The following is a 142865-nucleotide window of genomic DNA, read 5'->3' on the forward strand; positions in this document are numbered from 1 at the left end:
AGCAATTTATGACAACCAACTACTTCTTTCTCTTTCGTGGTTCAATATCAGCCATAATCTTTCGGGCTTGTAACCTTGTTCTCGACCTGGACTACTCCTTTTCATGGTCGTTTCTCTACTGGTGCTTGGGTTCCTGGTGAACTGATGAATTGCTTGTCTGTCCTGCTTGCACATGTGCTGGACTGCTGAACTGCCCCCTAAGCCTGCCCATGTATGACATCCTCATCTGCTCACTAGGCAACTAACATAACAGATACAAGCATGTAAGTATCCTCCAATCAATTTTACTGTATATATAGAGCAATTGATTATACTTACATGAATATAAGTCATTCCAGTTTCTCCATGTAGAACACCGAAACCTTTGTTAGCTTGGGTCATTTCTTTATGAATAAGAGAATCCATATTGGATACCATCTGTGGATTTGGCTGAGGTGGTCGATTCCTTCGAATCTGCATAGATAATGACATTGTATATATAGGCATGTTTGCATGAAAATGGAGATTATCAAGAAAAAATGAAAACCACAAACCTGAAGTTTTTGTCTGCCTTTTGTAACCTTCCCTTGCTCAGTGCTAGTCTTGCCTCCATATCCAGAAGACTGACCATGTTCTGTGGTAGCTAGGTTGCCCCTGGTCTAGTCTGTCTATTGAACCATGGTATGATCTATGGTAACTTGATTGCTCATGTTCTGGTCCACTTGACTAGCATTATCAGCATGGTCTCTTTCTCTAGCCTGTTCATGCATCAGTTACAAAATTGACTCAAGTTTAGTTGAAAACATAAGTAAATTTAAAAAAAAAAAACTTACTGCAAGAGCTGCTTCAGTCAATTGTTTGTTCTTCTTTTTGCATGACTTCTTGGTGTGACCATATTGGTGACAAATGCTGCAACTCATCTCCATTCCTTTCCTAGAAAGTCTTTGAGCAGCGGGGTATCGTTCACTTGCATCCTTGTTTCTATTTTTCTTTAGCCTCCCTGGTTGTTTCTTCACTTTGGGAGGGAACACGGGATCTCCTTTTGGTTTGCCCCATAAATTCTGACCATTCAAAGGCCTCAGTGTGTGTGCATAGGCTTGAAGGTACATTTCCTTCTTGAGCATCTCGTTAACATATTGTTCGGGGCTTTCCCTTAATGTGTGGATACAACTAATAGCATGGGGGCATGGGATTCCTGTGAGGTTCCATTTCCTACATGTGCAAGTCTTGGTATTTAAGTCCACTACAAATCTGTTTCCAAATTGGCCAACCTCGAAATTTGAGTCTCCACCGTGAGTGGGATCACAGAACCTAGAGCTGAGCTTATTTTCTTCAAGCACATTTCTTACTCTGGAGCATATTTCATCAGTTGATGCTAGACACTTATCCCTCTTATCTACTATCCTTGACATCATTGCAATTCTAATATCTTCCAACATATCTATGATAAGCTTAGACCTAGCAAGCAGGATGAAGTTATTAAAACACTCACAAATGTTGTTGTCAATGACATCACACTTGGGCCAATCATTAATAAAAGCACGACAGAACTTCATCACTCCAATCCCCTCAAATTGATCAGCTACCTCCGAGTCTAGAGCTCTCATCTCAGCCATTGTGTTCTCATACCCTGTGATAGTGGTGCTTTTAACTGCTCTCCAGAAGGTTGACTTCATTGCAAGACCTCCATGCCTTTTCTTCCAATTAGCATACAAGTGTCTAGCACAATTTTGTGCTCTACATTAGGTAACAGAGATCTTACTGCATTATCTAGGCCCTGCAGTATCATAATACATTCACAGTTAGTAACAAAGAAACCTCATAATAAGAAAAAGATTCATAATAATCTGAGAAAAGAAGAGATTACCTTTTACTAATCAGAGATGAAAGTCCACCCAAGTCCATCAATGATACCCAAGTCTTTCTTTAAATGTTGTATAAACCATCGCCAAGACCCCTCATTTTCTCCTTCAACGACTGTCCATGCAATTTGGAACATTTGATTGTTCCCATCTCTACCTACAGCACTTAAAAGCTGCCCCCCATTTTAGATTTCAAAAAACACCCGTCTACACCAATAACTGGTCTACACCCCTCAAGGAACCTCCTCTTCAAGGAATCAAAGCATACATACATTCTCTTGAATCTCACAAGCTGATCAGCTGCCCCTCTCTCAAGCACAAGATCAAATGTGCTGTTCTTGTATACTCTATTCAACTCATCCACATACACGGGCAGCAAGTGATAGTGCTCCTCTATACTCCCTCGAATCAGTTCCCTCGCATGTGCCCTAGCCTTATAACAAGTGCTATTTGAAATCATAATCCCAAACTTAGTGTTGATCTCCTTCATCAAATCTATAACACTGTAATCCATATTCAGTCGAAACTTTTCTAAGAAATGTTCCCCTATCCAATCATATGTGCATTGATTGTTCCTTGGATCTCTACTACATGAGTGCACATCAGTCAATGTTTTGACTTGAAAAGCCTCCTTCTTTTGTGTCCAAGCAGCGTATATCCTCCATGGACAGTTTGCCTTGCATACAACCTCCACCTTCTTTTTTCCAGACCTCAAGAAACGTAGAGAAAAGCCATGGTAAATGGCATAATCCTTCAGAGCACGTACGAACTCCTTAGGACCTGTAAAACACAATCCTACTTGAAACTTTATACTTGCCATATCACACTTGGGGTTAAAGACATTCAACCTTTTTGAACTTCTACTGCATTCACCCTCATCAGCATTATTATGAGGGGTGACTTCATTATCATCAGATGTAGCATGCTCATCACTCTCCTCACCCTGATGTGATATGGCCCTCTCTTCATCTACTTGCATCTCACTCTGTCTATTCCCCCGGGTAATCCTCAATATATGACCTTCAAGAAACTCCTCATTGTCATTGTCACTATTATATTCATCATCAGCACTTGAGTACGCATCACTTTCCTCTTCCTCAGGTGGATAATACTCAGTATCATCCTCATCCTCATCCTTATCCTCATTATCCACGACAATACCCCCCTCTCCAGGCACACCAACATCCATAGCCACACCACTATCCACAACCACAGCACTATCAGCAACAACACCATCAATAGCATCAGTAGCATCATCATCATAATCTTTCTTATCAGCTTCTACATACACCGCTATCATCTCATACTTTATCCCAAGCTCAGTCATCTCTCACACCTCTATATCTGTATTCATTTCTCTCAAACCAGACTCCAAACATTTATCAGGGAGTAAATACCACATCCTCCTCGGCTCTTTGTAACCAAACTCATCCAACATTCCTTTCAAATGAAACCATGACATGTTATCCTTCTCTTTAGCTATTACGGTTGTTACACCTCCTAAATACCTCACATGAGGTTTAAAATGCATTAACCCTCCATGGTGAAGAATTAAGCCAAACTGGGTTCCCCTGCTCATGCATCAAGCAATGGTTTCAATTAGTGACATGATGCAGTTAAAGTTCATTAAATTGTTTATTTCATTAAGCAAAGCACATAAATAGCAAGTTTCTAACTTACATTGTCAATTTCAATACAGGAATGAAGGGCCCAAAGTCAGGACAAGCACCTGCATGGAAGTAGCAATTTTTAAGCACTTTATCATCTTCCTAAGCAATAAAGAAACAGACAGTAAGTAGCTCCCAACATAATAAAGCAAAAGGCAAAACTCGGGTCTACCTAACATTGAAGAATCCGACAAACATAATCACCAACCTTCAGTTTGATGCACTTTGGGACCACCAGCTCTGTGTTGCTACAGATGAGGAGCACCGAGTCAGCTTCCTCTCTGGAAAGCCACGAACTCCCAGTGGACCTCCAACTCAGCAACTTATACTTAAATCGGAAAACCCTCACCTCAAAATGACTCCCAAATTCGTCCTCCACAGCACACCAAGCAAACACAATCCAGAACCGATCAATGCAACCACACCCTAATTGCAAAAGCCCTCTCCAATTTTCGGTGGAAAAGAAACAGAGAAGGATTTGAGAGTGATTTACAGAAGGGGCAAAGTGAAAGGCAGAAGAAAGAAGGTAAATGCGGGAATGGGCGGGAAGGTAGGTGATGGAGCGGGAAGAGACAAACGTGGCAAATGGGGGGCCCACATACTGGCACATGTAAGCAACGTTACGAATTTAACGTGCCACGTGTGCCATTCCGTCACTTTTGGACGGAAAATTAGCGTCGGACTAGATGCTATACCAAAACGTCAACGTTAGGCTATCTCAAGTAAAAAATCAAGTTTAGGCTATAACTAAGAATTATGTCAAACGTTAGGCTATATCAAGTTATTATCCCCAAAATTTATAATATAATCCTCCGTAGCTTCCTCTTTAATCCTTCTTAACCCGTTAACTAAACAAGCATTTTAAAATTTGGAGGTGAATTCGTGTTTCGCAGGCCATTCTGAAAGTTCTTGGGGAGTTTTCCTCGGAAAAGCAAGAAGTTGACTCGATTGACTTGCTCGCTGGATTACTGATCAAAGTCTTCGATGTTACTGTATAGGCATGTGTTTGATAATAAAAAGGGTAAATTGCACTATATACTCCAATCTTCACATATTTTTTTAGTTTTATCCCAACGTCGATTTTTTTTAGGTATTCTAATAGTAATGGTTTGGTGTCAAATCTATCACGCCGTGAACATTCCATTCATTTTTGACGGAATTGATGACGAAATTCCCAATATATGGAAAAATTACACCATATATTCCAACCTTTTAGTATTTTCTCAGTTCTATCCCAACCTTTTTATTTTTCTCAATTTTATCCCAAATTTTCATAATTTCTCAAATTTATCCCAACCTATTGGGATAACATTGAGAATAAACAAAAAAAGGTTGGGCTAGAATTGAGAAAATATCAAAATGTTGAGATAAAATTGAGAAAGCATAAAAAGGTTTGGATAAAACTTAATAAGGTTGGGATATATGGTATACTTTTTCTCTTATATTGGGAATTTTGTCATCAATTCCGTCACAAATGGACGGAATGTTTATGGCGGGATAGATTTAATACAAAACCATTAATATTAGGATACCTCAGAAAAAAATCGGCATTGCGATAAAACTAAGAAAACACGTAAATATTGGGATATATGGTATTATTTCCCCTAATAAAAATAAGTGGTTAAAGCTTTTAATGCAGTGTCTGCACTTTAATGCAGAATTTAAAGGACTGGACATCGTTTTGGGGAGGACAAGGGGGGATCCATATCATTCGGTACTCATGCTATGCGAATGGTATAAGCTTAAATTCATTTGAATCGAACTTTCTACCATCTTATACTCGAACCAGTTGTCATCCCTTATCCTACTGTTTAATGCAACTACCATACAATCTTCTACCCCTCACTCTATGCCATATTCACAAAAGCAGTATTATAAAGAACACTAGACACTTCGGCTATTAGACACAATAAGACTACTCTCACATAAGCTATATGAGGCATGGAATTTTTCAAGGGAATTTTATAAAGCTATTTCCCGTCTATTCTTCCCCAATCTTGAGCTGATCTTAAAAAATGGAGAATAACATACCAAGTTCTACCAAAAAGTACCGAACGTAGTCCTTGTTTTAACAATCCTGTCACAACACAAAAAATAAGAAAATATTCCTTGATTTTCAGGCAGAATCAAAATGATGTTGAACAAAATTCGAAGGTATCCTGTGATATCTCTAATCGCTCTAGCATGAAATATCAAGTCCAACTCAGTGCTCATGAATTAAATGCATGCATGAAATCACTTGTGTGGACCTGAATTTACGTCTCTCGGGGCCCATATGCGTGCACAAGATCGCACGGCTTGGGATTATCCATCTTCCCAAGGAACACGAATGACGTGTGCATGAGAATGAGTCGTCACTACCTATTTACGACTCGAAAGTTGATGGCCGGTGAGTTGCTCGAGTCTAGGAATAAGGGATATACCAAGTTGCTAAGGCATATGGTCTACAAAACCGAGAGTTTCAAATTCGGGAGGTTATGTTACATGAGAGCCTAAATCCCACACGCTCTATTAGTACTTTACTTTGTCTAAAGTTTGTCATTTTTAATATGTTTACCACGTTGATTAGGTTTCGCTCGTCTTACTTGATTTGACACTGCAAATTCGTTGAGAAGCGATCGATTCGGGCTAAGAACTTGAGAGAGGAGTAAATTCTCATGTCAAGGGTTCGGCCCGCCATACTTGCGTCGCGGTTTTCCATGCCATGATGACCGGTTCCTCACACGGGCTGAAACCGAGAAATGTAAAGCTTACTCATCCCCAGGGGACGTAGACCGGCTCGACCGATTCAACACTCGAACCGTTCACTCGCCGACCGGAATCATTACATGAATAGATTTACCAATAAATTCCTCATAGTGTACTCTCAATATAGTACAAATACATCAATCGGATCCCAATCGGTTGCGTTCAGCTAATAGTTCGCTCGTACTTACCGTGAGTTTGGAAAATCGAAACTGAAATTAATGTGAAGCGGGCTTATGAGAGCCGAGGGCTGGGTCCGACTGAATCGACGGGCCCATCAGGTACCTTGTTTTTATATATATATACTCCTTTCATATTCTTTATCGTCCAATCTATAGACAATACAATTTATAAAAAGGTGGAACTCTTGTTTTTTTTCTCCATTTCATTTCCAAAATACCCTTCAATATTACACAAAATTACATAAATCCCCTTACTATTGTCATTCTCATCAATTAACAGATTGGTGGTCTGTCGGTGGCACATGCAGACGGTGAGATTCTTGCTTGAGTTACCAAGGGCAGAAGTGATCATCACCCTGAACGGGATGGATTTCATCGCATGTACTAAACCATTCACCCAAAGACTTCAAGAGCCTGGAGATTCGTGACATGTTGGCTACTTCCGAAGCTATAAGCGGAGCCGAGACTGTACCCCCGCCACGTCCGACCCCCAGTGTGGAGAAGATGGATGGGGAAACGCAAAGAATCTCTTTACTGCACACAAAGAATTCACATACGATTTGAAAGGAAATTAGGTTCTCCTCTTCAACAAAAACCGGAAGCAGGTAGGTAGATTTGTTCTTATCTGCGCGTAATCTTACGGGTGCTAATTGCTGCAGGATGAACTCACGGACATGCACTATTCTTTTGTAGATTTTTTTTTTTATCCACAGAATAAGTCCCTAACCGACCCGTTGGTCTCATTAATCTGTGATGCTGTGGTATGATGATCATATGTTCTATGATCCGATGTTATCCCAACTGCATTAAGATGGTAAACGATCTCTTTCAATTAGAGCAAGGAATCAAAGAAAAGGGAAAAGGAAACATACAAAAGGATCTTCCGTGGATAAATATTGGCTTGTTAATATTAGTAGATTGCAAATTCATTTGGATTGGTTTGATCTGTAGTATGATCACATTTTTTTGTGGACGGAATTGAAAGATTTCGGTGGAACGGAGTCAAGACCGAGACTGTGGGCAGCCAACTGTAATTGTGTGCAGCAGTCAACTGCAAACAGATGCACATATAGAACGACAGTCAACTGCATCGACTGTATACTCGCCTGCACTAGTGGTTATTTCTTCTTCCTGTTCGAAAATCTCCATTAATGAAAGGGTATCTTATGAAGAGAAACATCTCTCCGATTCTTGCCCATTGAACACAATAAAAAGGAGTTCTGTGCCCTAATTCGTATTATAGTATTATCAACAATCTCCAGAAAACATGATCGTGCCTCAAAACTTTTCCATCCTTCGTGTTCGTTCGTGTTCGTTCGTGTTCGCTGCGTTTGTGTTTGTTCCGTTCGTGTTCGTCAAGCAACCACCAAACCCGTCCATCTCAGAGAATCATCCCCAACAATACTGATTTAGGAAACTTATGTAAAGACCACATTGATCACAGCAAATATTTGATCATCTCGTAACAAAATCATCATATATAGAGAAGCCTTGTTTATATGATCAGATTCCATTCCAAACTTTTCCATCGTTATTCTTGCTTGTGCTTACGGATTATCATCTAATTATGGTTATAATGTTGATGATTCCATTGATGATGGGAATCATTATATGGTATGTCAATCAGGAATCCGTCCCATGAATTTAATATTATGGATTTTTTCTTTATATTTCTTCCACATGAATCCGCGGAGCGATGGTGATCAATGAACTGGAGATCGTGACCGGGGCACGTGCACCTAAGAGTCGAGGAAGTCGCTATGAAGGCAGCAATGGATATGCGATACAGGGGACTAATCTCCCAATCTCTCTCGTGATTCTCTTGTGTTTGTGTGTGTTTTGCTACATCTGCATATAAATGCTCAGTGTCTCTCTTTTTTTCTTTTCCTTTCTTGCTGAATATATAAATGCTCAGTATCATATAGATTTGCGAATTGTTTGTGATTAAAAGTGCAGCCCAGTCCTTACACGAGTACAACCCGGCATTTACTTTCCTTGTCCGGTTAAAACTATCCCCCGGCCCAGTTACGGATTCATCCGCGCCAACACCCAAAAACAGGCTATGTACAATCTTATTCCAAGCCTAGTTTTCCCTTGCGCGGCCCATGAAATATCAAAATCATCTGTATCAACATTGTACATAGAGATGCACCCGCGCTACACTGAGTAATACATAGCCATTTGATTGTGTAAAATTTCAGCCTTAAATGATACGAGTAAAATAAGAAAACGCAAGTTATATAGAGGACAATTGTCATTTAGCAGTGGAGTTTTATGCGATCAAGTGATTGTGTATTACTCACATAATATTTTTTCCTTCTTCTCAATCCGGTCCTCAATTTTATGTTCGGGCTTCCCAGTTCCCACTGCCCGCTTGTCCTTCCCCACAAATAAATTATCATAAAATAATATGTTCTGACTAACTTATTTAATATTTTACAAACTGGCGGGCTCACAGGTTGATTAAATGTGAGTAAATAGGTAATTTAGTCCTTGATTTTAAGGTGTTACGTCAATTTGGTTCCTAATTTATTTGACGTGTCAAATTGTTCCTTGAGTTTGTTAATTTGCATGGATTTAGTTCTTGTTACATCATTTTAATCCCTCGGTGAAGAAATTTATATCATATTGATCCTTCTTACATGAATGAGGTCTGTAACAGAAATAGTAACTTCGGATGAGACTTATCATAAATGAGGGCGTCGACAACTTTTATAGTATGTATGGGTAATAATTATGTTCTTAAATATATTATTTTATTCTATATGTGTATATTGATCCTATGTGCTATATTTGCTTTCATCCTCTTTAGTTCTGTTCTTAAGTAAATTATTTTAAAATGGATGAGTAAGGAAAGATTTAGACCGCAAAAATTTTACTTTTTAATAGATTGATCCAACTTAAATTGATTTCGAATAATAGAGTCTACATTGAAAAAAGTAAAAAAAAAATTAAATTTTAAATTTCCTGTCTCGGTGTGAAGTGCAAGCATTGCACCTGTTTAAGTTGATTACATATATCAAACCCGGTCTCTACGAAGATTTTAAAATTCTACTACAAACTTTTGTCTTTATTCGTTTTTAGAGTTTTAATCGGCCCCTTAATTTAATTATACTCTTTGTTCTTTCTTCCTTTTATTGCATTCATATTAACTACTTGGCTCATACTTATTTTTTATTAGCATAACTCATAGTTGATTAACCAACCGTTGAAGTTGACTTGACGTTGTGAGCATGCCTACTTTGAATATGCATTAATTGATTAATTAGCTTTTGTTTTCATCGAGCACATTAATCCTCAAAAAAATTTTGGATATATGATCCCTAAAGTTTGGATCTGCAATGAGCCTCAAAAGCTTTTGGATGTGATCCCCAAAATCCTCAAAAAATTTCCTTATTAAACCATGAGCCTTTTACATATTTTTTTGGGTAAATTACACTGGTGATCCAAAATATTTTAAAATATTTCATTATGGTCCAAAAAATGTTTTTCGCCACATGATGGTACAAAATATTTCAAAGTTGTTTCATGATGGTACAAATTGTCAATTGGTCTTAACGCCGTTAACGTTTTGCTGACGTGGTGCGTCCTATGTGTCACTTTTGTTACGTGGAACCAATCATAGTTCGCAACGTCATTTAAGAGAAATAAAATTTAAAAAAATCCAAAAAATAAAAAAAATACAAAAAAAAGAGTAAAAATTTCGAAAAAAATAAAAATATATTTTAAAATTTTGAAAATTTTAAAAAAATTTAAATTTTTTTAAAAAAATACAAAATACAAAAAAGAGTAAAAATATAGAAAAAAAATATAAAATTATTTTAAAATTTTGAAAAGTTTAAAATTATTTTTAACAAATTTAAATTTTTAAAATTTTTTAAAATTTTTTTAAATAATTTAAAAAAATTTAATATTTAATATTAAAATCATTTTATTTTAAAATAATAAAAATTATTTTAAATTTTAAATTAAAAGTTTAAAATTATTTTTAAAAGTTTTTAAAATTTAAAATTATTTTTAAAGTTTTAAAATTTTTCGGCCACGTCAACAAGGAGGTGACACGTAGTAGCCACGTCAGTGTCGGCTTGACGGCGTCAAACTTGAGTTGACGATTTGTACCATCATGAAACAACTTTGAAACATTTTGGATCATCATGTAGCGAAAAAATCTTTTTGGACCATAATAAAACATTTGTAAAACATTTTGAATCACCAGTACAATTTACCCTTTTTTTATATGACTAAAGCAAATCTCATTTTTCTTTAATGGACTTCTAATGTTGGAGTGCATAAAAAAATCATTTTTGCACATTATTTAATTAAGCCACATTGTCCAGCTCTTAAATTTTCGTAATTTTCAATTTCATTTTTCTTTTGCATTTCTTTTTCCATGCTAGAAGTTTTAGGTTGACTAATTGAGTCTTTATAAGATATTTAAGTTGACTACATATATCAAACTCAGGAAATTCTTGGGTCCCGTTGCTGAATATTCAGTCGCGGGTCCTTGTACGAAATGTTTTCGTACTCAAGAATAAAGTTTGTATAAGGAGAATAATATTTTGTATAAAATAATTAGTCAATTGCATGTCCAAATTAGTCGACTCATGTTTTGTATAATACATTATTTTCCTTGTACAAAATGTTATCACAGAGTACGAGAAAATTTCATATGAGAGCCGGCGACTGAATATTCACTCTCGAAATCCAAGAATTGTCCAACAAACCTGATCTCTACGAACCCTTAAAAATTCTGCCACAAACTTTGTATTTATTCGTTTCTAGAATTTTAATCGGCCCTGAAATTTAATTATACTCTTTATTCTTTTTTTGGGTAACAAGTCTTTGTTCTTTCTTCCTTTTATTACATTCATATTAACTAATTGGCGCATCCTTATTTTTTTGGCTACACTTCCGATTGATAAATAGACCCGACATCATTTATCATTTTAATTTTTTATTAGAATAACCCGTAGTTGATTAATCAAGCGTTGTTGTCATGACGTTCTGTGCGTATGCCTACTTCGAATATGTGCATTCATTGATTAATTAACTTTTGCCTTCATCGAGCACATTAATCCTCAAAAAAAAATTTAGATATGATCCCGAAAATTTGGATCTGCCATGAGCCTTTTTTTTTATAGATATGATCCCTTATATTCTCAAAAAAATTTCTTATTCTAAATCTTTGACTCTCTCCTGTAATAACTGAAAAAAAATATTCGATTAATTAACAAATAATAGATTATTTTACATATTTTTTATAAGATTAAACAAGATCTCATTTTGATTTATTGAACTTTTGAATACTAAGGTACATGTCTTAAATTTTTGTTTCATTTTTATGCTCTATTTAAGTGACGTGTCAGCTCTTAACTTTTCTTATTTTTCCATTTCATTTTTCTTTTTATTTTTCTTTTTCTTTTTTCATGCTACAAGGTTTAGGTTGATTGGCAAGTCTGGATAAGATATTTAAGTTTTCTCTATTAACATTTTAAATTTCTGCCACAAACTTCATTTGTTTCATCGGCCCTCAATTTAATTAGACTCTTTGATCTTTTTTTGGGTTACAACTATTTGTTCTTTCTTTTATTACATTTATATTAACTACTTGGCGCATTGGCAACACTTCCAAGAGATAAATACACAGAACATTATTTATCGTTTTAATTTTTTATTAGAATAACTCGGAGTTGATTATTTAAGCGTCGAAGTTGACTTGATGTCGTGTGCATATGCCTACTTTTTATGTGTACACCTCGACATTTAGAAATCCAATAGGCTCTGACTAATTCAGTTGAGCTGGAGCGGCCCACTAAGGGGTAAAACTCTCACAGCATCGGTATTCTCTATTTATAAGATTCGAACCTGATACCTTATTTAAGAATAACACCACCAAACTGCTTGGTTATGCGTCTGCCTAGTTTGGATATGCATTCATTAATAAATTAGCCTTCGCTTTCATCGAGCATTAATTCTCAAAAAAGATTTGGATATGATTCCCAAAATTTGGATCTGCCACCACTTTAATTTTCATTTTTTTTCCCCACATATGACCAGTGACGAGCCATAGGCACTACATGTTGTTGTGCGGGAACCCGCTAATGAGCAGGAACAGGACCATGAGTGACCCAATGAACGAGATCATGCTCCACCTCAAGAACGTAGTAAGCAAGCACCGCATTGCCGGCAACACACACTATGCCGTCATTGCTGCCTGGACCGTTCAAGGCCTCTATGGTGTCATTCTGCCACACACCGCCCGGGGCAGCAAAGGTGATGGTTGCGATGATAATGGCCACCATCATCAGGGACCCCCTTGTGTCATTCATCCAGTCCCCCCTGTAGTCCATGATTTGCTTCACAAAGTGCCACACCCGTGCCTTCCATAGTCATGGATGCATTTATATACCCAGCTTAGGTATAAATGACCTGTTAGACCGGCCCAGAGAAACAGTTAGCTAGGTAGGATGGGCCTGGAAGAAGACTTCCCTGACCCGAGCGTGCTCTCCGACAATCAATGTTCAAAGTGGAAGAGGGAGGCATGGGCAGATTACATGATTTCATGTCTCAAATGGATATTCACCAACAAATATCAGTTTGCCCCGTTAGTACTGTCCACATTGGATCATTGTAAAGGGTTCTCACTTTGTGCTGGATAGACTATAACACTGTGGTAAATCTGAATCACAGAGTGATCCAGTTAATATTGGCCGGCGGTCGACATATTTCTTAAACATTCCCTTTCCAATCAAAGACCAGTTGAAATATATGCATATTGAAATATTCATTTGAAAGAGGCCGACCATTGTAGGGGAAATGCATGCACGCAACCCCTATGTTATGTACATGAAAGCGGCACAATTTGTCGCCTGTTAATGTGCTAATTTTAAAACATGAGAACTAGATGATCCGCGCATTGCGCAGGAAATGTTTTTAATTTTCTCAATTAATATGATTTTGTTATAATATTATATTGATAATAATCATATTATATTGTCACAATTTAGTTTGTATTGGGAAACTTTTTTTTATAATACCAAAGTGACATCAAATAAGTTTAATATAGACTAATTGCCCCTTTACGACCCTGTATGGTTTAGGTCAGAATCTCATTATCAAAAATATTATTCTAGAAAAGTAAAAATAATTGAAAAGTATATATATATATTTGAATTGAAAAAAAAAACAGAATTTAAGAAATTAGCTTAGGAAAGTAAGACGTATTCATAATATTTTATAACTTGCAATTGGATATGTATATATATATATAATTATTATAGATTATAAAAAGTAAAATCATAAGAAATAATATCTATTTCTTTTTAATATTCAATGCATAGTGCATAGTCAGAATTGTATATCTTTTTAACTTCATTTGTATCAAGTCTCGATTTCTTAGATATGATGTCTAGCTCAAAATAAAATTTTTCGAAACTATACAATATCCAATAAGATAAAATAATTATCAATTCAAAATATCAAATTTATGTAGAATGTCATTATTGTGAGAAAATTATTTGTGAGTTAAATATTAAAATAAATAATTTTTATTTTAAATAAATAAAAATCCAAAAATTTGGAAAATAGTTATTTTAGGCAAAATAATAAAAAATAATTAATATCTAATTGTTCATACTATGTTTTCTCACTGTAATATAGTAATTGAATATCGTAACAAAAACCTAATGAAAATATAAGCTGTTGGCCAAAACTTGTAAGATATATATATATATATATATATATATAATTGAATCATCTCTTGTATAAATTGTTCTTATGTAGGTAAGACGTCATCTCATTATAGGGTACCATCTATAGGGTCGATTGAATTTGTTACCACTTGAATATGGGCGCAACTTGGGGAGTTTCAAATATAATGGGAAAATTTTGCATGTAAAAAATCATGAAAGAAAAGATAAACAATTTTCATTTGAGAAACTACCTTTTATTCTTGTCAAATATAGTGGAGAAATCTGCATGTGACAATTCATTAAAAAAAGAAGAAAAACGAATTTCATTCGAGAACTTATTGTTTATTAAATCTACAGAGTCCATCAAATCCCTTATCACTTGAATCTGGATTGGGACTTTGGGAGCTTCAGTCATAGAGAATAAAATATGAATGTGACAAGTCATTAAAAAAAAGAGAGGAGAGAAAAAAGAGAGAGGAGAAATGACGTTCATTCGAGAAACTACCATTTGTTACTTGTCGAAGAACTCGAATAGTGTAAAATGTACATTTATAGTTAACTAAAGAAAAATGTCTGAATTTAATAAAAGGAAATATAATACTTAAAATATCGCAATAATTTATATAGACTATAATTTATACTGTAAATTATTGTAATACTCTTATTATACTATATTTCATTGTAAATAATCTATATATCGGCTGATGTATATACAATATATATATATATATTCTATTGCATATTTTCTTTCCTCGTACATATTTTGTTGAGCTATATACATATGATTTATATACTCTATTATTACATAATCTATATATTCTCTATTATTATGTATACGAGAATATTTCCTTCTTTTAAAAGAATATAATAATTTCCTTAATATAAATAAATGACGTGGCTACTATAAATCAATAGTATATTTGAAATAAGACCATATCAATGAATTAGGTCGATTGATATCTTAGGATTTTTAAATATCTAATTTAGATTTTCATTATGATATCACAATATTACATGTTTCCTAGTTTGGTTTCTTCTTGAGCTTATAAATTCGCTAGTCATTCTATGTATTCGGTGAGTCGAATTATTGAGAACAAGAAGTCCCGTGATTTAGGCCTATGACCACCACGTTTCAATGTCTCCTCTCTCTTTTCCTCTCCTTGTATTTTATTTTTCTTCAGCCCCACCACTCGAAAACAGGGTTGGAGAGAGGGGAGACCAAATCGAGGTTGGGGGCCTCTTGGCAACCCCTCTTGGCCACCCCTCTCTCCCAGTGAGGTCATAGGTCGACCGGACACTGCCGATTGACTGAACAAGGGCTAAGTTTTCTTTTTTAGAAAAATTATTATTTTATTGTTTTTATTTATTTTTATATGCCACGTACAAAAAAAAACATATCAATAAACCCTTAGGTCAGTTAGAGAATGAACTTTAAGACTTGGTTTGGGAGTGTTGTTACTGATGAAAAAGTACTAAAAAATAATTGCTTATTTTATAATTTGTTAAGATGTTTGAAATGCTATTTTTCAAATCAGCTGAAATAATTGCTCAAAAGTTAAAATCACTGATATGTACATCAATAGAAGAATAAAATTTATTTCATTAACAAATAAAATTTTTATTGATGTAATAAATGAGACAGATTAGACCATAGTTCTATTAGAACAATCCAAAAAAATAATGTGGGCCTCCTTTGTTTAAATGATATGCGTATATAATATCTATCTATCTATCTATCTATATCTATATATATATATATATAGATGAGATGGAAAGGTGAGGACAACATGAAATTATGCAGAAAAGGAATGGAGTATTTTGGAACTTACAAGAAATAAGCTTGTTTGGTTTGCAAATGTGATTTTAAAATCACAACTTTAACCTAATTCTACCAACAACAAAACAAAATAGCTCATACAAAGTCAAAGAGCGAATTTCATTTATACAACTTTTTTTCCATAACAAAATAAAATAACTCTTGTAAAGTCAAAGGGTGGGCTTCGATTTATGCCACTTTTTTTTCAAAATCAAAATCTGATTTTAAAATCCTATTTTGAAACCAAACGCAGTAAGCTGCGGGTGTAGGAGCAGATATGAGGAGAAGCAGGTGCTCGACTGCTTCTCCAAAATTGCATTTCCGCCGCAAAAATGAGTCAATCGCCGGTGGAGGAAAGACACACCAAACGTTGATTATTTAACTCTAACTTTAACTATACTCACTACATAATAAAAGTTAACAACACAATTATTACTTTTTATTTTTCTTCAATTCTTTTAACCATTCACTTCAATTTTTAATAAGAAATTCTCTCAACTATTCATTACTTTTTTCACAATTCAACAATACTATCATTACTTTTTTTCAATTATTCATTACTTTTTCACACTTTTTCTCATAATTCAACATCACAATCATTATAAACCAATTAAAATCAAAACTCAACTCAACTCAACTCCAAAATCAAACATACTATTAAAAATTGAGGTTGAAAACGCAAGTTTGGGAGCCTCACCGTACTCCCAAACTCACTCTAAGTGTCACATTTAGCAAACGTTTAGGATATAAGTTAAAACAATTTGCATCCTTTTAGGACTTTTGTGATAATTTAGCGATATATTTACTACAATCTTATATAGTACGGTGATGCACAAATTGCATATTTCTTGCCTATATGCGTTTAAATTCTTGCCAAGCTAGCTAGGTTATATGTTAAACTCACAACTGAGCCACTGAGTACGACTCAGTAACAAAGTCAGAGAACGAGAGAGAAAGTAACACACAGAGAAAATGAGGGAATGAAATACTTCATTAACTGCGCACATAAAATGAGAACTGCATACATCTGTCTTTTAAGACCCAACAAACAAAGCAAAAACTACGCGACTAAAACACAACCAAAGGAAACTCTGCTAAGCTACTTTGTTGCTAACGATGAAACAATGAACTGCCTAAAGGATAGACAAACAGTTAGACTTCGACCAATCAGCTCCTGAGACATCTCCAACATTATATATATTCCTACGGTAGAAACTCCACTCTTAACATAATGAGTTCTGGCAGGCTAGCACCGGCTACTGGTATCGGCTGGATGAGTTTTCCAGTGTGCGCAAGAATCTACTACGAGTTTTGATGTGCTGGGACCAAGTCTGAGTAACCTCCTCCAGGCAGCTTTGTACTTGAAGCGTCTCAACCAGTAACACATGCGGATGAAAAGGAAGAGCCCGACGATACCTGTCATCACTGCCCACACGCAGTATACATCATACTTGAGCCCGTCATATTGGGGTATCAAGTGATCTGGAACCACCAGCCACATGGCTTTGAAGAAGGTGTAGCCAAGGGAGGTGACTGTTGCACACATGGCTAGTGACAAGAGCCATAGGCAGAATTTGTTGCTCAGCGGGAACCCGCTAATGAGCAGGAACAGGACCATGAGTGACCCAATGAACGAGATCATGTTCCACCTCATGAAGATATAGTACTTGTCAGGGTAGTAGTAAGCAAGCACCGCATTCCCGGCAACACACACTATGTTTTCCTTGCCACAGGGACCTCTCGAGGCCTCTATGGTGTCGTTCTGCCACACACCGCCCGGGGGTGCAATAGCTGCTTGGAAGGTGATGGTTGCGATGATGCTGGCCACCATCATTAGGGACCCCCTTGTGTCATTCATCCAGTCCCCTCGGTAGTCCATGATCTGCTTCACAAAGTGCCACACCCGTGTCTTCCATGCCTTTGGGACTTGGGCTTGTGCCTCCGCAGGTACTTCTACTGCTCCATCTACATCACTCTTCACGGCACCACGGGTTAGACGTGGTCGAAGCACATCAGTCTCAACCGCAGCTCCAGCTTTTGCTCTGGCTGCAGCTAGGATTTCTCCAATCTCCAGGTTTCTGAAGTCTCTTGGAGAGTGGTTTAGTATATCCAGTACTGTGAAATCCATCCCGTTCGTGATGTTAATTACTTCTGTCCTCACTCTTGGTAACTCAAGCAAGAATCTAACTGTCTGCATGCATGCCACCGAACCAGGAAATTAATTCTATGGTGCAATAATCGTATTAATCACTTGTTAGGAATTAATTATTAATTATTATCACCCAATGGTTCCAAAAATTGACTGCACCATAGGCTATCCCATCGACACAGTCAATTACTATAATTGACATTGTATATATAGTACTAGCTAGGCAGGACGCTTCTAAATATTACAATTTGTATTCACAAAAAAAAAATTCACCTAAACAAATATTACAATTTCTTGTACCGAATCCTTGTTATAGTTCCATCAACTTGTAAGTGAAACTCTCATCATATACTTAATTTATTATAACATAAATTAATTAATTAATTAAAATAGAAAAATATGTATAATATTTTTATAATTTAAATTCGGACAGTCTCTTAATTCGAGATTTTGTTTAGAAAATGTTCATTTCGACGGGTATATATTTCTCAAAGCTACTAAATCATTGCTCTTACTTGAGGTAATATAAGAAAAATGAAAGTTAAATAAAATTTGCTTCCATGACTTCATAGTTTTGAGTCAGTGACTTAGTGCTATGCCCAAGTCTACTTCCTCAAGGCCTAACTTTTTAGAATTGCACAATAAAAAAATACATCATTTTACATGACAAATTACAGTAAGTTATTTTGACTATTTATTTTTATTTTTTATACATAGACGCCGACATTTTTTTTTTGGTTGTTGGGTTGGGGGGGGGGGGGGGGGGGGGGGGGGGGGGGGGGGGGGGGGGGGGGGGGGGGGGGGGTGAGGGGGGGGGGGAGGGGGGGGGTGTGAGGTGAAATATGTATGTTATTACATTCACTGGTATGTTTGATAACTCAGTATATTAGGTAGTTTCAATGCTTCCCTAGTCTAAAGTAATCTATCAGTTATCACTCGAAAAATATCATAACCAGCAGATAGAAATAGGTTCTTGAAAAATGTTTGCCACCAAATGCATATTCAAAAGATCTTTTATAGCCAATAAATAGATATTTGAAAGATTTTTGTCAATAAATAAGTACGCGAAAGATGCATCACTGATCAAATAGGTATTAACAAGACATCTCGGCCAACAAATAAGTATTTGAAAGATTTTTGCCAACAAATAGGTACTCCAAAGATGAATCGGTGATCAAATTGGTCCTTAGTATTGCATATTATCTATCAATCGTCTACTATCGTCAATGGACCATTACAGGCGGATGACTTTTTTTTTTTCTCTGCTGGATTACAGATGGATGACTTGCCGTTAACTTGGCCAATGTACTGATTTAATTTCTGGATATCAAAGTTCACAAAAAAAAAAAAAAAGATGTCGTTTTTTAAGAAATACTTTTAAAAAATGACAAAAATCTTTTTAAGTGCCTATAGGTTGAATGTCATATCTAGCAAACTGACCCCGTTTCTCCACCAAAAAAATTATCTAATAAATTGATAATTCACACACACACATATATATAATTCATATGTATACATATATATTAAATATTGGATTCTTGAATAATGAGATGAAACCTACTATAATTTTCAAGTAGTACGACTAATTTATTCATCTTTTTCAAAATATAGCTGACCCAAAGGGCGAGATTGCTCCACAAAGACGGAGATAATTATATACATAGATAATTAAAATGGATCACATATGTAACAAAATCAATAGACTAAGAATATTTTGTAGTCTCAGGGAAAAAAAATAAAAAAACAAGAGATCTATGTACGATACCTCCCTCTGCTTTAGCATCACAGCTAGATGCAAAGCAGTGTTGCCACGAGAATCCGTCATCTTCAGGACCTCTCCATCGATTCCACTGATCGAACCCAGAATAACTTTCAACACATCCAAATGGTTGTACTTCACGCACAGGTGCAGAACGCTATCGCCATCGTCGACCTTCTTCTTCACAGATTCCTGCGCGTGCGTTGAGTTCAGGAGTTCCCGTACCACGGAGACCCACCCTCTCATGGCGGCCAGGTGGAGTGGGACTCTTCCCTCTTGGTCCTGGAGTAGACAGGCCTTTCCCTCTGATGCTTCCAGCAGCTCCTTGACGACCGGGTTGTGGCCATTCGCTGCTGCCAAGTGGAGTGGCGTGCACTTTTCTGAGTCCTGCTCGGAGGCAAGCTCGGGTCTGAGTGCAAGGAGCCGCTGCGAGAATTCGAGGTGGCCCATGAGAGCCGCCAAATGCAAGGGAGTTTCGGCAAACGGTGTGAGTGAAACTCGGTGGAGAATTACTCTCCCATGCCGTTTGAGCAATGCATCTAGCGTAGGAACCGACCCCCTGATGGCTGCTTCATAGAGACCTGCAGCTTGTATGGAACGGTATTCGGGTAAAACGGGGCCGATCCTACCGTCTATTATGTCTGACATGTCCGGTATTGCTGCTCGGAACAGTTGACAGATAGCTCTTTCTCTGGTGCTGTGGCAGAACTACTATTCACCGGTTAAACGGCACTTATTTATAGCTGCTTCGTATGAAGCACTCGATATGATAGATGGTTGAATTAAACCATATATAATTTCAGGAATTTGACATTAGTGGCTGGTGTGGAATTCAACACGCGCATACTGTGTCAATGTGTGGTTATTGCCCCGCAGTTTCAAAGTAACATCCGTTCTCAACAATAGATTCCAAGATAGATTTCTTACTCCGCTTTCTCGAGTTTCACAGGAATACGGGCCGAGCATCCTCTTCCATGCTCAAGCAAGGGAGGATTTGACATGCGGCTGAGCATTTTGGCTGCACTTGAACTCAGCCTAATGTTGTGGAAACCCACACGGACGCAATATGCCTAGTGAAAATTTCCCCTGGCATATTTAGAGTTCGTATTTGATCAGTTGGGCACGCTTTTGCTCCCATTGAATAAATTTCACGCAATGTGCCTTCAAAAGTAATTCAACCCACGCGTGAGGGGCATTATTGTAGCGTTAAATAACTAAATCACGCCATATAACCTTTCATATTATACGGCAATGGTCATCTCAAAATCTTACAATAATAATAAATTACAAAACATAATATATATATATATATATATATTTTATCGGGATGATCCAAATGGTGAATGGTTCGCTATAGAAACGTAGTTTACACAGCAACAACCACGAGTTTTATTGCAAATGCAATTGAACAGTATTGGCACAGATGTGCCCCGAATGGGCTGTATCGATAGTTTTGAGAGGTATCGGCATAGACAAACATTTGCCTTGCGGTAACTTGAGATTTTATTTGATCCCTAGCTAATTACTATCAGTAATATGAGATTTATTGGCATGGACTTGAATAATTTTGAAGGTTCATCATGTGAAATTAATTAAATAGATTACATACGCCTACTTTACCTTTCAAGTCTGTGCTCTGACAGTATATATATGATACTTTAATACCATAACGATATTATGTAATCTAAAAAGTTAGTCAAAGTAGCTAGAAAGAATTAATTAGTCTAGTCTTCGTCAATGAGCTCACGTTTTTCATAATCATAATCACAATTAGTTAGTAATATTATTCAAAGTAGGCACGCCACAATATAAATTCCAAGTGTTAGCCCCTGCTACTGTGTGAACATGTGGAATCATCAGATGCTGCCTTTTGGCTCCCCTTTGGATGATGATTCTTTCCGCCCCGCTGTTTTTTATTAATGATTATTTGAGAGAGTTTGAGAAATAATTAAGAAATCCCCCGCCGACCATTAGTAGATAATTTAATAAGGTACTCTCACTGTCCCGCAGAAATGGGAGATACTTTATACAAGAACAGAAAAAATTAAAGGTCCCACCTTCTTAACGAATTGAAATTATTTCTTTTTTTTAATACAAAATATATCTGAATAAGGGTCCTATCCAATCCGCTTTCAAGGCGGATCGATCCATTAAGAGGTGAAACTTTTCCAATCGTAATTAAAAGATTGAATCGAGATGGCTAAGTTGGAAAAATTCATCTTTTATTAACACGCCGAACGGTTTGCCACCGGAAAAGTTTAAAGATAATAGATTTATCCAGAAGCAAAGTGAGGGAGGACTTGATCGATCGGTTGGAGCTCTATCAAGGTCTTGCTTATGGTCTCTATGAAAAATTGACGGAACTTATCATTGCCGGAACTCCAGATTCCATCTGATCTTTAGAGAATCTGCAAATGTTGCCAGTCAATGATTGCCACTGGTTAAAAGCACTTCCGAACTCAATTGGGCAGCTAAGTTCATTAGTTCTGTTGAACTTATCACACACGAGTGGCAATTCTGCCCGATTCTATTGGTAATCTGTACAACATGGAGGTCCTCAACATCAATTCGACTCGTATGTCTCGTTTTCTAACAGCCCTTGGGAAGTTAGGGAAGCTCAAAGTGGTAAATGCTTCAGAGTGTGATGATATAAAAGGAGATATCCCTGCTGAGCTCGAGCGAATGTGTTCTTTAAAGGCCTTGACATTGGATGGTACAAATATTAATAGCATTCCAGACACCATTAGTCAGCTTCTTCATCTTCAGACTCTTCGTTTAAGTGGATGCTCAAAGCTACAGAGTCTCCCTAAACTTCCCGTTCATTTGGTCAGTGTGCAGGTGACTTCTCCTTCAGCAGACGCAATCCCGAATCTCCCTGATCTGATAATTTCAAAGAATTGGTACTGAGTATAAGCACCATACAGCACGAGATTGGTTCCCTTCCGCAGCTCAATGTACTTTCCCTTCGAAGTTGCAAAGAACTACAAAGCCTTCCTAAGAATTTGCACAAGCTGCACACGTTTCCAATAGCTCACTTTAGATATTGCCCAAGCTTTCGTACCTGCAAAACTTGTTGGATTTATCTCTCGAAAATTGCTACAAGCTCACAGACAATCCCGGCCTCGGGGATTTGGTTGACTTGAAGAGTATGTCACCTCATTGCATCCTCTTTAATAGGCTTTTATATATTATAATTGAGGGTATTTCTAACATGTCACAATGTTATGGTGACACATTATGGTTTGTTTGTTTACAAAAATAAAATAAAATCAAATCAAATCAAACTTAGCTCCGTTACCAAATGCTATGTTAGTATTTTAGTTCAAAAGTTTATTTTTTTTCAAATATTTGGTATTTTATTGGAAATATTTAGTATTTTCAATTTGGTACTAAATATTTGAATTAAAATACTAAATCATTAATTAAGAAAAACTAGACAATTGAACTAAAATAACTAAAATGTGTCACCATAACACTGTTTCGTGTTGATTTTCAAAACTCACGGGCCTCACATGTTGATTAAATCTGCCCACTCCTTTTTCTTTTCCATAAAGGTGCAATCGTTCTTAAGGTAATAATTATGTTCTCATATACATAATATATAATATATCTATATCATTCTCTATGTGGATATTGATCCCACCGTGCTATGATGGCTTTCTGCCCGGCAATTTGAAAATCTTTTTTGATAAAGCTTCTCGCGATTGGCTCTTGGAGCATCCGCAATAGGCAAAGACCAAAGTCTCGTTTTGGGGAACCCATACAGTCTCACAGAGCATCACGTCGGATAAATTGACATCGGTCGAAAAGACTCAACAATACTCAATAATGAGTCCCTTTTAAATTGACATCGGTCGGAAAGACTCCACAATACTCCACAGTGCTTTATTTAAGGCAACCTTTAATGGCACTATTCGCGGGCAATTGGCTTAGTACCTGGGCATCACCAAAAATTCAATTGGAGCCCTCCGATATCCCGGACAATGTCCTACTAACACTGTCCACGAGTATATATCACCAAAATCAATTAGGGTGCACTGCTCCGTCCCGACGATTTTCTTTTCTAGCAAGCAGCAAGGTGTCATTCCTTTGCTTCCCCGAGCCCGGTCGAAATGAGGTTATGGCCACACAAAATATTCATGTGTTTGGCTGAACGCCTATTGGTCTAATCATTATCCCTCATGAAACATTTGGTTCGCTATAATGAGAATTATGTACGTAATTCTCAATACTTTATCTTTTTTTCATCCGTAACGAGAATAGTAAATACGCATCAGACTTATCATAAATACGGGCGTGAACAACTTCTACAGTATGTATAGATATTAATTATGTTCTTAGATATATTATTGTGTTCTATGTGTGTATATTGATCCTATGCGCAATATTCGCCTTAATTTTTTTTTTGAACCTGGAGTGCGTCAATAAACAATACGTTCTCGAATGAATGTCATTTTTACTTTTCTTTATGATGAATTGTCACGTGCAGATTTTCACCATTATATTTGACAAGAAGAAATGATAGGTTTTCGAATGAAAATCGTTTCTCCTTTATTATTTTTGATGAATTTTTACATGCGTATTTCCTTCGTCGTATTCGAAGCTCCCGAAGTTGCTCTCCATATTCAAGAGGTGAGGAATTCAGTCGACTCTATAAATGCTACTCTACAATGAGATGACGTCTTAGGAGTTTTGGTTAACAACTTAAATTTTCGTTAGGTCTTTTTTTTTTATATCGAGTACTATATCACAGAGGGAAAATATAGTACGAACAATTAGATATTAATTATTTTTTTCTTATTTTGCCTAAAATAACTATTTAAATTGAATTTTTTTTCATTTTTATTTATTTAAAATCCAAAATTTTTAAATATTTAACTGTTTCACTAATAATTTTCTCAATAATGAGATACCGCATAATAATATTGAAATATTGATGTTTGATGTTTTAAATTGATGATTATTTTATCTTATCTTATTGTGTATTGTATAATTTCGAAAAATTTTATTATGCGCTAGTCATCATATTCAAGAAATCAAGATTTAATATGTATGAAGTTAAAAAGATATACGATTTCGAATATACACTATGCATTAAATATTGAATACAAAAAGATATTATTTCTTATGATTTTATTTTAATCTATAATAATCATATATATATATATATATATATCCAATTGCAAGTTATAAAATATTATGAATAGGTCTTTCTTTCCTAAGCTAATTTATTAAATTTTGTTTCTTCTTGTTTCTTCTTTTTTCAATTCAAACCCACCCTCCTCTCTCTCTCCCCAATTTCTTTGAAAAATACAAATGAACTAATTTGAAAAAAAAAATCAGGGGCAATACGGTAAAGATCCCCTCCAGCCGAGCACATTCAGTTGAAAAAAAGTAAAAAATTCTGACTTTCTTCAGTGCAGTTTTGTACTTAACTCAATCAATGAAGTTTGCATTTACCAAATAAGCTGAATCTAATTAAGTGCTGAGAAATTAATCAATACTTAATTTGGGTTATCAAACTACCTCTAAGTTTCCATTGACGGGAAAACATTTGAAATCACTGTAAAAGAAAAGGAAAAGGAGCAGTTTGTTAAGACATGATTAATTGACTATAAACAGTTTGCTGTTGAGTGATGATCTTATCTTCTCGATTTGATATTTTATGCTCCCGCTTCAACATTCTATAATTAATTCACAATAAATGGAAATCTAATCATTTTCTGAATGAATCCTAATATTCGAAAGTCCAATTAGACTCTAATTAATTAAGTGGGATTGATTTAGTAAAGGGTAAAGCTCTTCTAGTATGAATTTTTTACATTCACAAGAACTCGAACTTAATACCTTATTCAAGCAGAAAAAGTGTCAAGTCACTTGAATCGACCATGTTTGGTTAAATATAATCATTTTTATATTAGCAATGCCCTCGTTATACCAATAGGAGCAATTGAAGCATTATCCCAGAAAGCAGTAGACCATACTCAGCAAAAAATAAATAAACAAAGCACTAAACCGCACTTTTTCCACAATATGCAGGACTAGTAGACACAAGACAGAGCAAAAGCAGCTTTAACGATAACCATTAGAAAAACTAATAGATTTTGTAATTGATGTAAATGAGAGTAAAGCTCCTGTTCATCCCCAATAATCCTGCCTATGCAAGTTAAGAAAAAGTGGTAAGGAGTAATTGGAAGAGTTTGATGGGCGAGGAAAAGGAAAGGTTATGGAAAGCGCCTGCACTCATGCAAAAGCTATATAACTATATTAAAAGATGATGTAATGTAATGACACACGTCATGTACTGATTGATTTAGAAATTCTAAGTTTAATATGTAGTGAAATTACCTGTACCCTTTATTAGTTAATCTAAATTTTTCTTTCTTTATATTTGACACTGAACCTCTTTTGTAAAAAAAATAAAAATAAAATAAAAACAAAAGCTATACATCTCTGATTCCTTTTCACATTTGTACGTCGTTAAACTTTGTCTTCGTTCACTTGACTTAGACTTTGATTGTAGAATTTCCAATTTACGAACAAAAATGAAAAATCGTTTTGATGTAACATAGGAAAGAGGAAATTGTTGGAAGGATCTTGGATAAAAGAAGAGTGAGCATAATTAGCTTCCTTTGGTTTTTGAGTAATTTATCTTACTCGACTCAACTCAATAATATTCTTCACAAATTCAATAATACAATCATTATTTTTGTACCATTTTCTCTAATTTAATAATAAATTTTCTCACATACTTTTTTTAATCAATTTTATAATTAGTTTTTTTAACGATAAATCTTCTATTTACTTTCACATATATACATACATAATAATTTTTTAATAATAAAAATTTCATCTATTTTTACATCTATATATATATACATATATGTATGGCTCATACATCGATATATTTATCAATACTTTCAATCATTGCATAAAATCAAGTTAAGTTGAATCACTATCCAACTCGAAAACCAAACTCAAGCTAAATTTCTTTCACAAATAAGTGGTTGGATCCGTATTCAATTTAAAGTTCAAAATTCATAGGTTGTGATACTCAAGGTTTGCTTGCATGGACAATGGCAAGTTGACAGGTTATCATGCCCAAGTACCACATCAGTTATATAAGAGGAGATCTAGGATCTCTATGTTTGAACCATGAGTGTGATACTTATAAGGGCTAGCTTAATTTTGAGTGACGGATTTCCATATGTAATAATATGAGCCCATCAATAAAAGTGCAGGCAGATAATGTGATCATAGAATTTTACATATAAATCTCAGATCTTCTATTTGAACAACCAATGTAGGGTTCAGGGCATGATATAAGTTATGGTACACAATCTCTTTAAAAATATAAGAATTTGTTCAGACTTTTTCAATATGGGATTATAGAATCCTTGACAGAGAAAAAATATTAAGAGCGGAAGGCGTGTCATGGCTTCCGAATGTGGTGTCCTGCAGCCATTGGCAAATGTGGTTTCGTGAGGTTATTCATGCAGGGGGGAAAGATCAAGAACTTAATTAGACACTTGCATTATTAGGACCTTTTCTTCTTTCTTTCTTTCTTTTTCTTTTTTTTGGACTGTACGAGCAGTTGGGAAGAATATACATATGCCTTTTGTTGTTGCAATTGCTTCCTCCCTTCACTGTTAATGTTAATATACATCTCTCTCTTTTTTGCTAGAGTTTTTCTCAATCGGTAGAGATATATCTCTTTTTTTTTATAAAACAACCATGTATCTCAATCTTAATCTTTCTAAACATACATACATATATATATATATATATGGGGAAAGAGAGAAAAGGAAAAAGATAACGCAAATAGCAATATGGGTTGGTGTAAGCGGTTTGGTACTTGTCTTATGAATGTAGAATATCCACGATGGAATAGCTTAACCCTTAGTGGGCCAATCCGACTTAACTGGATTAGTACAGATACAATTGAACTTCCAAATATCGAGATTTATACTTGGAAAAAAAAAGATACCGCAAATCTAGTGAAAGGCCCACCAGTACAGAAATGCTTTGCCAGGGGCAATTATTAATTTTTGCATACAATGGAGGATCGATACGACAGACCAATCTGTTAGTGATATACCCTAGAGTCTAATTTATGTATTTGAATAATTCATTTAAGGCAATAAAGTTTATTCTATTATTCGTGTATTGTCTATGTTTATTAGAATAAAGTCCTTAAAATATTTTGAATGTTTCATTCTTAAGAGTTAAGAATATGAGTGACGAAATAATTCGGTAAGAATATCTTTAAACTGTTCACGATCGTAGGAGACTTAACTGGATATTATTTCTCTAGATAGATTGTCACATCTATCTGTTTCCATGATTAGTATACAGATACTAATGAAGATGGAGTAGTGAGTCTCATGCTATCTGATAACTGTTATCATGACAGATATGTGGATACTTATATGATAAGTAGTCGAACGTGACGTATATTTAATATTTATATGGTAATTTACTAATATCAATGAATGTTATCTGGATCGTATTAGTGCATATAGTCCTTAGACCTGAGATGGAACGCTATCTCAAGTATAGATGATTAGGATTTGCTACTGCTAACATATTTGTGCTTAGCATGAGTATTCGGCAGATAGTGGTCCTAGTTAGTTACACTTGGAGTTAGGTGTCCGATCAAGATGGGATTTACTAACCTGAGTAAACAGGGAAAAGGTCTTATAGATATGAGTTTTGTTCTGGATCGAGAAATTCTCGACCGGGGTAGATAGACTCGAATAGAAAATAGTTTATGTTCAAGTACTACAGATCTAAGAATGAAATTAGAGAGTCCATATAATCGGCTATAGAGTTTGGCATTTACCATAGCTCTGGCTAGATCGGGATCTTGTAGTAAAAGGATTCAATGCATGGCATATACGATCACAGGTTCATTAGAATGTTTCAATTATACATTCGTCATCATTTGGATTGTCATGATATACTGCTAGGTGTCACTCGTGAACTTTGGAAACCAAGGGCATTTTGAGAATTATGCTTTTGGTTACAGAAAAAGTTTCTGATAGTGTCAAATGAGTTGATACTATAATCCCATTACCATTTGATGATGAACCTAGTTAGTCACACACATTGAGCGTGTTTAAACCGAGAAAAGAATTAATTCTAATTAAGAAAGTTAATTAGGAATTAATTATCGAACGAGGCTTGCGATGTGGTTGTAAGGGTGCTAGCACATCCTGAAGCCGAGTTCAATATTAAGGATAAATCTAATTAAGGAAATACGATAGTTTCCTTATTTGGAGAGTTTCTATAAATAGATTGTCTAGTGATGGAAAGTCGTGTCAATGACTTGTTTGATCTTTCTTTCTTACAACGAGGGCAAGTCATTGGATGACTTATGTGTGAGGACTCACTTGTGATTTATTAATTAATGTGAATTAATTAATAATTACATTTTAGTCCCTAGGGTAAAGATATATATAGATATGTTTTTACAAATAACCCTAGAACGCAATCGATCATCAACCGATATTAGAAAGAAAGAGAGAAGGTTTCGACTGAGGCAATAACAAAAACTCAGCCGCATGAATCCCAAGGCTAATAGAGTTCTTTTTGGTTCCAGTTCGGCGTTTTGGTGTTATCCTTGACGTCCTTGAAGAGATCCTTTCATTCCGTGACGATTCCGTTCGAGATTGGTGACCTAGATCGGAGTGTACAGATCGAGAGGAGTCTAATCTCGGTGGAGACGTGCTCGTGTGGACGAACTAGAGACTGGACACTTGGACGGTTAGTTTGATTGACTCGAATCAACAAGGTTAGTATAAAAGTCTAAACTTTTCTTGTAGATTCGATATGTGATGTTGTCTATTCGTTTAGAAGGCGATTCTTATGTCAAGATATGATCTTGAAGTTTTCGATTAGACGAGCACGTAATAAAATTTTGATTTTTAATGTAATTAACTTTTCCACTGCGTACGTACTCGGTTTACTAACACAATCCTCAAATATCAGGGAGTTTCATCCCATCTTTCTAGGAGGGAGAAATTAAGAAAGAATTTCCAATGCAGTTTGTGAACTTCCCTCATAGACACTAATATAAACTCGCGGCACGCACGCACACATATAAATATATATATATGTATATACTAATTTTAACACTAATAGTATTGCATATATGAAGTTTTTATCTTAAAAAAATACGAGATTTTAAAATATTATATATAATAATAATATTCTAAAAAATTTTAAAATGTTTTATTATATCGATAAATCTCATAGAGGAAACATTCACTTTATTTTAGAAATTCGTAATTTATTAGAAGTAATATATGTTATCAACGTTATCTTATCATAAGTTTGAAAATATCTTTTAAAATTTGCTAAAACATAGCTTTCTTAAGAAATATTTTTAAAATATAAAATAATTTCATAAGACAAAGGAAATTGGATCTATTCATAAAATATCTTTAAAAAAAACAAAAGCATTTTTACTGAAAGATAAATATCACCATTAAAAAAACCAAAGAATTTGAGAAAATTTCATTTAGAAACCAAGCATTCTTGTTTTAATAGTAATAAAATTACATTTATTAAATTTTTATCTTAAACAAAAAACTCAAGATTTTCAAATATTATATAAATAATAAAATATTCTAAAAGTTTTAAAATATTTTTTTATATTGGTATATCTCATAAAAAAATATTCATTTTTATTTTCAAAAATTCGCAATTTATTAAATATAATATATGGAATCAACAATATATTATCATAAACTTAGAAATCTTTTAAAATTTTAAAAAATAGTTTTGTTAATAATTATTTTTAAAATATTAAAAATTTCAGAAGACAAAGGAAAATGGTTCTTTTCATAAAATATCTTTTAAATTTTAAAACAAAATAATTTCTGCTAAAATATTAATATTAACATCAAAAAATTAAAAATCCATGAAAATTAATTACAAAATTGAGCGTTCTTACGTTATCTGTCCTGATCCACCAATTTGGCTTTCAATTTTTCCCTTATCTAAAATGGATTATATATATCATATATATGCTAATTTCAAATGATAAAATAAATATATATGTATACACATCATAACTTACAATCTATAAGATATATTATATTAGATATATATGATTGTTGTTAACTAAATTTTACCAATAAGCAAGTAAAAAATATAGATTTTCATATATATATATATATATATAACTATATGCTCATTTTAATATTAATGTCGATTTGGTTATGTATTAATTTTATCTAAAAAATTCAGGATTCTAAAATATTACAAGTTTCAAAAATATTCTATTATGTCAATTTCTAATAAAAAAATATTTATTTTTAAAAATTCATAAATTAACCTATATTAGAGATAGTGGCCCGACTATATATATATATATATATATATATAAAAGAAATATATATTATTGCATTTTGGTTATAAATAAACATATATTAATATATTCTTATTTTAAAGCAATGTTTATATGATTAAATATTACATTTTTATCTTAAACAAAAAATTCAGGATTATTACGTATATTATATTAATGATAAAATCTTCTAAAAAGATTCAAAAATATTTCGTTATATCGGTATTTTATAAAAAAATATTCATTTTATCTTTAAATTAATAAATTTTTATATAGATGATAAATATTCATTTTATTTTAAAAATAAATAAATCTGAGATTTTCTAAGTTAAGTATTTTGTAATAACAATATCTTATGTAATAATTAGATCTCAATCTCCCCTAAATATCGGGGTGATGCCCTGCTGGTAAGGTCCCCCACATCCGGCAAGTACCCATGGTGATTTTTTTTAAAAATAATTTTTATGTTTAGGAATATAATATATGTACATAATATTAATTCGGTCCAATTTACATTCCACATGAGCTTTTTTGTTAATTTCGACAGAAAACTGATGGTGGACTTCAATTGGAACAAAAATAAAACGTACGTAGGCTTTCTTGGTAACTTTCAAAGGATGTGCTAGAGTTGAGAATAACATCAAAGGCAGGGTATAGCATACAGTGTAATTTTCTCTGTGTAGTTCCACTATAGATACTCCAAATTATAACCAATTTTCGCTGGCTAGCACCGGCTACCGGTATTGGCTCGACGCCTTTTCCAGTGAGGGAAGCTCGGCTGAGCTGGGGGGAGTGACCTCTCTCCCTGGTTTGGTTGAATCCCGAGAATGAGACCGAGAGAGAGAAAGAGAGAGATTGCGTGAGGATCCTCCCAAAAGAAAAATGCTGGAGATGGAGATGGTGATGTCTTTAGGTCGCTGCAGAGGAGGTGTGGGCAGAGCGAAGACTTCCTGCATGCCAGAAGGAAGAAGAAGCAAAAGAGAAGTTGGATGGTGATGGAACTGTGGCAGCCGCAGAGAAACAGAAGTAGAAGGTGAAATTCAGAGTGTCAGGGATGGGCTTGCAGGAGCTTCCGTGGTCCCAGTCTCGGTTCAGAGAAGAAGTAGAAAAGAAAAGGATAAGAAAAGGAAATGAAGGAAACAGAACTAAGAACAAAAATCAAAAATCAAGAGAATCATGCGTGGGGATCGGCAAAGTTGACCACTTGGCCGACCCCACTGGCATTTTTTTTTTTTAACTTTGAACCAGCCGTTTGACACTTTTTTTTTTTTTAATTATCAGATTTTTTTAAAATTTTGAAATTGACGCGCGTAAAGACTAAAATCTTCGTCTTTTCAATTCGACGTATGAAAAAATGGTCCGAAACTACCATTGTACTTAGAAAAATTTAGGGATCAATGTTGTGTACAAAAATATTTTTCGGCCTCGAATTTTTGTCCCAAATTTTGAAAATTGATATTGATACACGTGAAATTCAAAGACATACTGTATAGTTTTTTTTTTTTGAAAGTTGGTAAAACTGACGTCAAATTAGGAAAATGCCCCATTTTCAAAAATCGTGAATGCTCGAGCAATCAGTTGAAAATACTTCCCTTTGATGGAAGACAAAAATGATAATTTTGCCCTCCTCTGGAGTCGGTTGACCAAAACGGGGTGCTAACAGCGATCATAATCGGTTAACCTTGCAATGTCATTTATTAGATCAACTTAAAACAAATTCACACACCACCACACTCGAGGATGAGACTCTGTGTCTTTCGAGTGGTTATTAAACAGAGACCAAATGCAACGTTCCCTCAGGGGTGACCCATGACAAATTTTTTAATTATATGTGCCCAAACAGGGCTTGCGTTCCTAGTACAGGAACTTGCGTGCCAAGTAACCTGGAATCATAACTTGATAATCATGCAAACTTGACAAATAAGTCACCATTTGTCTGATTTATTCTGCTTTATTCGGGTCGAGCCCGAACCCACAGGACACGACCATCCATCACGAGGTCCAACGCCCCACACACCGAGCGTGCGCGACCCAAGCGCGACCTGGGGTCTAAACTTGAGTCACCCGTCTCAATCTGAGTAGGATCCAAGTGGAGGATGACTCGGATCTAGGTACGTGAAATGGGGTTAGACAATCACCTTGGAGCTCAATCGTTCCCATGGCCATTTCTAGTTCCAATTGGTCCTCTTGGGACTCGTCAGTTCAGTCGGACCCGACCCCTAACTCTCATGAGCCCGCGTCGCATTAATTTCAATTTCGATTTTCTAAACTCGCGGTGAGTATGAGCGAACTATTGGCTGAACAAAAACCTATTGGGATCCGATTGATATATTTGTATTATATTGAGAGTACATTGTTAGGAATTTATTAGTATATTTATTCATGTAATGATTCCCGTCAGCGAGCGAACGGTTCAAGTGTTGAACCGGTCGAGCCGACCTACATCCCTAGGGATGAGTAAGCTTTACGTTTCTCGATTTCGGCCCGCACAGGGAATCTGTCACCATGGCCGGGCAAACCGCGATGCGAGTACGGCAGGCCGAATCCTCGACACGAGAATCTACCCCTCTCTTAGGTTCTTAGCCCAAATCGATCGCTTCTCAATGAATTTACGGTGCCAAATCGAGTAAGACGAGCGAAACCTAATCAACACAGTAAACATATTAAAAATGACAAACCCCACACAAATTAAAGTACCGATAGAGCGTATGGGATTTAGGCTCGCATGTAATAAAACTCCTGAATTCGGAACCTTCAGTTCCGCAGATCATATGCCTTAGCAACTAGATGTATCCCTTACCCTAGACTCGTGTAACTCACCAATCCTCGACCTTCGAGTTGTAAATAGGTAGCATTGACTCCTTCTCACGCACGCTTTATTTGCGTCCCCCAGAAAAGTGGATACTTCTGAGCTGTACGATCTTGTGCACGTGTGCGGGGCCCGACGAGACTTAAATCCAGGTCCGCACGAGTGATTTCATGCATGCATTTAATTCATGAACACTGAGTTGGACTTGATATTTCATGCTAGAGCGATTAGAGATATCACAGGATACCTTCGAATCTTGTTCAACATCATTTTGATTCTGCCTGAAAATCAAGGAATATTTTCTTATTTTTGGTGTTGTGACAGGATTGTTAAAACAAGGACTCCGATCGGTACTTCTGGTAGAACTTGGTATGTTATTCTCGATTTTTTAAGATCAGCTCAAGATTTGGGAAGAATAGAAGGAAAATAGCTTTATAAAATTCGCTTGAAAAATTCCATGCCTCATATAGCATATGTGAGAGTAGTCTCATTGTGTCTAAAAGCCGAAGTGTCTAGTGTTCTTTATAATACTACTTCTGTGAATATGGCATAGAGTGTGGAGTAGAAGATTGTATCGTAGTTGCATTAAATAGTAGGATAAGGGACGACGACTGGATCGAGTATAAGATGGTAGAAAGTTCGATTCGAATGAATTTAAGCTTATACCATTCCAGTCCTCCAAATTCGAATTTAAGCTTAACCACTTATTTTTATTATCAGACACATGCCTATGCAGTAACATCGAAGACTTTGATCAGTAATCCAGCGAGCAAGTCAATCGAGTCAAATTCTTGCTTTTCCGGAGAAAACTCCCCAAGAACTTTCAGAATGATCTGCGAAACACGAATTCGCCTCCAAATCCTAAAACGCTTGTTTAGATAATGGGTTAAGAAGGGTTATAGAGGAAGCTATGGAGGATTATATTATAAATTTTGTATGTTAACCCCTCATAATTCTGAATAACTTGAGATCTCAACCAGTTATAAAAGTTTGTACATGTCCATACGCTCCAATCAAGCAAAGTGGAGTAAATATTACGCAAAAAAGCTTAGGTCTGGCATGGGAACATGATCCACTTATATCATACGGCATGAAGTTGAAGTGTCTCAGTAGTTAAGTAGAGCTCCTTCATGGTACCTCCGGGCAGAGAAAAAAGTGTACAAATAAAAAAAAAGAGAGAGAGACTTTCTGTGACATCTTTTAGTTAAAGATATTTCTTTCGAATCATTTCGACCGTTAATGTGGCACTTTTAGACGACAGTTTCCTCACTTTTTTCAATTTTCTCAATTGGCGAAAACCATTTTCCAATAATTCAACGCTATTTGATGTTTTCTCAATGCCAGTTTCCTTCATCCAAATTATCCCTTTCTAGGTGAAAAGAAATTGAATTATTAGACAGGTTGAAGCTGATCCGTTTCTTCAGCGGAAGACCTGTGATTGACTGTTACATTCCACATACATATTTATGATGGATACCTCAGTTTGACTGCCCACCCACCTGCCAGTAATTGGATTCCTCAGTTAAAATCAAAATTTAACTTTGATTTTGATAGTAAAAAATGACAAATGATTGTGTAATGTGTTGAGTTAAAGTTAAAATTAAAATTTTTTACTTGAGAAATGTGTATTCTTGTTGTGTAGTGTGTTGAGTTAAAGTTAAAGTTAACATTTTTGTAATTTTAACTGCGAAACTAAACGGAGCATTAGATTTCTGAAATAAGGAAAAAAAATTCAGAAAATGGCATAATCGGAAAGAATGTATCTAGCTAGTAAATTCTGGGACTTTAATTGGTATAATGTCCTCGAAGATGTTTTTGCTATTTTGAAGCAATATCTATATATTAGGCAGCATTGCTGTTTGTTTATGTGGTCTAAGATTCTTAGAACTTTTGGTATAAAAAAGTTTAGGTGGTTCATAATTAGAACTGTGGACCTTGCCATTAGACAACAATAATGAGTTGAATTGGAAGGAAGAATAGATTAGTCTCGTTACGTTGACAAGTCAATTAGCACAGTGGTGCACCTCTCGCCTAATGACCAAGACATTTTAGGTTCGATATCCAATGAGATTACTTGTGTCCCTTTATTAAATATTTAAGATTTTTATTTTAATGTACTAGGCCATCAACCTTCTTTGTAACCGGAAAAAAAAAAAGAACAGGCGACTGTCTATTTCCTGAAACTTCAAGGGAAAACATATATCCTTTAGCGTGCACGCCGAGTAATTTACCATCTTTGTCGGTCAAGTTGTAGAGAGAGAAAGCCCTCAGGTACCAAATGTGGATTGATCCTGAGATGGCAAGTCTTTTTGTTATTATTCTCACACTCTGAGCAATTTATCATCTTCGTCGGTCCTAGCACACGAAAGGACGACATAATCACTAACATCGATCCACATAACTAGCGTAAAAAATAATTTCGAAGATTGATTAAACAACATCTATAACTTATGTGAAATTTATCATCGATCATTTATAATTTTCTCGAAAATAAATTCCTGCTTTTGAGATAAGTTCCAACTTTTTAATTCAGAAAATGTAACATTCATAATTCGATAAATAATAAGATAAAAAAGTTACACTTACATAACAGAATTTCTAGCCTGTTCCATCTCAACAAAACCTCCAAGACATCTCAAGTTTCATCACGGACTAGCTTAGCGTCATTTGAGGCCCGATCAAGTAAACTCACAGCCAAACAAGACGTGCACCTTGTCTGAAGAATGATCAATGGTTTGCTTATTTTGTCAAATCTATCATATACTTTTTTTTATCAAATTTATCTCATGGTTTACTTTTTGCATCACATCTATTCCGGCGTAATCTTTTCCGTCGACATCTAACGGCCGTGCTGACATGGCGCCTACGTGGCAAGTGTGACCCACTATCTCTCCACGTGCCACGTCAGCACGGCCGTTAGATGTTGACGGAAAAGATAACGCCGGAATAGATTTGATATAAAAAGTAAACAATGTGATAGATTTGACAAAAAAACATATGATAAATTTGATAAAACTGATAAATCATTGGCCATTTTAGGTAAAAACCCCTTAAAATTAATCAAACATCTCACATACATACACATAAACATAAGATTTCGCTTCTCAGCAATCATGACAAGCTAATAATTCCACATTCAGAACACACTCATTCATAATTCAGAACTCCACGGCCAAGCAGAACGCAAGCATGGGGGATCGTGCCACCGGTGTGAAAAGAAATTATAAATCAAAATTTGAAAAAGTACGAAAGCTACGAAAAACAAAGACTAAACTAACAGAACAAAAAATTCATAAAAGAGAATATTATTGAGTTTATGTATTGTTCGAACTATAATCAACTACAGATAATAATACACAGAGTAAATCTCAACTTTACTAAGTTTAATTATGCTTTTTCATTATTGACAATAAAACTGAAGTCTCATCGTATACTGTACTACTCGAAGGTGATGGAACAATTCTAGCTTGCAAGTAAGATTACAACCACAAACTCAATGGCATATATCACAGAATTTTGCCGTTTTTCGACATCTACTTTGCAGAGATTCTCTGCAGAGGCACTGCCTAATTAGAAAAGAGAGTAGCAATGAAACACTGAAAAGAACAAACAAAAAGGAAAAGTTAAAGTTGAAGCTCATGGGGTCACGACAATGATTCCAAAACGAACCTGATTATTCCGTTTATACTTTTTAGCACACTTATTCAACAGCAAACCCTATATATTCCGAGGAACTGAGCTTCCATTCACTGTAATGACAAGCAAACTTCTTCAAAAATTTTTATGGCAGCAAGACATACCAAGAAAGCCGGAGCATACCCATACCCAACAATCCCAAAAAGAAAAACGCGATTCTTTTTCCCTTCAAAGCAGATGCCAACTTCACATTAGAAAAGTAGAAGCAAGTTCTATATGGATTGGAGTTTTTTTTTCCCTTATCATCTCAAAAAATTCTGTCCGTGACGGGCGCGATTCTGTGGCGTAATCCCGGGAAATCCGCGTCAGTAGCAACCGCTTCCATGAAGCGTTATACAAGCCGCGACTGCAATTTAATTCCTTTGGACTTCCTCCATCAGGGTACTGTTTTGTTTGTTTGGATGGGTTAACCCACAGCAAATAGTACATAAACTAACCAAGAGGACATCCTCCCGGATGACGTAGGCTTTTTTTAAAAAAAAATAATAGATAATGGATAATATATATGGTTGACATCGGATAAAAAATAGTGTTTTTCTTCCAGTTATTCTCTTATTCTGTTTGACTTGGGATTTTAGTTTCTTCCTCAACCGACTGAACCTTCCTGGTATCCCACTATACAATTGAATACTCGGATTTAGGCGACAGTACTTGGATCGATTGATGTCTACACAGAAATAAGTGGCAATAAATTTTTTTTGTACCATTTATCCAATTCGACTTCAGATAATAAATAATGTTTTGGATTTTATTGTGTAGAATATTCATTGCTTGCTTATATATGTGTGTGTGCAAGCGCACGCTGCATGCGTGTGTATGTCTACCTTCTTATATAAAGAACCAAAAGAAAAAAGAAAGAAAACAAAATACTATTGCATTGGATTAAATTAATGGAAGAATTAAATAGTCGTGGGTAGGTGTATATATCTATTTTGTGGAGCTGGGTGAACATTAATATTGTTCAAGAAGCCTTCTGATTTTTAATGATCATGAGCCCACATTGTAAAGGAAATAAATCGTGAAGATCTGTCATCAGCAAATATTACACATATCCTCCTCAAGATATTATTACTCCAACTAAGTGAGATTTGGAGAAGGATCAAGAATGGCTAATTTGCTTGCCGAAGATGAGTTGTTGACTTCGTGATCTTCATGATTTATTCCCTTTACCCGCATACGGTCTATATATATATTTATATATATATATATGAATTCAATCATAAAATAGAGACTTTGGTCTATTTCTTATATCACTTCTATAAAATATACACATTACAATGTCGAAGACTTTTAGTTGACTAACTGACCAAGTTCCTTAATTGTGATCTAATTTATGCAGAACAGTTTTGTGATTCCATTGTACTACTTGCCGAGTCTGCAAAACTTGAGACTACTGCTATAATGTTCCTCATTGTTTCATTGTATCGTCCATGTATGTTCTTCAACTTTTCATGTACGAAATTGGTCTCTTTTTGTTATAGGACTTTACTACAGTAAAATGGGACTTGTTCGTATAAGATCAGTCGATATTTTAGGAATTCAAGCTATATGGACCTCCATTTTGGTTTTGTAGTTCGATCGCACATATAGCATAGAAAAGATTTAACCAAATTGGAATGAATTGATTATACTTATACTCATTATTTAACTGATATTTCATCATAACACCGTTATGTCCACGTCAACCATTACCGTTAAAATAGAGGAGAAAATTGAAGGCGTGCTAAAAACGCAACTAAAACGAAATGCCACGTTTTGTGTGCAATTTATATAAGGTCGTGCTAAAATTAGGAATTCGAGCAAAAGCTACTAGCCCTTATAACTTCTTGTTATTATGGGGACGGCATGAAGTATTTGATAATAGGTAAAATATATGAAGAAACCCTGACTTTGCAACGTAAATTTACAGTAGCAATATATTCATTTTGGTCGCTTGAAAAAAGTAACAGAAAATCAGTAGGAGGATTGAAACATATTTGCTCCTTATCCTTAATTCTTGGGTTGATCAAATCTTGCTGCGAGACCATAGGAAGTCTCACGAATGCATCGGCATAGATGTGAATGACCTGCTTAGATCGACTCGAAAAAGATTAGGATGGACCTAGAAGACACTACTTTGACCCGTGTGTTCTCCGACTTTAACGTACACGTCAATTGTGTATACATTTGGCATAGGCAAGTGCATATTAATTATATGACTTCATGTCTCCAATGATTATTCACAAACAAAGATCAGTTTGCCTCATCTAGTACTGTTACCATGTTACGTTGAATTATTGGCAAAGGGTTCTCCCTTGAGCTGGAGATCATAAAATTGTGGTAAATACATTCGAATATTTATGTCAGAGACCATACCGACTGTCACAAGAAGCTGCTCAGGATAACGAAGTGATCTGATTACTGTTGGCCGGCCCTCGACATATTTGTTATTAAACATTCCCTTTTTAATTAAAGGCTATTGGAATATATACATATTGAAATATTCATTGGAGAGGCCGGTCATTGTAGCGGAAGGGCATATGCATACCACCTCCATGATATGTACATGAAAGCGGCACACAATTTGTCGCCGTAATGTGCTAACAAACCATTAGGATTTTCTCCAGTTTCGAGATTTTTTCACCTTCAAAAATAATAATTAACAATGGAAATTATATGTGGATAACTTTGGAATATGGTACATATATACGTGTATATATATGTTTGTGGGAAGTTTCAAAATCAATCCTTGCAATATCACCGAAAAAAAAAATTCAATCCTTGCAATTAAGACTTCCCATGTCCTTTTTAATTCTTGTACTAGATGCATATAATATTATATATATATATATATATATATTTACAGTACGGTGACGAATTACATGTATATTATTTGCCTATATATGCGTTTAAATTCTTGTCTGGCTAGCTATAGGTTATATATATTTCCATTGTAGATACTTATCTGTAGATACTCCACTCAAAGAGCAGAGCCAGGATTTTCATCTAATGGTTCTGGCTTGCTAGCACGGCCATTGGGACCGAGCCTGAGTAACCTCCTCCAGGCAACTTTGTGCACGAAGCGTTTCAGCCAGGAACACATGCGGAGTAAAAGGAAGAGCCCGACAATACATGCAGTCACTTTCCACACCCAGTATAACTTATCCTTGGACCAGTTATATTTCTCTATCACGTGATCGGGGACCACTAGCCACATGGCTTTGAAGAAGGTGAGGCCAAGGCTGGTGACTGTTCCACTCATGACTAGACACAAGAGCCATAGGCAGAATTTGTTGCTCAGCGGGAACCCGCTTATGACCAGGAACAAGACCACAAGGGACCCCTGAAGAATGAGACCATGTTGTACATCATGAAGTCGGAGTACTCATGAGGGTAGTAGTAAGCACTCACTGCATTCCCGGCAACACACACGTTGCTGTTGGTGCAGGGAGATTCCTCTGCCACGGACGTATTGGTGTCGTTCTGCCATACACCACCTGGGGGTGCAATCGCTGCCTGGAAGGTGCAGGTTGCGATGATGCTGGACACCATCATCAGGGACCCCTTCGTGTCATTCATCCAGTCCCCTCTGTATTCCATGATCTGCGTAACAAAGTGCCCCAGCCTAGTCTTCCATGCCTTTGGGACTGGGACTTGTGCCTCCACAGGTACTTCTACTGCACCATCTACATCCCTCTTTGCAGCACCACGGGTTAGACTTGGTCGAAGCACAACAGTCTCAGCTGCAGCTCCAGCTCTGGCTCTGGCTGCAGCTAGGATTTCTCGAATCTCCAGGCTCTTGAAGTCTTTGGGAGAGTGGTTTAGTACATCCAGTACCGAAAAATCCATCCCGTTCGTGATGTTAATTACTTCTGTCCTCACTCTGGGTAACTCAAGCATGAATCTCACCATCTACGTATGCCATCAACCCATCGGCCAATTAATTATAGACATAGTGCGTAAGATGATACACACACACACACACACACAGATACATACTTCATTTAACAGATTGACAGAATCATTATAAAGTACATATGTATAGCTGGAAAGATCTATCTATATATATATATATATATATATGTAAATATCCATATGTGAGCGCGCGCTACGGTACCTCTATCTGCTTCAGCATCACAGCTGAGTGCAAGACAGTGTTGCCATGGGAATCGGTCATCTTCAGGACCTCCCCATCATCACCGGTCGAACCCAGCACGAGTTTGAGGACCTCCAAATGGTTGTACTTCACACACAGGTGGAGAATGCTATCTCCATCATTGACCTTCTTCTTCACAGACTCCTGCGCAAGCTTCGACTTCAAGAGCTCCCGGACCACCGGGATTTGCCCTCTCATGGCTGCCAAGTGGAGCGGGACCCTTCCCTCTTGGTCTTGGATGAGGCAGGCCTTTCCATTTGCTTTCAGCAGCTCCTTTACGATCTGGTCGTGGCCATTTGCTGCTGCCAAGTGGAGAGGGGTGCATTTCTCCGAGTCCTGCTCTGTAGCAAGCTCGGATCTGAGCTCGAGGAGCCGTTTCGAGAAGTTGAGGTGGCCCATAAGAGCCGCCAAGTGCAGGGGAGATTCTGCAAATGATGTCAGTGAAACTCGATGGAGTATTACCTTCCCATATTGTTTGAGCAAATCGTCTAGGGCGGCAACTGAACCCACAGTTGCTGCGTCATAGAGAGCTGCAGCTAGTGTGGAACGGTTTCCTGGCAGTACGGAGCTGGGGCTACTACTGCCGCCTGCTATCTCTACCTTCTCCATCATTTGAATGGCTTTGATATATAGCTGTTTCTCTGATTTTGTGGCAGGGAATTTAAGAATGCCGCCACGAAGCAAAGCACGGAGCTGATCGACCACCCTTGTTAACTCGCTGGTTGGATCGATCAGGATGCCGTGCAAGTCAGGACACAACTATCAGACCGCAGACTAAGCTTTACTTTACTCACGCTAAACTTGTGGGAAGTGTAAGGGTCACCTGAAGGGTATTTATCCATACACTTAGATATATGAATTTTGCACATCTCTAATATCAACAAATAGAAATTCTAAAAGTTGAGTCCTCCATTCACGTCATGCTCTCTCCCTCTTTCAACCTTCTGCGGTGCAGAATGATTATTCCCTCAACCTCATCGCATCATTGGAAAGGCCCTCCTCCTTAATCCGAACCAATCGAGTTGTTGTGAAACGTTGCTAACATCAGCCCCACTGTGAATAAACACAAAGCGATCCGGTTGTTTAATTAAGCTATATATATTTATATATATATATATTTATATTTATATATCAGTTAATCATTTAAGCTATATATATAGTTCAATTAAGCTGTACACACACGCACGCGCGCACACACATATATATATACATATACAAGACGCATTGCACGGCAATTTATGGCTTTTTCTTGTCCTTTTATAATTTCTAGAAAATACAATAATTTTTCATAATTTTCTCCTATGGGTATAGATTTTGGATTTTATGCCGTCCACCGTCGGCTTTTCAAATTACACCACGTGTCCCATTAACTCTTAACTCTAATGGTGTTAGTCCTTTAATTTGTCTTATTTTTTTAATTTTAATGTTATAACAATATTGCCTTATTTATAAAGACTAACTTCCTAGTTCAACCACAATTCTATAGGGCAATATTGTTATACAACAATCTAAGAATATACAAAAGTCCTTGTATATCTTCTCTCATGTACAACATTCATCTTCTTTTTTTCTCCATGGATTTCACGTTCGCAAAAAAAATAAAAAATTTTAAGGATAAACGTCGAGTAATGTCCACTCTCTATTTTAATTAAAAAAAATTACATTGAATATATAGCGTTACAGTACAAAAGAAAAAATTTTGAGTCTCATTGTGTCTTTGATTTAGCATCGTTAATCTATACAATTAAAATTTCAAGGATTGTCTCCCATAAAATATTCTAAGAATTTAGAAATGTCCTTATTTCTTATTATCTTATAATATTCATCTTCTTTTTTCTTATGTACTGTAAGGCTATAAATTCCATCTAAGAAAATATTAATTAAAATAAAGAATAGTCATCACTCTTTTTTTGATGAATAGACACCATTCGTCGTTCATAGACACGATGGTTCAAAATTATATAGAACATGATATCCATGGAGAAAAAGAGAAGATGAATATTATAAGAAAATAAGGTATACAAGGATTTTCTAAATTCTTAGAATATCGTATAGGACAAGATCCTTGAATTTTTTTTTTCGGTAAGGAGATCCTTGAAATTTAATTGTATAGATTAACAATATTAATCAAAGACACGATTAGACTAGATATATTTTCTTCTATACTATATGGCTATAAATTCAATGTAAAAGAAACTTGAATTAAAATAAAGAATTGACACCCCTCGACGTTCATATACATAATCTTTTAAATTTATTTTTAATGAACATAAAATCCATGGAGAAAAAAAAAAGAAACTAAAGTTGTATGGAAGAGAAGATACACAAGGATTTTTGTATATTTTTATAGTGTGTTTGGTGCTTGAGAATCTATCCACATTCTTAAGAATGTGAATTATTCTCTCTGAAGCCCATCAAATTCTCACGTTTGGTTATTAGGTCATGGTAATCCAGATTCTCACCCTTGCATTCACACAGGGATGTAGCCAAAAATAATGCTCAAGGGGGCAAGTTAGAAAATTTTAGGACTTACGAGAAATTTTTAGGGGCAAAAGTCAAATAATAAAATAATTTGGGGGCATTTGTGTTTCCTAGGGGGCAAAAGTTAATATTTTAACAATTTTTTATATAGAATGATTGGGAATTGCAAAACTCAGGATGCAATTACCCCTCCTGGAGCTTTACTACCTCGGCTCCTGCATTCACACGAGAGTGGTAATGTATATTCCTACCAAGGGGGCCGGAAAGTGGATTCCCACTTTAATGAGACTATATATTATCAGTAATTATTTTACCGATAAACTACCAAACGCACTCTTAGATTATTGTGTAACAATATTATCTTAGAGAATTGTGGTTGTGATGCGGTAGAAGAGGTGACAAATCGGTATCTCGAGAAAAATAGGTTATGATGACTCTATTTCGAAGAAAACGACATCCGAAGCAAAATTCACAGCCTTTGGCTGTGAAAAGACGAGATTTTGGCCAAATTCCATCGTTTATGACCTCAAACGGGCATTTTATCGTTATTTGGGTGTCTTTGCAATTTTAAAAAAGTTTATTTCTTTTCATGCAATTTAGGTTTTCTTAAACCCTATTTAAGTTTTGTAAGCCCTAGGGCTGAAACAATTAATTTCAAATTTATCAATAAAGTTGTGGAGTTACCATGCTTCTTGGCTCAATTCTCGGATTTGTTCGAGTTAAATGCCAATTTCCTAGGTATTCGAAAAATCAATAGGGATTGAAGGTCGTAGTTCCGGTATTCTGCGGAATCAACGGATCTGTGACAGGTTACTCGCGTGTACACTGCGTCAATCGGTATCAGAGCCTACAGTTTGATCTGAAACAACCATGCCACCCAGGAGACGGGATCGTGTGGATGATGTTCTTGACCTGCGACATTTGGAACAGATGATGGAGCAAATCATGAATCAGATGATGGATCGTATGATGAAGCAGTTAACACAGAGGATGGCTGCACTTATAAGGAACCAGAATCAGGAAAACCCTAATCTGAACCCTAACCCTAATCCTAATCAAGAGAAAGCTGGCGAGGAGTCTGAGGGAGGGAATTATTTTGCGAATACATTTATTGAAGAGGGTTCGTCTGATGACTCATTTTTTTTAGCGGGAGGCGATGGAGAGTCCAAGTTCGACGATGATGATTATGATGAAGAAGACAAGGAGACTGATGCGGTCTAGGAGGCCATCGACAAGAGGATGGACTTGCGAAGAAAAGATATGAAGGAGGTGAGGCTGAAGCTGGAAATTGAGAAGTACCGTACCTCGAATCAACAGTTGAGGACGAGGATGTCAGATATCTCTACAGAACCAATCACTGCGGTAGAGTATTTTGAGTTAGAATTTTTTCCAATAATCCGTTCTGGAGCATGGGCTGACATCGATTTTCGGTCAAGTATGGAAGATGTGTATGTTATTGTGGATAATTTTATTTCTGAACTCCTAAGGCGAATTCGAGGGCGAATTCTCTCCATCCATGGGAGAATGATGCGGCAAAAGAGGTGGCAAATCGGTATTTCGAGAAAAATAGGTTATGACAACTCTGTCTCGAGGAAAACGGCCTCCGGAGCAAAACTCACAGCCTTTGGCTGTAAAAAGACAAGATTTTGGCCAAATTTTATTGTCTAAAGCCTCAAACGGGCATTTTATCGTTATTTTGGTGTTTTTGCAATTTTAGAAAAGTTTATTTCTTTTCATGCAATTTAGGTTTTCTTAAACCCTATTTAAGCTTTGTAAGCCCTAGGGCTGAAACAGTTAATTTCGAATTTATCAATAAAGTTGTGAAGCTACCGTGCTTCTTTGCCCATTTCTAAGATTTGTTCGAGTTGGATGCCAATTTCCTAGGAATTCGAAGAATCAATAGGGATTGAAGGTCGTAGTTTCGGTATTCTGCGGAATTAACGGATCTGTGACAGGTTACTCGCGTGTACGCTGCGTCAAATTCTATATAATATTTAAATGTATTCTTTTTATATACACTCATTCAAATTTATGAAACTATTCCGATATATTTGTTATGATCGTTATTTAAAATCATTCTTTTTATTGATTTTTTTATTGACATTGAATTTGAATTTGAGACCTTTGTATTTATTATAATATTTATTATAATTTATCATGCCAATTCAATTAAGTTTATTCTATATATTTTTATATAAGACATTTAATGAGGGATAAATCTTTTAGCAAATATTCGATCTAAAATTTTAAGTTAATAGATGGTGAAACTCATTCCTCTCATGTGTTAATGTTTTTTCTTATTTTTAAATGCGAGATTTAGCTTATAACTCAATTTCATATATATATATATATACACATATTCATATTATCATATATTATATTTTTATTTTTATTTCACGAATTGTGTCTAAAATGTGTTAAATGGATTAACTCAAAATTACGTAAAAGAGAACATAATGTACTTTAAGAAAATGAAAACACTTGCATTTTATAAATTTATGAAAAATAAATTAACAACAAAATTAATTTTCATCCTTCGGTCTTATCGTATGGATAAAGGAAGAAAAAATATTATTTATAATTTTAAAAAGCACGTGTATACTCAGTATACTTCCTTTAGAAAGATACAATATAAAGAAAGAAAGTCTATATCTATTAATGAAAATTTGTAAAGAAAACAAAGTAAGTCTATACATATAACTCTTTAGGAATGTAAAATGATTGGTGTCTAATCCTTTAGTAGTGATCGTAAAAAAGGCAGAAAAGCTTGCACATCATACGGGCGAAAACATAAGGTTATATTTACTTGTGAATACTAAATATTTGCTTCCACAAGTGATGTTATTTCTATATATAGTAATCGTGAAGAAAAAGTAAAAAAAATTCCGCCTAATAGAGCAATATACATAAAAAGGGATTAATTTTTTTTTTTGAAAAACTGGTCTAAGCATGACGGGTCAATCGGGTTACATAGTTACTTCATCGGAGGGGCTTAAAAACACTAGACAAAAGAAAAAGGGCAAATTACAAAAAAAAAATCCAAATTTTGTAAAAAGTCTCAATTTTGTCCTAAATTTTGTTTTGTAACAAAATAAACCATAAGTTTTCTAAAATGTCTCAAAAATGACATTCGTTATAACTTATGTCAATTTTTGTTGCTGATGGTGGGTCCCTTTAACAGTCCACGTAGGTCACACGTAGACAAAAATTGACGGAAGTTATAACGGAGGTCATTTTTGAGACATTTCAAAAAACTTATGATTTTTTCTGTTACAAAACAAAATTTAGGATAAAATTGAGACATTTTACAAAATTTGAGTTTTTTTTTGTAATTTACCCAAAGAAAAATGTTTAAAAAAAAGGACACTCGAAAGATAAAAAGTTTCTCACTCTCTATGAAATTGATTTTTTCTAAATAAAAAAGTTGGAAAAAAAATACTTTTCGAAAATAAGTGGTCTGATGATAATGACCGGACCAACTGGTCTAACGAGTCGATCGGATTATCTGGTAACTTATTCAAAATGGATTTGAAGACACTAAAAGAATTAGAGAAAATTAAAAAACAAAATGGAAATTAAAAACATGTATTTTTTAAAAAATGAAAATAATTAGTCCGACTATAACGACCATATTATTTAGCTTAACATATCGATCAGATTACCAACAATAATGGGCCGACCGAATTACATGTACTTCAGGGGAAAATGTGAAAATAAAAGAAAAAGAAAGTTCAAAAATCTAAAAATTCAAAAAAATAAAACTCGCGAGTGAAGAGAAAAGCTCCACTCGCCCCTAGGTCTCACAACGAGTAAGCTTTACCTTTTATTCTTCTTTTCTACGGAATAGCTTTACCTTTTATTCTCTATAACTTTTCCGAGGAGGCGGCCTACACTACAATTTGTATAACCTATGCTTACGAGAAAAGCTTCCGGTGTGCGAAAATCAAGTACTAGATATTATGCGATAACGTGATAACGATAAAACATTGTCTTCAAGGAACAATCTCAAGAATCAGTCAAATGTCATTGCGCGACCCTCCTGTGATCGACATTGTTGTCTGAAGCGGACTGGACGTCAAACCGATCGAGGCTTGAGTTCATGGGTTCGACTGGGGTTCGATGGGGTCGAATTCGCATGTTTAATTAAATATTAAAACAAATTTTTACCTAATAAAAAGTGGTAATAAATGACAATAATCAATACATAATATAATTACTTCAATTTAAAACAATAAGGAAGCAGTCGGTTAAGGAACTTGTCCAAGCCTTTATTAAAGCTGCCAAGAGGTCCAAGGTTTAAACCTCTTTCACCTCCATCAATTTTGCTAATGTTATTATGAACTTTAAATAAAAAAACAAGAACCTGGCTAATCACACCCGATTCGATGCTACTTCAGCTCAAAATCGACCGGTGTCGAACCGGCCGGCCTGATCCGAATTTGATAACAGTGGTGAGAGCATCTCAAATGGTGGTCCGCGACCTGTCCTTGTTCGTGCAATTTTTCGGGCCCCTCATTGGAGCGGATTGGAAAATGGGGACCTGTCCATTTGTACAGGGACCTATGCTGCTTGTCTGCCACTTAATGTTTTTTTTTTTTTTCCAAATATGAAAGGTTCTCGTTTCGAGAGTTTGAGAGCCACCAAGTGCAGGGGAGTTTCTGCAAGTGGTGTCAGTGAAACTCGATGGAGTATGACCTTTTATATATACTTAGATTGTGATATTTAATGGTAATCTTATAAATTGACGAAGCACGAAGATAGATATTTACTAAATTCACTTATGAATTTTTATTTATTTTAGTTTTATTTATTTAGCTATCTATGTAAATTGGATTTATTAACCGATTACAAAATGGGGTGATAACTAAAATAAAAATAAAAAATAGAGTGAGTTGAGGGAAGTAACGAAGAGAGGGTCGGGGAGTGTACATATACATTCATATATTTTTGGGAAGTACCATGAAGAGACACTCATATGTATTGGGAACGGAAGATATTGGATGTCCTAAAATGGAACATGTATTAGGAGTTTAGCATAATAAAATAAAAATCAAGAGATTTTATATTTGATCATCGCAAATTATAAGACTTTTCATGCTTTTTGATTATTATTTCTTTTTATTTCTTGGACTATACTCAGGTATATTATTTTCGATTACAATGGAAATTCATGACCTAACCTATGTATATATTGACAATCATATATAGTGCGGTGATCCACGAATCACATATTTCTTGCCTATTGTTCACATCAAAAACGCTCGGCACCTAATTGGCAACACATCAGGATGACTCCAAGCGTGGTAGGAAGCAGTTTCAAGATACTTGACGTGCCACCAATTGACCCTATCGATCCAATGCGTAGTACCACGGCCTCAAATGTCTACGGGATTAAATGGCGACTGGATTTACCAAAATTGTAGTAATAATGAATCACACAAACTCACGGCTCAGGGATTTAGCCGTCACGCGTTCTCCCACCTATCTCTAAGTTCTATTAGAGACACAAGATCCACAAAAGCGGCTCGAAATCCAGCTACTTGACCTCAGCTAGGACCTACTCGCATGGCATAGTTGCGAGCCTTCGATGAGCTCAGCTTGCTAAAGCCAACCTTGATGGCGGTTATGAAAGCTAAGTGCAATAAGATAAAGTGCTTGCAAGGTAAATTGCAAGGAAAAAATAAAAGTGCTAGAAAAATAAACGATAGGAATGAAAAGGTATGGGTTTTTATTAAAGTGTGAGAAACTCTACAACGAACAAGACGACAAGTATATAGAGGCGATACAATGAAACTCTAGAGAATATATTGTAATCGGATACGCTTATAATTACGAAACGAGATAATATTCAAAATAGGAAGTAAACTACTAGGAAAATTTAAATTGCCTAAACCCTCTAAAACCAAATATTCTAGAAATATCGGCCGACTTATTCAATGCCTAGAATAAAGATAGCTGCAATCTTCATTCCTTGCTCCATAAGAATACTAAGCTGCCAAAGAAATTAATTCCTCACCGCCTCTGCACATGGGAAGCGTGCCTATACATACATATATTTGTATCTTCACATGAGCTCTCTTCATGCTGGGCTCGCTTCATGAATAGGCCAATCTTCATATATTCTTGGGCTCTCTATCCACTTGGACCTTAAATTAATCCGACCCGTGCAAGAAAATCTTGGCCCGTTCCTCTAGCTAACTTTGGAAAACATCGAGAGCACTCCCAATTTGGCAATTCTCACGAGATACAAGTGAATTGATAGCAAACGGCCTCGGTTCAGTTAGGACAACTTCGGAAGCCCTCCCAGTCCATAGTATTAGCTTTTGATGTAGGGAAGAGGGTATACACTTTGCTACATGTATCCAATTTTGACCAAGAAGTGCAGAATAACTTGTCAAGACATCCACAACAAAGAAGGCTAAGGTAATCACCCTTGACCCCACCTTGATGTCGGCCCAAAGAATCCCCCGAGCGCTGGTCACAGCCCCCTTAAAGTCTGTAATAGTCACTCCCATCTTCACGAGGTCTTCATCCGTGCAGTTGAGCTTGGCCATAGTACTAGTGGGCATCACATTCATCACCGTACCGTTATCTACCATAACCTTTCGCACCAAGATATTAAACATGTGGACGGTAATAAATAAATGACGAAGATGTCGAGACATCGCCTCCAAGACTCGCTCAAACACAAAGCATTGATCTATTTCCTTCTTCATATTCTCAGCCTGTGGTGCATTATCAACCGGGGCTTTCCCATCTTGGCTTGATCCCCGGGCATGTATAATTTCGACCTACCTAGCTTCCTCGACAAGAGGAATTGATTCTTCGGCCATAAATGAAGCTGGGACTGTAAGCATTGATACATCTAAGCTCCCTACAAATGTGTCGAATTGAATCTTACCTTCAACAACTCCTTCGTCAAAGTCCGATCCACTAAGAGTAAGATCGTCATCCTCCCACGCCACTTCATTTGGTGGCTTATTCGTGGTATCTTCTAGTTGCTGGTCCATGTCCAAGCGTCTCTTTATGGGCTGATTCTCCCCATGAACTGCTTCTTGCAATTGATGCCCTCCAAGACTCACCGCATTTCTCTCCACTTGATATGGTCGTTGTTCATGGCGTTTTTGTGATCGAGTTAGTGGTTAAGGAGTCTAGGGATGCTGAACCATTTGCCATTTGTTTTTGGGAACGTTTGAGGGCGGAACAACAAGACGCTCCTTAGCCAGTACGCGTTGAATGATCATACGGAACCTCCTCGGGTTTAGGAGCGAGTTTCTGTGCTGAAATGAACCAGTTGTTCCTCTATTCATTGGCCCGACTTGGGTATAAACAACATGAGGGACTTTATTTACTTCCTCCGGGCATCTAAACTCACCCCCGACCTCCCAAGGCTTGCTCAAGGATCCAGAATCAGCATGGAAATCAAACCTTTGAGCCATGTAACCGCTATAACTTGGTCCTCGAGGGTTAAGACCCAAGCCGACCTCAACCCCACGAGCTTTCAAGCAAGTCGAAGCATCCTTGACAAGTTCCACTTCCAATCACTTGCGTTTATCTTTCAAACTTAAACCTTCTCGATCTAACTTGACCCCGAGTTGTTCTTCTTCACTTCGGCCTTACCACTTCTCTATGGAGTCCACTTTGGGATCCACTTCTCCACAGATCGCGGCTGATCGGTTCGTCGAACTTTGCTTCCCCAAACCGGCTAAGGTGAGGTCGGTTTCATCATCTCTTGGACGACTAACTTAGAACATGTTGTGCAAAGCTTCTTGTCTTGATTTAGTTTATATAAGACCTTCATCACCTCCTCTATAGCTTCAAGAGATGGGCCAACCTCTTCTGACTTACGCTTTGAAAGGATCATCCTCAAGTCCATCGAGCCGGCAAGAATATGTGCCGTGGGAAGGAATGGATTGGCATTAACGTTCATAGTCTTTTCTCTCATGGTAAGGATGCCCCTATCGAACTTGTCTTGGATTATATTCCTTAAAGAAACACAATGCTTAGTGGAATGGTTCCAAGAGCTGTGGAATCGACAATAATCACGGTTTCGAGTCTTCTCCGCTGATGGATGCTTATGACCAAGCCCGAACTTCACCAAACAAGACAATCAAAGATCTCTTTAGTCTTGGAGACATCGAATGTATAGTACTTTACTTGGCCAAACAAATTTGGTCAATCATCTTTGCCTCCTTTTGCCCGTACAAGCGGTGGGCAAGGCACCGGCTTGTCCGCGATAATTTCCCCTATCTCAACTTCAGGATCCTCTTCATGTTGATCCAAAACAGCATGTATATGAGCCCGATTGTTGCGTTTCCAATCAGCCTCTTCCTTTAACAACCTTCCGTAGCTAGCCGCTTTTGTGGCCGACTTGAAGAAGTCATTAAATCCCATTTCCTCGAAGTTCTTGTTCAACTTGAACTCGAGGCTGTTGAGATACAACTTCACAAATTGCTTCTCTAGAAGATAAGTTATGCATCTTTGCTTTGTAATCTTGAAGTGGCTAATATAGTCCTCGGCTCTCTCGCCCAGTGCTTGAACGAACTTAGCCAAGTCGACCAACGTAACATCGGGCTGAGTTTTATAAAATTGTGCATGGAATTTGGCCTCCATATCTTGCCAATCTCTAACCGAATCAGCTGGTAGGTTTATAAACCAATCGAAAGCTATCCTGGTTAACGAGTTACTAAAGAGCCGCAACTTCAAGAAGTCACTTACGGCCACCACATCGCATTGGCTTGATAACCGAACTATGTGCTCGATTGAAGATTGCCCATCCTCTCCAGAGAAGAAAGGGCAAAAGTCGGGCATACTCATGGAAAATCATGAACTCGATCAATTCCTTCGAGATATGGCTTCCTATAGAGCGGCCTATCTTCTCGATGCAAGGCCGGCCCATACATGTCTTGGATCATAATCGTAAATGCCCATTCAGGCGTTTCCCCTTATGACGCACCGGGTCATCGGCGCCGACTTGAGAATCTTTCTTCTCTTCTTCACGCAAACGTCTTTCTTCTTCGCCCAAGCATCTCTCTTCTTCCTCTTGCGCTAAAGCTGCTTGAGAACGAATCACCATATTGAGAATTCTAGCACTTTTTCGGTGGAAAGCAGGTCCCCATCGAGCGTGCCAAAAAGATGTTCATGTCAAAAACGCTAGGCACCTAATTGGCAACATGTGGGGATGACTCTAGGCATATGCCAAGAAGCAATTCCAAGATACTTGACGTGCCACCAATCGACCCTACTGATCCAATACGTAGTACCACGGCCTCGAATGTTCGCGGGATTGAACGGCAACTATATTTGCCAAAGTTGCAGTAATAATGAATCAGACGAACTCACGGTGGATTTAGCCGTTATGCGTTCTCCCACCTATCTCCAATTGCTATTAGAGACACGAGATCCACAGAAGCGGCCCAAAAGCCAGCTACTTGACCTTGGCTAAGACCTACTCACACGGCTGAGTTACAAGCCTTTGATGAGCTCGGCTTGCTAAAGCCGACCTTGATGACAGTTATGAAAGCTAGGTGCGGTAAGGTAAGGTGCTTGGAAGGTAAATTGCAAGGAAAGGACAAAAGTGCTAGGAAAATAAACGATAGGAATGAAAAGGTACGAATTTTTTATTGAAGTGTGTTGAACCCTGCAACGAACAAGACGACAAGTATATATAGTCGATGCAATGAAATCGTAGAGAATATATCATAATTGGATACTCCTATATTTACGAAATCAAGATAATATCCAAAATAGTAACTAGACTACTAGGAAATCTAAATTGCCTCAAATCTCTAAAACCAAATATTCTAGAAATATCAGCCGACTTATTCAATGCCTAAAATAAAGATAGCTGCAATCTTCATTCTCACGAGATGCAATATTTAGGTGTAAACACCTATATATGTGTTTAAATTCTTGCCAGGCTAGCTGGTTATATATGTTTCCACCGTAGAAACTACACTCTTAACATAATGAGTTGTGGTTGGCTAGCACCGGCTACTGGTATCAGCTGGATGAGTTTTCCAGTGTCTTTAAGAATCTACTACGAGTTTCAATGTGCTGGGACCGAGTCTGAGTATCCTCCTCCAAGCATCTTTGTACTCGAAGCATCCCAGCCAGTAACACATGCGGACGAAAAAGAAAGAGCCCGACAATACATGTCATCACGGCCCACAGGCGGTATATATCGTACTTGAGCTTGTCATATTGGAGTATCAAGAGATCTGGGACCACCAGCCACATGGCTTTGACGAAGGTGTAGCCAAGGCAGGTGACTGTTGCACACATGACTAGTGACAAGATCCAGAGGCAGAATTTGTTTCTCAATTGGGAACCCGCTTATGACCAGGAACAAGACCACAAGTGACTCAAGGAATGAGACCATGTTGTACTTCATGAAGTCGTAGTACTTTTCAGGGGAGTAGTAAGCAAGGACCGCATTCCCAGCAGCACACACTTCGCTGTCGCTGCAGGGACCCGCCATGGCCATATTGGTGTCATTCTGCCATACACCACCCGGAAGTGCAATCGCTGCCTGGAAGGGGCAGGTTGCGATGATGCTGGACACCATCATCAGGACCCCTTCGTGTCATTCATCCAGTCCCCTCTGTATTCCATGATCTGCTTCACAAAGTGCCACACCCCTTTTTGACATGGTCGAAGCATAACAGTCTCTGCTGCAGCTCCAGCTCCGGCTCTGGCTCTGGCTGCAGCTAGGATTTCTCGAATCTCCAGGCTCTTGAAGTCTCTTGGAGAGTGGTTTAGTACATCCAGTACTGTGAAATGCATCCCCTTCGTGATGTTAATTACTTCTTTCCTCACTCTTGGTAACTCAAGCAAGAATCTCACCATCTGCGTATGCCGTCAACCCATCAGCCAATCAATTATATATTTATAGTACGTAAGATGATATATATATATATATATGTATATACTTCATTTATCAGATTGACAGAATCATTATAAAGTACATATGTATAGCTGGAAAGATCTATATATATATATATATATATATATATAGATATCCATATGTGTGTGTGTGTGCTACGGTACCTCTATCTGCTTCAGCATCACAGCTAAGTGCAAGACAGTGTTGCCAAGGGAATCGGTCATCTTCAGGACCTCCCCATCATCACTGGTCGAACCCAGCACGAGTTTGAGGACCTCAAATGGTTGTACTTCACACACAGGTGGAGAATGCTATCTCCATCATCAACCTTCTTCTTCTCAGACTCCTGTGCAAGCATCGACTTCAAGAGCTCCTGGACCACTGGGGATTCGCCCTCTCATGGCGGCCATGTGACCTTTCCCTCTTGGTCTTGCATGAGACAGGCCTTTCCATTTGCTTTCAGCAGCTCCTTTACGATTTGGTCGTGGCCACTTGCTGCTGCCTGTTGCGCCTAATATACGATAGTGGAAGACAATATGAACGAAAAGCAGAAAGGATACACGAAATTGATTACCCAGTTCGTCAGAAATTCTGACTACGTCTGGGGGCGCCGCCAAGCCAGGTATTCTACTATTTTGAGTTAAGGTTACAAGAGATATAAGCTGCTACTTATAAAGGAACAAACCCTAATTACATCACCAATGGGCCGAACAAAACATGGGGTACTTCATAATTAGATCGCCGCTCTCGATCTGGAATCATAGTACTTCAGGTTCCATAACTCAACACTGCCAAGTGGCGAGGGGTGCATTTCTCTAAGTCCTGCTCTGAGGCAAGCTCGAGTATGAGCTCGAAGAGCTGTTTCAAGAACTTGAGGTGGCCCGTAAGAGCTGCCTAGTGCAAGGGAGATTCTGCAAATGATGTCCAGTGAAACTCGATGGAGTGTTTGTTGAGTTATGGAGCCTAAAGTACTGTGAATTCGGATCGAGATCGGTGTAGCCCCCGGCCCATAATTGTATTCGGCCCATTGGTAATGTAATTAGGGTTTGTTCCCTTTATAAACTTTAGTTTATATCTCTTGTAACCCTAACTCAAAATAGTGGAATACCTGGCTTGGCGGCGTTCCCGGACGTAGTCAGAATTTCTGACGAACTGGGTAATATATTTCGTGTGTCCTTTCTGCTTTTCGTTCATATTGTCTTCTACTATCGTATATTTTTCGCGACAGTGTTACCTTCCAATATTGTTTGAGCAAATCGTCTAAGGCAGCAACCGAACCCATGATTGCAGCGTCATAGAGACCTGCAGGTGGTGTGGAAAGGTTTTCTGGCGGTATGGAGCCGGTGCCATGAGAATCAGTCATCGTTCAAGACACACACATACAATCAGACCCAACACAAGTTTCAGTACCTACAAAGAAAGGGCAGAGAGCTGATCTGTTGATGATGAGCTCTGCTCACTTGTGTAAGATCAATAATTCCGAACGGCTGATGTTGGACCGACGATGGACTAAACTAATTTGTGGGGATGTGCAGGGTCACCCGAAGGGGTATTTACATTAACTTCTCCAACAACTATACATCAGCCCTCTACCGTGTAACCCCACATCATCAATGCTTGATGAAAGCGCAAAAGCTTCTGGCCGGGTCATGCTCTCTCTATTATCTGGACCTTTTAGTCCGCAATGAATATTCAAAGTAGACATGCGCATGCTATGTTAATGAATACTATTTTCTTTTTTCGGGTGAACCAATGATCATATGTTTCCTTTGGAGTTCTACCACTTATCCAAGAAAAAAAACAGTTGCTTGGAACCCCTTCCTCTATTTACTTGTTAGTGTGGCTCTTGAACAGCGGCGTTAATAGAGCGGTGTTAATCCGTGGCTAGTCTTTCCCATCTTCATAGCATAGGAAAGAGCGTCCAGTCCGGATCTCATTAAATATAACGGCTATGTGTGGATTGCCTTTGGTTGAGCCGGTTGTGAGATCTATAGCTTCGACCAGGAATTCTGACAACAATGTATTAAAAGACTAAGGGGTTACAGTACTGATCTTAATAATCAACTAAGCAAACTCTCATTCGGAATTTTTAAATTAATTTGGGATGAATCAGACCTCTCCAAGTAGGATTCGAACCTACGACTAGTCAGTTATTTGTCCTTCATTTGTCCATTAAGCCTCGATCGGATTCGAATTACAGACTGGAGGCTTGCGATCCGTTTATGAGTACTTGGCAATCCCCTCTAGGGCTGACCCTGCTAGACGGTTTCTCTTTGTTCCACGCTTTCCATGGATATTAAGGAACAGACGGACAATCATCAACTTGTTATGAAAAGAATCTTATTGTGAGCACAATTGGAACATTTCCACGAGACCTGTCTATAGTGCGTTTTTCGAACAATTCGAAGAACGAATTAAGTAGACTCAGTTCATCGATCTTAATTTGATCTTGGTATTTGGCCAATGGAAACTTCTCAGGAACGGATAATATATAGCTTTGGGTTCGTTGAGGACTTCTCAATGAAATATCAACAGCCTGACATTTTCTAAGATAGTTGGATACGTTATGGAAAAATGATACATACTGAAAGGATGTTAACTTCCGAAGAACAATTCAAAGGAGAATTTAACCACGTTGACTTCATCCTCCATGCATCTTGGATATATATATATATATATATATATAACTAAGTTAAGCGAACGGGAATTTCTCGATAAAATATGGAAAGCTGACATTTCTATGTGTTACTTATCAGACAGTTAGTTATTATTATGAGCAGAGTTTAAGGGTAGAAAATTAACTGAAAATAAACAGAGTCCCATAGTAACAAGTATTTGAAACACAAGGCCTCTTTTCATCATCATCACAATTGAAATACTCGGATAGATTTGAAAATTGACTTCAAACTTTGAGCCTTTTTATTCAATTAATCAAAAGAAAAAAAATAAAAGAAAAAGGAGGGGAAAAAACCCGACAGTAGGCGAGGTTGAGTCGGTCATTTCCGGTTACTTTGCCCACTCGCTCCGTCCCCTCTCCTCTCCCAAACTGTGGGGTACGATTTGTTGACTAAAGACGGAGGAAGACCATTGGGCTTCGGTCAATGGAAAGTCAACCAGTAATGGCTTCCTTATCCTTTCCCCCTTCTATTATCTTTTGGAGCAAATGTTCAGTGAACATTACTCGACCATTTGGTGATATGACACCCATGCAACTAGAATGCTCTAAAGTGGAAAACTTGGTCTCACAACACGTTCACAGATTGTTACTTGTAAGCATTCTAATTAATTGTCAATCATTCAAACCCAATATTATTCTAATCTTTTGGGCAGCAAAAGTCTGTTAGGCGCGGAGTGGCACCCATCAATGGCTTCTCCCGATGCTGGTGGTCGCTGCGAGATGCTGGAGCTCGTTGTTTGCATAGCACTGCTTATCGTTCTCTTGAAGTTCCTCTTATCTAATGTGCTTGTCTTTCTCCTCCTCAGTGTAGTTGAGTTCCTCAAGGAAAGGCAGGCCTCGATCTCCTTGGAGACCTGAAACCGAACCCCACTCACAGGCCAGTGGAGGCAATGTTATGACCCTTTCTTAACATACGAGTCCTTTCATGATCTTTCCATATTGAGATCGGGTTTGGTTTTGATGATATGATTATGAACCATGTTTTTAGGTCGGAATCGGACCCGGTATCATTGATTACGAAGTCTTCTTGAACTTCAGGGGACCCGACACCCACGAGAGTTCACCGATTGCCAGCACAACAGCTCGGCAGGCATCCTCGTCTTTCAGGACAGCGAAGATCTCCATTCTGGGGACGAGATCGTTCCCAAGTTTAAGCCAGGGGATCATGCAGTCGAAGATCTCCATTCCCATATTCTCCAATATGCTTCCAGCAAATGGTGCCTCAGGGAGCATTCTCTTATCGCCAAACGCTATAGAGAAAAGAAGCAAATTGTGGTGCCCATCTTCTTAGACGTTACGCCCGATGAATTTAAGAATCAGACCTGGAACTACAATGCAGAACTCCGGCAGCATGCTAGGAAGTATCTGCGTTGTGTGGGAGAGTGGAGGAGCGCTCTCTCAGAGCTGGGACGACTGAAAGGATCACATATTACACATATTACATTACATTACATACATATATTCATATAATTAGTTCTGGTCCATCCTTATGATAGGGAGTGGAGGGCGGGTTTTCCTACTTGTGGGACCCACCCTTCTCCTTCTTCTTTTTTTTAAATTTTTTTCTTTTAATTTGTTAACTTTTTTTAATTATATTAATTATATGGACTTGTCACAATGTGTATTACTTCATATCCAAAAGTTTAATGAATCCAATTAATCTATGTATAAGCAAGATCGGACCATTAAATGATAAATCTCACCTAATTATGATTTATTTTTTTCAATCACAAGACTCATATCCGAAACTTTACTTCAAATGAACAAGTTTCCTGAATTACATAAAACCAAACCAGAGTAGTAAAAAGCCTATTCAAATTTAACAGCAATTTATGTAGTTTCTTTTTATTTGTGAGTTTGGAATGTCCTTATCTTTTTTAGTGAAATGTAAAGTTATAGTAGCCTATTGGCTGAGAATGATTCTTACTTGGATATAGTTGTGATCATGAGATGATTTTAATAAATTTCGAACACCTATTGCAAGCAAACTTCATCCATTTAAAATTAGTGGTCCACTTTAACATTTCTCTCCCTCCAAACGAAGTACACAAGACTATGTTATATAAGCTTCATCAAGATTGCATCTACAGCTTTCCCTCTAAGATGTGCGGCAGCCCAATTTAGCTCCTCTCCAATCTCCTACCCTACTCTCAGTGCCACACTTCTGCAGAATTCTACACCCTATCTCTTTGACAAAAGAACGAGTGAAATAGAGATGATCTCTAGTTTCATTGTCCTCCCCACAGAGTTTACAAATAGAATCAGCTATAGGATTCCACCGACAGACCCTGTCCATACTGTTGAGACTATTGTTTATAAGAAGCCAACTGGTAAAGCTGTGCCTAGGAATACAATAATTGAACCTAACTAACTTATACCAGTTAACCTTCCTTCCCCTTTTCCTCAGCACATTCCATGTTATCGAGATAGAAAAACCACTTCGAGTTCCAGCCACCCAAGCAACTTCATCCTCTTTATCAGGAATAAGATTCACATCTCTCTTGATCTGTTGGATACTTCTTCTTTGACTATTTCGACATGTTCTTGTAATCCAATCAGTGTTATTCAGAGCATTTGCCACAGTAGCATATTTTGTGACTCTATACAGATTTCCTCCCTTAATCAGAGGACTTCCGCTAGCCCAATTATCATACCAAAAGTAGGTTGATTGGCCATCCCCGACTTTATCCCTGATAAAAGGATAAGTTGTTGCTCGGAGCTTCAATAACTTCCTCCAAGCATAGGAACAGTTGTTTCAGACTTCAAGACTCCGTGAACTCTTGCCTTTAAGAAGATATATATTCAGCCATGCGATCCACAAAGACCCTGCCTTCTTCATAAGCAACCATATGAGATTTAAATTGCAAGATAAGTTTCAAACGTCCAGATCTTTGACTCCTAAACCTCCCTCTTTCTTAGGTAAACAAACCATACTCCAGTTCAACTTAGCTCATGTTCCCTTGCCATCCTTTCCAGTCACAAGAAAGCTTTACACTTCTTTTCCACCATCTTCAGGACTTTCTTAGGGAGAACAAAAGCACAACACCAAAAATTCACCTGAGAGTGAATAACTGACTTTGCTAGCTGCAGTTTACCGGCATAAGAGAATTTCTTCACAACCCATCCTTCAATCCTGCTCGTGATTTTATCAATGAGGGATTTACAATCTCTGTCCGTCAACCTAACAGGAATGAAGGTGACTCCCAGATAACGGACAGGAAGAATACCTCTCTTAAAGCCACTGAGATCCAGCAATCTCTGGATAGTAAGCTCATCCATCCCATCACAATAAATCTTCAGTTCAGCAGGACTGAGCCTAATCCTGGACATCTGATAAAAGCTGTTAAAAACATCCAACACAGCTTTTAAAGTACTATCACCATTAAGAAAAATTCACAAGTGTGAGACCCAGCACTTATTTTTCAACATGCATACATAGACATATATTTATATATGTTTATATATTATATAATATACTGATATGTGGCTGAAGGAAGGGGGGAAAAAAAAAAGACAATTGGCATGTGCTCCACGTGTTTTAAGCAACCCTTTTCCACAGCATGCATCTCAGTTCATTTGTTCCTTTATTTTCCTTCTTTCTCTCTGTTTTATTTCCGGCTGGGAGGACGAAGGAAAAACAGAGAGAGAGAGAGTTGAGTCGAGAGGACCCAGTGGAGAAGAAGAAGAGGAAGGATAGGTTCAGGGAAGTCTTCTAGCTGAGTTTTAGTCCTGTTCAGGCAACAAAGAACAGAGCAAAATAGGACATAAGATACTAGAGAGACTGCGAGAGAGAGTGACGATCTAAGATGACCAAAGTCGAAGAGGAAGACGGTTAAGAATGGAGTTCTTGATTGTAAGTTGATATTCCCTACATTATAGACTCTTGTTCACTGAGTTTAGACGTGGATTGAGCCATGCTCCTCTTTAGTCAGTCTGGGATTCTATCTACTGCCAAATTAAGTAGTTTCGGCTTTAAATTTGTTCTCTGCGGTTTAGTCATTCTTTAATATTGAGTTCATGTTTTCTGTGGCTAGTTGAATTCTTTTTAGAGGAGAGGTTGGTGAGGTTGGAGATAAATAGGATTTGAAGTGTTCGGTCTTGAGGCATGAAGCTAATCTCTTGATTGAATTGAGTATGTTTCCAATGCATATATGTGCTCTTTGGCTAAGTTTGACTTGCTGTGATTGAGAACAATGTGCGTATGACGTTGATTTGGGAATTTATTATGCACTATGGTGATATTATGTAGTGGATTGAGTGACTAAGCTCTTGCTTATTAGTATTTTAGAATAAAGGAAGTACTTAAAATGTTACGACTCGAAATTTCAGTTGAATTTCCCTTATATTTCATCGGTATCCGTTATCACATAAACTATTAATATAAAACTTGCTTTCCATAACCCTCAGTAACCTATAACCAATCTAACTAACTCTCTCTCACACACACACACACATATATATACATTCTAAGAGAGTCGCTTCACTAAACGAATTAAATAAAAATTTCAGGTTGTAACATATTCAAATACTTTCTATATAAGAAAAATACCTATTAAATAACTAAGGTCCCTACCTAGTTTTCCGAACTGATCCCTGATATCAAAAATGGTTCTCCTACGCAGCTAGAAGCTTATCTGAAAAAATACATGCAGGGTGTGAACTGCATCTCAATAAACATAAAATTTCAAAGTGAAATAAACTATTATTAACTAAAAATATATTTTTAAATAAACAAAAATAATATTAGCATACCCAAGTCTATCATTTAATTCACCAACACAGCATATTATGCAATACATACAAATAATTACCAAACTCATTCGTGACCAATAAATTATCTTTATAACTATATAATAATATTAAAATTAACTATTAACTCAGCATCACCTAACAGTCACACACTGACTAAATCAAGCATCAGCAAACAACACAATTTTCATAGAACAACTTCAAACAATCTTAATAATCATCATATTTATAGCAATCAAATCAGACAAACAATATACAACACAACCAATCAATATAGCCATAGGGTTGCATTTCCTCGCAACAGAGTTGTGACGGTACCGTGACCCCGCATATCTTACTCATATCATCCTCAACTCTCCATACTCATATCTCATAAGCGAGGGCCGCCTATTAACCTCTGGCGGTAAGAGTTGACCTCAATTTATATTTCGCCGGGTCGAGCGGCCAATCGAGCCCCTTTTTCTATTTCGCCGGGTCCAACGACCGATCTAGGCCATATTTATATGTCGCCGGGTCCAACGGCCGATCAGGCCCTATTTATATTCCGTGATCTGGCCCATATTTATATTCCGTCGGGTCCAGCGGCCGATCTGACCCATTTTATAATCCGCCGGGTCCAGCGATCCCATGGCTATAGTCAAATAACAATCACAAGCACAATCAACAGCAACATGCCAACTGATATCATATACCCACACCAAATTTTTATTCCCAAATTATCATAATATTTCCTTCAATAATAACATTCAGACAATTCATATCTCATATAATGACATCATAATCCATCACTTATCATATATCCGCATAAATCAATTTATACGCTCTATACAATTATTACCAACTAAAACTCTTGCAATGATCACAATAATCACATAACCTCAAACAGATAACTACAACACAAACATAAAACGTCTCTCAAATCCTCTTATTATAATCAATCCTATTAATCATTCCATCATTACCATACACTTAACTTAATATATGTGTATATACATATATATATATATATATCAATATATATATATATCATTTCACAATGGAATAAGGCACTCACCGATGACTCCCAAAAATAAATCATCAAGTGAAGTCTTCGAGATACATGGCTTTGATATACTCCATCCCTGATCATGCAATTTATAAGCGTATATCACACCACCAAGTCACTAATCATGCAACAACCAAGATCCTCTTCTCGTCCTAGTTCAAACCTTATTCCTTAACTTAGTTCCTGTTATTCCACTTTATTTTGGCACGACTCTTTCCCATTGTTCAACATTTAAATGTGCAAATGAATGGTTTGATTCATAAGCCACTACTTCTGGATTCTGGCAGGATCAATTACATACTAGGAGCTCTCCCTTTGAACCACCAAATCACCTGGTTATCATGCTTCTTCTAATTAAATGTTCGTTCTACTGAATCCAAAAAAGGGACAGTATCCATATATGTATAGCATATGCTTATAAGAAAATAAATTTCATCTGATTTTTATTACTACATAAACATGTTAGATTTCAAAATTTCCATTCACTAAGAAGTAATTGTAATTATTTTCACTCAGAAATTTCCCTGAAATCTACGAATTAACTAAACTTTATGTCCTTCGAGGGATTGTGCTGACTGCACCCGGTTTACCTATTAGATCCCCATCCCCAGCTTCCCTATTAAGCCGGGAAAATAAAATTACAAGAAAAATTCATGGTAAGAGTTAGGTTCTATAATTCTTACTCAGCATTGGTCCAGACAAGGTAGATTGGCTAGCCATAAATCCAAAAACCCTTTTACAGTAAATCATTCTGAGTGGGAATTGGTGTTCTTTACACAATGCATAATAGCATATAGCTGGTTTAATGGATATCTCAACCAACAAAAATTGCTAGCTTAGTTTTAGTTAAGCATTTGCATCACAAAAAATAAATAAATAAATGAAGGAAAATGCATTTAGTGGGTGATAGGAGGTAGGAAGGATTTCAGAAATCCTTACTCTATGTTTGACAGCAAGATAGGATTTCCCCCAGCCAAAAACAGGACAATGAAAAAGAAAAGGACAGAAAACCCATAGCTTCCCGCATCCGACACAATGGCTAAACTCGCAACAAATCGACCTTTTCCCACAACGAGAAATTCGAATCATATAGAGTTCAATCAAAGTTTAGAAGATGAACAAAGCAATCGATCGAGATTCAGCAAATTGATGAAGCAAGATTCCAGTCCGTTCCTTACCTTTGGGTGAGCTCCATCCCGACTCTCGGTCGAGTTCTCTATTTCCTCTCTCCAGCACATCCTCTCTCTATCTCTCTATACCTCTCTTTCCCTTGTTTGTTCGTCGATCCCAGCCAAGAACAAAAAAAAAAACAGAGGGAAATGCAGGGAAAGAAGGAAGGAAGAAAACAAATGAAATGGAAAAAACAATGGCGGTGGCAGGATGGCATAAGGGGAATTGAGGGCCACGTGGGGCCCTTTCACCCCTTTCTTTTGTGCGTGTGTGTTTTTTTTTTAATTTCCTTCAGCAACGTGTATGACATACATATAAATATATAAGCATGTAAGTATATGTATATGTGTTCTGCTTGCACCTTCTGCTTGAACTTGGCTAATTGAATTGGTCATCCGTTTGATATGATTTACAACATATCCTAAGTTGATATGATTGAAGAAATACATGTGCATATCATTCTGCATCATGCCGCATTTGAAGAGTTAGTCGGAACCCGAAAGGGATAAGTAAAAGCACTTGTTAATTATGAAAGTCTCATATTATATCTATATAAATGAAGGAACAAGGAAGTTGAACTGACGCATATTTATGCTCTTATTTGGTATATAATCTAACATTTATGCTTGAACTTAATAGGGGCCAAGGAGACCGAGATCATACATCCTAAAAACTCGACTCAATAAGATAATTTTGGGAGTTCAGTGAATACTCCGCTCCATATTAGAATGAGGTTATATTCGGGGTAAATATATGAAATGCATTTTAGTTAAGATTAATGAAATTAAAAGAACACATGAATCTTGATGCTTATTTGTTAAGATGAAGGTAAGTGAATTCGATCATTATGGTATAGTGTGGATACTGTTGTTGTGATGGCTATGAAACCGCTAATCCAGCGGGATATAAAAAAGGGATGCTAGACTGCTGATTCGGTGGGATATAAATGGGACGCAAAACCGCTGATCCGACGAGATATAAATAAGGACGCTAGACTGCTAATTCGGCGGAATATAAAATGGACGCTAGACTCCTACCGTCGGAGAATAATAGGTGGCCCCCGCTTGTGGTAATCAATATGAGGAGTTGGAGATGAGGTGTGCGGGGTTACGGTACCGTCATAACTCTGTTGTGAGGGAAAATTTCATTTGAGTTTACTAATGTTAAATTGGATGTTGGTATTAAATTTGATGTAGGTAAGTTATGGTTGTTATTTAAATATTTTGGTGGTGAGTTGAGTTATATAAGGTGATATAGAATATGAAATTTAATACTCACTGAGATGTAACTCACCCCCTGCATATTTTTTGTTACAGATGAATTAGAAGCTAGACTAGCTGTATTGGAGGACTTTTTGGACTTCGGGGATCAGCGTGGAAGATTTGTAGCTAAATCTGTATATATATATATATATTAGGTATTAAGTTATGTATAGAATGTTCGTAAATAGTTACGACCTGAAAAATTTTGTTTAGTTGTTCATGGGTGATTTTGAAAAACATGCTAGAAGTTACTTTGAAGGTGTGATATACTTTTTTGATATAAATATGACGTGGTTGGCTAAGATAGATATAGTTGAGATTTTATGGAATTGTTTAACAGGTTTAAATTTGGTAAAATGGATATCGTGATACTCTAAAGGAAACTTCGTAGGATTTTCAGGTCGTGACAACAAGATCATCTGCAAACCCAAGGTGCGTTAGCTTAACTTTCTTGCAAAAAGGATGATATACTAGATGCCCTGAATCATCTGCTCTATTGAGGAGTTTTGTAACAACTTCAATGTCCATTACAAACAAATGGGGAGATAGGTGGGATAAATATTTATTTTTGTAAAGAATATTAACATTTTCCTACTATATAAATAATGACGTGGTATCGTAGAAGAGTTTCATTTATATTTTTGATAATGTGACAGCGTAAAAATCAGCTTGGAACTTTGTTTTCATATGTACTATTGACTAACCACTCGTACGTTGCCGCTGATTTCCTTTTCTCTTTTGTTATTTAAAAATATAAATTACAAACAACATGGATTAATTCAAATACTCTCACGCTTACTCTCTTTAAGCAAGATCTCGAGTTTTGGTCATGTAAATGAAGAAAATTCATGATTAGAAGAGTTTTACTCTTTAGTGGGCCGATCTCACTCAAGCTATTGGATTGTCGGGCCCATTGGACTTCTTGATAAGTGATGTGCACGAAAAAAAATTATAATATAATTACAATGTACTCTAATTCACAAAAAAAATTAAATTATAGTAACTTAATTGATTTCATATTATAGTTGATAGATGACAAAATATATTATTTATTAATGCATGAGTAAATTGACTATGTTATATATTTAGGATTGATCAAATAATTCCGACAATGAAAAAAAAAAGTATCATAGAATCCAACAACGTGGTCATAAAGATAATTAACAGATGCAAGAAGTTACTAATAAAAGGGCACATTCATCAATCCAAAATAGTAGACTTCAAAAAACTAATTCGTCTAATCTTTGTAAATAAAATTAAATAAATACACTTCAAGATACGATACATCTAACGTATCATTGAGTGTGTATGTACACTATATTGATATATAGAAAAACAAAATGAAAAGAAAAAATCATTTAAATCTTAGAAATTCAGAAAATAAAAAATAGGTTCCGTTTGTTTTCAGAATTTAATTTTAAGATTTTAACTCTAATTTTAATTCTACTTACTGCACAACAAAAATTATTTATTCAAAGTAAAAAAGATAGGCCCCATATATAAACCCACGTACAATTTCATTATACTCAATTCAATTTTTAATATTAAATTCTCCTGACTATTTATTACTTTTTCACACTTTTTCTCATAATTCAACACCACAATCATTACAACCCAATTAAAATAAAAATCAACCAACTAAAATCAAAATCCAACTCTCAAACCAAACGTAGCATAAATATTTAGTCTGATCTATTATCGTAAATATCATATTTTCGAAAAAAGAGGCATGAAAAAAATTTAGCATGTATCTTAACCAAAAAAAGATTAGCACGTACAAGGAATTAAGTTTAATAAAATAATAGTTTAATGAGGTACAGAATTCCAATTGCAAAAATTTTCCTCTTAGAATTTTCCTCTTAGAATTTTTCTCTTTTCTGTCTCTTAAAAGGAAGAGAGAAGATTTTTTTCAAATGAAAAGAAAGAATTTCTTTCCTAAAATGCTTGGTTGATTGACATGTGGCTATATCTATAGATATATATATATATATATAAATAGATTGACAAAAAGGGAAAATGAATTATATATTCTAATCCGTCCAACGCATAAACTTTACGATTTGTGTATATATATATATAGGTACAATCATATATATAGTAGGGTGACGAATCTCGTGTATATATATATACACACACTAGTAAGGTTGTCCATGTAATACACAGGAAAACTAATAAATGAAATCACACAATATATATATATATATATAATGAGAAACATATATTACTTGATTGGTAATTAAATTCTACTTCAATTTAATACATATATTACTGCCTGCTATCTGCAACATCACCAATGGAACGGTATCCTCCCTGCTAGTATGTTGTGGCAAGGGATGTCCGTAAGAAGGCTGCCACACTATGAGTACGCAAAGAGCTGGTCGGCAACACGCGTGAGCTCACAAAGAAAGTTTCAGTACCTACAAAAAAAAAATGCGCAGAGAGCTGATCTGTTGATGATGAGCTCTGCTCACTCGTGTAAGATCAATAATTCCGAGACGACGGACTAAACTAATTTGTGGGGACGTGCAGGGTCACCTGTAGGGGGTATTAATAACATTCTCCAACAACTATACATCAGACATCTAACGTAACCCCACCTCATCAATGCTCGACGAAAGCGCAAAAGCTCCTGGCCGGGTCACGCTCTCTCTATATCTTGACCTTCTAGTACGCAATGAATCTTCAAAGTAGACATGCACATACTACGTTAATGAATACTATTTTCATTTTTCGAGTAACGAAAGATCATACTATGTTTCAAAAAAAAAAAAACCCATCACATAATGCATCATATGATGCCCAACGAAAGCGAAGAAGCATCTGTTCACGTCATGCTCTCTGACTCTCTCTCGACTTTCTTTTTTTAGTATGCAATGAATATTCAAAGTATAGAGTTGCGCGCATAATATACATGTCTGGTCAACCCCAACGCTTGAGATTTCGTTCACACAGTTGCACTAAAATGGCTTGCTAACAATCAATAAAAATCACCAAAGTGATTTCCGGTTGTAATTTAATTAACACATATATGCGTGTCATTATTTTATCGAAATAAGCATTTATTAGTTAATATTCGGCAGAATATTCAGAATGGTACGTAAACTCGTTGCTCTGGCTGAAAATGGAAATACGTAACAGCATCCGAGGTAAGAAACACTTCCACTTATTGTAAACCATTATTGTCCAATGAGAACTAAGGATTAGTCTTGGCTTGATTTATTGTAAACCACTTCTACTTCTTTCACCTTAGAATAGGAAGAATGGAAGCTGAAATTTCTTTTATTCATAAATTAAAATGAATGGGAAAAATCAATTTCCTCCGACAGCCTTCCGGAGGAAATTAAATGCCCATGATGTTTGGCTATTTACAAAAATGCCACCCGTGAATTTTTTGGCACATGCAAATCGGAGGGAGCAGCATCTCTCAAATTGTATCTCACTGCATAACATCTTCTTTCATATACTCACATTGTGTTTAGATTGATGGTTTGTAAAGGCTTATCTGGGATTCCTCTTTCTCTTTTTTGTTTCTTTTTAAGGATTGGGCGATTTTTAAGATTTGAATCTCTAAAGAAGAAAAAATCTCCACTGCTAACTACTCAAAACAAATAGTGCCGTTAATTATTTAACCAAAAAGAAGCATATATTAGAGATAGATTACGAATGTGATTTTAAAATGTTATGCGAAGTAGAAATTAGATATTTTGAATTAGCACTTTACTCACGGTATAACAAATTCTATACCTAAAGGTTCAATTTGCATGCAATACGCGGGCTTGTAGCTTTGAGGTTTCTCGTACTATCGTGAATTGAAGCTATCCAAGCTAGAGAAGCTCAAAATATTCATGTCGAGTATCACAACACATTGACCTTATCAGGCGAGAAGCTAGATGCTATGCAAGTAAATTTATTATACATGCCTTCCACTGCCTATATTATAGGCAGTTCCATGTCGATGAAGAAACTAAGGGATAAGTCAAACTTGAAATTATTCCGATCTCTGTGTCAGTTGACGGTTGCATGAAGCTGTTGGGGCGTCCCGAAGGGCTAGCTCGATGGAGTACTCGGAATCCATCGTTGTCCTTGCATATGGTCTAGAGATAGTAACTAACGGTTGACTGAATCTATGGAAGCCGAAGACATCTTGATATCTATCCCTTCTCTTGCCCCAAAAAGAGGTAAAAAATTTGACCGGAAATCAACAGGGTCGCACATCAACAAACCAAGCCTTTTTCCGTCATAATTGAAATGTTAGGATAGATTTGAAAATGACTTCAAACTTCGAGCCTTTTTAAGCAATTAACCAAAAAAAATGGAACAATAGACGAGGGTGATTCGGTCATTTGCCTTTACTTTCCCGGCAACTTCTTGTCCTCCTTTCGCAAAAGCATCCATGGCAGCTCAGCTCGGCCCCTCTCACTCGCCACCAAACATGTTGAGGTTGATGTACGATAGTAGAAGATAATATGGACGAAAAAATAAAAGTGACACACGGAATTGATTACCCAGTTCGTCAGTAATTCTGACTGGAGGCGCCGTCAAGCCAGGTATATCACTATTTTTTAGTTAGTATTACAAGAGATATAAATTGTTGTTTTAAAGGGAACAAACCCTAATTACATCCCTAATGGACCGATCTCGACTTGTATTCACAGTACTTCAAGGTGCATAACTTAACAAAACAGTACAGTGGGTCTGATTTGTTTGTTTAATAAAGAAAGACGAAGACGAAGACCCAACTGTTCCTCGGTCAATGGAAAGTCAACCCGTAATGGCTTCTTCATCCCCCCCAGCCCCTTCTATTATCTTTTTGTGCGGCAAAACTCTGTTATCCGCTCTCCTCCTCCTCCTCCTCCTCCTCTTGCTTCCCCCCACATTTCCTGAGACTCGTCAAGCAATGACTTCTCCCGATGCTGGTGGTCGCGGCGGGAAGCTGGAGCTCGTTGCTTGCATAGCACTGGTCATCGTTCTCTTGAAGTTCTTCCTTGCTGATTGGCTCGTCTGTCTCCTCCTCGGTGTCATCGAGTTCTTCAAGGAAAGGCTGGCCCCGGACCTCCCTGGAGACCGGAAACCCAACCCCACTCACGGGCCAGCGGAAGCAATGTTGTGACCCTATCTTAACATATGAGTCCTTTCATGATCTTTCCTTCTGGAGATCGAGTTTGATTTTGATGATGTGATTATGAACTGTGTGTGTAGGTCGGAGTCGGACCGGGAGTCGCTGCCTCCGGGATGCGAGTACGAAGTCTTCCTGAGCTTCAGGGGACCCGACACCCGCGAGAGTTTCGCTGATTGTTTGTACAACAGCTTGGTAGATGCAGGCATTCGCGTCTTTCGGGACAACGAAGAACTCCGTTTGGGGGATGAGATCGGTCCCAGGCTTCGCCAGGGGATCATGCAGTCGAAGATCTCCATTCCCATATTCTCGAAACGGTATGCTTCCAGCAAATGGTGCCTCAGGGAGCTCTCTCTTATCGCTGAACGCTATAGAGAAAACAAGCAAATCGTGATGCCCATCTTCTTCGATGTTACGCCCGATCAAGTTAAGAATCAGACCGGGAACTACGACGCAGCACTCAGGCAGCACGCTGGGAAGTATCCGCAGTGTGTTGGAGAGTGGAGGAGCGCTCTCTCGGAGCTGGGACGATTGAAAGGATGGCCGTTAAAGGATACTGCAAATGGGTAATGAATTTACCATTATCTTCAGCACCATTTCTTTGTTATTTAGCTGTCTCTGTCTTTTCATTCTTACTTTCAACCTAGTATACTTTGGATCATCGAGATGGAACATTAGCAAAAACTTCCAGTTACTACGGGAAAAATGCGAAGACCATGTTTCCTGTTTTCATCTATTTGCTGCAATTACAGTAGGCTCCTCGCTCTTTCCGTCCTTATAGTCCCAATTAAATTCTGCGCAATGGACTTTGCAGGCACTGGGGACAGTTCATAAAATTAGTAGTTACGAGGGTCCTATATAAACTGAAGAAAGCCCATCTTCCCATGAAGAAAACGTTTGTCGGAATGGAGAGGCACGCAGACGCAGTCATGAGCTTGTTGAACGTTGGAATTGGAGATGTGAGAATTGTTGGGATTTACGGTATCAGGGGTATTGGTAAGACAACTCTTGCCAAGGACATCTATAATAGACTTCTCGACGGTTCTGAGTTTGAAGGCTGTAGCTCCCTGGATAATATTCGAGAGAAATCTTTGCAGCCAAATGGTCTGGAATGGTTGCAAAGTAAGTTAGTTGCCGACATCACGAGGAGCAAACGGGAAGATTTTGGTAGCGTTGATGAAGGTACTAACATGCTAATGGACAGGTTTCGTGACAAGAAAGTTCTCATTCTTCTTGACGATGTTGATCACCTTAAACAGCTCAATGCATTGGTGGCAGAACGAGAATGGTTTGGTCTCGGAAGTCGAATAATTATCACGACAACTGACGGAGGCATATTAAGAGAAGCGCCTCAAGTCGACAGTTCTTACGAGATGGAGGGAATGGAGCAAGATGAAGCTCTCGAACTTTTCAACAAGCATGCTTTTAGAAGTACTGACCCTTCTGCAGACCCTTCCACGGCAAAACTGAATCCTTTGGCGAAAAAGATCGTGAAGGCAACCGGAGGGCTTCCCTTAGCTCTCGAGATTATCGGCAGTTTTTTATACAGCAAAAACAAGGATATATGGAAGGAAACCCTAGAGAAATTGAAAGAAAGACCTGATAAGAAAGTTCTCGATCAGTTAAGGGTCAGTTATGACGACTTAGAAGACGAGGAAAAAGAAATATTTCTTGATATTGCATGCTTTTTCATTGGAATGGACAAAAGAGTTGTATTTCACATGTGGAAAGATTGTAAGTTGAACCCCGCACTTGGGATTGAAGTCCTCCGACTGAGGTCTCTTATAAAAATTGGTGACGATAACAGGCTGTGGATGCACAACTGTCTAAGAGATCTCGGCAGGAAGATTGTTGAAAAAGAGAAGAAAGTAATGGGGATGCCAAGTCGCTTGTGGCGCAGAGATGAAGCAAGAAACATCCTGCAGAATCCTAAGTATAAGGTACCATACCCGTCTTTTAAGTTTAATCAATCGCTCGGCCTCTACCACAAAGTTTAAGCCTTCATAGAGATACATTTTTTTGTTGTTTTTAAGGAGTTCATTGTTCTATAAGATGACTTTTGGCATTGACTCATTAATCACAAGATATCATTTCTTTTTTCACAGGGAACAGAGAGGATCAAAGCCATTTCCCTGCAATGTGAATTGGGTACATCATTCTGTTATGATGGCGAGCAATTTAAGAATATGTCAAATTTGAGGTTCCTTCGGTTAGTGTATGCTGAGCTTTCGGGAGATATCCGATCTCTGTCGGAGTTGAGATGGCTAAGCTGGCAGAAATCGTCCTTGAAGTTCATGCCCAAAAGTTTACCACTGGCGAAGTTAAAGGTTCTTGATATGTCAGGGAGTGAAGTTAAAGAGGACTGGAGCGCTTGGAGCTCAACCAAGGTATTGGCAATTGATTATCCTTCTTTTGTTTCTATCGTTGAAATAATTGCCGTGTATCCTTCTTAAATTACTCTTTTAAAAACTTTTGTTTAACAGAAGCCTGTGAAGCTGAAGGTTCTTGATCTCAGTAGTTGTCACAAGCTAACGACGACTCCCGACCTTTCCATGTTTAAGCATTTGGAAAGATTGATTCTTGAAGACTCTCAAAGATTGTCAGCCTTTCACCCTACAATGGTGGATCACCTTCAATGTCTAAGTTCACTAAATTTGAAGGGATGTTGGCGCGTGACCAATCTGCCTGAGCGATTGGGATCTATGACAAAATTGATGGAACTTATCATCGACGGCACTTCCATCATTCAACTTCCAGATTCCATCGGTTCCTTACAAAATCTGCAAATGTTGTCAGCAAATGAGTGCCACCACTTACAAGCTCTTCCGGACTCAATTGGGCGGCTCAATTCATTAGTTAAGCTGAGCTTATCACACACAGGAGTGGCAACTTTGCCTAATTCTGTTGGTAATCTGAACAACATGGAAGTGCTCAACATCAATTCCAGTAATATATCTCATTTTCCAAGTTCTCTAGGGAAGTTAGGGAAGCTCAAAGAGATAAATGCTTCAAAGTGTAAGAATTTGGAAGGGGATATTCCTGCAGAGCTCGGGAAATTATTTTCTTTAGAGGTCCTGAGATTAGATGGGACAAACATTAAGGGCATCCCAGAAACCATTCGTGGCCTTCCTCATCTTCAGACTCTTCACTTAGCGGGATGCCCAAAGCTTCAGAGTCTCCCTGAACTTCCTGTTAGCTTGGTTAGTGTGAGGGTGAATTCTCCGTCGGTGGAGGCAATTCCGAATCTCTGTAGTCTGATTAACTTGGAAGAATTGGTGCTAAGTATAAACACCTTACATTGTGAGATTGGTTCCCTTACTCGATTGAAGGTACTTTCCATTCCGAGGTGCACAAAAATTCAAAGCCTCCCCAAGCTTCCCAAAAGTCTGCACAAGCTGAACATTTCAAATAGCTTACTTCAGATATTGCCAGAGCTCTCAGAATTGCAAAATTTAACCGAGTTATCTCTTGAAAATTGTGAAAAGCTCACAAATATTCCTGGCCTCGGGTATTTGGTTAACTTGAAGAGTCTGAAAGTGGACTCGTGCCTGCAGATTACTAGCCTCAGTGGTCTTGAACAGTTGAAGTCTTTGAGAGTACTTCAAGTTTCCTCCTGCGAGAATCTGAAAAGACTCCCAAATCTGTCCATGCTAAAGTTGTCTATAATGAATGCTAGAGGCTGTGAAAGCCTAATCGAGATTGAGGGTCTGGATAATTTATATGCCTTGACTGATTTGGACATAGGCAATTGCAAGTCCATTAAAAGATTACCAGATCTGTCCAAATTGACATTGTTACGATCTTTCTATGCTGATGGTTGCAAGAAGCTGCAAGGACTCGAAGGGATCGGTAAATTGGGAGAGTTGTTGTTTTTACGAATCTCGGGGTGTAGAGAAATCAAATGTCTGCCGAATCTATCGAAGCTGAAGAAATTGAGGCATCTCGATATCGCTGGCTGTGAGGGCATCTCAGAGGTACATGGACTACTGGAGCTGAAATCCATCAAGCGTATAGTTATTTCCAGACGCATCAGCCTTGCGAAGCTTCAAGATATCCTGAAAGAAAGAGACGCGAACTGTGATAAGTCATCAGTGGTGAACCGCATTATTACCGAGTGCCACAACCTTTGGCGAGACTCAAGAGGGTGTTTGAGTGAAGCTGTAGGAGCAAGTTCCGAGTCCATTAATGGCCTGGCAGTTTCGATAAGTGAAGGGAGCGCGGTTGCAATCTATCCATATGATAATCGCCGGGACATAATAAGTGCACCGTAGCACCTGTCATGGGAAACTCACTGCTTTCGTCGAGCACTTTACATGCCAGGTAGTTTATTTCCCCTTTTCAGTTTACTAATTAAACAGGAAAATATTGACAGATATACCATACCATAACAGACATTTTCTTCTCTTGGTCTGTGAAGGAGGAGTGGCATCAACTGATTCTACTGGAAGATTGACATTCAGAACCAGTCAGCATGAGAGAAGTCCCAGTGCAGATTAACTTTTCTCGTTGTGTCCAGTACATGAAGGCATAGCACGTAGCTTGTTTCTAAGTTTTAATAGATTTGACCGATGAGTTCTTGGATTCTCTTGGTTCAAAAGGTTGCGAGAATGGAGAAAGGTAATCTATATCTCACCCGCTAATTTATTTTCTTGAGCAAAATTATTTATTTTACGGGATTCGATTTATAATGCCCGAGAATTGACCCTTTCTTTTTTCTCCTTTAACGTTTCAGTTTTGGAACTCATCATCAAGGTGTTCTCTTCTTATCAAAAGTTCTTCCTGTCTCGTTGCTTCGTTTCCCTGCACATTTTCCTTCCTCTGCTATTTATTAGGGAAAAAGAAAGATTCAGTAATGATAATATTTGAGTTCACTGTCCTTTACAAACATTGAACGAAGATCAGAAAAAATCAAATGGGGCAATCTGGAACATGTTTGTCGAGGTCAGTTCATCATACGACATTTGCATTTTTTCTGTAGATCCGTATTCCTGCATTCATTTCTGGCACCTGTGGTTAGAGTTTGGCTGTCCCGAATTATGAAAGAAAGAAAGTAAAATATTTCTCCTCGAGGTCTCTCGTTTGCCGCTCCCTCGGGGAGGAGAAGACTTGTAAGTTCTACGAAAGTGCGAGTGATACTAGTGTTTGCTGTTGGACAATCCAGGGCTGATAGGTAGGAAAACTGTACTATACAGCAAGAAAGAGGAATGTTGAATTGTGAGACATTTCTGTTTTGGAACATATATCCGAAATTAGCTTTACTCCAATTCTTTCAAAAATTGATAGCCATTAAATCTCTGAATAATTTTGTAATTTTATTACCTCTCTTTTTTTTAATTTCAATTTTAATTTGATGCCACGGATTGAAAAAAAAAATTCATGAATTTTTTAATAATTTGTCATAATAGTTTCGTGTAATAATTAATTTATTGTACAACTAAAACTAATGATCAAACTAGTTATGTGTAAAATTATGAACACCCGATTGGTTGTAGATTTCTCAAAAGATTGTACCAATTAATAATTCATGATATAAAATTTAACATTTTTCAATGGTAATCTTAATTTAAATTTTTAATATTTCTAGTTAGAGATTTATTATCGTAATATAATAGATCTTTAAGTGGTCTGCTAATTTCAGGTGGATGAACTTTCGTGCAGTTGCTTGGAAGTGTAACCCCATCGCATCATGTATCATATGATGCCCATCGAAACCGAAAAAACGTCTGTTCACGTCGCCATGCTCTCTGACTCTCTCTCGACCTTCCTTTTTTGGGATGCAATAAATATTCAAAGTATAGAGATGCTCGAGTAATAGACATGTCTGGTCAACCCCAACGCTTATTCGCCTACGAATGGTTCTTGATCGTTCATTTGGAGAGCTTACCGCATCATCACGAAGTCGTCCTGCCTCCTTAAATCTTCCGAATCAAATTTTTTTATGGGGGAGATTAATTACCGGTTGTGGCAGCAAGAGGTTGATGAGGAGCATTTTCTTTTTGTTTTTTTTTTTTTGAGTAACCATGGGTGTCCGGATTTTGTCCCAATTAATTCCCGGATTCCGTGAACTCCTTGCAACGCATGGAACAAGTAAACTAGCCTAACAGATAGCCTTAAGGGGTTTTGAATTTGGAATGAATGGTTACTTATATACTCATTCTTACCACCCAATCATACCGCTTGAGATTTCGTTCACACAGTTTCACTAAAATGGTTTGCTAGCAATCAATAAAAATCACCAAAGTGATTTCCGGTTGTAATTTAATTAACACATATATGTATATCATAATTTTGTCGAAATAAGCATTTATTAGTTAATATTCTGCATAATGTTCATAATGGTACGTAAACTCGTCGCTATAAACTAAAATGAATAGGGAAAACCTATTTCCTCCGACAGTCTTTTGGAGGAAATTCCTCTGAACTCCCTCTGCATTGGAAAATGCCCATGATGTTTGGCATATTTACAAAAATGCCACCTATGAGTGATTCGGCACATGCAAATCGGAGGGAGCAGAGCAGCGGCTCTCAAATTGTATATCGCTGCACAATATCTTCTTTCGTATCCTTACACTGGCATTTAGATTGATGGTTTGTAAAGGCTTATTTGGGATTTCTCTTTCTCTTTTTTTATTTCTTTTTAAGGATTTTGTGATTTTTAATATTTGAACCTCTAAAGAGAAGTTTGAAATATCCATGTCGAGTATCACAGCACCTTGATCTTACCAGACGAGAAAGTTGGATACTATGCAAGGCTGCCTAAAATAGTTCTACAAGCCTTTCACTGCGGTTCCACATCGATGAAGAAATTGAGCGATATGTCAAAATTGAAATTATTCTGATTGTTTGTGTCAGTTGATAATTACAAGAAGCTGTTGAGACGTCCCGAAGGGTTAGCTCGATGGAGTACTCAGAATCCATCGTTGTTCTCGCATATGGTCCAGAGATAGTAACTAACGGTCGACTGGATCTATGTAAGCTGGAGAAGATGAGACAACATCTTGATATCTATCCCTTCTCTTGCCCCAAAAGAGGGTAAAAAATTTGACCGGAAATCAACAGGATCCCATATCAACAAACATATGAAACAATAAAGCCTTTTTCCATCATAATTTAATTGAAATGTTAGGATAGATTTGAAAATTACTTCAAACTTCGAGCCTTTTTAAGCAATTAACCAAAAAACAAAAACAAAAACAAAAACTATCGATGAGGGTGATTCGGTCATTTGCCATGACTTTCCCGGCAACTTCATGTCCTCCTTTCGCAAAAGCAGCCATGGCAGCTCAGCTCAGCCCTTCTCACTCGCTTCCAAACAGTACAGTGGGGTATGATTTGTTTGTTGAATAAAGAAGGACGAAGACGAAGACGAAGACCCAGACCCAACTGTTCCTCGGTCAATGGAAAGTAATGGCTTCCTCATCCACCCCTGCCCCCTTCTATCATCTTTTTGTGCAGCAAAACTCTGTTATCCGCTCTCCTCCTCCTCTTGCTTCCCCCCACATTTCCTGAGACTCGTCCGGCAATGGCTTCTCCCGATGCTGGTGGTCGTGGCGGGAAGCTGGAGCTCGTTGCTTCCATAGCACTGGTCATCGTTCTCTTGAAGTTCTTCCTCGCTGGTTGGCTCGTCTGTCTCCTCCTCAGTGTCATCGAGTTCTTCGAGGAAAGGCGGGCCCCGGACCTCCCTGGAGACCGGAAACCGAACCCCGGTCACGGGCCGGCGGAGGCAATGTTGTGACCCTATCTTAACACAACGAGTTCTTTCATGATCTTTCCTTCTGGAGATCGAGTTTGATTTTGATGATATGATTATGAACTGTGTGTGTAGGTCGGAGTCGGACCGGGTGTCACTGCCTCCGGGATGCGAGTACGAAGTCTTCCTGAGCTTTAGGGGACCCGACACCCGCGAGAGTTTCACTGATTGTCTGTACAACAGCTTGGTAGATGCAGGCATCCGCGTCTTTCGGGACAACGAAGAACTCCGTTTGGGGGATGAGATCGGTCCCAGGCTTCGCCAGGGGATCATGCAGTCGAAGATCTCCATTCCCATATTCTCGAAACGTTATGCTTCCAGCAAATGGTGCCTCAGGGAGCTTTCTCTTATCGCCGAACGCTATAGAGAAAACAAGCAAATCGTGATGCCTATCTTCTTCGACGTTAGGCCAGATCAAGTTAAGAATCAGACCGGGAACTACGATGCAGCACTCCGGCAGCACGCTGGGAAGTATCCGCAGGATGTTGGAGAGTGGAGGAGCGCTCTCTCGGAGCTGGGACAACTGAAAGGATGGCCGTTAGAAGATACTGCTAATGGGTAATGAATTTACCATTTCATCTTCAGCACCATTTCTTTGTTATTTGGCTGTCTCTATCTTTTCTTTCTTAGTTTCAACCTAGTATACTTTTGATCATCGAGATGAAAAATGCGAAAGCCATTTTCTCATGTTTTCATCTATTTGCTGCAATTACAGTAGGCTCCTCACGCTTACCGTCCGTAAAGTCCCAATTTAATTCTGTGCTATGGACTTTGCAGGTATTGGGGACAGTTTATAAAATTAGTAGTTACGAGCGTCCTATCTAAACTGAAGAAAGCCCATCTTCCCAGGAATAAAACGTTTGTCGGAATTGAGAGGCATGCAGATGCAGTCATGAGCTTGTTGGACGTTGGAATTAGAGATGTAAGAATTGTTGGGATTTACGGTATCAGGGGTATTGGTAAGACAACTCTTGCCAAGGACATCTATAATAAACTTCTCGATGGTTCAGAGTTTGAAGGCTGTAGCTCCTTGGATAATATTCGAGAGAAGTCTTTGCCACCAAATGGTCTGGAATGGTTGCAAAGTAAGTTAGTTGCCGACATCACGAGGAGAAAAGGTGACGAATTTGGTAGTGTTGATGATGGTACTAAAGTGCTAATGGACAGGTTTCGTGGCAAGAAAGTTCTCATTCTTCTTGACGATGTTGATAACATTAAACAGCTCAATGTATTGGTGGCAGAACGTGAATGGTTTGGTATAGGAAGTCGAATAATTATCACGACGACTGATGGAGGCATATTAAGAGAAGCGCCTCAAGTCGATAGTTCTTACGAGATGGGTGGAATGGAGCAGGATGAAGCTCTCGAACTTTTCAACAAGCATGCTTTTAGAACCACTGACCCTTCCACGGCAAAACTGAATCATTTGGCCAAAAAGATCGTGAAGGCAACCGGAGGGCTTCCTTTAGCTCTCGAGATTATGGGCAGTTCTCTATACGGCAAAAACAAGGATATATGGAAGGAAACCCTACAGAAATTGAAAGAAAGACCTGATAAGAAAGTTATCGATCAGTTAAGGGTCAGTTATGACAACTTAGAAGACGAGGAAAAAGAAATATTTCTGGATATCGCATGCTTTTTCATTGGAACGGACAAAAGAGTTGTATTTCACATGTGGAAAGATTGTAAGTTGAACCCCGCACTTGGGATTGAAGTCCTCCGACTGAGGTCTCTTATAAAAATTGGTGACGATAATAAGTTGGGGATGCACAACTGTCTAAGAGATCTCGGCAGGAAGATTGTTGAAGAAGAGAACAATGCAACGGGGATGCCAAGTCGCTTGTGGCGCAGAGAAGAAGCAAGAAACGTCCTGCAGAATCATATGGTATCATCCCCATCTTTTAAGTTTAATCAACCGCTCGGCCTCTACCACAAAGTTCAAGCTTTAATAGAGATACATTTTTTCGTTGTCCTTATGGAGTTCATTGTTCTATGAGATAACTTTTGGCATTGACTCATTAATCACAAGATATAATTTCTTTTTTCACAGGGAACAGAGAGGATCAAAGCCATTTCCCTACAATGTGAATTGGGTGAATCATTCTGTTTTGATGGCGAGCAATTTAAGAATATGTCAAATTTAAGGTTCCTTCGGTTAGTGTATGCTGAGCTTTCGGGACATATCCGATCTCTGTCGGAGTTGAGATGGCTAAGCTGGCAGAAATCGTCCATGAAGTTCATGCCCAAAAGTTTACCGCTGGCGAAGTTAAAGGTTCTTGATATGTCAGGGAGTGAAGTTAAGGAGGACTGGAGCGCTTGGAGCTCAACCAAGGTACTGTCAATTGATTATCCTTCTTTTGTTTCTATCGTTGAAATAAATGCTAAGTATCCTTCATAAATTACTCTTTTAAAAACTTTTGTTTAACAGAAACCTGTGAAGCTGAAGGTTCTCGATCTGAGTGGTTGTCACAAGCTAACGACAACTCCCGATCTTTCTATGTTTAAGAATTTGGAAAGATTGATTCTTGAAGACTGTCAAAGATTGTCAGCCTTTCACCCAACAATGGTGGGTCTTCAATGTCTAAGTTCACTAAATTTGAAGGGATGTTGGTGCGTAACAAATCTGCCTGAGCGATTGGGATCTATGAAAAAATTGACGGAACTTATCATCGACGGGACTTCCATCATTCGACTTCCAGATTCCATCGGTTCCTTAGAAAAGCTGCAAATGTTGTCAGCAAATGAGTGCCACCACTTACAAGCTCTTCCGGACTCAATTGGGCGGCTCAATTCATTAGTTAGGCTGAGCTTATCGCACACAGGAGTGGCAACTTTGCCTAATTCTGTTGGTAATCTGAGCAACATGGAAGTGCTCAACATCAATGCCAATAATATATCTCATTTTCCAAGTTCTCTAGGGAAGTTAGGGAAGCTCAAAGAGATAAATGCTTCAAAGTGTAAGAACTTGAAAGGCATCCCAGAAACCATTCGTGGCCTTTCTCATCTTCAGACTCTTCACTTAACGGGATGCCCAAAGCTTCAGAGTCTCCCTGAACTTCCTGTTAGTTTGGTTAGTGTGAGGGTGACTTCTCAGTCGGCAGGGGCAATCCCGAATCTCCCTGATCTGATTAACTTGGAAGAATTGGTGTTAAGTATAAACACCTTAGGGTGCGAGGTTCGTTCCCTTCCTCGGCTTAAGGTACTTTCCTTCCCAAGTTGCACAAACCTGCAAAGCCTCCCCAAGCTTCCCGAAAGTCTGCACAAGCTGAACGTTTCGAATGGCTCACTTGAGATATTGCCAAAGCTTTCAAATTTGCAAAACTTATCAGAGTTGTCTCTTGAAAATTGTAACAAGCTCACAGATATTCCTGGCCTTAGGGATCTGGTTGTCTTGAAGAGTCTGAAAGTGGACTCGTGCCTGCAGATTACTAGCCTCGGCGGTCTTGAACAGTTGAAGTCTTTGAGAGTACTTCAAGTTTCCTCCTGCGAGAAACTGAAGACACTCCCAAATCTGTCCATGCTAAAGAAGTTGTCTGTAATGAATGCTAGAGGCTGTGAAAGCCTAATCGAGATTGAGGGTCTGGATAGTTTATATGCCTTGACTGATTTGGACATAGGCAATTGTAAGTCCATAGAAAGATTACCAGATCTTTCGGAGTTGACAATGTTACGATCTTTGTCCGCCGATGGTTGCAAGGAGCTGCAAGGACTCAAAGGGCTTGGTGAATTGGAAAAATTGTTGTCTTTGCGAATTTCAGGGTGTAGAAAAATCAAACATCTGCCAGATCTATCAAAGCTGAAGAAGTTGAAGAATCTCAATATCGCGGGCTGCGAGAACATTTCAGAGGTACTTGGACTATGGGAGCTGAAATCCCTGAAGTGTCTAGTTATTTCCAGACGCATCAGCCTTGCGAAGCTTCCAGATATCCTGAAAGAAGGAGACGTGAAGTCTCCTAGTTGGGATGACTCATCAGTGGTGAGCCGCATTATTACCGAGTGCCACAACCGTTTGCGCGACCCGAGAGGGTGTTTGAGTGAAGCTGTAAGTTCCGAGTCCATTAATGGCCTTGCAGTTTCGATAAGTGAAGGGAGGGTAGTTGCACTCTATCCATATGATAATCACCGGGACATAAGAAGTGCACCGTAACACCAGTCATGGGAAACTCACTGCTTTCTTCGAGCACTTTACATGCCAGGTAGTTTATTTCCTTTTTTCAGTAACAGGAAAATATTGACAGATATACCATAACAGACATTTTCTTCTCTTGGTCTGTGAAGGAGGAGTGACATCAACTGATTCTACTGGAAGATTGACATTCGGAACCACTTACGAACAATTAGGAACTAGTCAGCATGATAGAAGTCCCAGCACAGATTAACTTTTCTCGTTGTGTCCAATACGTGAAGGCATAGCACGTAGCTTGTTTTTAAGTTTTAATAGATTGACCGATGAGTTCTTTGATATTGGTCGCATCCTCTTGGTTCAAAAGGTTGCGAGAATGGAGAAAGGTAATCTATATCTCGCCCGCTAATTTATTTTCCTGAGCAAAATTATTTATTTTACGGGATTTGATTTATAATGCCTGAGAATTGACCCTTTCTTTTTTCTCCTTTAACTTTTCAGTTTCGGAACTCATCATCAAGGACAAGGTGTTCTCTTCTTATTAAAAGGTCTCCTGTCTCGTTGCTTCGTTTCCCTGCAAATTTTCCTTCCTCTGCTTTTTATTCGGGAAAAAGAAAGATTCAGTAATGATAGTATATGAGTTCTCTGTCCCTTAAAAACTCCGAGTGTTCTACTTGTGATCGAGCTAAATGCCCTGAGAATTACAAACGTTGAATGAAGATCAGAAAAAATCAGATGGGGCAATCTGGACATGTTCGTCGAGACATTTCTGTTTTGGAACATATATCCGAAATTAGTTTTACTCCGATTCTTTCAAAAATTGATAGCCATTAAATCTCTGAGTAATTTTGTAATTTTATTACCTCTCCTTTTGGAATTTCAATTTTAATTTGTCGAAAAAAAAATCATGAATTTTTTAAGTTTTCATAATAGTTTCATGTAATAATTAATTTATATTACAACTAAAACTGATGATTAAACTAGTTATGTGCAAAATTACGAACATCCGATTGGCGATAAATGATTTAGATTTCTCAAAAGATTGTATCAATTAAGTTAGAGATTCTTTATCGCAATATAATAAATCTAGTGTTCCGCTAATTTCAAATAGACGAAGTCTCTCTTACAGTGGTCTTGAAAGTTATCAAGAGCATATCGTGGTCAAAAGGTCATTTTCAACGTCACAAATTAAAATAGGCTATTTAAATTGATGATGAATTAAAACAAACCTTTTTTCTTATCAACACAGATTGGTCTTAGGTGAGTGGGCGATTGTTATTCTTAAGGCCTTGGATGTAAGTCTTATTATTGGAGAAAATTCACGATTAAAAAAGATTTATTTATTAGTGGGTTAACCTCGCTCGAACCAAGATTAACCAGACTTAGTGTGAACTTCCAAACATCAAGTGGTAAACATACCCAAAAAAATCACAAAAAAAAAAGACTACTTAAATTGGTGATGATTGAAGTAAGCTTTTTATCAATGTAGGTTAGTGGTACATGAGTTGGCGCTTGTTATCTTTAAGGAAGGTATTGGGTGTGAATTTTGTGATTGAAAAAAAATTATGGTCGGGAGAGATTTATCCCTTTGTAGATTAACCTTGCTTGAACCGAAATTAGTTGGCTGGATTTTTAAATATTAAAAATATTTTAAAAAAACAATGGGATGTGTGGCTGTGGCTGAGGCCTACTAGCCACCGCTATCGCATGGCATGATATAAAAGAGTTTTAACTGTAGTAAATGATGATGATTTGTATAGGACAATTCTTGCCTTCCCCGGCTGAATATTTAGTCACAGGCTCTCCTACGAAATGTTTTCGTACTTAAGATAACATTTTATATAAAGAGAATAATATTTCATATAAAACATCAGTCGACTGATTCGTGCATATAGTCGACTGATTATTTTGTACAAAACGTTATTCTTCTTGTACGAAATCTTATTCTTGAGTATGAAAACATTTCGTACGATGGCCCACAACTGAATATTCAGTTACGACACCCAAGAATTCCTTTATAATGAATCTCAAGCATAAAATGTAACTCGTGGTCATGTTTCATAATTTACACAATATTAATATATATTATATTAAAAATGAATTTATATATTCAAAATATAAGCCAAAAGATTAAATTTTTATGCTGATATGATCACCAAAAAAAAATTGTGCTGGTATAGTTTCACAAAAAAAAATTATGCTAATATAGTCATGTTATTTATCGTATTTAAGGGGAGAAAATGACGTGGTGGGTTTTTACAAATCAACCCCACACATTTCTATTGCACCAAAAAATCAAATATTGAACATTCTCATTTGAGTCTACACAGATTTAGACCCATTTGCAATCCAAAAGTTTAAGTTGATAGGTTACTGGACTCAAGACTTATATAAGCTTGTGGTAAGCTTAAGTTTTCTCTTTCAATTTTTCCATATGGGACAACATATCTTAATACTCGCATCTCAGTGGCAATGTGGTCCAGCACGTTCCATGTGTCCTTAAATACTCACCTTTAATAATTGATCACGAGCTGAATCTTCTTCCGTGCTCGGGTGAGGGGGGACAAATACAAATTAGTCTCGAGCTTCACACTCGGACCTAACTAGAGGTGCACCCATTTAGCTACTTTGGAACTGGATCGGACCACTCTCGGCCTTGACTAACATGAGGCGTACTCTTGGTTATCTCAAAACCGAATTAGGCGTGGAGTGAGCCCACATATGTGAGTGAAAGTGTAACTTGCTCTGATAACATGTAAAATTTCCACTTAGGCATACACGGACTTGAGTCCATCTGTAATCCAAAAGTTTAAGCTAATAGATTGCTGGACTCAAATCTTATATAAACTTGTGATAAGGTTGTGATTTTTTCTCAATTTTTTTCGCATGGAATAACATATTTCAACAAACTACACCACCACTCCAGTCTCCACTCTTTTCATATACTTTTATCTAAACAAATGGTGAGATATTTTGAGTTATCGAATCGTGCCCCATCTCATCTATATATACATAGACATATATATATATATATATATATTTTGTCATACTCTTACGCAATTTTTCCATGCGTGCAACGAGAACTTTCCACGTAAGCATTTATGACAAACCTTTAGCTCGTGGTCGTTCATCTCTTCGATAATATTTACTAAGAATTTTTTGAACTTTTTCAGATTTCCATACTGTTATTATAATATATTGGAAAATTTATTTAAAGATATTAATTGATGAAGTTCTTCCCGATGTATTTTTTTTATTTCTTATCTTTTGCATTATAAATTTCATAAATTCAAAAATATAATCTGTTTAATGGGGATCTTCCAGGCCCAGCCCAGCCCATCTCCGTCTCTCTTCTGTTCGTCTCTTTCTGGCTGCTCCTCCCGCCCGAGCCTCCCCGGCCTCTCTCTCTCTCTCTCTGCTCCCTGTTTACTGCAAGTCTCGTCCGCCTCAGTTCATCTGCAGCTGCAGGCAGCTCCTTCCAGTTCCCCCTTCTGCCGCCGTTCTGCCATTCCTTTGCAGCTGAAGTCCAAGGGAAAGAGGTGACAGTTTTCATTTCAAGCTTTTTTGAGTTTTGTAGATTTAACTAGCGAGCGGTTTCGACGAATCGTTCCCCATTATGGTGATGGTCCCAATCCAAGTTCATGCAGGAGAAAGTTTCGATTTTTAGTTAAAGGGGCGGACTCTGTTCTAGATAGGTAGGCCTCCTCAGCTCAAGAGGAGGAATTGTGACGAGCTCCGATATCTCAGTGGGGTTCTGCCCCAACTCTGTCTGCGTCCTTGCTCGTGGGTTGCTAGGGAGTTGGCACAATGAAAATGCCATGTCTCTGCATGTGCTGATTTCAGTAGTCTGCCCTTCTTCTTTTCCGCAGATTCAGGTGCGATAAGTAAAATGGCTACGGCAGCCTTCAACATTGTTCGCTTGGACCCGGGATGCTTTTTCAAGGTTCTTATTCCCTGTTGATTGGATGCTCCGTGAGCTTACTTGCATGTCTTCTTAATGAATTGCTAGCCTGTAGCTCATTGACCAGGACTTACATAAATTGCGCATATTCGGTTTCGTGGATTCATCTAGTTATGTGGAAATGTTTATGTGAATATTTAGGATGCCAATATCACAAAGCCAAAGATTTGGTGGGGCAGGAAGCTCTATACTAAAGCAATGGTAGCATCATCGCCGCGGACATTGCAGGCTTCGAACGATAAGGCCCATGAGGATGTCCGGGTTGCTGTTCTTGGAGCTAGTGGTTACACCGGTTCAGAGGTTTGGCACATGCTCACACATCTGAATAGAACAATTCAACCACAACATATACATACTTGTCATAGATGTTATCTCATAAGCGGGAGAGAAAATTGTTCTCTTTTTATTCATATTTTATGAATATGATATAATTACTTTGGATTTATGTAGAAGTATACTTCTGTTCTTAACGAAGTGTTTATTGGGTAACTTGCATGAATATGAAGTATTCCAACCTGTCATTTTCTGCATAATATAATTTTTGTAGCATGCTACTTTTTTACATGTGCCTCAGAGATAATTAATATTGAAAGGTTTAATTTTACTGGATTATCTACGACGTTATTATATGTTTTTGGTAATTTTTTAAATTACTCTTTACCTCATGATTTTTAACTTGTCTGGAAAGTGTTACTTTCACTAAATGCAAAATCTCTGAACATTATGTGCAACAAAGATTTATAGGGATCGCCTGCAACTCTTTCAAATGTAAGAGGCATCTTTCATTTTCGATAAAACATAGCATTTTATCTGTAACTTTTCTGAATTTGTTATTCATTTCTCTGATACTTGAGTTGATCCTTCACTCGCAGATCATCAGGCTCCTAGCAAACCATCCTCACTTCCGTATTACTGTAATGACAGCAGATAGGAAAGCTGGTCAATCGATAGGATCAGTGTTTCCTCATCTTATCACCCAAGTAAGATGTTTGCATTATGGAATTTTGGTCGTATGGATTTATTGAATCCTCATCTCTCTGTCCTATACCTACTTCAGATTTTATTGCATGTATATATGCTTACAAATGCAGTCAGTATGATTATATGCATAATCTTTTTGAGACATATTAATCCACTAGTATTATGGAGAATATAGGTCGTTGGTCAGTGGTTCCTGTTCTTTCTCCTATGGCTTTCTTCTTACTTGGCTTGACATGAAACTTTCTTTTGTTGGTGGACAGGTTCCAAAACCAATTAAATTCAAATTACTCCCACGTATAAAATTTTGTTTTGTTTTTGCCAACTATTAGCTTGATCAGCCACAAACTCCATGACTGTGAGAAGAAGTATGCCCTATAGAGGGAGCTGAGATGAACATGTGCAGTAACAATCAGCTTTATCTTCTTAATTTCTCATCTGATTTGAGTATCAAGTTAGCCTGGATTCATTTTCTATCTATATAAGGAAGAGGCATTATCCAAACCCAATGGGAACTCCAGATTCATACATATACGGATAGATGCTCAGTATGTTTTTTGATTGTTTGTAGGATCTGCCAGATATGGTTGCGATCAAGGATGCAAATTTTGGTGATGTAGATGCTGTCTTTTGCTGTTTGCCACATGGAACAACACAGGTTCACCTTCACAGTGCAACAGTTGATTGCATCTTGTACAACATGTAATCTTCTAGAGTTGATGAATTGTTTCTTCCATAAAATATACAGGATATAATAAAAAGTCTTCCCAAAAATTTGAGGGTGGTGGACCTTTCTGCAGTATGCTTCTAAGCTATGCTTTTCCTTATGCTATTGTAATCATTTCACTATCTTTTATGATTCTTATTCTGCTGTCAAAATGAACATCTGTGATTTTGAAAAATCTTGAGCTTGCAGGATTTCCGGTTACAAGACATTTTAGAATATGAAGAATGGTATGGTCAGCCACATAGAGCACCGGACTTGCAGGTACTTTGTTTTCTTCCTTCTCTGATGTACCAAATTTTTCGTCAAGACGGATCTACAGAGCTAATGTGCATTGTATTTTGGGTAAAAAAAATTGCATTTAATTGAGAATGAGATAGCCAAGCTTTACTTTGATTGATTGAAGTAAAATTTTCCAAGTGTTAGTAGACCAATCCAATCAATTAAAGAATGTAATTTTCATTCTGAACTTCAAGGTTGCAATTGGTTTACTAATTTTTAATAAAGGTGAAAAATTGATGCTCTTAGATTTACTTAGATTTACTTGTTTATGCCGATGATAATGCATTCATGGATGTTCACTACATGTATTGTCTATGCTGTTATAATATCATTTCATGTTCAGTATCTTGTCATGGTGGGGCATCTATATCTACTCCAGTGAATTTAAAAATGCAATATTTTTATTTCCATTTATTTTACTCTTCATCTTAAATACTTGGTTACCTTGACATAGAAAGAAGCTGTGTACGGTTTGACAGAGATCTGGAGGGAGGAAATACGAAATGCCGGTCTTGTTGCTAATCCTGGTTGTTATCCAACTTCCATTCAACTTCCTCTCATTCCCTTAATAAAGGTTTGCTTCTGCTCAGCTTCACAAATTTTGGAATTTTAAGATTCATCTATGACCATCATCTGTTGAAGCATCATGGCATGTGCTTTTTATTGTTTGGTTTGTTTAAAGGCAGTCTCTCAATGCTCTATATATTGCTGCCAGCGAACTTTTGATGTGTTATAGGTTTTACGTTTGCCAGTCTCTGGAATATGCTATGTATAATTATGTGACTTCACTTATGATTCTTGTGACTGAAGTGGTTAATTAGGTTTCTGACCAACTTACTCATGCATCTCGATGTAGAGAAGATGGGAGTAAATATTAAGTTAGAACTACTTAATAAGTAAAAGTGACTTGAGATTCACTGGGTGAGAAATAAATTGTTGTTGACTTATTGGTGCGTCAAAATTTATTCAAGTTATTTCCGTTGCAGGCCAATCTCATAAAATGCTCACATATCATTATTGACTCAAAATCTGGTGTCAGCGGTGCAGGTTCTAATCTCTCTCTTCTCTCTTCCCCCTTCTCTCTCCCCTGAGATCGTAAGGTATTGATTCTAGCACTTTTGGGTCTTGTGTGCATACTGATTAAGGACTAATATGCAGGGCGTAGTCCTAAGGAGGCTAACTTATTTACTGAAGTATCAGAAGGCATACATGCATATGGCATTACAAAACATCGTCATGGTCAGTTTTTCTTGGTTCCATCGCTCTTGAGAGGTTGCATTTTTCTTTTTAAATGTATTAAGTGTTATCTCATAAACTTGACCACTGGCTAGCTTGCATATGTATGGTCCATGGTGATTATGGCTCATCATAATATTGGAGATGCAATGCCTTTTTGTGGGAATTAGAAAATCTTCTTGTTTTACTTCCTTTTAGCTAAAAATGTGCTGACTGCAAAGACTGTCCAAACCGCCACTATAGTACTACAAATAGGGCTGACTCTGCAAATTGAAATATGTCACGAAATTAAGAATCCAAGTACAAACTCAAAAGATTGCCCATTATTAAGCATGCTCTGTGAAGCCCCCTGCTTTTTATTTATAGCCTCCCAAAGTACTTCACATAATGAATCAGCCCTCAGTTCATCAGTAATCAAGAATTCAGTAAAACTTTTCCATCCAGAAAATGTTAAAATTATTCCACTGCATGAAATTAAAGTTAATAATTCTTAGATAACATTGGATGGTCATGTGAAGACTGGGCATTCTTTCACTGATTTTTTAAGGTGATTAGATGAGCCAATAACCAGGTTTTCCACCCTTTTCTGGTCTTCAGTTCCGGAGATTGAGCAGGGGTTATCAGATGTTGCACATTCAAAAGTTACTGTTAGCTTTACCCCACATCTTATGCCAATGGTAGCATCTTGAGCTGCACTTATTACATTTTTTCATATTTCATTAGTTCCTCTTTCCTAGCTAAAGAAAGCTGAGCAGATTTGTCCTATTTTGTTAGAGCCGTGGCATGCTATCAACAATATACGTGGAAATGGCACCAGGAGTGAGGATTGAGGATTTGCACGATCAGTTGAAGGCCTACTATGAGGTAATCCTAGTTGAGACATCATCAATGCACAATTCACTTTCGCATTGGAAAGGCTTGAAAGATCCATGAATATCTCTATAACCTTCCAGTGTTTTCAGAATCTCAATGTATATATATCGACATGCATGTATATTCTGCACGTTTAGTGTTAAATATTTTATCTGACTATTTAGTGTCGTTTCTGTGTTCACCTTGCAGAATGAGGAATTTGTTTGCATGTTAAAGAAGGGGGACACTCCTCATACTCGATTTGTTCGAGGATCCAACTACTGCCATGTGAATGTTTTCCCCGATCGAAATCCTGGAAAAGCGATAATAATATCAGTGGTATGTTCATCCTTGCAGCAGTAAATACAATTCTAACTCGGTAATCTGTCTCCTTTTTTCTGAACTCTCATTTCTTTTCTACAGATTGATAACCTGGTGAAAGGAGCATCTGGGCAGGCTCTACAGAACCTTAACCTGATGATGGGATACCCAGAGACTACAGGCCTTCTCTCCCAGCCTCTGTTTCCTTAGTAACCCACTTGCCCAAAGTAATGGCCTTTCTAGTTTTTTCCCGTCATCTATGTCCATCATGTTCATTAGAAGTTTTGAGTGCTTAAATAAGGGTTTTCGAGAGGCTCGTATATGTCCGAGATAAACCCGAGCTTTTATTCGATTCTTGTCCACCTAAGCTGCTACTTGTGATGCCGTGCTGTTTTATCAAACGTAAGAATTTATCTGCTTTCCTACTGAGACTGTAGGATGGAATTTGATCTGATATTGTATCTAATCTATTATCTTTTCAGGACAAAAGGTTGATTGTCTTTACTGTCTTGGTTTAAGTTTCAGTCCACCGGGTCTTGATTAATCTGATATCGGCCGAATCATCAGGATCCTGATCTGGTGCAACTGGACCAGATCTGACCCAAATTCAATGTTTCATTCAAATTTTGGTTCGAAAGTTATACATTTTTACCTTTTGTATTTCAAATAATGTAAGTCAATTATGGTAGAGTATTAATAAAAAGGAAAGGAACATTTTTTTTATTAATTATTAGGAAAATAATTTGCATGTATATTTTATCTCGAAAATATATATAATAATAAGATTATAAGAAAATTTTGAAATATGCACGATATAATATTATTTATTAATTTGAGGTTAAACTGATATAATATAATATTATTATTATTTTTTCTTAATTCATAGTATTTTTTTTGTTGAACATAATTCATAGTATATAAAATCCTAGTAGTTGTGTGATATATAATTACAATTTTTGTATTCTGTTTTTTCGGCCTCCAAGCTCTCTTTTAGTTCTTCTTTTCCTTCATATTCTATTATTGTCGAACTTATGTTTACACACAATTTGTCGTTTTTTATTTTTTTGAGTAATCGCATGTTTATATAAAAAAATAGTTGAATAGCTTTATTTTTTTAAAAAAAATCTAAATTCGTGTACTTATGTTTATATTGTTTGAGGAACAATTCAATGTTTGAAGAGTCAATATCAAAGATAAAGTTATATGATTGTTTATTTATTTTTATTTTTTTTTCGTTATGACTAATCCTGTTGATCATATTTTTGTTAGGTGATTAATATATATTTTGTTGTTTGATTTAAAATGTAGGAAATAATTTATTCGATATTAGTTATTATTATTTTAAGTCATCCTATGGTTTTAGGGTTTTACATATATGCATCAGAAAAGAACTTTAACTAGTAAAGTTTATATTATATTACCATGTGTATGTGTATTTGCTTACTCAAACAATATATAATAATATATACCGGCATCCTTTTCAAAGAAAGGGAAACCGATCTATAGGTTTTCTCGTGAAATAATCTATTTTTACATATTCTGATATATTAAAATTTATGTAAACAAGATATATTTTATATTCTAATTTTAATTTTTGGTAAGAATTTTATATTTATTAGGAAATCAAGAGAGAGATTTCCGCAACTTCATAATCTATATATATATATACACAGATGTGAGCTCTTCAATTTGGATTAATTGCATATATAAAAAAAAAAATATATTTCTCGGGTACGAGGAGTGAATTATTAACCGTTCTGCAATTTGGATTTAACTGCCCTGTCTTTTTTTCTTCGGAATATATAGTACCACATGGATCTTCTGGAACTCAAAACGGTATCAGGGAAGAAACTGCAGTCGCTAATACCGAACCAATTATTGTAATAAATTATTTCAATCCAGTTGATTTCAGTTCGATTCGATCCAGTTTGTATTTGCAGAGGATTTTCTTCCCCGAAGTCTGAAAATATCGTTGTTTAAGTTCTATCCTTAGTATGTTATAGTACAGTAGCAACTAGTGCAAATTTTTACGGTAGCTGTTGAGCAGGCTAGAGGAGGCTGGACTATGGATCCTACCGTGCGGCAAAGTAGTGTACTACCAAACGGTACTCTTCCGAAACTTCAATGAACAATCCCGTATTACAAAAGGAACAGACCGCGCTTGTGCAGTTTCTATTATGCTCGGGGCAAGTGCACCGGAGTTGCAGAGTGCCCTTATACGCGCGAGACGCCCAAAACAGGCTAATTGTCTCAGCAGAACATAAAAAGGACTGTTACTTTGGGTACTTCCGATGTCTTTTAACCTTTGCCTCGGTCTTTTTTGTGTAGTTGATTTGACTCCACAAGTGTTGATCGGTGAAGCCGCGTGAATGTGATACGTAATCTTTGCTGCTGACGCTTAGCTTGTAGGTCTGGCAAGTGAACGATCCCATGTCCTTGCAAGCTACTGAACAAGGCAGCAAAAGATGCAGGGGCCTAAACCCAGATCTGAAGGCTCCATGGCCGCAGAGACGCAGGTAGCAGACAGTGGGATGCTCCCCGCGGTGAATGTGATATCTCAGCTGCAGGAGAGCACCTAACATCCCTCGATGGATCCCCGATGAATTTGCGCTGTCTTCCCGACTCAAGAGGGCTATTCTCATCCCAACGGTCGAGGGAATATATGGTTATGGACCCTCCTATCAAACCGTCCCCCTTCCTCCTCCGCCTCACGGCCAGTGCTATTCTCTCCATTACTATCCTCCTTACAGCTACACGGCTGCCACCACCACCACCCCATTTGCAGTATCATCCATCAATACAGGCAAGGCAACTGCGCTGCTACCACTTCCGGCAGTGGTTCACGATCTGAGCACACGCCATCATCATGGTTGGGACCGGTACTGGGGAGTTCCAGTTCCTACCCGAAAGGGTCCTACAGTCTGTGATCTGGTCTCGGGTTTTGTTAACCGAGATTTGTTGGCATACTTATTTTGCTTGACAAATCTACATACATGTTATGCAATCTGGATTAACTGCCTCATTACCTTTCTCTGCAACAGTAGCATATGGATCTCCCCTATCTCAAAGAGGGAAGAAGCAGACTCGTTTATGTTTTTTTTCTTTTTTTTTTTTGGATATTTCTGCTACCAGCTATAAACACGACTTTCATGTGATCCAATAGTAAATACAAGTATGCTATGCGGAATAGATGCAAGACACATATGTTTCCTCTTCTGTTCAATTTGCAAGGGAATGCCACTGATATGCTGAAGTCTCCGGTAAACTTCGATATTAGATGGTTATGAAAAAAACTTTGATATTGGACAGTTCTGGCAGGCAACCTCGAGCAGGTCGAGCTCCCCAGCGTAAACTTATGTGCCGTTCAAGAAACATGACTCATTTATTGCTCGGTTGGCCGATCAAGACAGACTCCCAGCCGCCAAAGACTACATTGTTAGCATAGAACTTGATTACGAAGCCAAAAGCGTTTCTCTTTGAATATAAACATGTTTAATGTATACAAGGAGGGAGTGAAATGAGACGCAATAAAAAGTTTTAGGACCAAATTGAAAATTTCTCTGTTTCTCCTAAAACCCTGCGCATGAACAATATCGGCCAGCGGGAAGAAGAAAGCCGAAGCAACAGAAGCAGAGAGGCGACGGCCTTATCTTCTTCTTCTTCTTCTTTGGTCGAGCTTAGCACTATAGAAGTCTCTTCCATGGCGCTTTGGCTTTGACCTTTTCTTTGTTATAATTGTGACCGAAAGCAGTCGAGAGATTCTTGCCGTCAATTCAATGGCGATTCCGTCTCCCTCTGGCCTCTCATCTGCTTCGCCACCTATCCGATTTACTCCTGTCCAGCCGTCGTTCGGGAATCATCGTTTTCTCGGGGCACAAAAAGCTCGACGATGCGAAATTGCATACTCACTTGTTCAGGTATGAGTTTGATCAGTTTAAGTGTTTCACTTGACCGGACAAGTCTCTGAATTTTGTTTGAAATGACGCTGTTAGTGGGGAATGTGAGCTCACCTGGGGAAGCTGCTCGTTGTTTCCGGTAAATGGGTCTCTGGATTTCGGAAAAATGAGCTCACTTGCGGCTGATGAAAACAATGTCTAATTTGTCCAGTTTGATGATTCTGCATATCGTTGTCTCTTAAATGTGAACGGTTGTATCGGATTCGATCTCCGAAGTTAATAAACCGCACATTTTTATGTTCGATGGGACATTGTATTACCTTGTTTCTTTGTGTTTTTCGGCAAAAGGAAAAGGCCAAACTGCAGACTCTTCTGCGACCAATTTCTCCAACTCAGCACTCTCCTTACAATAGATTTTTCTTCGTTATTGCAGGGTTGGTCGCCTCGAAACGTTAGAGTTAGACACAGGAGAATCGACATTAAACCAAGTGTTATGTTCCAAAATAGCAGGCCTGGTTTCTCTTGTGCGGTGAACATGGCTGCGGGGCAATCGGGTGAACCTGAGAATGTGAGATTTCAACATCTACTAACTAAGGCAAGAGAATTGTGGGACAGTTCACCCGAACCAGTGAAGAGCTTCCCTTGGAACCGGGCACTAGAGAACTTCATTCAACTCGTTCTTGATCTCACATTGGCAGTTGTCAAGATCTTGTGTGTTCCTTTGCTTGCGATAACTTCCCTAAGTGAGATGTCATACTGCGCTCATGAAAGGAAGCTCTTACTAGTCCCACTTCCTCTACTCGTTGGCTTTGCTCTTGCTGGGGTCTTGAAAGAAACGGCATTGGAACTGTCTCCACTTATCAAGGTAAAATTGTGAGTTGGATTCTTACTCGCCATTCGTGATTGTAATATGTCCGCTGTGCTATTCACATCAAGGGAGTGTTTGCGCAGGACTGGTCTTGTTTACCACTACATGAAACTTGTTTACGTTGGATCACTTGCCTAAAGTGATCTTTCTGGTGACACAATTTAAGATGCTTCACTGTTGAGTTTCTTTACAAGCATATTTTTCTCTAGATTGGAGAAATATGTTTACTTGCTTAGTATGTTCTATCTTTGGGTTTCTCAGGATGCAGAAATTCGATGGCATCTTATCGCTATTGCGATTTTCTTCACTTTACTGAAATTGCCCGGACCATACTACCCTTACTGGGGTCGCATATTTATCCCGCATCTGGCAAATGGAGCACTATTGAGGACTCTGTGGTCTGCTTTTATGTGGTATAGAAGATCCCGCTGGACATTTCCACAAGATCCAAAGTGACACACAGAAAGAACCCTTTATTTGAATCAGGTAAAGCATGTAGCTCCCTGGGAGGATAACTTACTAGCATTGGCAATGTCTTAAGACACTGGTGAAATTGCTATCCACAAGGGAGTAAAATTTATAGGCCCTCCTTTTAGGCTTCAAGAAGTAACAATTTAAATCCTCGTCTTTAATGAACAGGTGACAGGTTTCCTCTTTTACTGAAATCTCTTCGAGCCATTAAGAGGAAGAGGAACAGTTTGGAAGATGAATGGCTGGTCGGGTTACAGCACCCTAATGTTTCCCTTCCATTTTATCTTACGAGGGCTTGTGTCTCCTGTCAATCATTGATCCAACTGCCATTTGTAAGTGCTGATGTTAGGTTAGGCTAGGCTCAAAATTCGGTATGATGCAGCTGGGTCTTCTAGTAGCTTCCCTGTATGTTCGACAAATTTTGTGCATTTAATAGTGGAGCTTTTCTTGTAGAATATGATCTCTCCTAAAGCCAGCGGTAGATGCTGTTATCATTCTTTGGCATTTTCCTACTGTATTCTCATGGTGGTTTGGCAGATTTACAGTTTGATCTCTATGTATAAGCCACTGATCAAAACCTGATCGGACCTGCCGGAACGGCCACACGGTCAGTCCATTTCGCCCTTATGGACTGGCCGGCCCGAACATGGTTGGGTCAAACTATTTTTTTCACAGTAACTGGATCTGGAAATGAGACTGGCAGGTTTTGTATGACAATTTTTTTGTATAGAAATTACTCCGTAGGAGTTGTCGAACATGAAAACTGTCATTGTCAAGGAAGTAGCCTCTCTTTGATGACCATTTCAAGCACCGAACTATATTACACGATGACATCTTTATTGGACTGAACAAGAAGCAACGCTGGAAATTTTCCCCTCAAGTCACGGGAGGTCCATCTGGGGCCTCCCTCTCGTTAGATCTTCAAAAAAGTGGAGGAAGAAGGTACGGAGGTGTATCATTGATGTGCAGACGAAGCCGCTTTGTCATGTTCTTACCAATATATTGGTGGATCGGAGGCCGTCTCTCGATCAATATGGTGCAATAATTCCGGCTTTAACAAGACATTAGTGGCGTTAAACTTTGTGTAGCACATACTTGGGAAAAGTATGTTTATATGTTCGGTTATGTTCTCATAAGGATGAAAAAATTTTCCTGCCACAAAATTATATTAAATATCTAAGCTAAAATATAATCCAATTCTCAATTAGTCAACGGAAAAAAAGGTAAAATAAATGCTTAATGTCTGAGCCCGGGTTCGAACCGGGGACCTCTAGTGTGTGAGACTAGCGTGATAACCAACTACACCACCCAGACTACTTATTTTATTTTCATTGCTTTGATATTACTTTTAACAAACAATCTTCAAATCACAAAAAAAAGAAAAAAGAAAATACTGATTCACCGATGACAATGAGAAACACCTTAATCAAAGATAATCTAAGGCCCGTCCGCTACACGAAAATCAGATGAAATGGAACAGAATGAACCCCTTGCTTTGCCAAGGGTAACATGAGGCATGTTATACTTGCAAGAGGGGCTATACAGCATTTCGCTAATTTTTCTGAATACAGATGACAAGGCCATGGTCATTTCCGACTTCCGACTATATTTCAGCATCATCTTGGTATGAAACTGAACGTCGAATGAAATGCAGCAGAACTCGAGGGCAAACACATCTTTATAAACACACAACCTAGGCAGACAATTTACAGGGCATGGAGTTCTTAACACTATCCCCAGAAGAAGCAGTGCTTCTACAAAAGAGTTTCATGTATCCAATGGTACAGCGGGATCTGATTTTTAACACAACAGAGGATCTATGCAACTTACACATGGATGTGACGAGACAGCACAAAGATACAACACAATCCAGAAGAGAGATTTCGACAAACAAACAAACAACATTATGCGACTCCACAACGAATCCATGCAGAGGGATTTCTCAAGCAACCACTTTAAAACAACGGTGCCAGATTCCTTAACCACTATTTCTTTATATCCAAGACTTAAGACCATCTCCAACTTCACATGGCATAGATTACTTCGCCACTGCTATCAATATCAAGGTCAGGATCGCTCTCAAGGTCTTCCTCCATCTCATCGTCGATGTCGAGGCTTCCGGTCAAGTATTGGTTGAGGTTGTTGGCACCAACGGCCGGAATGGTAGCCTCGGAGATGATTCGCATGATATCCTCCATGCTTTGCATTGGTTGGTCAGGCTCTTGGAACTGATTGTTCATCATGTTTTCATCCATTAGGTCGGCAGGCAGGTTCTTCAGAAACCACTCATGATTCCTTATCTCCGGGATGCTTATCCTCTGAAGCAAGAGGACAATGACATCAAAGTGAATCATAATTTTAGCTCAATGAGTGATTAAATTAGAAGTGGTCCAATCAAACAAAAACAGAATGAATCAGCACTTATCCTGACAGCTTTTTTCACTGAGAGAAGGCACTCAAGTGAAGTTGGTTATGTAGGAAGATTGATAACAAGTAAAAGCTTATAGACTTATTTTTAATCGATCAAAGCTCATTTCCATGGATCCCCATATGACCGCAATGAGCACTTAACTGAAATGCAACTTTGCCAATAACATGTTGGAGAGACCCAATAATGGATGTAATTAATCACACAATAGGATGACAAGAAACAGACTAGATAATAAAGAGAGAAGGTGAATTACTGCATCAGAAACTACAATAAGAACATAGACAAAAACTAGCCATCAGGCCCACCAACCTGTGCAGGGTCAGCTACAAAGATCCTTGAAATGAGATGAAGACAATCCGGAGATATATCAATTTTGTCAGGAATAGCATATTGGACATTCAATATTTTCTGCAAGAGAGAAAGAAAAGAAAAGTCGGATTACTGGTTTAAATGAGTCGATATATCAACTCCTAAGAATGGGAGCTGCTTCACCTGTATGGTACGCCGAAAATTTTTGGGATCCTCCGGATCCTCGAAAGGATAAGCACCAACCAACATGACATATAGGGTTACTCCACAAGACCAGACATCCGCAATCTGGTTACACGTCCAATACATAAAATGTGTCAGCAAAAACACACAAATATAATGTGTATATCCATAAAAGATGCAGAGAAAGACTAATGACCACAGTAACCACATGAAAGATGAAGACAACTTAAAAGAGAAAGACTAGTTTCCACAGTAACCGCATGAAAAGATGAAGACAACTTAAAAGAGGCTACAATAGTTACATTCATCAAAAAAGACCACCACTGGAAATTATTTACCACGAGGTTCGTACTGCCATGTGGTAGCACATAGCTCAAGCAAGTACTGACAAGGATATCACATTACCTTGCCATCATATTCTTTCTTTAGTAACACTTCCGGAGCGATATATGCAGGGGTTCCCACGGTTGACTTCGGTTGTGAATGAAGCAAGGAGGACTGAGAGACATGCAATTTAGTCAATAAATATGAAGCCAGAGCATAGTTATACAGCATCAAAGAATACACAAAGGGGAACACGAGATAGCAGCAGCTCAGAGGTAAGAAAAATAAGTAATTCGTATCAACAAATTAAGCAAGCAAAGGAATTCAGCACCTTCTAGATATAACATTCGAGCATTAGAACTAGTGCAGGAAGAGAGAGAGAGAGAGAGGTGCGGACCTTTGAGTACCCAAAATCACAAATCTTCAGACGAGGGGCAGGGCTTCCATCCAACAATGTGTTTTCGAGTTTCAAATCACGATGGCATATTTGCTACAAAAGGAGAGGTAGGATGAAACTGTTAGTCTTTTCTCGGACGAATCTTTCTCTCAACTGAAAACAGAGGTCATCACAGCCAAGCTGGCAGAAATGCACAGAGAAGGGAAAAAGTCAAGAGTACCATTGCATGACAGTAGCTGACACCTGATATAAGTTGTTGGAAGAAGAACCTGGCCTGCAGTCCAAGCAGGAATAATACATCATACGCGGATGTTATGAATATCAGACAACACTATTTATTCATTGTTGAACACGAACCTCATCTTCACTGAATCGTCCTTTCCCACAAATCCGCTCAAATAACTCACCACCAGCTGCATATTCCATCACTATAGCTAGATGAGTTGGAGTTAGTACAACCTATCGAGATAAAGGTATCAACATAAGAAGGTGATGTGTTCTGATATAAAATAAAGATTAAGAAGACATATGGCTATAAATGGAAAACATTATGATGTTGAACACGAACCTCTCTAAACCGAATTATATTTGGATGTCTTAGCGACCTATGGTTAATAATTTCCCTCTGTACATTTTCATCTATCTGCACAGGAAATAAAATTTGATTAAAAACAGCATGCAAACGGAAAACTCTCATCATATTGAACTGTTGCACACTAATCAAACATCATTCTCTCTTTAAACAGAAGCAGATTGGACTTTCCCAGGCCTGAGAACCTACTACATCTCTTAGCCTATGAAACTGATACACTGTTAGGACGCTGTAGTACAACCGAAGTGCTTAATTTAGACTCTTGATCACAAGGCAAAGTATCCATCGACTAAACTGATCCAATACAGAACTGCTCGGCTACGCCATTAACACAACTGAAACTTCCATAAGAACTTAGAAATGCAAGAAGCCACAAAATTTCCAGTGAGTCCTGAAAGCTCTTGATAGCTCGGCCATAAGTGACACCTTGACTATCAATCCACAAGGGGCCATCCTAATTCAATGTTCAAAGTCTCCACCTTTGGGCTTGATAAGGAATGTACTCTTCATCAGAGCTGACCCAATTCAGCATATGCGAGAAGAGTACAAACTAAGTAAGAAATAAATGCTGCCGGCAATCCGGCAATGGAAAGTTACCATCAAACTTCACTCAATCGGCCGGCTCGATTGAATGAAGCTCGAGCTTTCAGTTCAAGAGTGAACAAGCAAACACCTTGTCGCCGCGCTCGATGTACTTAACAGCGACGAGCTCGTCCGTCTGCCTGTCCCGCATCAACCTCGCGATCCCAAAGTTCCCGGATCCGATGTCCTTCACGAGCTCGTACCGATCGTTGTCGTGCATAATCGGCAGGTCCATCCCGGGGCCGACCGTGATCGCGGACCGATCCATCCGACTACCCACCTCAAAAAACCCAGAAAGAAAACCTCAGCAAAACCCTAGCTCGGTGGCCGAAGTTCAGCGTCTCGGTGAGTTCTTCTCCGGCATTGCTGCAGCTGCGAGCTCACTGTTCACCCGGAAGCCGGAGGAAAGGTGATGATCGGATCGAGCTTCGAGAAGGGGCGGTTGCTGATGTGGCGAAAGGGTGGGGTATAGGCGGATTAGTGAGAGAGAGAGAGAGAGAGAGAGAGGCGGGTTGGGTGGTGGAGGAAAGGTACGGCAATTTGGGTTTCTCAGCCCGTGAAAAGCTTCGCCCATCTCCGTCCGGGTGCTCCCCCACCCACTCCCCCCCATTTTTTAATTCACAATTCATTTAATGTTATTTATATTTTCACCCTTTTGCTTTTTGTTATTTTCTTTTTTCACCTTTTCTTTTAAGTAAATTGTTCGATAAGTACTACGACACATTGGGTTTTGTATCGTGAAGCTCGGAGGTCATTCACTTGACACCTCATTTTCCACCTAAGGTGTAGTTAGCCTCGTGCATCTATGTGTCCCGTCGAACCTGCGCCACGTCTGATGTCCCAATTCTTATAGCAAAATTCTGACTTTGATCCATATTTCATTAAACGTAAGAAGTGTCATAATACCTTCCAAAAGTACATTTATCAATTGTGTCTAAGTAGATGCCATAGCATTTTTAATAATTATCATGAAAATCATAGAGGAAATAATGAAATTTAGCGCAACATTTTTTTTATGAGAAAGCTTTTCCGGCAAGACTTCTATCTTTGTAGAAATGCAATAAAGAGAACTTTAATTTATTTGAAATATTGACACAATTTCTGAGCGTCATTATCTTGATCTAAACTAAAATCAAAAGGAAAAAAAAAAGATATTTGTTTTAGGTGTCACCTCCACAAATGTAAGGCCTGTTTAACCTATATCCACAGATTAAGTCCTTCAAATGGCTCTAACAAATGGTTCGGGAATTGTTACACATCGGTTTCAGTTGACGTGTTACGTATAACGTAATGTCGGAACAGAAAACGAACTTCTGTGGTGTAAATTGTGGAGAGCTAAGACTTTAGGGAGTGAAGTGAACGGATAATTGGGTATGGCGCTCTTTCGCCATATATGGATAAAGCCATCTTAACCCAATTTCGATTGGATAAAAAGTTCACTGTTCGGTTGAATTGCACAACTCCGGGGTTGTCCTAAGAGCATTTTCCTTTTCTTTTTTTTGACTATTTTGTTAAAAATGTCATGTCATGCTGTTGACACATTCCTGCGTAAAATATATATATATATATAACAACAACAATAATAACAATAATAATTACTGTTATTATTTTAATTATTGAAAAACAAAAATAAGGAGGTACATGTTTCCATTTCTGATTCGGCCTAATTTCAATTCCATTGCTTCACTTTAAAGATTACATTCCTTTCATATTAAACAGCCATATTAGAAGATCGAGCTTCATTTTTCTTCAAACAGTTTTTCACCTTTTTTTTTCCCAATAAAATGAAATCTATATGATTTAAAAAAAAGGGTTTGATGGGATTTTCTAAAAAAGATATCAATGTTTTGATAATAAATTTTTTTTCACTCGGACGAATTATAAAAGAGAAATTAGACCTGAGAATTCAATATCGTATTTTCTACTTTTGCAAGTCCAGTCTGTCATGAATACAAATTCGGAACGTATGCTCATTTACATGCCAAGAATGTAATTTCTCGAGAACATTCTGAAATGTAAAATTCATTTTGACGCGCCGATAATAAATCGCCTGTCTGTATGTCGAATAATCTTAAAAAGGTAAATCCATTATAATTACAAAATTACTTGGAAATTGAAAAAAAAAAAAGAAGAAGCAATTTCTCAACCCACAAAAGAGAATCTATACATACATGAATGAATATGTGAGGGGGTGAAAAATCCATGAGCAGCAAATGCTTCCTGGGGTCTCAAAGGGGAAAGGGCAAAACTGTCTAAAAGGGTAGAGAGTCGTACCCCCTTCAGTACTTCAGACGCTCAGCCGCTCAGCACGAGGGCACCGGAATACCAAGAATACCCCTGGCCCCATGTCTCTTTCTCTCTCTCTCTCTGCCCGTTACGTCTTGTACATTCAATTCCCTCGCCCTTGCATGAGACGCCATTCCTGAAGAAGCTGTCTGTCTCTCTATCGGAGGAAGCAAGCAATCGGTTGGCGGAGGTTGTGGAGGGAGGCGAGAGAATGGCGTCGGACTCTGACCTGGTGGCCCGGCTCCGGGAAATCCTCCGGGACTCGGACCTCGACAAGGCCACGGCCGGCAGCGTCCGCCGGCAGCTGGAGGAGGACTTCGGCGTCGATTTGTCCGACCGGAAGGCGTTCATCAGGGAGCAAATCGACATTTACCTCCAAAACCTAGGGGGAGCTGAGGATGCGGACGGAGACGACGGGAATGTGAAGGCTGAGGACGAGGAAGCCGACGCCGCCGAGGTGGAGGTGGGGGAGGAAGCAGAAGACGAGGAGAATGAGGAGGATGAGGAGGAGAACGAAGGAAAGGGGAGCAGGAAACGGCGGTGAGTTATTGCCTTTCAGGTTCTGCTATTCTACCCCCCTTTCTTCTTTTGATTGTTTGGACGTTCTTCAGCTCGTTTGAGTGATTGTTGGCTGAGAGTTCTTGTCTTGCTTCCTTGATTCTTGCCGTGATTTCCGTTGGTTGAAGAGACCGCCATGGCACACATAGCTTACTAGCTCAGTCCAGTCTCAGTGGAACTCATATTGCTAAGCAAATGGTTTGGTAAAATGCTATCTTTGCAAATGAAATTGTGCAATAATATTAGGAATTCGATATGCAACGGTAATGGAAAAACAAAATGAAATATGGATCTTGACTGTTTTCTGCATTTGAGAGAAGATAGGCCTACGCATGAGTTGAGGGATTAGAAAGATCATTTCTTTCTAAATTTCCATGTTTTATCTCAAAAAAGTTTGTGGCTTTGATGAAAATCTCATAAAGAAAGTGAAAGATGGATACCCTTTCTCCTCGTATAAGTCATAACCTACATCTTCCTCATATAAGGCATAACCTATTAGAAAGTGATAATTTTTAACATTGGTCTAGTGTCGGAAGGTGTATGATGTTATGAGTTATTTTACATATTGCTGCAGAATCTACTCAGAACTCGGTAATTTCTGTGATTGTGTTATGTATATAATGATTGAAATTTAAAAGTTTTCTCTTTCCAAGTGCAATGTTAAACGCATTTCTGTTGGAGCAGCAACTTTTAGATCAGCTTTCCAAGAATGAATTGAAATGCATTTAGAAGTGTTTATGAGAACAAGACCTGTAACTGAAACTTGAACATAGAGAACTTGCTTATAAGTGATGGCATGAATTTGTGATTAAATGCCTCTCCTGTCTGTTGCTCATGAGACTATGATAGCGGTCATGGAGAAATTGGACATCAATACCAAATGTTATCAAATATCAGTCATTTGAGAAATTGGAAGTGATAAAAATGAAGTGTATCACAGAGAATTTTGGACTGTTATTGATCTCCTTAATGGTCTAACTATGTTTGCATCTCGCATTTAGTTGGTTTTCATTTTGGCAAGCTGATTCTCCATTAGCTTTTGGCCTTATTCGATTGACAATAATTTCAATTCCTATATTGATCTAGTAAAAAGTCAGGTAAAGAAATCAAGAGAAGAGGTGGCTTTAACAAGCTATGTAGCCTCTCCCAGCAGCTTCAGAGCTTTGTCGGGGTTCCTACATTGGCCAGAACTGAGGTAAATCTTTCAAGAGGAGGTATTTGTTCGAATCAACTCTCACTTCACCGTACTTAATATCTTTTGTGTATTTCTCTAGGTTGTGAAGAAAACCTGGAGCTACATTAGGGAGAAAAATCTTCAAGATCCGAAGGATAAACGTAAAATAATATGTGATGAAGTTTTGCGTGGGCTTTTTCGTGTTAATTCCATAAACATGTTTCAGATGAACAAAGCGCTGGCCAGGCATATTATGCCATTAAATCCTGAGGATGGTAATACTTCTTAATAAGTTAGTAGTTAACATCATTCTGATGCTCAGGTCCACATTGTGTTTTTTCATCATGCGTGTAGGAAGTTGGCTTTATTTAGTTCCTACAAGAATCAACTGTCACAGTTGGTTGAGAATACCATGATAAGGACGAAACGGGAAATCTACCAAGTTCCTCTAGCAACTGTTTTCTCGACTTCATGTTTTACTATCCAGCTGGTGGGTTATAGGTTTCATGTTTGACAAAGTCAGAAAAGTTGTATTTGATGAGATGGAGAGGTTTCTTAAATTGGGCAGAATTGATACTTGGAAGATTTAGTTGAGAAAATAGTAAGAGGACAATGTTGGAGGCTTAGAAAGTTCGGGACATAATATAAGATTGCTCATTGTTGGACAAGATATGATGTATATTGCAACAAAGATTCTCTGTTCTCATGTCTGGGTGTTTAAATAGCAGCGGAACTTATTTTATGTTTTTTATGATCTCTCTTTGCGTCCTGTGTGCCAGCCTATTTAATTTGCGGTTTCATTGATGCCTTTTCACAATTATTACAAAGCCACTGTGATTTTTGGGGTCCTATCCCAATATCTATAAGCCTGGGTTTTAAATGTCCTGCTATTCTATTTTTCTCTTCCAAACACAGAAAGTAAATCTTGGCATTCTTCAATATCTTGTTTTTTGGTTTTATATAGTTCTTAACTATGTTTTACATTTGTGAACTGAGTAGTTTTCCAGTTGGTTTGTAAGCTGACACAGTGATTTAAAAAACTCAGAAACTGTACACCCAAAGGTTGAAAATGAGGACACTGATTCTCCGTCAGCAGAAGAAGCCAACAGTTCAGCCAAAGAATTAGAAGAGGAAGAAGGCGAAGAAGATGAGGAAAGGGTAGAAGAAGAGATGAATGGACGAGGAAGGAAGAAAAGACGGTACACTTCTTTGGTATTTCAGTCCTCATTCAGTAGGACAACCTTTTCCTTTTGTATTAATAACATTTTAATAGCTGCTATATATTTTGAACAGATTTTTATATCTATATGAGAGACAATTTTACTTGGAATTATACTGAGGTAGTTCATATGGCGTTGTGCAATGAAGTCCATAAAGTTGGATTTTTTTTGTAACTCTTAAGTACTTGTGTATTAATATCCATCATGGTTGTTTGATAACCGTCTTACTGTCGACTGTTGATGTTGATACTCTAAATTCAGTTCTTGTCTTATCACGCAGGTCTTCCAAGGGGGACAAAGCTGTTAAGAAAAAAGGAGGTGGCTTTACTAAAGTATGTGCACTCTCTCCACAATTACAGGTCTTCACAGGGGTGCCACATATGGCCAGAACAGAAGTATGTTAAGCCTTTTGAAATTCTGTTTGTGGTAGAACTTATAATCTACACAACCTGAACACAAACACACACACACACACACACACATTTAATTCTTATGGAGGGGAAACCTGATGACCTTTCTGGATTTCATCTACAGGTTGTGAAAAAACTTTGGAGCTACATCCGAGAGAACAGCTTGCAAAATCCAAAAAACAAGCGAACTATAATATGTGATGATACACTTCGTGCTCTTTTCTCTGTTGATTCCATCGACATGTTTCAGATGAACAAAGCCTTATCCAAGCACATATGGCCACTGAATGACGAAGGGGGTATCTCTCTCTCTCTCTCTCTCTCTCTCTCTCTCTCTCTCTCTCTCAAGCCACAGCTACTACGAAGTGGATTTTTTTTTTGTCTAGCAATCTTTGTAATTTTGCATGGCAAAGAGCCTGATCTCTCTGCTCTTCTCTCTGCGTATAATTCACATTATGTCTCAGTTCACCAATATTTGGTAATCACATGAGAAATCTAATTTTATTATTCATGTAAATAAGAACCTGATCCTCATGGAGCATCCGGCAGCCCTTCTTTTCTTTTTTAGTGGGATCCATTGATTGTGAAGTTCATACCTTTCGAGTCGTGGCTCAGATTGTGTCTCTGTTTGTAATCTATCTAATTACTTCACCAGACCACAAAAAGCCTGCAGAATGCTGCTAATGTGCTCAGTAACATCTGTACTATGCATTTGAAGGCATCTTGTTTAAATTTCAACTCCTACAGAGGCTGTCAAATTTGGTGTTCACTGGATGTAGCTATCAATTGGTTCTACATGGCTTAGTAGCTTCTCATATGCTTTCTCTCCATGAAATGGAGATACTTTTAAGATTACATCGTTAACATTCTAACCTGTTGACTTTGAAAACCTTAGCAAGTGTATGTCGGAAGATGGAGACTGAAGAGGCTGCTGGTTCTTCGTCTGCGGAAGAAACCAGCAATGCGGCCAGAGAAGTAGAAGAGGAAGGTGAAGAAGAAGATGGAGGGGAAGAACAAGAGACCAGCAAACGAGGAGGCAGGAGAAAAAGGTCGTTTTATTGTGTGCTTTATTAGTAAAATATCATTTTCCCGCATCACAGTGAACTTAACCTGCAACACCGTAAATCGGGGTGTTGCTAATTTTGTATCTTCGCAAACCCTTTAATTTGAAAATGTTCTGACAGAAGTTGTATGGTGTCGGAAAGTGAAGTTAAAGTTTCTTTTTCATTTCATTTTGCTTGACTTTTAGACGTGGATGATCATAGAAATTTATGACTAATGGTCTCATTAATATGGTCAGTTTCAAGTGATTCCCCATTTTGCATTTAATGATAACCGAGAGCTAAATTTATTAGCCTTGTTGCATATACTTTATATTTTGGCTAGTGTATTTGGGTGACCAAAAATTTTAAAACCGTCTGGCTGTAAACTTTGGTAAATATTCACTGGCCATCATTACACAACTTGGCTTGCATAATTGCTTTCCCTCTTTGTTGTTGGTCTTTGATCCTCTGACCTCGGTTGTTGTCTATGATCAAGTAGGGCCACTAAAGAGGATAAAGGAGTCAAGAAAAGAGGGGGTGGGTTTGCTAAAGTATGCAGCCTCTCTGAGCAACTTCAAGCGTTCACGGGGGTGTCCGAATTAGCCAGAACAGAGGTATCTTATCTGCTGTTTATTAGTATCCCGGGGCTTCTTTAACAATCCCATATATATATAAAATAATTTAGAAGCGAGGAAGTCATTTTTCTTGATGGCTTTTCTACCTAGGTTGTGAAGAAGCTTTGGAGCTATATCCGGGAGAACAACTTGCAAGACCCGAACAATAAGAGAACCATAATATGTGATGATCCCCTCCGTGCTCTTTTCAAAGTTGATTCTATTGACATGTTTCAAATGAATAAAGCACTATCGAAGCACATATGGCCCCTGAATGAGGAAGAGGGTACCTATCTTTCCGTCCCTCTATCAGTAGATATTAGCCAGTCACCTTTATTCTGTTGTATGTTTTCATATCTGTCCTTTTGCTAGCCGATTTCATAAAAGCACATCTGCTATAATATAGAAGTGAGGTATCCTAATGTATATTTTGTAATTGGCAGCTTCAAACAATCTTTCTCGCGCGGGAACGACTTGCAAACGAGCCAGAGATGAAGGTATGATTAAGCTTTTATTATTCTACTAGTTGTTTCTGTATCTTTTTAATTTAGTAAGCCCAAGAGTGTCACTCTCTTGTGCTCATTGATTCAGATGGAGGGAACGAGGAAGATAACTCGCAGAAAGGATGTTCCAGTTCCTTCTCAAGCTGACGTCTGGAACAGATCAGCTGATGCACAAGTAGATGATTGCAGGTTTACATTTGCTTAAACTAATCAGTTTTGTTCTGTGTATGCATTTTGTAACTTTGTCTTTCATTTGAGGGGGATGAAGAAGTAAAAGGAATTCAAATTGCCCATGCAAAAATTATCAAACTTTATTTCATTTTGTCATGTTTCTATCCCTTCAATTTGAAAGGAGCTTGAGCTCTCTGAATCAGTTTGCATTTTTTGCTTGGTTTTCACACCTCCTCTCGGTTTTTTTTTTCCAGAACTGTGGCACCTTCATTTTGTCTGACAAAGTTCCTCTGCTTCTTCAAAAGGGATCCATTGGGTAAACAAGGGATCATACATCACGTCATGGCAAGCGGAAAGAGCTCTTTGGCAACAATCTGTGAATTTGCTTCTATGAGAAGGTTTTCTCAACTTTTTCAATTAGGACAGAACATAAGTAGCTTCAGAAGTATATAGTCTCTTTGGGCCCCTGATTTTTTTGTTTTTGGCCAAATTTTGCTGGAGATATCAATGTCATGTAAGCAAGTACTTTGTTTCTTTGACAAGTTTGAATCGTAATATATAACGTTTCGTTCTGTTCTCGAACCTCAATCAGTTGAATACCTCTCTTCTTCTTGACCTCTATTCTTGACTCAGGGCGGATAAGCTAACGACAATCTTGCTTCATAGTATTATTGAGAATCTGTTGAGAATAAAAAGCTGATTGGGAGCCAAACACAGAATTGGCCTAAGCTCCAACAGAAGTGTGGTGAAAGGTCTCGGTATCCTGTCAGCATTGGAAGTCACCCGCGTGCATGCTTCAATGATCAGATGTCCATTTGCTTTCTCTGATGATTGAATATCTGTTGCCAACGACTTGCCTTGGTGCTTGGAAGTCTCTTCTGAGTGAGTTGCTTCAGCGACCGAACGAAAGCTAATTGCATTTACTGACTTGATTTGATGAAGAGCGACTTTGTTTCAGTCACCTGTGCAACTCATCAGTCATCTGTGCAACTCACTCCTATAGTCTGGAGGCTTTTGCTATCAACTTGCTTTGACACCTGCCACTGACTTGTTCTGTTGATCGGAAGTCCCTTCTAATCATTTGTTTCGATGCTTGAAAGCCGCTCGAGAGTGATCACTTGCTGCAAAGATCTGATGATGAAACAATTGGCAATATACTCTGATTAATACAATCATGATCAGAAGATGATCGGGCGCACCATTGACTCACTTCAATGATCTGAAGATCATCACCGGTATTCGGGTTTTGCTGTCCCCAAACCAATAGTGCAGGCAGTTTAATGTGCTTCCTCACATTTTTCTTTTAATCCGTATGCAATTTTGTTCATTGTGCTTTAACCGTTCGGTGTACATGTACGCACAGAGTGCGTAAAAAATTCTGCGAATCTCTTCTTTCCTGTGATATATGCATATAGTAACGTACACAATGTTTCCAATCAAGCAGCACGCATTCGCTTTCTGTGATCATACAACAGCAGTACAATATAAAGGGCTGATCTGTGCAATCATCAGCAAGTTGTTGCTGTCTTGGTCGCGTTGAGAGCTCTGATTTCGATTGGAACAGAAGTGATTTAAACCCAACTTGCAGTTTTCATATTTTAATTTGAGCAATTCCAAAGTTTGGGTTGAATTCGTACCTTCCATCATTACACGCATGTTTCATTTTGGATCTCTTTTCCAATTTTTTTGGGAGATTATTGAAGTGCTTTAGACCGTGTTTTCGTGTTAAAGATTATATGGTACTTGAATAAAAGTTGGTTGAAATAATGGAATGAGCATTATTTGAGGTTTTTTTTTTTTTTTTTTATGGAAGGAAACATCATTCCATCAAGTTGGAGAAAGAAGATCATTCTAATAAAATGTTATTTTCAACTTATAAAAGAGACTTAAAAAAGAAATAGAGAAAAGGCTGAAATGTTTATTTTATTCAATTCCTTTTGATTCCGGCGTACCAAATGTATCTAAAGAGCAAGCGGTGGAATCTATATCTATATATACATATAGATGTATACGAAAGCAAGGACGAGGTGAGCCCGACCACTTGGCCGCAAAATACTAGGTTCCCGAATGAAATTTTCTTTATTTTTTAGTTTTTATAATTTTAAATTATTTTTGTTATAAAATTATCAACAAAATTTTCTAAAATTATTTTCGATTACAATATTTCATTTTAAAAAAAATTGAAAATAGCAAAAAATCTTTTGATATTGTGGTGATCTTCAATGGAAGACAATATGATCAAATTATTTTTGGTTATAAAATCTTTCGAAATTACCAAAATATCAGATTATATATATATATATATATATATATATATATTCTAGTAAGGTAAAAGGCAGTGCAAGTTTCCTGTAGATTACATGGAGAGCGAGCTCAAAGGAAGCTTCTTCGACGTTCAAGTTGTCTCTGATTTTGCTGGTTTCCCGGTTCCGGCAATGATCTCAAGCATGGAATAAGGTTGAATAACTGGCGGACAATAATTAGGTATTGCCCCATTGAAGTCTGGGCAGTCATCCTTCCCGTGGGGCGGGTCCTTGTTGTACAAGATTCCCTTCGACCCACCCGACATTTGGTTAGAACCTCGGAACATCTGACCAAATAACTTGGGAAATCTCGTTTCCCCTCGCACTGCTTTCAGTACTAAAAAGACAAACAGGATTTCTTCCAGATTTGATAATCCTTTGAGCACAGACAGATGCATCTGACATTCTGTGCATAAAAGCAGGGATCGTGCTTGCTGGCCAGATACATACAAATTTTAGCATATGATAAAATGGTCGAAAGATGCCCTCAAATAGGTCAACATTATTATTAATCTAGACGAGATGGTCAATTTATCATCCATGAGTTGAAGCACCTCTACTTTAAGATTAGGTGCTTGGCAGTAACAGTAAGCAGAATCTTCACAAAAGAACAATATCTAAGGTCATCAACAGCAGTAAGCAGTAAGAACTTACCCTAAGTTGTGATGAGGATCGCAGGCATGACGATGAGGCTGCACACGAGCTTGGAAGTCGGATTCGTAAAGAGGGAGCCGATGCACAAGATCCTGGAGACTTGCATATACCGAGTGGACCAATCACACGAGCGAATGTAAGACGAATCCAACAAGCTATGAAGAGTTTGATGATAGACTTTTCGGGCTGTCTAATTCAATTGGGCCTCCAAATGGCTTTATTCAATTGACTTGGCAGGAGATAGTCGATAGCCGACCCAAAATTGGAGTAGACTCATAAGGGAAGTAGAGAGGTGCTGAACTTGGAAGAAAATTAATGCCAACTATTCTAGGTGGCATTTCTTTAATTTCCTTTGTTATTTCTAGTTTTAGGGAATTAAGATTAGTTTATTTGTCAAGTTTATTTCTTTACAGTTTCTCCTAGGCTTATATAAAGGAGGCTGAGTTGCTGATCATAGGTTATACAATTTTTGGTGAGGTTTTCTCCGGTGTTCTTCATTGAACTCCTTCGAATGTTCAAGTGTGACAGTTTGTGAAGTTCAGCGCAATTTTATATTATTGCCTATTGTTTCTTCATAAAAAACGAGTCAATAATTATTGTCTTGATATTATTGGTTATTGTTTCTCTATAAATAATGGGTCAATAATCATCTTCATCTGAATCTGTATTTGGCGATTTGGGAATCAATTCAAGTTGATCGTTGGGTTTCACAATCCTTCATGAGGTCCGCATCATTTTGTTATCGGAGCATTAGGCTTCAAATCAGGTTTATCCTATCCTTTTCATTTCAATTTGCTGAATTTCATTCCATTTAGTTTGTCCTTTGTGGATTGTTAGTAGCAAAAGAAAAAAACAAGTTCCACTAACAAAAAAATTCAAACAAAAAAAAGTGATGAGAAAAAAAACGAAAGGAAAGAAAGAAGTTTGTCGGTGTCAATTTGATTCGAATTCTTTGCATCAGACCATTCTAAAATTGTTATTTCCCTTTCTCGTTGATCAATATTGATTCTATTCCCATAAATACATAATATCTGTTTCTCTTATGTTCCCTTCCCTATATAATTCTCCATATCTTTCCATCCTTACAATATTCTGATATACTCCTTTCTTCATTTCTAAAATCTTTTCATCATTCTTACTAGTTTCATTTTCTCTTGTTTCCTTTCTTCCTCAAATTTCCTTTGACCATTTATTTTCCTTGTTAGTTTGTATTTAAATTAGGGCCAATGTATTAATTGTTGTTTTGAATTATTACAAGTTAATTGCATTTGATTTGTGAGTTGCTGAGCTCTCTAAAGAACTTTGAGGAGGAAATTAAAGTGGAAAGAGGCAAGAGTGGAAAGCGCATAAGAGAAAAAAAAGCCATTGAGCTGAGCGAAATACGAGTGTTAAGTGACATTAATTTGAGGTCCTAACACTAATTTACTTCATATTGCAAACACGAGTTTGGCAGGAAAAGGCTCAAAATCTACAACTGAGGATGGAAGTAGTGCTGGCCAGCAAGATGTTGTTTTCACTCTGAAAGCCATGCAGTAACAATTCGAGAGATTGGAAGTTGTTCTGGGAGATATCCATGATAGAATGGAAAGGCAAGACCGACAAATTAACGAGTTACGAAGGGAGCGAACCGACCAACATGTGCAAGCACCCAATGCAAGGAGGCAAAACCGCCAGCCACCGATTCATTAAGATGAAGAAGTTGAAGATCATGAGGAAGATGAGGAAATGACATCTGTGGGAAGTGTGAGGAGAGCCAAACGAGTTAGGAACGAGGGACGAAGACATGGTAGGCAAGATCAAGTTGTTCGAGATGGAGTAGATAGGAACATCGGGAGTATTAAAATGACGATACCACCATTTCAAGGGAGGAATGACCATGATGCTTCCATCGAATGGGAAAGGAAGGTGGAGTTTGTAGTTGATTGTTATAATTACTCGGAAGAGAAGAAAGTGAAGCTTGTAACAGTGGAGTTCACTGACTATGCTATTGTTTGGAGGGATAAATTGGTCAAGAAAAGGAGGAGGAACCATGAAAGGCCTATTGAGACTTGGCAAGGGACAAAGAGCGTGGAAGACTACCACAAGGAGATGGAGATAACTTTGATTTGGGCAAACGTTGAGGAAGATCAAGAGGCGACTATGGCTCTGTTTTTATGTGATTTGAACCGATAAATTGCTAATGTGGTGGAGTTGCAGCACTACGTGTAGATAGAAGATATGGTTAGCATGGCCATGAAAGTAGAACGGCAACTCAAGAGATGGAGACCATCCAAGCAAGAGAGTGGTTTTTATTCGAGGTCTTCTTCAAATTGAAAGTCGAAATGGGGTGCAAGTTCAAGATCAATGGAGAAACCCAAATCGAATGTTGAAAAGGGCATGAGCAAGAGCCAATGGGACAAGAAGGAGAGAGGTAACTCTACATCCCAATATCAAAGAAATAGGGATATCAAATGTTTTCGGTGTTTGGGGTATGTGCATATTTCTTCTAAATGTCCAAATAAAATGGCAATGATCATGCTAGATAGTGGGGAGATTGAAACTGAAGAGGAGGAAAGTGATTCCATGTCAACACATGATGATTCTAATGATTATGAATATGTTGCTAAAGGGAATGTCTTAGTAATCATGTGAGCACTTAATGCACAAATTAAGGAAGAAAAGAGAGATGATGTGCAAAGGGAGAATATATTCCACACGAGATGCCACATGAAGGATCGAATTTGTAGTTTGATAATTGATGGGGGTTAGCTATGTAATTGTGGCTAGTCAGTTACTTGTTGACGAGTTGGGATTGCGTACATTGAAGAATCCGAGGCCATATAAGCTGCAATAGTTGAATGAAAGTAGAGAAGTGAAGGTGAACAAACAAGTTCTTGTTTCCTTTACAATTGGGAGATACAAGGATGAGGTTCTTTGTGATGTAGTGCCCATACATGCTAGTCATATGTTGCTTACGAGGCCATAACAATTTGATAGACAAACAATACATGATAGGTATAAGAATTGATATTCCTTTGTCAAGGATGGAAGAAATGTGACACTTGTTCCATTGACACCTATTCAGGTGTATGAGGATCAGATCCGAATTAAGAGATCAATTTGTGAGAAAAGTGAGGTAAATGCTGGGATTCAAAGAAAAAAAGAGAGAGCAAGTGAGAGAGGAAAATGGCAAGAATAGATAAGAAGAAAATCGAGAGAGTGAAAAGAAAGAGATCTCAGCTTTAGATGCGAAGAAGGAGTTAATAGAGAGAAAAGAGAAAAAAATGAGTTTCTATGTAAAAGAAAGAGAGGTAAAGAGTGCTTTCAAAACTAATCGCCTAATGATCTTGTTCGTTTATAAAGAGACTTATTTTTCTAACCTTAATTTTTCTTTGCCAAGTTGTGTTACCTCTCTTTTGCAGGAGTTTGAAGATGTCTTTCCCGATAAGTTACCTAAAGGTATGCCACCAATAAGGGAAATAGAGCATCAAATCGACTTTGTACCTAGACTGCGATTCCAAACCGGCCAGCTTATCGAAGTAATCCCGAAGAGACAAAGGAGCTTAAAAGGCAAGTGGATGAGCAGATAGTTAAAGGGCATGTGCATGAGAGTATGAATCCTTGTGTAGTTCCAGTATTGTTAGTGCTAAAGAAAGATGGTACTTGGCGTACATGTATTGATTGTCGCGTTATGAACAAAATCACGATAAAGTATCGACATCTCATTCTTCGATTAGATGATATATTGGATGAATTGTATTGTTCTACTTTATTCTCAAAGATAGACTTGAAAAGCAGATACCATTAGATTAGGATGAAAGAGGATGATGAGTGGAAAACGGCTTTCAAAACAAAACATGGTTTGTATGAATGGTTAGTTATGCCATTTAGATTGACTAATGTGCCTAGTACTTTCATGGGGATCATAAATCATGTTTTTTGTGCTTTCATTGAAAAATTCGATGATATCTTGGTGTGTAGTAAGAGCTTGAATGATCATATTCATCATTTGCGATGCGTTTTTCAAGCATTGAGACATGAAAAACTATATGCTAACCTGAAGAAATATACATTTTGCATGGATCGAGTTGTGTTTTTGGGATTTGTTGTGAGTGACAGGGGTATTCAGGTTGATGAGGAAAAGGTAGAAGTAATCAAGGATTGGCCTCCGTTACCATTCGTTGCTCCTTTGCCCTATGCCTTACGTCTCTGCCTCCTCATCTGTCTCGTTCGCTTTTGCTCAAGTAGCCAATGGTTTGTGGATTCCAAACAGCTATACTAGCTTAACCTAATAAGATAGCAATAACAACCCAAGAAGTTATAAGTACTTGGCCGTGGACTTGAAAACCTCCTATTTGCCAATAGAAATGTTGGCCTACTTCAACGCCGAAATCCGTAACCGTGGTAAGAAGTTTTCATGGTCTAACTATCTCTAATAGGCGATTTGCGCGAGATTTTAGTACATTGGTTGCACCATTGACAGAAGTGGTTAAGAAAGATACTAGTTCAAATGGGGATGAAAGCAAGACCAATCATTTAATTTGATTAAGGTAAGGCTTTGTTTTGCATCTTTATTGGTTTTACTTGATTTATTGATAACTTTTGAGATAGAATGTGATGCTTCCGGGATTGGTATAGGTGCTGTTTTGATGCAAGAAAAACGTCATTGCCTACTTTAGTGAGAAGCTAAGTGGAGTCCTCTCGAACTATTCGACATACGATAAGGAGCTTTATGCTTTGGTGCGCACATTAGAAACGTGGCAACACTACTTGTGGTTGAAGGAATTTGTCATACACACGAACCACGAATCATTGAAGCTTTGAAAGGACAAAACAAGCTGAATCAAAGATATGCAAAGTGGGTCGAATTCATAGAGATATTTCCATATGTGATTCAGTTCAAGTAAGGAAAGGAAAACGTGGTTGCTGATACATTATCATGGAGGTATGTACTCATCTATACTATAATTGCTAAATTCTTGGGTTTGAGCATCTTAAGAAATTGTAAATGCAAGATTCTGACTTTGTTGCAGTTTATAGTGCATGTGAAAATGGTGCATCTGGTAAGTTCTATAAGCATGACGAATTCTTGTTTAGGGAGAATAAGTTATGCATTCCGAATTCTTCTATACAAGAATTACTTGTGCTTGAGTCGCACGAGGGTGGTCTTATGGGTTATTTCGGGTTAGCCAAGACTTTGAATATTTTGAGAGAACATTTCTTTTCGCCGTATATGAAGAGAGATGCGAAGAGAATTTGCTCTAAATGTGTTACTTTTAAGATGACGAAATCTACAGTCAAACCCCAAAGAATATACATGCATTTACTTGTTCCTAATGAGCCTTAGACTAATGTATCCATGGATTTCATCCTATCATTGCGTAGGTCTAGAATTCGAGATTCCATTTTCATGGTTATGGATCGATTTTCTAAGATTGCTCATTTTATTCAATGCCGCAAAACTAATGATGCCACACATGTTGCTGACTTGTTCTTTATGGAGGTAGTGCGATTGCATGGGATGCCTAAGAGCATCGTTAGTGATTATGATGCTAAGTTCTTGAGTCATTTTTGGCGTGTCTTGTGGGGAAGTTGAGAATTAAATTGTTGTTTTCTACTACTTGTCATCCCCAAATGGATGAGCAAACCATGGTGGTTAATAGAACGTTGTCTACTGTTCTTCGTACTGTTATAAAAAGGAATTTGAAGTCTTAGGAAGATTACATACCGTTTATTGAGTTTGCCTATAATTGTACAATGCATTCTTCTACTAACTTCTCACCATTTCAAATTGTGCATGATTTTAATCCATTAACACCTTTGGATCTAATCACTTTGCTTATGAGTGAGATTTCTAGTCTTGATGAAAAGAAAAAGACAAATATGGTGAAGACAATTCATGAAGAGGCAAGACAATATATCTTGAAGAAGAATGAGCAATATACTCATCGAGCCAACAAGGGACGGAAGAAAGTAATTGGTAGTGGGTTCATATAAGGAAGGAAAGATTTCCAAACCAACGGAAATCCAAATTGAGTCCACGCGGAATTGGGCCATTCTAAGTCTTAATCAAAATCAATGATAATGCTTACAAAATATATTTACCAGGTGAGTATAATGTTAACCCAACTTTTAATGTTGAGGATAGAAATCTCCACTCTGAAGCAGGCGAAGAAGTCTCCACTCTCCGGTGCATCTAATGTCACAACCGGTATTCACAGAGGATATTTGAGGTCTAATCCCCCAAAGCATTCTAGAATCTAACAGCCAGTTCAACTTTCTTAGATTAATTCAGATATTTGCAGAAGTTCCCTGCTGTCACTGACACTCAATCGATGATCAGGAAGTAGTGACCGCCTTCACAACCTTAAAACTCTGAAGCCGTTTATATGCTGAAGTTCACGAGCTGCATATAAGTCTCCATTTAAGGTTCTACTTGGGAAACTGGAATCATATCTTTCAACACACACCCCGGGGTAGTGGCCAGCCATAAAATTCCCTTGAACATCATAAAATGTTCCTGCCATAAAATTCCCTTGAACATCATAAAATGTTCCTGGAGTCTTCCTCATGTCATGTAACTGCTGAACAGAGAACCCTGGATATTCTTTTCTAATGCTTATCTCAAATGGCAAAGTCATGTTTCCTGTTATGTGACCACTAGCAGGAGACAGATTCACGTGCTCTGCTATCAAACCTACATTTGGAAGCTGTGCAGCGTGAGGATAAGTAAGACCAAAAGAATTCTGTGGCTGCTGCCGCCATTGGATTGGAGTCCCAAAACATTTCTGAGGAGGTCTTTCGAGGAGTGATGCCTGGGACATCTTTATTGCTCTGTCGAACAATCTGAACTTGAAGGTGCTACAGGCACCCAGAGGAAATGGTTCGTCACACCTCAAACTGGCTCCTCTCTTATGGTTATATTCCGGGTAGTCTTCCTTTCTAAACTCCACGCACTCGATCAGTTCCAGAAAATTCTGGGATGCAATGACCTCGATATTCCAATTGCTGTAGGGAGGACTGATTTTGTGGCTTACATGTACTTCACCATTGGGACGAAGCATGGCACCAGCATGTCTAAAGAATCCGTCCAGAAGTGCTCTATGCATGCTGAGAAAAGAAGAAACTCTCTTAAATTAACTGCGATGAGGACAAAAGTGCAAGTATTCAATAGCACAACGAGCTCTTTTGGTGGAAGCAACAAACGTTCAGTAGCATGTCAAGTTCTAAAGGATGGTTGTTCATGCTAAAAGGATTTTTGCAGCTGATGCTATCGCAGGAGTTGGCAGTGAATGGCTTAATATCAAAGCTTGCATTGATCTGTTCGGGAGAACTAACGATAAAAAAAGAACACTTTTTTTCTTTTATTTGGATAAGCTTTAGCTGAGAAACGAACGTGACAGAAGCTTACTTGATCATAAGAGTATTGTCTTCCTTTCCATAGAAGCCTGCATGAGGAAAGTTGAAAATGATTCGATCGAATTCCTGCAGGTGAAAATCAGGATAGCATTTCAATTTCGTGGCGTCTACTCCATGTGTCAAGGAAGCTCCCAGCTCTTTCAAAATCCCCAAGTTTGATTTCGCCTGCTTGAATTTCTTCACCAACTGATCTGTTTTAAAAATAACAGACGCCAGCCAATAGCCAAGAGAACAAAACAACCCGTCCCAATCCCTCATCAGTCAGTCAGACTAATAGAGAAGATTAGCATGAATATTTTTCATTATTGCTTACCTTGTATAGTTCATGTATTTTAGTCATGTATAGATAATTTACATACTTAAAACTTTGTACATAACTATTTATTCTAATGAATTCACCTCACACAGTAAGTGTGTATTCAGCCAATACACGGTCCTTTCTACACAGACATTCATTCATCTTAGTAGATGCAAAACAAATACATATTTGAAGCAGAGCAGACGGTGTTTTTTTTTTTTTTTGGCATAAAAACGAACACACACAAACTTCTGTCTCTGTGTCTCTCTTATTTTTTCTTCCAGAAGAAGGAAGGAAAAAAAGAATCTTTAGTCCACCATGGCATTAATGGGGTTTGGCTATCATTGTCGCACACTCACAGGTGCCTGCCCTAGAATTTGACTATCTGCTCTGCTGCTGCTGATAGTAAGTTAATCGTCGCCGACCTATCAAATGGAAATGCAACACGCAGAGTAGACCTAGACCAGATGAAGAAGAAGGAGACACTAATTAATATTAATTAAATTACCGTAAGTATCATAAGAAGTTGCATGAATGTTGGAGGCGGAGCCAAAAGCCATAGCCAAGCCTTTAGAGAAAGAGAAGTCTCCTTCGCCCACCAACAGTATAGAGTGGTTTGATGAGTAGTGAGTCAACCATTTCTCTTCTTCTCCTGGCCCAGGTCGTGCTCTCTCTTCCCCCATCGCCATCGCCATTGCCATCGCTGGGGGTGCCCTGCTTCTCTTTCTTATGCCTTCTTGCTCATCCTGATCAACAAGAGGAGAGAGATTTTGAAGCCCTGCTCCTGCGCCTGAGCACCAGCACCTGAAAGAAGAGTGTGTGGTTTTACTTTTGCTTTGCTCCTGTTCCTGTCCTCTTGTGATCGATCGTCAATCGTGGCGGCGATAAAATATTTAATGAGTATTATTTATTTATTTTGTATGGATTCATTATTTGATTAATTTTTCACTTTCAAATATTTTTATTAAATATTATATATTTAAGTGAATAAGTAATACTCAACTCGTGATATCGCTGAGTGTGTGTTGTTCGTCATGTCATCCTAAAAATCTATTGGTACGTTTGGTTTGAGAGTTAAAAGTGACTTTGATTTTGATTGTGAAAAATGACAAATGATTGTACAGTGTATTAAGTTAAAGTTAAAGTTAAAATTTTTGACTTGCGAAATGTGCATTTTTATTGTGTAGTGTGTTGAGTTAAAATTAAAGTTAATTTTTTTGTAATTTTAACTACGAAACCAAACGGAGCATATATCTATATTCTGCATGTACTATTCAGTGTAGTATAGATGTAGATGTGTATACAGTAGACGTTTTGTAAATTGCGAGTTACCAGAATGCCCCTGCCCCATCAAATACAGAGGGTACGGATACTACGGCAATGCCACTGTTTAGATGATCTGATCAATAAGAGACTAATCTTAATATATATATATATATATATATATAGTCGTGAAGTTCCTGCGTTACACGGGATAAAAAGTAAAAGTTTTATAAATTGGATTATATATCATATATATGCTAATTTCAAACAATAAAATAAATAAAAATATATAGTTAGGTATACAAATCGTAATTTACAATCAATTAGATATGTTATATTATATTAGATATATGATTGTTATTAACTAAAATTTTACCAATAAAGTAACAAATATAGTTATATATATATAAATATATGCTTATTTTAACATTAATTCCGATTTGAATAGATATTAATATTAACTTTACTTAAAAAAGAAAGTTCAAGATTATTAAATATTATGCTGACGAAAAAATCTTCTAAAATGTTTCAAGAGTATTCTATTATATCAATTTCTAATAAAAATATTCATTCAATTTTTAAAAATTCAAAAATGAGTATATTAGAGATAGTGTGCGCGACTATATATATTAAATATATATATTAATACATTTTTATTATAAATAATCATATATTATGTATTCTTATTTGATAGTTATAATTATATGATTAGTTATTACATTAATATTTATTCAATTTTAAAAAATTCAAAAATTAGTCTATATTAGAGCTAGTAGGCGCGACTATATATTAAGGAAATATATATATTAATACATTTTTATTATAAATAACCATATATTAATACATACTTATTTTGATAGTTTTATTTTTATGTTTAGATATTACATTTTTATCTTAAACAAAAAATTCAAGATTATCATATATATTATATAGATGATAAAATCTTCTATAAAGTTTCAAAAATATTTCATTATATCGACATTATCTTATGTAATGGGCCAACCCGGATCAACTGGATTAATCGAAATCCAATTGGGTTTCCGAATACTAAGGTTCACATCGAAAAAAATGAAGACAAATCAAATTATATTTTATCTAGATTTTGTATGATAGTTATAAATAGGAACTATCTTATACATAAATAAGGACCTATTCAACTCAAATAATATGTCTACAACTAGATGCTAGTTTTATCATTAGATACAAATGAGTTGATTAAATTTATACAACCAAAAAGTTGTGCTTTGATTTTTTTTCTCTCATTTTTATCGAAAATTTTCATTTTTTTTATTTTTTTCTCTAACTTTTTGCCATTTTCCTCCTATTCTTCTTCTCATATTCTTTGAATTTAACTTGAATAAGTTTAAAAGTTTCTTGCCGAGTATCATTTTTCTTTTTTCTAATAGATGCGGCATCCATACAATACAAGTAATTTTTCTTTTATTTCCATTATTTATTTCAAATTTTTTAATAAAATTTTTATTTAATGTTGTTCAATTATTAATGCAGATGTAATTGGCGAAATATAATTCTACACAAGACAAAATATTTTTGTTAAACGATGCAATTTTTCTTTCAAATTTTTATTCATAATTTCTTTTCAAACTGGTGGAATTATCCCTGCAATGCACAAACTCTACGACTAGTATATATGAAAGCAAGGATGAGGTGGATCCTACCAAATGGCCTCAGAATACTCAGTTACTGAATGAAATTTTCTCTTTTTTCTCTTTTTTTGAATTTTTGAATTTTAATTTAATTACTATTAATTAGAAAAATATATGAATGGAAATTGCCAAGATAATATATATTTATATTGTACACAAAAAAATAATATACACATGTGTATATATATATATATATATATATCTTATGCCTTTTGTCATTCAAGATATATATACATATATATGGATTTATCTTATATTTTAGATCATACATTTATAAATGGTAAAAAATTAGAATAAAGTATATAGTAGTGTATGCATATATTTGTATTACATTATGTAAATACTATTATATGATTTTAAATATTACGTTTCCTTTTGTTATTGGATTCTTTCTTTTGACTATATATATGTGTGTTTTATGTTGCTCATTTTTTTTTGACAAGTAACAATCTATTAGTTTACGCTTTGTTTGGTTTTTAAATAAAAAATTTTACCATACCCAACCTAATTCTATTTTTCCCAAATTCAACATTACAATCATTACGGTTTTGTCTTTTTCTCCATTTAATAATAATTTTTTACCAATACTTTCACATCTATATATATATATACACATACATAAATATATTATCACTTATCTATATATTTGTCAACATTTGCAATCATTATACAAAATCAAATTAACTTGCATCATGATCCAACTCGAAAATCAAACACAAACGAAGAGATTATTGGCTTCAGCCCTCGTAAACAACTTCTTGGAGAAGTTCTTTGATGGACACTACTTCTTGAAGAAGTATTCACAGCTTTACGTGGTCTAGAAAAAGAGAAATTTTCTTCGAAAAGATTCAATCAATCATCGTACTATGTTTGCTTTTGAATCCCCAAAGGTTCATCTTTAACGTTTGAAAGAGATAAATGTAGACATTTTTTTCCTTTACTTTTGCTCCAATTTCCAAAGTAAATTTTAAATTTAATTTTATCTTTTTCTTTTAATATAAGATGCATAAAATAAATTAAAAAAATTAAGAAAGCCACTACCAATTCGAAGCAGTGAAAGGAGCCGCATGTGTGTGTGTTTGTTTTATGTTGCTCATTTTTTTGACAAGTAATAATCTATTAGTTTTTTTTAATCTCCTCAACACCCACTCGAGACTTAAGTAGCAAAGGATCCAGTCGATTCCTTAGAGATTATCCAACAATGAGATAATTTATTTCCAGTAAACAATTTATATAAAAGAGGACTCAATTATTCTTCCTATATTTGGTTAGGGTTCTTGAGTATCTGCTTAAACTTATATTAGGGTTTTTGTTAGGATATCAATTGTTTCAGGGTATTAATTATTCTTTTATATTTTGCTCAAAATAATTACTATTTTTGTAGAATTATTCAATTGTTATATAATTTAGTATTGAGAATTCAAAAAATCTTTTTGTTAAATTCAAAACTATTTAGCAAATATTTATTTTGCTCTAGACATATGTAACTAAGTAATAAATATTTGATAGTTATGAAGTTGATGATATACAAATCCTTGATATTCATTGTCCAATAGATATATGATGAATACCATCTTTTATACTTTTACCTTTTATAATTTACAAACTATATATATTCAATGTAGATTATAACATATTTTGATTAGGTCTTATTAATGATAACTATTGAAAATTACTAATTTTTCTATGTTAATTATTTTAAGTAATCATTTTTCAGTTAATATATTTCTTTAGATTGTGTGTTTCCTCACAAACAAGTTTAACTATGTCAATGTAATTAGTATATCAATAAATTCAAGGGAAAAGTACAAAAACTCCATGGTGGTTTGAACTTAGGACAAATTAGACCATGTGATTTTTCGAGAGACAACTAACACCCTGTGGTTTATTTCGTGAGGTGTAAAGGACCTCAATGTTAGTTTTTCGTCATTTTTTGTCCTCAAATATATATTTTTATTGTAATCTAACTGCTTAAATGGTTTGAATGTCAAAATGTTATGCTAAATTATTGGACGATTCAGTCAGATCTAAACGTCCAAAATACATTATTAAGTTAAAATTATTGGATGATATATAATTGGATCTTATTTGAGTTCCATTTACTCTAAAATTACCATTTGCATGAAGATTAATGATTGGGTCATTAGTGTGATATTGATGTTGATGGTGACTCTATCTTTATCTGTTTATATACACACTATACTATTATAAAGTTTTTTTTTAGAAAGTTTTTTTTTGGGTGAACTTTTTCCTTGGTTGAAAATTATGATTTATATAATATATAATAAAAGTCGACAAAAAGGGAAAGGAGAAGGAAATCACATTCTATCATTTACAACGCACGGGCCTCACGACTAGTATGCTTATATGTTTCAAACTTCTAAGGGTTTTAAATTTTAGATTTAATAAATTAAAAATATAAATAATTACCAAATGTCCTAAATAACATTAATAAGATTTACTTTTCTTTTGCCAATATAAAGCTCACAAAAATTAGTAAAATTTAAAAACTAAATAATAAATAATAGAAAGAGCTTGATTAGGCTCAAGAGCTCATGAGTATAGTGAGTCTACTATTATCATACTAGAGTTCAACTGGCTCAACTAGTTAGAGAGCTCGAACTTGAATTAAAAAGAACCGAGTGGGGGTTCGAGTGTTTATTGAGTCAAGCTCGAGGAGCTTACAAGTTGCTCAAGTCATCATTTACACCCACAATTCTTCTAATCTTTGATTTGCTGTAGGAATTTGAAAAACTAGTTTATATATATATATATATATATATATATATATAAATGGCTTGTAATTGTCGCATTTTTAAGTTTTTGAAAAATTGCAGTGAACACCGACATTCGAGTTGTGTTCCCGGCTTGATTTCTTTATATCCCGTTTGCTTCTATAGTGTGATTCGTTAGGCTCTTCTAATCATAAGAAAGCCGTAGGATTTTGCGGAAATATTTTTTGATAAACAGTTCCAAAGTTCCCGCTTTTTTAGGTTTTCGAAAAACTGGGTTGAACATAATCGAGCTGGATTTCCGGCCCAATTGCTTCACTTTTTTACATCCCATTTTGTTTCCAAACTGTAGTTCTTTAGCACGTCCCGTTTGAGACACTGTAATATAAGCACACATATTTCTTTTAAGAAAAAAATTAAACACATATATTAAACTTGAATTATTATTAATTATAAAGAGTTTGTTTATATATATATATATATATGTATATATGTATATCTTCAGATGCATCCACATGCCACTCGTCGGTCCTCATGATTTGATAATGTTCAATCAAAACTTTGGTTGGAGAAAAAGCATCGACCTTTTCTTCTTTGTTTATGTATTTTTTTTTCCATTTCCTTTTATTTTGTTGGCTTAGCTTGAGAATCATTTTCCTTATGTTTTGATTTGGGAAATTCTAGGATATGCAGTAAATTGAGAATTTGGATAACATATATTAGGGAGACAGGAATAAGAATGATGCTGATAGATCAGATAGCATCGAGCACGTTTTGGAATCTAAATTCGCATAAAATGGTGCCAATATTCCCCATTTTGGCGTTCCAAATTCATTCGCAAAAATAATTCTTGACCAATTAAACGATTCTAAAAGTTGGTTAAGATAACCTTGCATCTCTATTTGATTTCAGAGTGAGCTGCCACTCATTAGTTATCTGAAAACAAAGATATATATATATATTTTGCAAGGATAAAATTAAAGAAGAAAGAAGGAAAATGAAATATTTCTTTTTTTCCGATGGTAAATGAAATATTTCTTCTTTGATATTAAATAAATGAAAAGGAATTCCAAGAAATTATACAACCTCAACCAGTGATCAAGAATTCCGCGTTGGATTCTTGTTTGAAGAATTTATTTTTAGTACGGAAGAAAGCACCAAAGGAACAAAGAGGGGCCAATTTGGATCGGTGGATTTATGCAACATCCATGGTGGCGGAGCTGTTGGGGGGGGGGGGGGGGGGGGGGGGGGGGGGTGAAATCTGTACTAGAATTGGCATGGTCATTGGAAGTCGAAGACTAATTTTCGAGGTTAATTCATCTTGTGCTCGAGATCTGATTACTGCCTAGGCACTTGGTGCCCCGCTACTAAGGAACCTACTGTCTGATATCCGTAGCTTGCTTGCTCAGAGTTAGGAAGTATCGATCAAACATACGTATCGTGAAGGGAACTGTTGTGCAAACTGCTAACTTGAAGAGTTTTTAATCGTCCTTTAGGGATTCACTTTCTCCAATCGGTCCCTTATGGTCCTGCTCCTATTTTATTAGGAGATATTTATGGAACTTCTTTACTTGTAATCTTTAATTTCTTTTGGACTTTTGTCCCTTAACCCACCGAAAAGAAAAAGAGGGGCCAACTTGGGTGGATGAGATTGTTTATGCGACGAGTCGAAAAGGACAATCACGACATTTACTACAAGACAACGAGGGAATTTCAATACAAAACTATACCCCCATCAATCATCATGTCTCTTTCTTCCTAATTAGAATCTTGCCCTTCAATCTATCCCCCTCTTTCTCACTATATTCAATTTATATTTATCCATGCATTTCATAAATTTTTTATTAGATCTAGTAAAATTTGCTAATGTTGAATTTTCATTTTGTTATACAAAAAGACTAAAGATAAATGCACTTTCGAAATCCAAATCATACAGTTCGAAAACAAGCAATTACCTTATCAACTGGTGATCGGTAAATGGCGGTCAACAACTATTACTTGAAGGTAAAAGTCGGCTCGACAATGACAGTTTCTATCTCAAAAGCAAAGGTTATATTCTTAAAATCAACAGTCAAAATTAATTTTGAGATATTTCCTAAAAGTTCAGTCTCCATGAAAATGCCACTCTGCGTAGCATCCAAATCAAAATAGCCATCTCTCTTTAAGTTTAAGCCACTCTCGTGGTGGAATTTATCTCACATAGTGCTTGAGATGAGACCATTTTCACTGGCATATGTTCCATACATTCAACACAGCCCTTAGAGAAATATAAATACAGAGCAACTGGGTCGAAGAATTACGATGGGGGAGTTGCGGACCTTCCATCCCAGCTACAACTTCGTCCCTACAATGATCAGTGATCTCCTCAAGGAGCTTCCATCTATCCTTGATGCGGGTGATCGAGGCTCGTGGATCGATGAATTGGTGAAGAGGTTGCAGGAGGAAATGAGGAAGATTCATGCGTTTAAGCGAGAGCTCCCACTCTCTATGATCCTTTTGAATGATGGTAAGTAATATGACTTGAACGGATCGCGCATTGTATCAATTTTTTTTTTTTTCTGAATCTTGATTATTTACTATGTTTCTTTCTGTAGCCGTTGGAGCACTGAAGGAAGAGGCAAAATGCCCAGATTCATTGTCCATAGGTGAACCGATTTTAGCAGAATTCATTCCGTCAAGAAAATCCAGTGAAGAAAGCGGAGGGTGGAAGCTTAAAAATCCGAAAGACGGTGACCTGAAAGACAAGCAGAATTGGATGACCTCTGTTCAGCTTTGGAATGCTGATCATCATCAAAATCAATCCGAGGTACAATACACAGATTCCCTCTCGTGGTCCTTTATTTGATCGTAGGGATATGTCCAGAAGGAAAGAATAGAAAGAGTGATGCAAATGAATTGCCATCACAATGGTCCAGTTTTATGCGGCAATTCATCCGAAATATTTCCATTACTTCTTAGAAAACTTGCTGCTCTATCACTCTGGAGAATCTTGTTGCAAGCAGAAAGATGAAGGGAAGGCAATTGTGCCATTTAAGGGGAATGGCCATGGGACTGTGGCTTCAAGGAAGGAAAGTGAAGAGGTGAGGGAAGAACAATCAAGTTCTGGTCCAGGTTCGGCTTCGGTTCCTTTCATGAGAATGGTCAGCAGTGGGAGACTAATTTCCGTTTCTGCGCCTCCGAACTCAAGGAGCGCCCGATGGCATGAGCCACCCAGGAAGCAGAGAAGATGCTGGGCGCCCGAACTTCACCGGCTGTTTGTTAGTACCTTGGAGAAACTTGGAGGCCCACGAGGTAAGACGTATAATTCAGTTGCGTATTTCCTTTCGACTTAAGTTAAAAGTTTTGTTTGTTCATCCGTTAAACGATGATCTGATGTCTTTCGACAGCAACTGTGTGTGTTTCCTAGTATATATCATGTGCTTTATTCTAGTTTCCTAGCAAGCATCTAATCGGGATGATATCTGAAAATTTTCGCAGCGGCCACTCCAAAGCTGATCAGAGAACTGATGCAAGTTGATGGGTTGACAAACGATGAAGTGAAGAGCCATCTGCAAGTAAGTTTCAGTTTAAAAATCTCCTAGCTATTCTGCTTTGATACGGCTGTGGAAACTCATTTTTAGAGAGACAAGGAAATTCGACGGCTTTGTCGTTGATGCCGAGATCGTTTTTTGCGCTTGCAGAAATACAGGCTTCACACCAGAAGGCCTCCAAATATTAAAGGCTCATCTTCATCCAATCAGTCAGTTGTTCTGAGAGATGTCTGGATGCCCCGTGAAGGGCGGGCGATACGCAGTCAGGATCTCCCCAGGGTCCTTTCCAGCTAGCGAATAACAAGTCCCCGATCTCAATAACCGGAGGGGACAACATGGACGAGGACGATGAAAGCGAGAGCATGAGTACTCGTATTCGGAAATCGGGAAAGAGTGATGTATACAGTGCCACTTCATCACCTCTCAAGTTTTGCAAACACAGAAGATCGGTGAAAGAGCTTAAAGGCAATAGTGAATTCCATTTAAAGGAGAGAGACTGTTAAAATGGAATTCGATTCACCGGATAAACATGAACATACTATTGATTTGGTATTGCTTTCCTGGAATTTCGACCGGGGAAGACATGGACAAGGAAGTAGAATCAGATCCCTAACAGCTAATCAAATTTCATCAAGAAAGAACATTACATCAATGTTCCTTTATATGGATAATAATCAGACAGCAAATTCATTTCCATTTCCCACAAGGGACATGATATCTTGAAGTAGACAATGGACAAAATGAGGAAAGAGGGGGATGGTATTGGTATGGTGGCTGGTTGGTGACAGGTGAGATGAGAGACAGACAAAAGCTGCCCATGTCACATGGAATTTCCAATTTTCTTCCCCTTTTAAGAATCGATCCGATCTCACCCCGACGATGCTCTCCTTTCTCCCCTTCTTTTCGTCTTTCTGCTCTCTCAGTCCAATAAAATATTACCCGAAGATCTTAATGTAACCCGCGGATTAATTTTTTGTATTTTTAGTTTCATATATTTTCTTATTTTAAAAAAAATTCGAATTTTAAATCTTATTTAAGAGGAATAAATATCGAGTCACTTGAACTAATTTTTTTTCGATTACAAAACAGGCACAAGGCCTAGTACAATGAAAGGAAATCATAAATAACTAATAAAAAGACACGGGTAATATCGTCAGATATCGAAACTGCGACCTTTTGATCAACAAGCGAGGGTGTGCGCTACAACTACATCCTTTCTTGATCACTTGAACTAATTTATGTTGGTAGATTACGTGCAGATATTAATTGGATGTGGGCATGAAGCACTAAACCGTATTATTTGTCCTTTCCACTCCCACCGCTCATAGAAAGCGAAAGTCTTACTAGTGAAATATCTGCAAAATAAATGCAGGTCACAAGGAAAAAGAGAGAGAATCCGAGGGAAAAAACAAACAGGTGCTTCCAAGAAATGGGAAGTTTTGTTTCGGGCACATGACCTATTTATATAGCAAGGTCACAATATGTATTAGTCGTTATATATATATATATATATATATCACATGAAATGTTACAGCTCTACTGCGACCATAGTAGGATTTTTATAAGAAAACATGTTTCGGAGGAATATATGTAAAATAACACCCGCATAGTTTAACGGACCTCGACATAAGAGTCGTATTCAATAGACACAGTATTGCTCACGATCAAGTGGGAATTGTCCAAAGTGTCTATGATTTGGTACATACCTTGATCCATGGGGCTTGGAATGTGGCGAATATTGATAAAAGTTATCAATGACGTTCCCATTGTATATTTATTCATTCCATTAAAAATTCCAAGCCACATTTCATACGCACGAATGGAATCGAAAAAGAATGAAACGGACAAGTGCAATGGAATGGCAGATGGAATGCTAATTACTCCTCTTATTTTTTGGAGTGATATTTACATTAATGAAGGAATGGAATTAAAATAGAAGCTTGTTTACCATTTTACCCTCAATATAGACTAATGGGGGTAATATTGGATTTGAGTCCATTGTACATATTAAAAAGAAGATACAATATTTTGCCTCGATTTATAACTGCTCCCGCGATAGAAAATAAAGCCGTTCGATATGAAATGAGAAAAATAAAGCCCAAAGAGAAAATAAAGAAAAAATATTTCGATTAACCGTTACCCCTCATTCATGACTTCAATAAGAAAAATATAAAACCAACATAAACTCTTCGTCGATAGGAAATGAAAAGAAAAATAAAATAATATCAACATAAACGGAACTGAGCATGGAATGATGATTTCATTCCAGCACGATTCCTGCGTACCAAACACACCTTGTATCTGGGAAAAAATTCCCTCATCATCCATTTATAGTTTGGATTAAGCTGCCGGATGAATTTATAGGGGACGTTTTCTTGGAATCACATAATTTTAACGAATTATACACACGTCACCGGGTAAAACAGATTCAATACAATAAAACCGAATGGTGATGACTTCAATGTATAGAAAGAGAGATGAAAAAAATTCATCAATCCCACCATATATTCGTCTTTGATTCTCAAGAATCGGCTCCAATGTACATTACATCCTTCTTCGCATAATTAAGTACTCTTATCTAACTTCTAACTTAAACAAGAAAAATAATTAAGAGAGAAATTTAAAAAAAAAATTCGAAAAAGGAAAGAGAGCACCAAAAACTTGCGAATCAGGCCGTGAGAAAGAAAACATCAAGACTCGTGGTCCCCACGTGATGCTCTCTGCTCCCGAGGCTGCTGCTGCTGCTGCTGCGGCACCACCTCCTCCTCCGGCTCCTCCTTAATCTCCCCTCCTGCAGCCTCAGCTGGGGCCCCCTCGGCCTGCGGCGGAGGCTGCGGCGGCCGCGGGGGAGGGCCGACGTGGCCGTCGATGCAGGATGAGCATTTGCGCTCCACCCAACCCTCGAAGTCGTACTGCACCCTGCCCATGATTGGCCTGCCCGTGCAGAGCCGCCCGATCATGCCCGCGATCACCCCAAGGATGGTGATCACCGCAAGGACTCCGATGACGGCCCCCACCGAGCCGTGGCCCGGGTGGGTTGTGTAGGCCTGCTGGGTCACTTCCGTGGTGGGCGAAGAAGACATGCTGAGAGAGTTACAAGAGTAGAGAGAGGGGAGGGAGGATGAGCGTCTAGAAAGTGCGCTGGAGTGAGAAAAGAGATTTCCCATACGAAAGTAATAAATTATGAGAAAAAGGAAATAAATAAATAAATTGAAAAAATGAAATAAAGCTTTTTATCATAAGTGCTAAAAATGTACTTTTTTTTTAAGGATTGGTTGCTTTATGTTCTGCATATGTAGTATTTTTCCTTTGAGTTTTATGAATGAAGAAAATTCACGATTTGAAGATTTTACCTCTGAAAGAAAGTGTGGAACTCAAATTTACTTAGAGTTTAATGAATTTCTGAATATTAGGTGGTTTATATCGAAAAAACATATACTTTATTTTTCTGTTACGAAAGAGGCTTGTAGATATAGTATAATGGAAAAAAAAGATATGTACTTTCATCTACTTTGTTATCGAGAAAAGAACAGGAAATTGCAAGCGATTGATTAGTTGATCTTCAAAGAGAAAGTAATGCATTGATTAGGGGTGTGCACGGCAACCGAGTATACCTGGAACCGATCGGAACCTACTTGTTAGAGTAGAATCCAGATAGTTCGTATTAAAAATAAGGTAGGTTCCGGGTATTAAAATCATGAACCGGTGAAAATCGATTTCGATTCCGGTTCCTGCCTACAGGGTACCCGGAATCGGTTATTTTTTTTTAAAAAAAGAAAGAGTAAAATTATTGCTTCCTCTAATGAATTAGAACATAGACACTTTGTTGTATGGGATCGTATTATGGATGTTTAATTTTGTCGATGGATTGATGAGATATATTATTTTTTTTTGTTATGGATTAATCTAAATTTTATTGATATTGGCGTGATTATTGATTATGCATGTGACATTTTTTGTTTTATTTAGCGAGAAAAAAATTTACAGGTTCCAACAGGATATTTGAAACCTGTGGTATAATACAGGTTCCGGATAGGTTCCGGTTTCAGGATTCAACATGATAGGGTTCGGTTCCAAAATTTTAGAACATGTCCCTTACAGGGTAGAGTCCGGGTATAGTGAAAAATACAGGGTACCCAGAACCGATCACCCCTAGCATCGATGGTGAAAGGAAAGTATGCACATATATAGAGAGAAAACCAAAAGGAAAAAAGAGTGTATAGTATAGTGTATATTTTTATTTTGTAGGGTTTGTTTGGCAAAAAAAAAATTATTTCGTTTTACTTTAGCTCTACTTATCTTCAACGCAACAACACAATTATTACTCTTTTTTCCTTTTTTCAATTTTTTTATTTTAATTATCATTAAATTCAATTTTTAATACTAAATTCTCTCTATTATTCATTATTTTTTCCACAATTCAATAACACAATCATTACAAATCAATTAAAATCAAAACTCAACTCTACTCAACTTTAAAACCAAACACAAAGTTTTCGAATTAATTACTCGTTGTGACATTATTTATACTTTTTTATTAATTATTAAAATTTTAATTTTATTGTAATAAAATAAAGTGTCCCACTTATAATTGAAAAAATGAGCGGAGTATTGAAAATATGCGCCGGTAGCTGGATTTTTCTACTCTTCCTGTACAAGTTCCCTATACAGGTGTGTTGGGCATTGATGGAGTTGAAATCATGAGTTTGCAGATTCTGACGCCATTATTCAAATGTGAAAAGGTCTCACAATAGCCTTCGATAAATCTTGCTCACGCCGGCACATCTTACGGGAAAATTCTACAATAGCTTAAAGCAATCATCACTAGTCGATGTAGTACTTTCGACTTGTTGGATCAACCGCGGATAGTCATCCATAAATAGTTTTAATAGCATCCGACAACAAAAAAAGAGTAAATGACAGCGCGTTATTTAAGGAGCTTTTTTATTTTACAGTCTTACGATGTCTGCATAAACTATTATCAACTGAAAAATGTACATGCGTAGCATCGATAACTATTGCAATAACTATCGATTCATCATCATGATCATCTCATTATCAGTATCATTTATATAATATTGAATTATAATGTAATTAACTGATTATTTGTTGATTTTGTGCATGGGAGTTGTCAATAGTAAATCCTCTTCTAGGCCGGTCCAAGCAGGATGTATATGAGTTTCACCTTGACGAGAACGTCAAAAAGATTAGTCAATATTTTGGCAAGGGAAGAAAAGTGGGTTAATTATTTTCTTGATCTCAATGATAAAAAGCGCCAAAAGGTTCCACCGAAAAAAGAAAAGGGTTCAAAAGGCAACGGGAAATATTTATGGCGATTGGTTCACCTTTCATCCACTGGCCCGAATATATTACATGTACTAACTTTCTAGCCCATATGATACACGGAACATTGATTAGCGTGATTATTTTTAGAGATATTTTTAAAAATTTGACATCACAATTGAAATATTTATTTAAATTATATATATTCTTAAATTGAAATGATTCAAACATTAGTGAATACAATAACAAATTAAGGATAATTCAATATAAATTTTAATACTAAATATGGATAAACAAAATATTATTACTTAAAAAATACATTACATTTTCTTAAATATCAAATTTTAAAAAATTATAAGAGAAAACTTCCATATATTTTGTAATAAAAAAGTAATACAAATCATCTATTGTCATAAATTCTTCTTGCAAATTCATAATTTTAAAAATCTTTAAATAGATTGATTTTCTACTAGTTCAAAAGTTTTCAATATTAAATATGCTTTTTGCGCATCAATAGGCCTTTCTTTTAATTACTAATTATGTCAAAAAGTTTTTCTATTGATATAATTTTAGGAAATTGTATTTTTTAAATAAGTTTTAAGATTATATTTTTTTAAAATCAAGAATGTACTTGTATATTAAAATTATTTAGTATTTAACAATTTATATGCATTTTACTAATTTAATTCTAATTTTATATACATTTACAATTGTTGCCACTATTTATTACATTGTATTCATTTTTATGCATATATGTAGATTTAGTTTTACAATTTATTTTCCTTCAAAATTCTATTAAAATTTTGCATTTAATTCATGTAAATATATAAGTAAGATAGAATTTTTTTTCTTAATATAATATTTTTCAATCCTGAATGCTATTTAAATATTTACTTTTATGGCCTTATACTATTTAAAAAATTGCCTTTCTAACCTTGTTTATTGTGCAGGATTCAATTTGTATATCCTTCAAAGTTCTATTAAAATTTTGCATTTAATTTATGCAAGAACATAATTAAGATAGTATTTATTTTCCTTAATATAGTAATTTTAATACTGAATATTATTTAGACATTAAACCTTTATGATCTTATAGTATTTAAAAAATTACCTTTGCAACCCTATTTATTATGCGGGATTCAACTTTATATATATATATATATATATATATATAGATTTTTGTTTTTTCTAATTAAAATTCATATTATCTGACCTCAAAATGAAGAACGTTTATCAAATCTTAAGCATTGTGATTCATCCATTCTGTCATACCATGAAAGTTATAATTTCTCTTAGGTTACATATGATATATGAATAAATGGATAACAATAAACTGAACAAATGGTGTAGATCGGTAAATATGCCAATTCGGCGATTCCATTATGATTATTTCCGCCCTTGTAGGCCATAAGCTATTGCAAACTTTAAATACCAAGTAAATATTGATTTAATTTGGCTCAATTCACTCATCGTTTTTGAGCTCATAATTATAAGATTGATATTGGCAAAAAAAAAATCTGTCTAGGATGAAATTATTTCTTTTACACAAAGATTTTCGGTGCGAACCCTGATATCTTGAAACCTAATTGGACCTCGACTAATCTAATCGAGTCAGGTCGGCCCATTAAGATGTAAAGCTCTCACTTTCCACAAACTTATTAATTAATTGATCAGTTTGAATTCTTTCTTTCCTAATTTCTAAAAGCAGAAGGAGAAAAATAACTGTTCTGAAGTCTGAATTCATATAAAAAAGGACATATATTCTCCTCTGCTATGATGTAGATTTTAATATATACACACAGACACGCCGGCTGACCATCACATTGTGAAAAAAGTCTAGTATGAAACGGTGGTACCATGTAACAATACTACAAGTTAATAAGGGTTTGTCATTTTGATCTTTGGTATGTAAACAAATATATGTTGACAAAAATAATTCATTATTGGCAAAAATAATATTTTTTTATGTATTGGCATAATCCGTACCACCGTTGTAAACAAAACCTTTATTCACAAGCCAATAAAGGTTTGCCGTTTTGGTCTTTGGTATGTAAACAAAAATAGAAAAAATCTATTGTTAACAAAAATAATTTATTATTGGCAAAAATAATATTTTTTTATGTGTCTTGTGACATAATCCTACATGATATCACCATTATAAACAAAACCTTTCTCCACCCTGTGACCTGTGCATATGCTATTTTTTTCTCCCCCCTCTAAATTATTATTTTTCTCACAACCTTATTTTTTCACTATACATGTCCTTCACTAATTAGTCATAAATATTAAGAAAAGTTGGCATATGTATTATTTTATGTTCAAAGCTGATAAATCGAGGATTTCCAAGAGCTTAATTATTTCATATCATTGTATATATTCTGATAATTATACAATTACTAAGCTTTCTGCCATTTGTAATAATACAAGAGCTTCTTAGCTGTAGACACCTTGGAGATATATATATGAAGGCATATGGATCTCGATTAGTAGTTCACGGTCCCACATTTCTTCCTAATCTGCCCGCTTTGCCCGGTGAGGACCCCCACGCTCCCAAGCCTAGCCATCGATGCCCCAAAGTCCTTGTAAAACAGCTTGGGGTCAGCATAATAGGAGTTCACCAGGGCAGCCGTCCTCGGGTCGCTCATCAAGGCCTGGTCCGACTCGAGCAGGCCCTCGTTGTTCACAAGATTCGAGTAGTATGCACTGTCGAACGTGTAGGTCGAGGCAGAGTCCAGTGGAGCAAGTTTTGTGTTGGAGTCATCCTTGTTAGGGCAGGTGCCCCGTAGGCTAGTGAGGAGGGAGTTGTCTAAGGTCGGGTCGGGTTTCCCGGACCCGTTGAAGTCGAAGAGCCGCCTCTTGAAGGTGAAGCATTGAGCATAGCCTATAGTGTGACCCCCTACATCACGGCATAATTATAGTCATATGACAAGGAACACATACTAATCTTTTATAGGATTTGATGTATCGATCAACCGGGTTCGGAGACCCGACTGGTTGATGAGTTACCTGAGAGGACGACGACATCTTTGAGGTCAAGGCCCTTGGAAGTGAACTTGGCGATGATGTTATCTAAAGGCTTAATGGGTGAGGGGATTTGCTCATTGGCAGAGTTCTCACTTGCTTTTGTTCCATCTCTTCTTCCTAGTCCCACTGGCCAATAGGGCCCACCGGACTTTTCGCCCATTAATTTCACGGAGACAAAAAAAAAATATATATATATATATATATATATATATAGTTAATTTCTCATTATATATATATTTTTCATTCACAATTACTTTGAAAATTATTGATTTTTGTAATTTAATTTGATTTACCAGATAGACGGCTTCCCTAGCAGCAAGGGTGAGGATGTCAGTGCAAGAGACGGTGAAAGGACAGAACCTCTCAACATCTGCCTTAATGTCGTCGATGACATCAAATCCTCTGAGGGAATTTTTATTTGGAGGAGCATTCTTCTCCCCCTTCATGTCATTTGTATCATCCAGAAGTACCGACCCTTCACATCCCTGCAGCAGATAATACATGTACAACAAAACATAAACTTCGTATCAGGAGCCGCACACATATCCAAGATTGTCACTACAGGAGTCTATCTGGATCGCGGGTTAAGGAGGCCGGGTTATAGAGGAGTGGGTTACGAGATATTATTATAGAAGGATATGATTTTGAAGATTCAAGTGCATATGGGAGTTACAAACACAAACCCGGCCCTCCTTGGTCACTGGCCGTTAGATACCCTATGTTTGCTTAAGGTTGTTTGTGGCGTAGAAAAGGGAAATCTATGGTGCAATTACATTTTTTTGCAATCACTTATTGAACCGTTAAATTGCAATTATTGATAGATAAATAAATAATTTATTGACCATTTAACGGGTCAAAAAGCTGATTGCATTATAGATCTTCTCGCAGGTCTTCTTATGAGGACCGCTGGCCTCCCTATTTTCTAGGTGATATAGTGAAGGTCCTCTATGTTTTTATGAATGACATAGTGAAGGTCCAATATGTACACATTATATGGTACAATTTATATAGGTACGTACGTAAATAATAGAGAATACAAACCTCTTATTGGTGTTGCATGAGAAAGATAGCGTTAGAAGTGTATTCACCTTTTTAACCCTATATTCTCAAACTTAAACTCGTGATTATATAGGTACATATGCTAATGCCTACATATATAGAATTCATGCAGACTTCATACGTTCTAAGGAAAACAAAGTACATATGTTTCTGATAAGTTTTGGACAACAAATATTAGAGGATCATATTGAGAGTAATGTATATGTATAGTTACATCTACGATGCAGTCATGGAAGTGCAGTCGAAGAAGAGACGCGGCGATTCTGGTATCACTCCTGAAAGCTGCCCAAACATTGTACCTAACAATCATCGGCAGGCGGGGGCACGACCTAGCATAGAAATCGGGATAAAGCTGCCCGTACACAGAAGGAAAGAAAGCTAGGATCAAGAAGAAGTGGGCTCGGAAATGGGAGGAAAAGTGTTTGAAAGCCATAGATAGGCAGATAGTGATTAATGAACATATCACATCCATGATGGATGGATGATATTTATAATGAGCAGTAGTAAGGATCGATGGAAGAGAGATATTGGTTGGGCTTCTTAATTGTGATTAATGAGAGTGGTGATTCCACTATGGTGTTGTGATATATTAATCAATCAACGTCGACATAGTGGCCACACCATCTTCAACAACTGAGCATGAGTTTTGTACTCATCTAATAGCAGTAATTTTGAGGGAAATTAATTATTTGATGATTAATCAATTGGATTTATTATTATGAAAGTAATTAAGCATTCTTATAGCTCATTATGTACCATTCACAATTCTCATGAGTATTAGTCCCTTTTCTTTTCCCATTATAAGGGAAGGTTATGGCCTATATCATATAAATTTCACTGATGAAAATTTAACTCAAGACCTCATGATTCTAAGTCCATAACTTGTGTCATCGTATCAAGCCCATTTCTCTATGAATATTATTCTTTGATCTCTACTAAATGTCGACGATTGAATAATTGATGCTAGAAGATATATCGAATAATTTTTCTTTACTCATTTTGAGAAACTCGTACTGAAATACAAAAACAGATAAAGTTTAATTAATTGTTCGTGCACGGCATCTATGTTGAACTTCTGGATCAATCCAATCTCTTTGGTGTGAAAATTTATGTCTCTTCTTTCGGTTATAAGAGAGTTAGATTATGAGAAAACATTGCTATCGTAATTCCGGGTGTTCTTTACTTTAAGAGAAATGGAGTTATTTAGAGTTTACTGCTCAACTGACACTTTGTTGGTAGGAAATTAGATTCATAACCCATTATACTATACCCCTTTCTAAATTTGGGGTTTTTAAGTTCTACATTACACTCCTTTTCTCCTCTTATTCTTTTTTTTTTCAGAGGAAAAATGAAATTATCGCGCAAAACACGCACGTGCAGTATATATAGGACTACATATACGTATATTATATATATTGATACTTGATACTTGATAGTGTAGAGTATAGTGGAAGGTTTACTCATCAATCACAATTGATATTGCATGATATCACTAACAATGGGCATGTGTATATATTCATTGTATCATATATGTAGTTTGATTCCAAAATAATTATAAATTAGTAAATTTTGCCCGCAACAGGGTCTAAAAATCTGCATCAAATGATTTGAAATTAAGTTTATACATAACATTAAGTAATATATATATATATATATATACATTTTTTAAAACAATGAAGGTGTTCACATTCTATAATTTTGTGAAAAATAAATTAACAATGAAATCAATTTTCATGGTCTTCTTATATGACTAAAGGGAGAGAAAGTATTACTTATAACAACAAAAGTAAGCATATAAGTATAAAATATATAAAAAAAAATACAATATATAAGAGGAAAGCCTATGATAAGAATAAACAATACGGATCGAAAGGAAAATATAATGACTTTTGTAAAGAAATATAAAGTATAGGATATATGTGTATTTTTTAGAAAAGGATATAGATAGAGAGGATTTAATAAAACGTACAGTGTCAAATCCATGAATATTAGGGGGGAAATGAGAATAGTCTGTACACGATAGGGACAAGACTTTCATAGTGACATTATTTGTATATATATAGTAGCCATAAAAAATGGAAAAAACTTATATACAACAAGTAAATTTAGATAATAGTTTGAGAAATAAGCTATTTTTTTCTAAAGAACTAGTCTCACTATAACGATCAGATCATGATTGTGAATTATCATTTTATATGAAATTATAAAAAAATAATAATGATTAAATAGATTTTACATGGAGGGAAGAGAAAAGTGAGAAATGTATTTGAATAAAAAGTATAAGATTAGAAGGAAAAATGTAACAAATTAAAGATTTAAGTAAGTTATAGAAATTAAAAGGGAATTGTAATAAAGCAGATATTTGAAGAGGTCCACTAAGTCATGCGGCTCCCTGAGATTAAGATGGACCAATATTAATGTATAGTAAGAAGAAAACTTTCTTGAAGCAGGTCCGATATTTATTAAAAGCATATTGTGTACAAGGCCAAATTAATACCCTAACAAAAATTGGTTTCAACCAAATTATTAGTCTAATATTACGTTCACTGTAAAATTTAAAGATATCTCGAAGTCACAAATTTATGATACTTATATTATATATTTGGACGTTAGTAGGAAAAAAAAGGCTCTCTATAAATAGGAAAATAATACACTCAAAATTTGACAACTACGATTATACCCAAAAAATAAAATAACAAGTACGATATGAATGAATTAACTCAAATGACACTGGTAATTTCTTTTCCCTTGTTATGAATGTATTTAAATTTTCTACTAAAAAAAATATATAGATAAAATTTATTTTTTATTTAATAAAAATGATATAAAACTTATACTATAATGCATTACATTATTAAAATAATACAATATAATAATTAAAATATTAAACTACAGTGCAAAAAAAAGAAATTACAAGTTTAAAGAAAGAAAGAAACAAACAAACAAAGATAGATAGATAGATAGATAGATAGAGATCATATGTATTATATCATTCGTACGTAAATATAGAAAAATAATGGAGCCTCTTATTATGGAAAGAAAGTCTTCTATATAACAAATTATTATGGTTGCAAAATAGAGATATGACGTTATATGAAAATTTAAATTTTGACCTTAATTCGCAAGCTTGAACTTGTGATTACATGTAAGACTACTGTTTAGTCATGCAGAACGCGAATTTCATAAGTGGTTTGTGCGAAAACGAAGTTCAATAAAGTTCTTAACAACAAAAGAGAAAATCATAACGAGTCTATGGTATATCTATACTCACATCTACGATGCAGTCATGGAAGTGCAATCGAAGGAGAGAAGCAGCAATTCTCATATCATTTTCGACAGCTCTCTGGACGTTGAACTTGACAATCATCGGTAGATAGGGGCACGACCAAGTATAGAAGTCGGGAGAGAGTTGCGCGAAAACAGCAGGAAAGAAAGCTAATATCCAGAGTAAGTGGGCTCGGAAGTAGCAGGAAATATGTTTGAGAGCCATGGCTGGCTGTACTAAAAATTACATTAATGAGGAGGCTGATTTATGAAGATATATCATGAGAAGGCAACCACAACATGCAAGACATATATATAGAGCAGTAAAGTGGGAAGAGAGTAGGGGTAGGCGCAGGACGGTTCCGTCCAGTTTCTAGTATGAACAGTAACCATGTTAAATTTTCACGACAAGAATTTTTTAACCATAACCGTAACTGAAACCGAATTAGAGGAAGAAAACCATTTTAAAAAATAGTTAGTTTTACTATTCGGTTAACCGAATATCAAAAAATCTTTTTAAAAGTATAAACTTATAATTACATTGAGCTTCATTCATTCACATACCACAAACACTATAAAAATCAGTTAAACAACATTCATTCGTAAAGAGGAAGTTAAAAAAGAGTCCATCTAAAATTGGAATTAGAAATTTTATACTCTTTACCTCATTTTTTACCTTCTATTAAATTAAAATTTTCAAATTTCATATTTGATATATATAATAATGTTATAAATATATACATTCGAGACGGTACAGTTAACTGTGGTTTTCTAATTTTGAAAGCCGAAACCGATTTTCGTTGTGGAATCCCGAACCGAATATTTTCCGTAACCGATTAATTCGATTTTTTTCAGTTCAGAACGGAATGATAACGGTTCGATTATTAGGATTTTTTGCACAAC

At 37.0% G+C, this 142865-nt stretch overlaps 12 protein-coding genes, 1 non-coding gene and 1 pseudogene across 23 annotated transcripts; 6 read left to right on the top strand and 8 right to left on the bottom strand.

The window, feature by feature from the left end:
* Nucleotides 1-16930: 16930 nt before the first annotated feature.
* On the bottom strand, nt 16931-20754 carry LOC116195288 (ankyrin repeat-containing protein BDA1-like). Its single transcript, XM_031524364.1, has 2 exons — nt 19857-20754; nt 16931-18133 (listed from the first exon to the last, which is right to left on the bottom strand). The coding sequence occupies exons 1-2, from the start codon at nt 20496-20498 to the stop codon at nt 17189-17191; spliced, it is 1587 nt and encodes a 528-aa protein (XP_031380224.1). The 5' UTR covers nt 20499-20754; the 3' UTR covers nt 16931-17188.
* A 20018-nt stretch (nt 20755-40772) lies between these two features.
* On the bottom strand, nt 40773-42915 carry LOC116196009 (ankyrin repeat-containing protein ITN1-like). Of its 2 annotated transcripts, XM_031525505.1 has the most exons (3): nt 41805-42915; nt 41511-41599; nt 40773-41468 (listed from the first exon to the last, which is right to left on the bottom strand). In XM_031525505.1, the coding sequence occupies exons 1-3, from the start codon at nt 42453-42455 to the stop codon at nt 41000-41002; spliced, it is 1209 nt and encodes a 402-aa protein (XP_031381365.1). In that variant the 5' UTR covers nt 42456-42915; the 3' UTR covers nt 40773-40999. The 2 variants fall into 2 exon arrangements, with proteins under 2 accessions (XP_031381365.1, XP_031381364.1); XM_031525504.1 differs by having other exon boundaries at nt 40773-41599; nt 41805-42914.
* A 16968-nt stretch (nt 42916-59883) lies between these two features.
* LOC116196010 lies at nt 59884-65032 on the bottom strand. 4 transcript variants are annotated; one of them, XM_031525506.1, is made up of 3 exons: nt 64859-65032; nt 63690-63756; nt 59884-61216 (listed from the first exon to the last, which is right to left on the bottom strand). In XM_031525506.1, exons 1-3 carry the CDS (start codon nt 64873-64875, stop codon nt 60863-60865), a joined length of 438 nt encoding a protein of 145 aa, XP_031381366.1. In that variant the 5' UTR covers nt 64876-65032; the 3' UTR covers nt 59884-60862. The 4 variants fall into 4 exon arrangements, with proteins under 4 accessions (XP_031381366.1, XP_031381370.1, XP_031381367.1 ...); XM_031525510.1 differs by lacking the exon at nt 63690-63756 and having other exon boundaries at nt 59884-61208; nt 64859-65030; XM_031525507.1 differs by lacking the exon at nt 63690-63756 and having other exon boundaries at nt 64859-65030.
* A 5828-nt stretch (nt 65033-70860) lies between these two features.
* LOC116196006 (TMV resistance protein N-like) lies at nt 70861-77382 on the top strand. Of its 3 annotated transcripts, none has more exons than XM_031525500.1 (8): nt 70861-71215; nt 71312-71794; nt 72043-73168; nt 73334-73615; nt 73712-75548; nt 75646-75845; nt 75961-76169; nt 76867-77382. In XM_031525500.1, the coding sequence occupies exons 1-5, from the start codon at nt 70866-70868 to the stop codon at nt 75497-75499; spliced, it is 4029 nt and encodes a 1342-aa protein (XP_031381360.1). In that variant the 5' UTR covers nt 70861-70865; the 3' UTR covers nt 75500-75548; nt 75646-75845; nt 75961-76169; nt 76867-77382. The 3 variants fall into 3 exon arrangements, with proteins under 3 accessions (XP_031381360.1, XP_031381361.1, XP_031381359.1); XM_031525501.1 differs by having other exon boundaries at nt 76887-77382; XM_031525499.1 differs by lacking the exon at nt 76867-77382 and having other exon boundaries at nt 75961-76541.
* A 1145-nt stretch (nt 77383-78527) lies between these two features.
* On the top strand, nt 78528-83865 carry LOC116196007 (TMV resistance protein N-like). 2 transcript variants are annotated; one of them, XM_031525502.1, is made up of 7 exons: nt 78528-78956; nt 79054-79536; nt 79756-80863; nt 81029-81310; nt 81407-83174; nt 83257-83487; nt 83603-83865. In XM_031525502.1, the coding sequence occupies exons 1-5, from the start codon at nt 78751-78753 to the stop codon at nt 83123-83125; spliced, it is 3798 nt and encodes a 1265-aa protein (XP_031381362.1). In that variant the 5' UTR covers nt 78528-78750; the 3' UTR covers nt 83126-83174; nt 83257-83487; nt 83603-83865. The 2 variants fall into 2 exon arrangements, with proteins under 2 accessions (XP_031381362.1, XP_031381363.1); XM_031525503.1 differs by having other exon boundaries at nt 78529-78632.
* Nucleotides 83866-86461: 2596 nt separating this feature from the next.
* LOC116197889 (probable N-acetyl-gamma-glutamyl-phosphate reductase, chloroplastic) lies at nt 86462-91959 on the top strand. Its single transcript, XM_031528157.1, has 14 exons — nt 86462-86640; nt 86971-87044; nt 87204-87362; nt 87935-88042; nt 88612-88698; nt 88789-88839; nt 88957-89028; nt 89501-89620; nt 90033-90093; nt 90205-90285; nt 90880-90959; nt 91057-91146; nt 91345-91473; nt 91558-91959. The coding sequence occupies exons 2-14, from the start codon at nt 86991-86993 to the stop codon at nt 91663-91665; spliced, it is 1200 nt and encodes a 399-aa protein (XP_031384017.1). The 5' UTR covers nt 86462-86640; nt 86971-86990; the 3' UTR covers nt 91666-91959.
* A 3079-nt stretch (nt 91960-95038) lies between these two features.
* Nucleotides 95039-97207, top strand: LOC116195801. Its single transcript, XM_031525161.1, has 4 exons — nt 95039-95372; nt 95785-96216; nt 96481-96705; nt 96859-97207. Exons 1-3 carry the CDS (start codon nt 95232-95234, stop codon nt 96673-96675), a joined length of 768 nt encoding a protein of 255 aa, XP_031381021.1. The 5' UTR covers nt 95039-95231; the 3' UTR covers nt 96676-96705; nt 96859-97207.
* Nucleotides 97208-97930: 723 nt separating this feature from the next.
* TRNAV-CAC lies at nt 97931-98004 on the bottom strand. Its single transcript has one exon. It is a non-coding gene; the product is annotated as a tRNA-Val (tRNA).
* A 346-nt stretch (nt 98005-98350) lies between these two features.
* LOC116195800 (serine/threonine-protein kinase SRK2E-like) lies at nt 98351-102103 on the bottom strand. 2 transcript variants are annotated; one of them, XM_031525158.1, is made up of 9 exons: nt 101600-102103; nt 100903-100977; nt 100692-100793; nt 100555-100608; nt 100335-100427; nt 100019-100111; nt 99614-99718; nt 99431-99529; nt 98351-99008 (listed from the first exon to the last, which is right to left on the bottom strand). In XM_031525158.1, the coding sequence occupies exons 1-9, from the start codon at nt 101774-101776 to the stop codon at nt 98715-98717; spliced, it is 1092 nt and encodes a 363-aa protein (XP_031381018.1). In that variant the 5' UTR covers nt 101777-102103; the 3' UTR covers nt 98351-98714. The 2 variants fall into 2 exon arrangements, with proteins under 2 accessions (XP_031381018.1, XP_031381019.1); XM_031525159.1 differs by having other exon boundaries at nt 101524-101648.
* Nucleotides 102104-103768: 1665 nt separating this feature from the next.
* Nucleotides 103769-110075, top strand: LOC116196767. Of its 2 annotated transcripts, none has more exons than XM_031526649.1 (12): nt 103769-104334; nt 105439-105547; nt 105627-105801; nt 106572-106725; nt 107027-107141; nt 107281-107455; nt 108052-108205; nt 108699-108813; nt 108925-109099; nt 109257-109310; nt 109405-109505; nt 109793-110075. In XM_031526649.1, exons 1-11 carry the CDS (start codon nt 104006-104008, stop codon nt 109461-109463), a joined length of 1614 nt encoding a protein of 537 aa, XP_031382509.1. In that variant the 5' UTR covers nt 103769-104005; the 3' UTR covers nt 109464-109505; nt 109793-110075. The 2 variants fall into 2 exon arrangements, with proteins under 2 accessions (XP_031382509.1, XP_031382508.1); XM_031526648.1 differs by having other exon boundaries at nt 103771-104334; nt 109742-110075.
* An 8314-nt stretch (nt 110076-118389) lies between these two features.
* On the bottom strand, nt 118390-120987 carry LOC116197561 (heavy metal-associated isoprenylated plant protein 41-like). The gene is made up of 3 exons (XM_031527735.1): nt 120649-120987; nt 119835-120033; nt 118390-119533 (listed from the first exon to the last, which is right to left on the bottom strand). The coding sequence occupies exons 1-3, from the start codon at nt 120839-120841 to the stop codon at nt 118783-118785; spliced, it is 1143 nt and encodes a 380-aa protein (XP_031383595.1). The 5' UTR covers nt 120842-120987; the 3' UTR covers nt 118390-118782.
* Nucleotides 120988-127944: 6957 nt separating this feature from the next.
* Nucleotides 127945-130289, top strand: LOC116194510 (annotated as a pseudogene).
* Nucleotides 130290-132022: 1733 nt separating this feature from the next.
* LOC116193958 lies at nt 132023-132415 on the bottom strand. Its single transcript, XM_031522695.1, has one exon. It carries the CDS (start codon nt 132413-132415, stop codon nt 132023-132025), a length of 393 nt encoding a protein of 130 aa, XP_031378555.1.
* Nucleotides 132416-136954: 4539 nt separating this feature from the next.
* LOC116194764 (peroxidase 10) lies at nt 136955-142229 on the bottom strand. 2 transcript variants are annotated; one of them, XM_031523653.1, is made up of 4 exons: nt 141970-142229; nt 137933-138124; nt 137622-137787; nt 136955-137511 (listed from the first exon to the last, which is right to left on the bottom strand). In XM_031523653.1, exons 1-4 carry the CDS (start codon nt 142186-142188, stop codon nt 137099-137101), a joined length of 990 nt encoding a protein of 329 aa, XP_031379513.1. In that variant the 5' UTR covers nt 142189-142229; the 3' UTR covers nt 136955-137098. The 2 variants fall into 2 exon arrangements, with proteins under 2 accessions (XP_031379513.1, XP_031379512.1); XM_031523652.1 differs by lacking the exon at nt 141970-142229 and adding an exon at nt 138913-139155.
* Between the last annotated feature and the right edge of the window lie 636 nt (nt 142230-142865).

This window comes from Punica granatum, chromosome 2 (genome assembly GCF_007655135.1).
Source record: "Punica granatum isolate Tunisia-2019 chromosome 2, ASM765513v2, whole genome shotgun sequence".
NCBI classification, from domain to species: Eukaryota; Viridiplantae; Streptophyta; class Magnoliopsida; order Myrtales; family Lythraceae; genus Punica; species Punica granatum.

Excerpts from the sequence above, each read along its gene's own strand:
- LOC116195288 (XM_031524364.1), bottom strand. The coding sequence starts at position 20,498 with ATGTCAGACATAATAGACGGTAGGATCGGCCCCGTTTTACCCGAATAC. Across the intron at positions 18,134-19,856 it reads TGATGCTAAAGCAGAGGGAG|ACAGTTAGATTCTTGCTTGA; the intron begins GTATCGTACATA and ends GCATGCATGCAG.
- LOC116196009 (XM_031525504.1), bottom strand. The coding sequence starts at position 42,455 with ATGATGGAGAAGGTAGAGATAGCAGGCGGCAGTAGTAGCCCCAGCTCC. Across the intron at positions 41,600-41,804 it reads TGATGCTGAAGCAGATAGAG|ATGGTGAGATTCATGCTTGA; the intron begins GTACCGTAGCGC and ends TGGCATACGTAG.
- LOC116196010 (XM_031525506.1), bottom strand. Across the intron at positions 61,217-63,689 it reads TTTATTTTTGGGAGTCATCG|ATGTCCAGGATTAGGCTCAG; the intron begins GTGAGTGCCTTA and ends AGCTTTTATCAG.
- LOC116196006 (XM_031525500.1), top strand. The coding sequence starts at position 70,866 with ATGGAAAGTCAACCCGTAATGGCTTCTTCATCCCCCCCAGCCCCTTCT. Across the intron at positions 71,795-72,042 it reads TTAAAGGATACTGCAAATGG|GCACTGGGGACAGTTCATAA; the intron begins GTAATGAATTTA and ends TGGACTTTGCAG. Across the intron at positions 73,169-73,333 it reads TGCAGAATCCTAAGTATAAG|GGAACAGAGAGGATCAAAGC; the intron begins GTACCATACCCG and ends CTTTTTTCACAG.
- LOC116196007 (XM_031525502.1), top strand. The coding sequence starts at position 78,751 with ATGGCTTCTCCCGATGCTGGTGGTCGTGGCGGGAAGCTGGAGCTCGTT. Across the intron at positions 80,864-81,028 it reads ACGTCCTGCAGAATCATATG|GGAACAGAGAGGATCAAAGC; the intron begins GTATCATCCCCA and ends CTTTTTTCACAG. Across the intron at positions 81,311-81,406 it reads GCGCTTGGAGCTCAACCAAG|AAACCTGTGAAGCTGAAGGT; the intron begins GTACTGTCAATT and ends TTTGTTTAACAG.
- LOC116197889 (XM_031528157.1), top strand. The coding sequence starts at position 86,991 with ATGGCTACGGCAGCCTTCAACATTGTTCGCTTGGACCCGGGATGCTTT. Across the intron at positions 89,621-90,032 it reads CTCTCATTCCCTTAATAAAG|GCCAATCTCATAAAATGCTC; the intron begins GTTTGCTTCTGC and ends TTTCCGTTGCAG. Across the intron at positions 90,960-91,056 it reads CCCCACATCTTATGCCAATG|AGCCGTGGCATGCTATCAAC; the intron begins GTAGCATCTTGA and ends CTATTTTGTTAG.
- LOC116195801 (XM_031525161.1), top strand. The coding sequence starts at position 95,232 with ATGGCGATTCCGTCTCCCTCTGGCCTCTCATCTGCTTCGCCACCTATC. Across the intron at positions 95,373-95,784 it reads TTGCATACTCACTTGTTCAG|GGTTGGTCGCCTCGAAACGT; the intron begins GTATGAGTTTGA and ends TCGTTATTGCAG. Across the intron at positions 96,217-96,480 it reads AACTGTCTCCACTTATCAAG|GATGCAGAAATTCGATGGCA; the intron begins GTAAAATTGTGA and ends TGGGTTTCTCAG.
- LOC116195800 (XM_031525158.1), bottom strand. The coding sequence starts at position 101,776 with ATGGATCGGTCCGCGATCACGGTCGGCCCCGGGATGGACCTGCCGATT. Across the intron at positions 100,609-100,691 it reads GACGATTCAGTGAAGATGAG|GCCAGGTTCTTCTTCCAACA; the intron begins GTTCGTGTTCAA and ends CTTGGACTGCAG. Across the intron at positions 100,112-100,334 it reads GTGATTTTGGGTACTCAAAG|TCCTCCTTGCTTCATTCACA; the intron begins GTCCGCACCTCT and ends CATGTCTCTCAG.
- LOC116196767 (XM_031526649.1), top strand. The coding sequence starts at position 104,006 with ATGGCGTCGGACTCTGACCTGGTGGCCCGGCTCCGGGAAATCCTCCGG. Across the intron at positions 105,548-105,626 it reads CTACATTGGCCAGAACTGAG|GTTGTGAAGAAAACCTGGAG; the intron begins GTAAATCTTTCA and ends GTATTTCTCTAG. Across the intron at positions 107,142-107,280 it reads CACATATGGCCAGAACAGAA|GTTGTGAAAAAACTTTGGAG; the intron begins GTATGTTAAGCC and ends TTTCATCTACAG.
- LOC116197561 (XM_031527735.1), bottom strand. The coding sequence starts at position 120,841 with ATGGCAATGGCGATGGCGATGGGGGAAGAGAGAGCACGACCTGGGCCA. Across the intron at positions 120,034-120,648 it reads AACTTCTTATGATACTTACG|ATCAGTTGGTGAAGAAATTC; the intron begins GTAATTTAATTA and ends TTTTTAAAACAG. Across the intron at positions 119,534-119,834 it reads GACAATACTCTTATGATCAA|CATGCATAGAGCACTTCTGG; the intron begins GTAAGCTTCTGT and ends TTCTTTTCTCAG.
- LOC116193958 (XM_031522695.1), bottom strand. The coding sequence starts at position 132,415 with ATGTCTTCTTCGCCCACCACGGAAGTGACCCAGCAGGCCTACACAACC.
- LOC116194764 (XM_031523653.1), bottom strand. The coding sequence starts at position 142,188 with ATGGCTCTCAAACATATTTCCTGCTACTTCCGAGCCCACTTACTCTGG. Across the intron at positions 137,788-137,932 it reads CTAGGGAAGCCGTCTATCTG|TCCGGTGGGCCCTATTGGCC; the intron begins GTAAATCAAATT and ends ATGGGCGAAAAG. Across the intron at positions 137,512-137,621 it reads AGATGTCGTCGTCCTCTCAG|GGGGTCACACTATAGGCTAT; the intron begins GTAACTCATCAA and ends GCCGTGATGTAG.